The 144,179-nt window shown below is 41.0% G+C and overlaps 3 protein-coding genes across 12 annotated transcripts; 1 reads left to right on the plus strand and 2 right to left on the minus strand.

The window, feature by feature from the left end:
- Positions 1-5,026: 5,026 nt before the first annotated feature.
- On the minus strand, positions 5,027-53,657 carry ZNF445 (zinc finger protein 445). 5 transcript variants are annotated; one of them, XM_044252840.1, is made up of 8 exons: positions 53,570-53,657; positions 18,009-18,577; positions 15,374-15,542; positions 14,957-15,033; positions 14,548-14,674; positions 12,294-12,404; positions 9,921-11,498; positions 5,027-6,067 (listed from the first exon to the last, which is right to left on the minus strand). In XM_044252840.1, exons 2-8 carry the CDS (start codon positions 18,435-18,437, stop codon positions 5,973-5,975), a joined length of 2,586 nt encoding a protein of 861 aa, XP_044108775.1. In that variant the 5' UTR covers positions 18,438-18,577; positions 53,570-53,657; the 3' UTR covers positions 5,027-5,972. The 5 variants fall into 5 exon arrangements, with proteins under 5 accessions (XP_044108775.1, XP_044108773.1, XP_044108769.1 ...); XM_044252838.1 differs by lacking the exon at positions 5,027-6,067 and adding an exon at positions 21,396-21,478 and having other exon boundaries at positions 6,709-11,498; positions 53,570-53,649; XM_044252834.1 differs by lacking the exon at positions 5,027-6,067 and having other exon boundaries at positions 6,709-11,498.
- A 28,376-nt stretch (positions 53,658-82,033) lies between these two features.
- Positions 82,034-93,844, plus strand: LOC122909116 (zinc finger protein with KRAB and SCAN domains 7-like). Of its 2 annotated transcripts, none has more exons than XM_044252841.1 (2): positions 82,034-82,106; positions 90,163-93,844. In XM_044252841.1, the coding sequence occupies exon 2, from the start codon at positions 90,177-90,179 to the stop codon at positions 91,614-91,616; it is 1,440 nt and encodes a 479-aa protein (XP_044108776.1). In that variant the 5' UTR covers positions 82,034-82,106; positions 90,163-90,176; the 3' UTR covers positions 91,617-93,844. The 2 variants fall into 2 exon arrangements, with proteins under 2 accessions (XP_044108776.1, XP_044108777.1); XM_044252842.1 differs by lacking the exon at positions 82,034-82,106 and adding an exon at positions 87,474-87,526 and having other exon boundaries at positions 90,166-93,844.
- A 27,814-nt stretch (positions 93,845-121,658) lies between these two features.
- On the minus strand, positions 121,659-134,606 carry ZKSCAN7 (zinc finger with KRAB and SCAN domains 7). 5 transcript variants are annotated; one of them, XM_044252847.1, is made up of 6 exons: positions 134,535-134,606; positions 131,854-132,385; positions 128,067-128,235; positions 126,485-126,576; positions 126,043-126,169; positions 121,659-124,036 (listed from the first exon to the last, which is right to left on the minus strand). In XM_044252847.1, the coding sequence occupies exons 2-6, from the start codon at positions 132,265-132,267 to the stop codon at positions 122,577-122,579; spliced, it is 2,262 nt and encodes a 753-aa protein (XP_044108782.1). In that variant the 5' UTR covers positions 132,268-132,385; positions 134,535-134,606; the 3' UTR covers positions 121,659-122,576. The 5 variants fall into 5 exon arrangements, with proteins under 5 accessions (XP_044108782.1, XP_044108783.1, XP_044108780.1 ...); XM_044252848.1 differs by lacking the exon at positions 134,535-134,606 and adding an exon at positions 134,279-134,523 and having other exon boundaries at positions 121,659-124,033; XM_044252845.1 differs by lacking the exon at positions 134,535-134,606 and adding an exon at positions 134,279-134,523.
- Between the last annotated feature and the right edge of the window lie 9,573 nt (positions 134,607-144,179).

The following is a 144,179-nucleotide window of genomic DNA, read 5'->3' on the forward strand; positions in this document are numbered from 1 at the left end:
TATTGTTTCCATATGAATAAGATTCATGAGTATAACTAGTATGTGAAATGTTTCCATGAATCTGAAAGTACACTTCTCTTGGGTTGCTAACTTCAATATTTAGTATTGGTTTAAGTATAGAAGTCTCTTTAGACTTCTTACCAAGAAAGAATCTTACCTAGGAAGAATCTTCTATGGCCATTTTAAGTAAACCTTGATGATGTGTCTGAGGGCAGTTTTGTTTTTGTTTGTTTGCTTTAGATTTTATTTATTAGAGAGAGAGAGAGAGCAGCAGGCACAGGGAGAAGCAGACACCTGGATGAGCAGGGAGCCCAATGCAGGACCCAGGACCCTGTGATCATGAACTGAACCAAAGACAGACATTCAACCGACTGAGCCACCCAGGTGTCCCAAGGGCAATTTGTTTTGTTCTCATTCAAACCTGAAGTCACAAAAGAAAACATATGTAGTTAGACCAATTTTCTCTATTTCTATCCAATATTATTTATCAGATTCTTAGATCCTCACCAGCTATAACTATCTGTTGAAACTACTTTAACATCCTATGAAACTTAATCAGCAGATGCACACATTCTTGCCTCACCTAGCTTAGATAGATTTCATAGTTAAGAGGCTTGAACTAATGTGCCCACAGATCAAATGGGCTACAAAGACAAATGGCCCAACTATGAGATATAAATGGAGGCAACCTTTCCTTTTTAATTAAAAAGGATTGATTCGTTTAAAATTCAGGGCTATAGGAGTCTACTATCTGCTCTTGCCTATGCTCTGTTGGGGTTTTATCACCTAAATCCCTGCTCCATTGGAGGCAAGTCAGATGTCTGTGCTGTTTTAATTTGTTAAAATCATAACTTTATTTTGTCAAACTTATTAAATGTACTTCTTAAATAATGTATTAATTCTTGTAAAATAAATGTTTTTTTGTTTTTTTTTGTTTTTTTTCCAATTTATTTATTTTCAGAAAAACAGTATTCATTATTTTTTCACCACACCCAGTGCTCCATGCAAGCCGTGCCCTCTATAATACCCACCACCTGGTACCCCAACCTCCCACCCTGCCGCCACTTCAAACCCCTCAGACTGTTTTTCAGAGTCCATAGTCTCTCATGGTTCACCTCCCCTTCCAATTTACCCAAATTCCCTACTCCTCTCTAACGCCCCTTGTCCTCCATGCTATTTGTTATGCTCCACAAATAAGTGAAACCATATGATAATGGACTCTCTCTGCTTGACTTATTTCACTGAGCATAATCTCTTCCAGTCCCGTCCATGTTGCTACAAAAGTTGGGTATTCATCCTTTCTGATGGAGGCATAATACTCCATAGTGTATATGGACCACATCTTCCTTATCCATTCATCCGTTGAAGGGCATCTTGGTTCTTTCCATAGTTTGGCGACTGTGGCCATTGCTGCTATAAACATTGGGGTACAGATGGCCCTTCTTTTCACGACATCTGTGTCTTTGGGGTAAATACCCAGGAGTGCAATTGCAGGGTCATAGGGAAGCTCTATTTTTAATTTCTTGAGGAATCTCCACACTGTTCTCCAAAGTGGCTGCACCAACTTGCATTCCCACCAACAGTGGAAGAGGGTTCCCCTTTCTCCACATCCTCTCCAACACATGTTGTTTCCTGTTTTGTTAATTTTGGCCATTCTAACTGGTGTAAAGTGGTATCTCAGTGTGGTTTTAATTTGAATCTCCCTGAGGGCTAATGATGATGAGCATTTTTTCATGTGTCTGATAGCCATTTGTATTTCTTGATTGGAGAAGTGTCTGTTCATATCTTCTGCCCATTTTTTGATGTGTTTGTCTGTTTCGTGTGGGTTGAGTTTGAGGAGTTCATTATAGATCCTGGATATCAACCTTTTGTCTGTACTGTCATTTGCAAATATCTTCTCCCATTCCGTGGGTTGCCTCTTTGTTTTTTTGACTGTTTCCTTTGCTGCGCAGAAGCTTTTGATTTTGGCATAAAAACAAACACATAGACCAGTGGAACAGAGTAGAGAGCCCTGGTATGGACCCTCAACTCTATGGTCAATTAATCTTTGACAAAACAGGAAAAAATATACAGTGGAAAAAAGACAGTCTCTTCAATAAATGGTGCTGGGAAAACTGGACAGCTATATGTAGAAGAATGAAACTCGACCATTCTCTTACACCATACACAAAGATCAACTCAAAATGGATAAAAGACCTCAACGTGAGACAGGAATCCATCAGAATCTTAGAGGAGAACATAGGCAGTAATCTCTTTGATATCAGCCACAGCAACTTCTTTCAAGATACGTCTCCAAAGGCAAAGGAAACAAAAGCGAAAATAAACTTCTGGGACTTCATCAAAATCAAAATAAATGTTTTTAAGCAGAAATACCTTTAAACACATTCTTGGGGCTTTTAAGTTTCAATTCAATATAATAAGATGAGTAAGGTCAAACACCTAATTATTACAAGGTCCATAGGTAAAATCAACTGCTTATGACATAATTTAAATTTTTTAGTGTGCAGCTGTCCATAATGTACCAAACATATTTTTTGAAGTTTTATTAATTTAAGTAATCTCTATAGCCAATGTAGGGCTTGGACTTGACCTTGAGATCAGCTGTAACATGCTGATCTCAAGGTCAACATCTTCCAACTGAGCTAGCCAGGCACTCCTACACATAATTTCTTCGACAAATATTCTTGGTCTCAAAGTTTTAAGTCAAGCGTCCTAGGAATTTTTAAGATAACTTAGGAAAGCTGTGCCAGTTACTATTGTCTCTGCTTCAAACTCACTCTTCTATAGACAGATGCTTTGAGATGATGGGGTTGGAACTCTTGTGATTCACATTTCTATTTTGCCAGCTATTTCCCTATTAGGTTCTGGCATCAAGAAATGTTAAGAGGGAAGCTGCAGTGTTGAAGAATTGTAATTACTGTGTCAGCTTGGCTGAGTGACAGGGTGCCCAGATATTTGGTCAAATGAGTGTTTCTGTGAGGGTGTTTTTGGATAAGATTAACATTTATGCCTCCATCAGAAAGGATGAATACCCAACTTTTGTAGCAACATGGACGGGACTGGAAGAGATTATGCTGAGTGAAATAAGTCAAGCAGAGAAAGTCAATTATCATATGGATTCACTTATTTGTGGAGCATAACAAATAGCATGGAGGACAAGGGGCGTTAGAGAGGAGTAGGGAATTTGGGTAAATTGGAAGGGGAGGTGAACCATGAGAGACTATGGACTCTGAAAAACAGTCTGAGGGGTTTGAAGTGGCGGCAGGGTGGGAGGTTGGGGTACCAGGTGATGGGTATTATAGAGGGCACGGCTTGCATGGAGCACTGGGTGTGGTGAAAAAATAATGAATACTGTTTTTCTGAAAATAAATAAATTGGAAAAAAAAAGATTAACATTTAAGTTACTGGGTTTTGAGTAAAGAAAATACTCTTCATTATGTGGGTGGGCCTCATTAAATCAGTTGAAGGCCTACATATAACAAAAAGACTGGCCTCCCCCTGGTGAGAAAGAATTCTTCAGCGGCCTTTAGATTTCATCTGCGATACTGACTCTTCCTGGTTCTACAACAGCCAGCCTTCAACCCGGAACAGGAATAGTAGCTCTCCTGGGTCTCCAGTTTGTGGTCCATCCTGCAGATTTTTTTGACTTGCCAGCCTCTGGAATCACACGAGACAATTCCATATATCTCTTTCTGGATGTATACACACATTCAATTTATTCTGTTCCTCTGGAGAACCCTAATACAAGGAGGAAGAGAGTGCCCACATACATTGGGCACTGGTTCCTGGTTCCAAAGCTGCTTCACTCCAGCAGTAGTGGCAATTCCCTTTGGTAGCAGCAACTGGGTCCAGCTTGCAGTTCTGTCACCACAGGGCCTTCCTTCCAATTCAGACCAACTCCAGGCCAGCAGTGCTCTCTTCCTTTTAGGTCTGAGTTCAGCTCTACAGGTGCTTTCTTCCAGCATTCTACCTTTTAACAATTCTTCTGTTCCTACTTTGTAGCTTTTCTGTGGAGGTGGGATCAATACTGTACCATCACCCCAAACTGATTCAAATGTCAAGACAGATGACAGCACACACATCAAGGGGTCATGAAAAGTCTATTATTCACATAATGTAGCTCTCTGCAAAGAGCAAGACAGGCACCCAAGCCAGTCAGTTTGCACTGATTACAAGGTGGGGCCAATGGCTCTGATTTTTATCGTGCTAAGGGGTGTGGGTTTCCAGGATAATGGAAAAAGCCAGGGTTTACATAAATTTCACCTCAAGTGCTGAGTGAGTACCTGGGCTTTCTTATCAGCTTGCCCAGGGTGAGGGTTTGAAAGCTGTTAGTGGTCAAACATAAAAAATGGGGTCAGACTCCATTATGGTTCTCCCAGTCTTGGGACGGCACCAAGTCTCAAGTCACTGCCTCCATGATAAACTAGAACTTCCTTTTTGCCTTTTTAGTTACTTAGATATACCTATTAAACAATTCTGAGTTCTTTTTCTTAAAGTAACTGGTATGCTTTCTGGCTCCTGACTATAACCTGGGTGATACAAGTCCTCTTTGCTATTCTACAGGGTTAGCATTAGATTACTAGATGTGCCAGTTAAGCATATAAACATTTATTCATCTTCCTTCAGTTACCTAATAAAATGGAATGACTAAACTTCTCCATCCACAGGATCCTATTTCTTAAACTTCCCCCACCCCCCATTTCTTAAACTTTTGAGTCTAGAGCTTCTGGCTTCACTTGCTATTTTTAGGCAAAAATGTTAAAATAGAGCTCATAATTTCCTATAAACTATGTCTTGGACATCATGTGTCACAGAGAATATCCTCAATCTTTCAAAAAGGATGCATGATATTCCATCATAGATGCACCAGAACTGTTCAACCATTCCTTTACTAATAGCCATTTGTGTTGCTACTCATTTTTGTAGGTGAGAAAACTAAAGCCTTAAGAGATTAAAAGACTTACTCTATGTAACATTATATAAATGGCAGAACTAGGATATCTATAAAAATCACAAGATGCCACAGTCCATGCTTAAAAACACTTTATTTTTAACTATTTTAAGCAGTTTAAAAAAACACACATACAACACACTATCCTGTTAAGCAACATGTGACCCATCTACATCAATTTTCAAAATGAAAACACAACTGCAGCTTCCATCTACCCTCCCTTACTCTATCAGCAGCTCCTGCCGTGAAAAGGCAGAACATGACTTTCACATGACACTCCAATACATGATTTTATACTCTTCATCATATAATTTGAATCCACAGGAATATATTATTGTGCAAAAACAGTAACAACATTGTTTACTATATGACAACAGTGCCTACATGCCAGCTGCTAATCAAAATACCTTATTACATGCATTAGTTAATTAATCATTCCCCCACCCCCAATTATCTTGTGAGATGGGCAACTACTATTCCATTTCATTAAAAAAGTGAAACACAAATTAAGTTTAAATAAGGTGCCCACAGATACACAGTATGTTTTACATAAATTGTATATTGTACATAACTTCTGCAACTTTCGCAGCATTTTTGATTTATCTATGTTGAATGAAGTAATTATAGCTCTTTCATATTCACTTCCCAAAGTACCAAAAACAACCTTTTTTCTGTTGATGGACATTTAGGCTTTTCCCAATATTACTACCTAGACAATACTGCAATGAACGGTGTAACAATCAACAATTATACAAACGTCCCTCCCTACATGAAATTCTTCTAGGGTTTATCCAGGAATAGAACTGTTGGTGGTGTGCACATCGCAAGATTTTGCAGACTCCCTGGCACAGGAGCTATTACAATTTCCACTCCCACAGCAGTGAGTTCCCACTCTTCTACATACGAACCCATGCTAGGGCTCGTAAAACTTGTCATCTTGAGAAGTATGAGAAGAATTTCCTGTGCTTTCTTCTCCATACATGTCTTTGTGTGGGGTGATGGTCTATCAGCGAGGCAAGGGTCAACCACATTGAACAACTGACTCAAAGACATTCCAATATCTACTCCTCTCTGGGAGTCCGAGCACTCTGTCCTCAGCCCCAACTTCGGTTCTTCCTAGGCAGCAAAAGAAAGCAAGGTAGGGTTCAAAAAAGCCTACATGTTTTCCAGGCCAGAATGGACAAAAACTGGTGGCTGACACTGTCAGTAATTGTCACCTGGAGCCGCATGGCATAGAACCACCTACCGCTGGTGCTAACCAGTGTACCTGTGGGTGACCTTCAGTCAACACTGTACTCAGGGCCCCTTCAAAACACTCCAGATCCTGACTAAGCTGAACTAAATTCAGTTCCATATTCCTTAACAGAAGTAATTTTGTACAAAGTCTTTGTATGGCAGGCAGGTAAATAAGCATCCAACCCGGCCTCCAGAGTACCCTGTCTGGCTCTAGTAGTAGGCCTAACTCTTGGAAACCTGGACAACATCTAGCAGAGTAAGAAACAGGCACCAAGAGAAGTGGGGCCAGGGAGAGGGCTTACATAGACAAGGGTTAGGGATGCCAAAGGTTAGCCTTGATGGATGAGGACTTTGGCCAGCATGGGTATGGCCTATACTCGTGGTGAAAGGAAACAGAACAAGTCAGGCCAGTCCAGGGGTGTTCAGAGGCAGGCAATTAAGTTAAATCCAACACTGATTGCACCAAAATTGTTGAGTGGTTAGCTGCAAGTAGTTACTCTTCTTCTTTTAGCTAATCTGTATTTACTAATATTTCTATAATAACCATATATTACTGATATAATTAAAATTATTTAAAAATTTAGGTTATAAAACAGACTCCATCAATATAATCCCCAAATATTAAAGGCTTACTTCAGTATAGAGGGATTTGTTTTTACTTCTTTGTACACCTGAAAATTTGGTTTGAATGTTTAGAAGTAAGTATATCTCACTTTATAAAAATGGCTATAGAACACCCCTATTGGGGCAGGAACTCTGTGAAGTGACAGTGGCACAAGGAGTTGGGGGGTGGTGAAAATATGGACAGAAAGGGGGTATCTCCTCATTTGTGGCACCAGACTTGAAGCTGAAGCCGAGCTGGAGCTGCAGCTCTGTGAAGGGCTCTGATTCTAGAGATCAGCTACCTAACCCAGAGCCTTTGCACACCAAGCCCTCTTTCTACAATCCTAGGAATCAGGGAGCTTAATTACTGTAATTTTACATGCCAGAAAACAGATGCAGATGTTGAGCAACTTGTTCAAGATTATCCTGCCAAGAAAAGGCACACTGAGACTGGAACCCAGATCTCGTAATTCCAAGGCCCTTCCTATGACCCTGGGCCCTCAGCACATGAGACTTGACCCATGTCCAGACACTTCCAGAGCCAGTTTTTGGCACTATACCAGTGATGGGACATTTAATTCCACACCATGGGCAGCTGCTGCTGTCGTAAAAGGATGAGGAGCCAGGATTACCAAACCTTCCTAAGTAGAAAGCCAAATGGGGGCCAGAACACAAACATATATATCTGATCCTCCTCCCTGCCCTCTATTCCATGTGACATCACCACATAGTGTCAAAAGTCTTCATTTTCAAATGCCCACAACCGACCAGACAGGATAAGATTACTTATACTCTACTGAAAGGACATTTTCCAGGTTGGTTTCTTCTCACTACAAGAAATGGCCGCTCCACCAGTGTGCCCTGATTCAAAGCAGTAAAATGTAGTTTGAGATGGTCCTCTACTATCAAGTGAGATATTTATTCTTATATTCATGTGAGCTCTTCAATAATCAGAAGCAATTACTACTTACACAAATTTTAGAAAAATCACTCCTTTACCTTTATGCCACTGAGCTATTTCTTTTTGTTTCAAGTCAAGTTGGCAAGTAAGATGGAGGTGCCTCCCCCACCAGGCCCCTTTTTCTCCAGAGGGCATCAGTTATGTGCACTGGTACCTTTGGGTTGAACCCAATGCCAGCACCGGATCCAATATGTGAAGAAAGCTACATGAAAGGTTAGAGGGTCCCAACAGTGTGCACAAGTTAGAAATGCAAGCAAGCACAATAATTAAACGTTTGTAACTGTTGAAAGCTGGAGGCCTTACAAAAATTCAGACTCTCTGAGGGGAGAGGAGAGTGTCCCTTTATTGCAAACTGAGAGCAGAGATAATTGCATAAAAATTTCTCAGCTATATAATTTCACTGAGTCCTTGGGTCTGTGGTTAACCTTGTAAGGGTAATTCAGATTCAGACCCCATCACTCAACTCAAAACTGTCCAAAGGCTCCCTACCTCCCTTTGAGGAAGCTCTAGAGCCAGTGGGCACCCATGTTACATGGCCTGGCCCACTACCTTGCTGGGGCCCTATCTTCTGCTGGCTCACTCCACTCCAGCCCAGGAGGGCCATCCTCCAAGGACACCAGACAAGATTCCACCTCCTGTGCCTGGATCTAGAGACCCAAAGGGTCCATGCCCTAACCTCCTTCGGGTATTTGCTCAAGTTTCGCTTTCTCAGTTGAAGTCCTCCCTAACCAGCCTACTTAAAATCGCAACCCACCTCCTAATCCGGCACTGCCTCTCACTCTTCTCTGATTTATTTTGTCTACAATATATATCACCATCTGAAGTACTATATAATTCATTTGTTTATTGTCTATAAAGATCCAAGAGGGCAGATCTTTTGTCTGTTCTGGTCACTGCTGGGTCTCTAGCACAACAACAGTGTCTGGCATATGGGAGGTGATCACATTTTTGTTGAACAGATGGCCCGCTGTTGCCCATGCAGATTGTGGGGTGGAGACAGTAACAGGGCACTGGGAGAGCCCCATTCTCCCAGTGATTGAGTCTAACCCTGCTCTCCTCCATAAGCTGCTGAGACAACTCTATAACCGTGGCAGATATCCAAATTGAGATGAGGGACAAAGCTGAACTCTCAGGAAGCATTTGGGGGTGACCAGGAGTCCGTGGGCTGCTGCTACTTATAAGGTCAAACAGTAGATCTACTATTACAGGATTCAACTGGCCCCTTCCCACCAGCCACAGCCCATTACATCACAGATATTTTGTCAAACCACAAAGGGCAATGGTATCTGCTTTTAGACTTATTATCTGACTGGCGGCTCCAGGTCACTGGGCAAAGGCCACTTCTGGGGCTCGAGCCTCCAGAAGGGCTCCAAAGAACAGGTTGCTGTTCTTCCCCAGCATTACACTCCCCAGCAGGTAAGAAAGGGGATGCCCTGAGTTTCTGAATCCTCAGAATCTGCACCAGATTTGAAAATAGAAAGGGCTAGACCCTTTGTGAAGGTTTTCCCCATGCTTCCCATAATTAAGGGTTCTCCAGCAGGTGTGCTAGGAACCCATTCTCCCACTGTCAGACCCCAAGCTAATCTCTAATATGGTTTTTCATATGCCGAGCCAAATTTGAAGACCACCTGAAGGTCTTCCCACACTCTCTGCATTTGAAGGGCCTCTCTCGAGTATGAAATCTCTTGTGGCTAATGAGCTGTGAGCTTTTGTTAAAAGTTTTCCCACAGGTACTACACTTATGGCACTTTTTCCCAATGGGTATGTTCTGGAGTCCAGTGATCCTGGAGCTCTGGTCACAAGATTCCTCAGAATCTTCAAGGGGCTTCTCCCCACTTGGTTTTAATTCCTGTAGACTCACCCCTGCATCCTGGCAGGAAGACAACCCAGCCAGGCTGCATTCAGACTGTGCCACTCTGGTGTGTTTTCTCTGATGAATGCAGAGGGTATGTCTTCCAATGAAATCCTTCCCACACCACTGACATTTAAAAGGTCTCTCTTTAGTGTGGATTCTCTGATGATTAACAAGGCGATGTTTCCTATCATAAGATTTCCCACACAGATTACATTTATAGCGCTTCTCTCCACTGTGTATCCCCTTATGATCTAAAAGACTTCTTTTACGTGTAAAAGTTTTTCCACATTCTTGGCACCAAAAAGGTTTCTCACCAGTGAGGATTTGTGGCTGCAGATTTGGCATGTTTCCACTTTCACGGTACTCGTATTGTTTTTCCAAAGAGTGAATCCTTTGATGACGGGAGAGGTTAGAACTCCATCTGAAAGCTTTCCCACATTCTCTGCACTTATAAGGCTTCTCTCTGGTGTGAATTCTCTGATGGATGAGGAGGAATGAGTGATTACGGAAGGCTTTGCCACACTGGCTACATTTGTAGGCTTCCTCTGTGGTGTGACTGCTCTGAGGAACTTGGAGAACTCTGTCTTGACTAAACGATGGCCCATCTTCAGGTTTTCTCTGAATGGCATGCTGCTTCTTATGAGCAATAAAGGCTGACCGATGGGTAAACTCTTTTTCACATTCACTACATCTGTATGGCTTCTCGCCTGTGTGAATTCTCTGATGATCAATGAGAGATTTCTTTCGAGTAAAAGTTTTCCCACACTGCTGACAAGGAAAAGCTTTCTCTGTAGCAGGGGCATTCTGGGGCTGACTGCAACTGGAGGTCTGTCTGAAGTCTCCTCTACATATATCTTGATCACAGAACTTTTCTTCCTGGTGCATTCTCATGTGACGAGTAAAGTTTGATCTCCACCTAAAGGTTTTCCGACATTTGGTACATTTATAAGGTTTCTCCTGAGTGTGGACCCTTTGATGTTCAACAACATATGATTTACAGTGGAAGGATTTCCTACACTGGCTGCAGTCAAAGGGTTTCTCCCCTCTTTGGTCTCTCAAATGATGATCAAATCCTGAGCCATAGGTGAGAGCTTCCTCATACTGATTAGACTCAAGAAATTTCTGCTTAGTATGGGTTTCCTGGTGTAGGCGGTAGGCAGACATGCGTCGGAAAGCCTTGTCACATAAACTACATTTATAAGGTTTCACTCCAGTGTGAATCTTTTCATGTCGCACACAGTTTGAGCTCCACCTGAAGGCTTTCCCACACACCCTGCATTTAAATGGTTTCTCTTGAGTGTGAAGTCTCTGATGACATGCAAGATGAGAGCTGTGACTGAAGGTCCTCCCACAGTCACTGCACTTATACGATGTCGCCACCATGTGAAGATTCTGCCCATGTTGATGATGTGAACTAAGGCTGAAATCTTTCCCACATGCATCCTTCACATTTGCTTTTAGTCCAGCATGAATTCTCTGATGTAAGCTAAATCCACCAACTATGCGCCTGAGCCCTTTCCCATATTCCTTGTAGTCATAGTGGTATGAACTCCCTCTGAAGTGTCTGCCACAGCCATGTTTAAGGGATCGCTTTCTTCTGGGAACTCTCAAACATGTGCCGTGTTTTAAATTACAACTAGTACTTCTTCCTGATTCTTCAGATTCTTTTTCTCTCCTGTGACTGAAATTGGTCTCTTCTTTCTTAACTCTTACTTGTATGGGGTTTCCATATTGTTCCTTTAGCTTGCTCTTCAGTTCAAAAGATTCTCTGAGTCCCATTCCCTCAGAAACACTCATCACCCAAGATTCTGATGGCATAGCTAAGGTTTCTCCTTCTTCCAGAGGTTCATGTTTTAAGAAGAACTTGCTTGTTTTAATCTGCAGCTCACCTCCTGAAACAAAATAAAACACAAGACAATGTACTCTATTCTATACTTGGAACTGCAGAAAGCGCCAAAGCACAGAAAGAAAAAAAAAAAAAAAAAAAAGCCAAGATCTTGGGTGGTGAAGCTTCTGCTTAACTGCCAATATCTTTATCAAATAGTCCAGGAAGGCAAAACATGGAAGAGCATTCCAGATGATAGGGAAGGGAGGAGAAAAAGGAAGGTGGGCACAGCAGCTAAACATGCAGAAATCACATCCATTTGAAAAACAGCATTGATAAGTGTATGTTAAACAGTAATAAAGGGAAGAGGAATAATGGTAAGAGGATAAAAAGGCTCCCAAGAACCCAGGGGAGGGGGCTCCATGGAGGACTGGCTGAAGGAATTGGAAGTCAACCCTATTGCAGGGGCAATGAAGAGAAGCAGGAGTGCGATTAGGGTTCTTCAAAGAGCATGAAGGGATGAGCATGGGGTATGGGCCAAGGGCCAGAAGGAGTGCAGCACAGGGTTGAGGAAGAGTATTACTGAATGGAAAAGAGTGCAACAATGAAGCCCTCCAGTGGGCAAGAACAGTTACTAAAATGGTTTCTGGGAAAGGGGTAGGGTCAGAAACAAATGTCTAATAGGCCAGTCTGGAGAGGAGAAGCCCAGAAGCCTAGCACTCCTTAGCAACACTGTTAAGGATCTTCCTTCTAGCAAACAAAGAAGTTATGTTCCCTGTGACTTACTTGGTATAAAAGACCTTAAGAAAGAGAAGAGTAGATGTGAGAGGAGTCTAAGATCCAGAGGTTCTCTGAAACTCACCTGCGGGGGCAACACCTGGATTCCCCTTAGGCTGAGCTCCCTGGACATTCAGACCCCATGGCTCCCTTGCCTCCAACCAGGAAATCAGAACAGGTTTGGTGAATGGTCCCACTGCAAAAAAGAAGGGGATGGGATGAGATGGAAGGGTAATAAATCATACAAAACTATTCTTCAGGACCCTCTCAGGACTGAGGTCCTGGCAAGGACAAGGGAAAGGCCAGGGAGGCTAATGGGGGAAGCCAGACAGGAGGCCTAGACAGCCATTTCCAACAGCTCTGAGCATGACAAAACAGGCTGAAAGAAGTCACAGGGAAAAGGATCACTAGGATTCTCTGGGGGTGGGAGCCACATGACACCTCAATCAGTTAAATCAACCAATACAATTTGGATGTCTAACTAGGAACTTGACACACATGATTTTTTTTTTTTTTTTGTATTTTGCATTTTTCTTTTTTTTTTTTTTTTCGGGTTGCTAATTCTTTTTTTTTTTTTCCAATTTATTTATTTTCAGAAAAACAGTATTCATTATTTTTTCACCACACCCAGTGCTCCATGCAAGCTGTGCCCTCTATAATACCCACCACCACCTGGTACCTCAACCTCCCACCCCCCCGCCACTTCAAACCCCTCAGATTGTTTTTCAGAGTCCATAGTCTCTCATGGTTCATCTCCCCTTCCAATTTACCCAAAAGCACATACCCTCCCCAATGTCCATAACCTTACCCCCCTTCTCCCAACCCCCCTCCCCCCAGCAACCCACAGTTTGTTTCGTGAGATTAAGAGTCACTTATGGTTTGTCTCCCTCCCTATCCCATCTTGTTTCATGGATTCTTCTCCTACCCACTTAAGCCCCCATGTTGCATCACCACTTCCTCATATCAGGGAGATCATATGATAGTTGTCTTTCTCTGCTTGACTTATTTCGCTAAGCATGATACGCTCTAGTTCCATCCATGTTGTCGCAAATGGCAAGATTTCGTTTCTTTTGATGGCTGCATAGTATTCCATTGTGTATATATACCACATCTTCTTGATCCATTCATCTGTTGATGGACATCTAGGTTCTTTCCATAGTTTGGCTATTGTGGACATTGCTGCTATAAACATTCGGGTGCACGTGCCCCTTTGGATCACTACGTTTGTATCTTTAGGGTAAATTCCCAGTAGTGCAATTGCTGGGTCATAGGGCAGTTCTATTTTCAACATTTTGAGGAACCTCCATGCTGTTTTCCAGAGTGGTTGCACCAGCTTGCATTCCCACCAACAGTGTAGGAGGGTTCCCCTTTCTCCGCATCCTCGCCAGCATCTGTCATTTCCTGACTTGTTGATTTTAGCCATTCTGACTGGTGTGAGGTGATATCTCATTGTGGTTTTGATTTGTATTTCCCTGATGCCGAGTGATATGGAGCACTTTTTCATGTGTCTGTTGGCCACCTGGATGTCTTCTTTGCAGAAATGTCTGTTCATGTCCTCTGCCCATTTTTTGATTGGATTATTTGTTCTTTGGGTGTTGAGTTTGTTAAGTTCTTTATAGATTTTGGACACTAGTCCTTTATCTGATATGTCGTTTGCAAATATCTTCTCCCATTCTGTCAGTCGTCTTTTGGTTTTGTTAACTGTTTCCTTTGCTGTGCAAAAGCTTTTGATCTTGATGAAATCCCAATAGTTCATTTTTGCCCTTGCTTCCCTTGCCTTTGGCGATGTTCCTAGGAAGATGTTGCTGTGGCTGAGGTCGAAGAGGTTGCTGCCTGTGTTCTCCTCAAGGATTTTGATGGATTCCTTTCTCACACTGAGGTCCTTAATCCATTTTGAATCTATTTTTGTGTGTGGTGTAAGGAAATGGTCCAATTTCATTTTTCTGCATGTGGCTGTCCAATTTTCCCAACACCATTTATTGAAGAGGCTGTCTTTTTTCCATTGGACATTCTTTCCTGCTTTGTCGAAGATTAGTTGACCATAGAGTTGAGGGTCTATTTCTGGGCTCTCTATTCTGTTCCATTGGTCTATGTGTCTGTTTTGTGCCAGTACCATGCTGTCTTGATGATGACAGCTTTGTAATAGAGCTTGAAGTCTGGAATGATTTTTAATCATTGTAATAATTCAGCAAACAGGCATCATTATCACCATGTTTTAAGAAAGACTAGGTGATAAAGCCAGGGTGAAACCTCAAGTCAGGTCCCTGTCTCGACAGTGTAATAAAAAGTGAGAATGTAGAAGTAAAAATGGATAGAAGCATGGGGGTATTATGCCTTACCCAGAGAAACCACATTCCTGTAATTCTCCAGCATCACATCTCTGTACAAATTCCTCTGAGCAGGGTCCAGCCATCCCCACTCATCCTGGGAGAAGGTCACCTCCACGTCCTTAAAAGTCACAGCTTCCTGAAAAACACAGTCCTATGACTGAGAGTCAGTCTACAGATCCTGGCTTTTAGGAGAGGGCAGTGGAAGGGAGCAGGCTCTGAGTGAGCAGAGGATTGATGTGGTAAGGGTGAAAGTGAGAGCATCACCCAGCAGAAGAGCTCTGAGTTCAAGGGGGATAATCTGGTCTCCAGGACCTGGTCACATCCAGAGACACAGAGATTCAAGATAGGGGGAGCCTCACTGACTCCATTAGGTAGCAATGCTGGGATATCATGAAGGACCAAAGTTCTTATGACTCACCTGAGCCTGAGATGTCAATGGGTCTCCTGGGCACACCTCTCTCTGGGAAAGGGCAGGCACCTGGGGAAGAGGAGGCTCTGAAGGAGAAGAAAGAACCATGAGAGAAGGTAGCCCAGTTCTTGGCACCCCACTGAGGAGGTCCATTCCTCCCCCACATAGAGGAGTCCTAGGCCTAGGAGCGGGTATGGACTATTGTTAAATACCCATTTCACATTTCCCCAGAGTCCACTGAGGGTTAGGGAATGAGGAGTAGGGGGTGCAATGGGAGGAGGAGCTAGTTAGACATGGGTTACAGTAGGGTAAAAAGGACACAGAGCTAAGCACCAACTGAAAGGGATTCTCATGAGAGGACAGATGGTGAAATGACAACACTATTTTGGGATTTGTGGCATACAGCTTGAGCTTGATGGCAAGTACCGGATTGGCCAGCCAGGAAGTCACACACTCCTATTTCATAGGGAGGCTCCAGGTGGTCCCCAAGAGTAGAGCCGCTCCTGAGAGGAGAAGCAGAGGGCCATATCTGTGAGGCTCGCAGGGCTCCTGTACCCATCCAACGTACATCTGGGCTCTGGGCAAGGGCTGGATCCTGGAGGGAAGAAAATGTTGTGAGAGGATCCCCATGGGAATCATAAAGCAAACTCAGAGGAGGCCACATGGCCAATCATTAAGGGCAGGGATCCAGGAAAGGGGAAGACAGGCCCTTCATTACCTACAGCAGAGGAGAAAATCCAGGGAGGACCCCCTCACCCCTTAGCCTCCCTGGGCTCTAGTGTGGGCCATGAGGGAGACAGGTGGAGCCAGATTCCAGCTACAACATAGGAAAGCATCCAGCAAGGCACTGCTGTTAGGCTTCAGGTGCTACAGTGACACATCCCCACTAGCCCCTCAGGCCCCACCCCGGTCTAGAACTTAGAAATCAGAGAGAAGAAATTTATCCCTGAGTTAAAATGATAATGGTTCCCCACAGAGATGCAGACAGATAACATCTACCAAGTATTAGGCAATGCTCTAGGCACTACTAACCAGTGACCCCCAAGAAGCAGGACAGCTCCCAGCGTAAATCTGACTGAGATTAACACTGCCAGAGAGGCAATGCTACTTGTGAGAGTCAGCCATGGAATCACAGAAGAGAAAGTCTCAGGTACAACAAATGGCAGTGACCAGTGCCTTTCTAGGCAGAGACCTAAAAAGAGGCAGTCTTTGCCCTGGGACTTCAAATGGTTCCAGTCTCTGAGGCAAGGCTATCCCTGATGTAGAAATGAGTATTGAAAGCTTACAGCGAATGAACTTTTAAGTTTTTTCTGGTCCCGTGACTGAAACTGGTCTCTTCTTTCTTAACTTTCTTAACACTGATTTGGATGATTAGCGGGGGCCATGAAACATGTGACACCAAGCTACAGACTAAAGATGATGAACCTGTTCCTCCCAAACCCTACCAAAAAGAGAATAAAGAAACATACAAAGATGGAAGCAGACAGCCCAATGAGTTTCGGAAAATTTCTCAGAAACTTCTTGCTCAATGCTGATAAACCACAGGGTGTTTATGCAATTTTATGTGCATCTTGAGCCATTCTGTTCATTTTTCAGAATTTGGGAGGTGTTCATCCAGCCCTTTTTGTTTTCTAATTTTTTTTTAAGCTTTTATTTATTTATTTGTCAGAGAGAGCAAGAGCACAAGCAGGGGGAATGGCAGGCAGAGGGAAAGGGGAAAAGCAGGCTCCCCATTGAGCAAGGAGCCCGATGTGGAACTCGATCCCACAGCTTTGGGATCGTGGCCTGAGCCAAAGGCAGATGCTTAACTGACTGAGCCACCTAGGTGTCCCTGTTTTCTAATTTCTAACCAGCTTTCAACCAGGTCCTGTATCCCTATCAGGTATTTTCAAACCTTACATCTAGCTCAAAATGAGTCAAATGTAATTAAGCCACAATTCTGTACCTACTATGTACCTTATTTGCTTTAATCAGTGATTTTTCAATTTTTTTGAACATCTTGGTGTTTTGGTAAAAATGATAAAATACTCTTTTAGATTTTTTAAAATAGTAACCAGTGTTAAGCAAAAAGGTTTTCTTTTTTAATAGTCATAACCTGCATTGATATATTATCATTTACTGCTGGTAGATGTTCAGTCAAATGTGTTACTTAATTTGATATTATATTTGGGAGAAAAGTATGTCGAATATGTTTTTCATATTTTTATTGAAAAAAAATTTTAAAGAAGCCTATAAAAATGATAGACGCTCTTAAGAAAAAACAAAAACCAAATCTCCAAAGCTAAAAGAAGCACTGAGAAACTCACTTGTGTTGGGCAGAAGGAGCAGACAGAGCTCACTTTAAGTGCCTGGCTGCTTTACTAAACACCAGCTCTGGGGGAGTCAGCTGTTTCCCAGTGCTAAGGGTGGGGCTGGGCACATGGTGGGAATTCAAATATACACTGAATAAATTCTCATTGTTAGATCAGTTTTGCATATTCTTTTCAATAATCTGAGAATCTGGGAGAATGTGAGCAACGCTTGAACAACGAGGCTGTGAAATAAAGTCTTCCAATATCTTGGCCCTGGGCTGTCCCTCAATACTCTTCTTACCCCTGACCCCTGCACAGAACAAATCGTCAAAAGAAAGAAGGAAGATGTTGTGAGTGCACTGCATTTATAGGTCTTACCATGTACTCAGAAGCCAGGAGTCCTGACTAACAGCAAGAGAGACATTACTCCCACTTAACAAACAGGTCAATATCAAGTCAAATTAGATATGTGGAGATGGACTGGCATAACGTAGGTCACTGTGTCCAAAAGCTCATTACTGATATCTATTTTTTTGCTGACCCTCTTACTGGAGCCAACTGTCCTCTGGGAAGGTGGGAAGGGCTGCCAGCTCAAAGGTCCTCCGCTCAAGGTCTAGTTCTCAGCTGCTCAGGTGCTGTGGGAATGAGAAGGGATGACATTCCCTGCCTTCCTCAATGTTGAGGGTTAGAGACCCAACCCACCCACTCTAAATGAGCTGGCTAGCTGAGAGGCAGAGTTCACTGGGCACTGCACACTTGTGTACACTCACCCTCCATGGTGTCCCATTGATGTCCCTCTGCAGCTCTTCAAGCAGGGCCACAGCTTCCCCACCACTCTCAGGGTGATGGAGCTGCACCCAGGTCCGGAGCTCCCCAGGCAGGATGCTCAGGAATTGCTCCAGCACCAGCAGCTCCAGGATCTGGGCCTTGGAGAGAATGTCAGGCCTCAGCCACCAGCGACAGAGCTCACGGAGCCGGCTGAAAGTCTCTAGGGGCCCAGAAGATTCATGGTAGCGAAGCTGCCTGAAGAGCTGGCGAAATAGTTCCTGGCCAGAACGGTTGAGTGTTTGTGGCCTGGCAGCCTGCACTGAAGTGTATCCCTCATCCTCTTCTTCCTTCTTGATCATCTGAAGACGCCCTCGTTCCCGTGAAGCCTGTGCCTGAGCTGGATGGACAGCATACCACCTGCCTGGGGGCATCACTCCTTCTCAGGCTCTACCCAGCAGAATGTGAACCAGGTCTATGTTAGCTGTGTCGCTGTTGGCACATCAGGAGTAGTTTTTCAGCACGGTAGTGGGCAATGCCATTTGCTGGGATATCAGATGTCACTGTCAAAAGACTAAAATAATCAACATTATTGTTCAGGAGGGATGCAGAATGATGGTGCAGTTAGATCCTGGTAGCCAGGATCTCACTGGATGTATGAAAAGAGGGCACATGAAGATTTGCACAATCATGCCTGCCAATATTAAGCAGACCAGTGCTACATTTTCACATACTGTGGTAAACTAAGAAAATAACCCAGAATGCAGGAAAACATGTACAAGGCTTGTATGCTAACAACTGCAAATGGCTGATGAAAGAAACCAAAGGTCTAAATAAACGGACAGACCTACTGTATCATATACTGGAAGACTTGACATAATAAAGATGTCAATTCTTCACCAAAAAATCTACAGGTTTAATGCTATTCCTATCAATATCTCAGGAAAGTTTTTCATATTTATAGACAAGATTATTCTAAAATTTATGTGGAAAATAAAGGAATTACAATAACTAAAACAATTTTTAAAAAATAGAGTATGAGGACATCGTCTACTTAATTTCAAGACAAATCAAGACTGTGGATCCAGCAACTGAACTACTAAATACTTACCCAAAGAATACAAGAATACTAATTCAAAGATGTGTTTTAATGTTTACAGCAGCACTGTCCACAATATCCAAATTATGGAAACAGCTTGAGTGTCCATTGACTGATGAACAGATAAGGAATATATGGAATACATATAAATCAAATACTACCCAGCCATCAAAAAGAATAAAATCTCGCCATTTGCAACAACGTACATGGAGCTAGAGAATATTAAGTGAAATAAGTTAGCCAGAGAAAGACAAATGCCATATGACTTCACTCATACATGAAATTTAAGACACAAAACAAATGAGCAAAAAGGGGTGAACGGAGGAGAAAGAGAGAGAGGCAAACCAAGAAACAGACTTTTAACTATAGAGAATGAACTGATGGTTAAACCAGAGGGGAGGTGAGTGGGGGGATGGGTGAGATAGGTGATGGGGATTAAGGAGTGCATTTGTGATGAGCACAAGGTGATGGATGGAAGTGTTGAATCACTATACTGGACACCGAAACACTGTATGTTAACAAACTGGAATTTAACTAAAAACTTTAAAAAAAAGAAAAAAAAAGAGAGAGACTGTGGTACTGGTGGAGGAAGAGACACATAAACCAGTGGAAAAGAAAAACCTGGGATAGACCAACACAAATATGGCCAACTAATTTGTAATATTAAATGTGACTTTACTAATATTGTAGTATTATATTTAAAAATATCTCAAATAAGCAATTCAAAAACAAAACAAATGCTGATTAGGAATTCCTTAAGTGATTGTGACCCCACCAACATGTTAAGAACTATAATCTGGACACTACTCATCCAGCTATCTTCTCACTGAGTTTCCTCTGTAACTCATCATAATGGAGGCTCTCCAGAGGTTTAAGCCACTTTCAGGAGACATCAGAGTTTAGTGTACAGAGAGGCGAACAACTAATACTGACCTGGGTTCAAATCCACCTCTCCACTTATTAACTGTACTGACTATGGAGGCATCACTTTACCTCTTAAAATCTCTGTGTCCTCACTGTATAAAATGGGGGTGGTTGTGGGGTTTAAGTAAAAAACTACCTGGGCACATCTTGGGCTCTCAGTGAATGTTTTTCCACATCTACAGTAAAAGTTTATGCTGTAGGCCACACCATTCTACCCTGCAGATGTGCCCAACTGATTTTTCATGAAGGTGCAAAAAGCAATTCAAAGGAGGAAGGATAGTCTTCGCAACAAATACTGATGGGGGAATTGGACATTCATTGGCAAAGTAATGAAAGTCAAGTTAAACCTTACATCTTATACAACAATCAATTCTAAATGAATCCCAGACTTAACTATAAAACATAAAGCTATACAACTTTTAGAAAAAAAGCATAGGAGAAAATCTTTATGATCTAAGCCTAGGCGAAGTCATTAGAATTGACATCAAAAGCATGACTCACAAAAGGGAAAACTGATAAACTAGACCTCATCAAAATGTAAAACTCTGCTCTAGGAAGGCCCTTGTTGAGAGCATGAGAGATAAGCTACAGACTGGAAGATAATATTTATAAGGCACATACCTGACAAAGGACTAGTATCTGACTATATAAAGAATTCTCAAAACTCAACAGTTAAAAGGACAAATAATCCCATAAGAAAATAGGCAAAAGACATGAAAATAAATACAAATAAGGACATGAAAAAATGTTTAACATAACCAGCCATCAAGAAAATTCACATCATCTTAAAACTACAGTAAAATAATCATTATGTATCTATCAGAATGGCTAAAATAAAAAACAGTGATAACACCAAATGCTGTTGAGGATACAAAGAAACCAGATCACTCATTCATTAATAGTAAGAATGTAAATTGTATAGCCACAGTCTGGGAAACAGTCTGGAAGTTTCTTAAAAACTTACCATACAACCTAGCACCTAGACATATATCCCATATGTACCTAGATATATATCCCAGAAAAATTAAAATTTGTGTCCACAGAAAAATTTGTACACGATTGTTCACTGCAGCTTATTCCCCTAAGTGGAAACCACCCAGATGTCCTTCAATGGATGAAAAAACAAACTGAGGTACTACTATACTATGGAACACTATTTGCAATATAAAGAATGAGTATATGCAACAACTTGGATACATCTCCAGAGAATGGCGATGAATGAAAAGGGCCAACCTGAAAAGGTTTCATAGCCTATGACTCTATTTATACAACATTCTTGAAATAGCAAAAGTATAGAAATGGACAACAGATTAGTGGTTGCCAGAGTATTAAGGACTGGAGGGCAGAGCAAGAGGTATTACGGTTTTACATAATTAAAGTAGGACTTCATTTTTGATGTTTGACTGCTGACAGTTTTCAATGTCCACCACTCGTACTTCTTCTTGCCAACATCTGGACAAAGAAATAAGAAAGCCCAAGTGTTCCCTTAGCAATGGCAGTAAGTTCAAAGTACATAAGCCCTGGCTGGGTTGTGTACAAAAATCCGCACACCACCCCCACTCCAACCATAATAAAAGCCAAAGCTAGTCACCTCTCCTTACTCTCTCAAGCCATTTTTTTTTTTTTTACATTTTAAATAGTTATAAAGGATAGCAATTCGAATGCTTTACATTTCTACTTAAGTTCATATTGCACTAAAATTATTTTACATGGAAAAACAAGCTTTAGTATCATGACATAATGTCTTAGAAACATTCTTTGATATTCACATTTATTTTTAAGATTTTATTTATTTATTTGACAGAGAGAGAGAGAGAGAGCGTGCGCACAAGTGGGCAGAGCAGCAGGCAGAGAGAGAGGGAGGAGCAGGCTCTCCACGGAGCACGGAGCCTGATGAGGGGCTCTATCCCAGGACCCTGACATCATGACCTGAGCTGAAGGCAGACACTTAATGGCTGAGCCACCTAGGCAGCCTGATAGTTACATTTACATTAATGGATATTTCAAAGTCCACTTGAATAAATTTTCTATTATATACCAAATTTTCTATTATATACCAAATCACCTAACAAAAATATATAATACTAATATACATTGATACTGAGATATACTGAATATCTGCTTTGACATATTGAGAGCAGATATTCAGTATCTATTATTACTCCCCTTGAAAATACACTGATTTTTAAAACACACTTAAATCAGTCTTGGTATCTAGTAATAACATTTGAGCCATACCTGAAAATTCTTCATTTACTGTTGAGTCTCCACAAGATGAATTTTTAAATTTAACATTTACTTCATTTAAAAATGAAGACAAAAACGTGTTATTAGTCCTTTTAGCCAGTGGAACAGAAGTATGAGAAGAGAGATAAGAAGAATGATTTTCAATGCTAGCTTCTAAGCTACATTTTTTTTTCAATTTATTTATTTTCAGAAAAACAGTATTCATTATTTTTTCACCACACCCAGTGCTCCATGCAAGCCATGCCCTCTACAATACCCACCACCTCGTACCCCAACCTCCCACCCGCCAGCCACTTCAAACCCCTCAGATTGTTTTTCGGAGTCCATAGTCTCTCATGGTTCACCTTCCCTTCCAATTTACCCAAATTCCCTTCTCCTCTCTAACGCCCCTTGTCCTCCATGCTATTTGTTATGCTCCACAAATAAGTGAAACCATATGATAATGGACTCTCTCTGCTTAACTTATTTCACTCAGCATAATCTCTTCCAGTCCCGTCCATGTTGCTACAAAAGTTGGGTATTCATCCTTTCTGATGGAGGCATAATACTCCATAGTGTATTCGGACCACATCTTCCTTATCCATTCATCCATTGAAGGGCATCTTGGTTCTTTCCATAGTTTGGCGACTGTGGCCATTGCTGCTATAAACATTGGGGTACAGATGGCCCTTCTTTTCACGACATCTGTGTCTTTGGGGTAAATACCCAGGAGTGCAATTGCAGGGTCATAGGGAAGCTCTATTTTTAATTTCTTGAGGAATCTCCACACTGTTCTCCAAAGAGGCTGCACCAACTTGCATTCCCACCAACAGTGTAAGAGGGTTCCCCTTTCTCCACATCCTCTCCAACACATGTTGTTTCCTGTTTTGTTAATTTTGGCCATTCTAACTGGTGTAAGATGATATCTCAATGTGGTTTTAATTTGAATCTCCCTGAGGGCTAATGATGATGAGCATTTTTTCATGTGTCTGATAGCCATTTGTATGTCTTGATTGGAGAAGTAAGCTACGTTTTTTATAACGTAAACATTCAGTTCTCATCATTTTGTTGCAGTATAACCAAGTCTGCCTATTATAATAATAATAACCAATGTTAGAGTCTTTGGAATCATGATTGTAATTAAAGCTTGGACTTAAAGCTTGATGAAGTTAATGACAACCTCCTGGATCCCGTTAAATTTCTACTGAGCTAATTTAAATGGGATCCAGGAGGCTGCTATTAGCTTTATTATGCTTTAAGTCCAAGTGAATAATGGTATTAAGGAAGGCACATGTTGTAATGAGCACTGGGTGTTATACACAACTAATGAATTGCTGAACACTACATCAAAAACTAATGATGCAATATATGCTGGCTAACTGAACATAATAAAATAATAAGTTCCACTTCCAAATAACACTTTAAAACAGTTTCAAGTACTGAACTAACTAGCCAGCATCAGGTTAGGAATTTTTTCAGTGCTCTAAAGTATAACTTTTGGTATCAAAAAAGCATAGTTAAGACCTTTGATTAGTTATGAATCAAAAAATCAAGAACTAAAATACCAGTGGTTCCTGTGACAAAGAACCCCTCCAAATAATTCAGGGAATGCTTAGAGGGAATTTCATTCTGCAATGCTTATGTTGTTTTAAAAAAACTTAGGAGCTCAAATCATCAACCTAACCTTTTACCTTGAAACACTGGAAAAAGAAGAGCAAACCTAAAGCAAGCAGAAGGAAAGAAACAGTAAAGAATATAGTGGAAATTAATGAAACAAAGATTAGAAAAACAAAAGAGAAAATCAATGAAATAACAAATTGGTTCAATGAAAAGATCAACAAGATTGATAAACCTCTAAAGTGATGAATAAAAAAGATTCAAACTACATAAATGAGAAACAAAAGAAGAAACATACTACTGACTTTACAGGAACTTTTAAAATATTAATTAAAAATAAGACAATTTTTGCCAATAAATACTTTCGATGAAAATGATGAAAAGTTGTAGCAGTTATAAAACACAAACTCTACTAAAATTAATTCAAGAAGAAACACAAAATCTGAACAGACATATAACAAGTAAAGAGATTAAATTAGTAGTCAAAACCACCCATAAAGGGCGCCTGGGTGGCTCAGTTGGTTAAGAGATTGCCTTTGGCTCAGGTCATGATCCTGGAGTCCCAAGATGGAGTCCCACATTGGGCTCCCAGTCCCACAGGGAGTCTGCTTCTCCCTCTGACCTTTCTTCCCCCTCATGTTCTCTCTCAAATAAATAAATAAATACATAAAATCTTAAAAAAACCCAAAACCCACCCATAAAGAAAAGCAAAGACTCAGATGCCTTTTTGGTAAGTTGTACCACATGTTTAAGGAAAAAATAATACTTAGGATGCCTGGGTGGCTCAGTCGGTTAAGTGTCTGCCTTGGGCTCAGGTCATGATCCCACAATCCTGAGATCAAGTCCCACACTGGGCTCCCTGTTCAGCGGGGAGCCTGCTTCTCTCTCTGCTTGTGCTCCCTCTCTCCATCTCCAACAAATAAATAAAATCTACAAGAAAAATCATACTGATACTTCATAAATTCTTCAAAACAACTGAAGAGGAAGAACTTCCTACTTTATTCTATGAGTTTGGTATTACCTTAATACCAAAATTGGACAAACCATTCTCTCTTAAGTATACAAATGCAAAAATTCTCAACAATATACTAGCACACTGAAATGCCATAACACATAAAAGAATTATAACCCATGACCAAATGGAATTTATCCTAGGAATGCAAGATTATTTTTTAACATATCAATAAAAACCAAAAATCACATTAATATGTCAATAGGAGGAAAAAAATTGACCAAATCCATACTTTTAAAAGATTACTTATTTATTTACTTATTTAATTTGAGAGAACAAGAGTGAGAGAGATCATACAGGTAGAGGGAGAAGCAGACTCCCCACTGAACAGAGAGCTGGATGCCAGGCTGGATCCCAGGACCCTGAGATCATGACTTGAGCTGAAGGCAGCTGCTTAACCAAATGAACCACCCAGATGCCCCCAAATTTTTCATGACAGAAATAATCACTAGGAATAGAAAGCAACTTCTAATAGTGTTAAAAAGCCTCTACAAAAACTCACAGCTAACATCATGTTTAATAAAGACCAAATGCTTTTCCCCCAAATTGAGAACAAATTAAGGATATCCACTTTCAACTCTTCTTTTTAACACTGTACAGGAGGTTGTAGCCATGGCAGGCAAAAAACTGGAAGGAAAAATAAAAGCTGGGGGTACTTCCAGGGAAAATGGCAGAGTAGGAGGATCCTAGACTCATGGTTGCAACAGATATACCTGATAACACCCACATCAGTATAAATAACCCAAAAAGCAATCATAAGGCCAGCAGAACAGACTCGTCTAACCAGCTAAATGTATAGAAGAGGTCACACTGAAGGAGACAGGAAGGGTGGAGGAGACGTGGCCAGAAGGGATGATCCGGGTGGAGAGAGAGGAGCAAACCCTACACAAGGCACCCCAGGTACCGGAAACCTGCACAGGGAAGAGGAATCTCAATAATATCTGGCTGTGACAACCAGAAGGGCTTCATGTTTCAAGTTTTTAAAACCAGTGGAGCTTAACACCTAGAACTTTAAAAATCAGCAGGATCAGCTCTGGGGAGGGCAATGAGAACTCTGTCCCCACACATAAAGTGCAATGAATAGCTCCGCTGAGATACAGCAGAGAAGCAGCAATTTGAAAACCACCGGGGTATACAAGAAAGAAATTTATTTACTGATCTTAAGAGCTTGTGCTGGAAGGGCAGGTATCTTTGGGAGACTTCTCCAAGAACAAAAGAGCTGGTGGGCACAATTTCCCTCCCAATCCATGCAGCCTATATACAGGAACAACTGTTGGAACCAGCACAGTGAGAACACTATCCACGTAGCTTCTATTTTTTTTTTTCCGGAGTTCTTTTATTTCTTAATTGAGGTATAAGTTAACATAATATGTTAGTTTTAGGCTGCAGAGTCCATTTATTTGTGAAGAGAGAGTGATTAGGTACAAACTATTAATTCAAGTACGTGTGTTAAAAAAATGAGAAGATAAGCAAACAAGTGAAAGGTAGGGGTAGGAAAAAAATAAAAAAGCTCAAACGATGTAACTGTTTACATAGAAATGCAAGGACATCTAACAAAGTATTAAAGCTAGTAAAAGAATGCATTCAGTCAGTGGTGCCTGGGTGGTGCAGTCCATTAAGCAACCCATTCCTGATTTTTGGCTCAGGTCATGATCTCGGGTCTTGAGATCAAGCCCCACGTGGTCCATGTAGCTTGTTAACAACACACCAATCTCCTGTGACCCGCCCCCTCTAACAGGCCCTTGGCAGCATTACATCCAAAGTGGTGCCACAAGCTGTGTGTAAGCGGCCCCAACAGGGATGAGCACTAAACCAAAGTAATCCTGCCCAGCAGAGAGAGGAAGTAAACCACATACATCAGTCTACTGGGGCCCAAACAGTGGGCTGGGGGGCAGAAATCTGGTCTGAGAGCAGGCCTCACTTACTGATTAAAGCTTCTCAGGGAACAACATACAGAGAGTGCCCTGTAGTTTGGAGCTACCGCAGCCCTGGAAAACACCTGGTCTGATGCAGTTCAAGCCCAAGGTGGCCACAGACTGGCCCACTAACAATACAGAAACCAAACTGTAACCAAAACAGGCAAAGAGAGCCATTGCAGAAGATAGGCAGAATGTAAACACGGCTCAGCCATAGTAGTATGGTTCATGCAACACACATAAGAAATACCCCTGAAGTTCCCGGTTCTGGTGAACAGAGGACACTGTAGTGCAGGGCACTACAGGACCTCTTCTTCAAAGGGCACTACTTTCCAGAGGAGATATAGCTGATTTTCCTAATGCATAGAAACAGACACAGAGACTTAGACAAAATGAGAAAACAGGAATATGTCCAAAATGAAAGTATAGGACAAAATATCAAGCAAAAGACCTCAGTGAATTGGAGATAAGTGATATGCCTAATAGAGAATCTCAAGTAATAATCATAAAGATATTCACCGAACTTTAGAAGAGTGGAGGACCTCAGTAAGACCCTCAACAAAGAGATACAAGACGTTAAAGAGAAACAATCAGAGATGAAGAATCCAGTAACAAAAATTAAAAATCTACTAGATAGAATGAAGAGTAAACTAGAAGAAATAGAAGACAGCCATAAGAAAAAATTTAAAAAGACCACAAATAAATGGAGAGTAAAGAACATTCTACTAAAGAATGAATGGGATTACAAAAAAATTAAAGAAAAAAATAGATGGAAGCAAGAAATAATGAATATAGAAACAAACAAAATCCCAGTAGAACAGAGAAATGAAAATAAGAGCTGGTTATTTTAAAGAATTAATAAAATTAAAAAACAACAACAACCCTAACCAGACTTACCAAAAAGAAAAGAGAGAGGCACCTGGGTGGCTCAGTGGGTTAAAGCTTCTGCCTTCAGCTCGGGTCATGATCCCAAAGTCCTGGGATCAAGCCCCACATCAGGTTCTCTGCTCAGTGGGGAGCCTGCTTCCCTTCCTCTCTCTCTGCCTGCCTCTCTGCCTACTTGTGATCTTTGTCAAATAAATAAATAAAACCTTAAAAAAAAAGAGAGAGAAAGGAGCCAAATAGATAAATCATGAAAGAAAGAGGAGAGATCACAATCAAGACTCTACAGAAATACAAACAATTATAAGAGAATATTATAAAAATAATTATATGCCAACAAACTGGGCAATATAGAAGAAATGGATGCATTCCTAGACATATACAAACTACCAAAACTGAAACAGGAAGAAACAGAAAATCTGACCATAACCAGCAAAGAAATTGAATCATTAATCAAAAATATCCCAACAAACAAAAGTACAGGGCCAAAAAGCCTGTATATACCAGGAGAACTATACCAGACATTTAAGGAAGAATTAATACCTATTCTTCTCAAACTGTTCTAAAAAAATAGAAATGGGAGAAAAATTTCCAAACTCACTCTATAAGGCCAGCATTACCTTGATTCCAAAATCACACAAAGACTTCACTAAAAACAATAATTACAGTCCAATATCCCAATATCCCCTATGAACATGGATATGAAAATTCTCAAGAAGATACTAGCTAACTGAATCCAACAGTAGTTTAAATGAACCATACCACGATTTATTCCTGGTGGGATATATTCCTGGGCTAGAAGGGTGGGTCACATAGTCACTAAGTAATCAGTGTGATACACTACGTTAATAAAAGAGAAGATAAGAATCATATGATCCTCTCAATAGATGCAGAGAAAGCATCTGACAAAATACAGTATGAGTCCTTGATAGAAACTCTCAAGAAAGTAGAGATAGCTAGAATATGCCTCAACATCATAAAGGCCACATATGAAAGAGGCTAATATCATCCTCAACGGGGAAAAACAGTTTCCATGTATTTTAAAAATTCTCCTTTAACTTCTGGATTGATTTATTCATTCTGTAGTAGTTTGTTCTTTAGCCTCCATATATTTGTGTTCTTTCCAAGTTTTTCCTTGTAGTTGACTTCAAGTTTTAAAGCAGTGTAGTCTGAAAATATGCTTTGTACCAGTCTCAACTGGTATCTCTGTTTTCTTATTTTGCAATTTTTTTTAAATTTTTTATTTCTTTTCGCATAACAGTTTGAATTTGGATTGCTTTTGGAAACAAGCATGCCAAAACACACCCAGGATCTAATGTTTAGTTTTGTTTTTTGGTATTTTGTTTTGTTTTGTTTTGGTATGGTTTTTCTTGTTTGTTTTTCCCTCTTTTTGTTGTTGTTTTTGTTCTTTTCTCTTTTCCTTTCTTCTATTCTTTTCTGAACAAAATGAAGAGCTAGAGAAATTCACTCCAAAAGAAAGAACAGGAGGTAGTACACACAGCCAGGGATTTAATCAATATTGATCTAAGTAAGATGACTGAACTAGAATTTAAAACAATTATAAAGATACTAGCTGGTCTTGGAAAAAGCAGAAGACAACAGAGAACCCCACACTGTAAAAATAAAAGAAATAAAAACTAGTCAGGTCAAAACTAAAAATGCTATTACCAAAATGCACTTCCAAGTGAAGGCTATACAAATGAAAATGAACAAGGTAGAAGAGTGAATCAGTGATACAGAAGAGAAAATGAAGGAAAATGAGGAAGCTGAAAAGAAGAGAGAAAGAAAACCATTAGATAATGAAGGAAAACAGAAGACTCAGTGTTTCCAAATCTGGAATAGTATATGGATATTAGGGGCCCCAGAAGATGAAGAGAGGGAGAGAAGGGCAGAAGGTTTATTTGAACAAACTGGAGCTGAGAACTTCCCTAAACTGGGTAAAGAAACAGGCATTTAGGTCCAGGAGATACAGAGAATGGCCCCTTGAAATCAATAAAAACAGGTCAACATCTTGAGAGCTAATAGTGAAGTATGCAAATTTCAGAGATAAAGAGAAAATCCCAAAGCAGCTTGGTTGGGGTCGGGGGAGGTCCTTAACCAACAAGGGTAGAAAGATAAGGTTGGCAGCAGAGTTGTCCATGGAGAACTAGCAGGCCAAAAGGACTGGCATGATATATTCAACGTGCTAAACTGGAAAAATATGTGATCAAGAATTCATTATCCAACAAGCTATCATTCAGAATAGAAGGAGAGATAAAGAGTTTCTAGGACAAACAAAAACTAAAGGAATTTGTGAACACTAAAACAGCCCTGCAAGAAATACTGAAGGGGGTTCTTGGCGCAGAGAGAGCACAAAACTGAAAAAGACAAGAAAGAAACAGAAGCAATCTAAGAACACCAACTTTACAAGGAAACAATGGCACTAAATTCATGTTTTTTTTCTTTTTAAAAGTTTCTAATGAAAGCAAACTTGTATATAAAGACTTAATTGTAGCATGTATATACTAGTGTCCACATCTTTCAATAACTATTCTTAATTAAAAGGACTAAAAGCTCCAATCAAAAGACCTAGGGTATCAGAATGGATAGAAAAAACAAGACCCATGGATATGTTGTTTATAAAAGACTGATTTTAGACTCAGAGATACCTCCAGATTCAAAGTGAGGGGATGGAGAACCATTTACCATGCCAATGGACATCAAAAGAAAGCTAGTGTAGCCATCCTTACATCAGACAAATGAGATTTTACCAAAGACTGTAAAAGAGATGAAGGAGGATACTATGCAATAATATAGGAGTATATCAAACAAGAATATCTGACAGTTATTAAATATTTATGCACCTAACATGGAAGCAGCCAAATACATAAATCAATAAATAACCAAATTAAAGAAACACATTGATAATAATAGGGAACATTAACAACCCTATTCACAGCAATGGACAGCTCATCTAAGCAGAAGATCAATAAGGAAACAAGGCTTTGACACACTGGACCAGATGGACTTCACACATATAATCAGAGCATTTCATTCTAAAGCGACAGAATACACATTCTTCCTGAGAACATATGGAACATTCTCCAGAATAGATCACACAGTGGGTCACGAATCAGGTCTCAACTGGTACAAAGCATATTTTCAGACTACACTGCTTTAAAACTTGAAGTCAACTACAGGGAAAATCTTGGAAAGAACACAAATACATGGAGGCTAAAGAGCAAACTACTACAGAATGAATCAATCAATCCAGAAATTAAAGGAGAATTTAAAAAATACATGGAAACAAATGAGAATGAAAACATGACAGTTCAGAACCTTTGGATGCAGCATATATGGTCCTAGAGAGAACTCATATGGCAATACAGGCCTTCCTCAAGAAGCAAGAAAACTCTAAAACACAAAACCTAACCTTATACCGAAAGGAACTGGAAAAAGAAAAGTCTAAGTACAGTAGGAGAAGTGAAATAATAAAGATTAGAGTAGAAACCAAACGAGCAATAGAAAAGATAACCAAAACTAGGAGCTGGTTCTTTTTTTTTTTTTTAAAGATTTTATTTATTTGACAGAGAGAAATCACAAGTAGATGGAGAGGCAGGCAGAGAGAGAGAGAGAGAGAAGCAGGCTCCCCGCTGAGCAGAGAGCCCGAAGGAGCTGGTTCTTTTAAAGAAATAATAAAATTGGAAGAGGAGTCAAGATGGCGAAGTAGCAGGCTGAGACTACTTCAGCTAGCAGATCAGCTAGATAGTTTGTCTGAGGATTGCAAACACCTACAGATCCATCGGCAGATCGAAGAGAGGAAGAACAGCAATTCTGGAAACAGAAAAACCACCACTTTCTGAAAGGTAGGACTGGTGGAGAAGTGAATCCAAAGCGAGGGGAAGATATACCCCGGGGGGGGGGGGGGGGGGGGAGGGGCTGCTCCCGGCAAGCGGCGGAGCAACGGAGCACAAAATCAGGACTTTTAAAAGTCTGTTCCGCTGAGGGACATCGCTCCACAGGCTAAACCAGGGCGAAGCCCACGCGGGGTCTGCGTGGCCTCAGGTCCAGCAGGGTCACAGAAGGATCGGGGGTGTCTGAGTGTCGCAGAGCTTGCAGGTATTGGAACGGGAAAGCCGGCTACAGAGACAGAGCTGACAGTAAGATCGCAGTTCGGGGTTACCTTCACCGGTCGCAGGCTCGGTGAGCTCGGAACACGGCCGGAAGTCAGGCAGACGGGAGTAACTAGGCACTGTTCTCTGAGGGCACACTGAGGAGTGGGGCCCCCGGCTCTCGGCTTCTCCGAGCCGAGCTGGAGACCAGGAGGCCGCCATTTGTATTCCCGTCCACTGGAACTCTACGGAAAGCGCTCAGGGCAGGGAACAAAAGCTCCTGAAAGCAAACCCCAGCGGATTACTCAGCCCGGCCCCTGGTAAGGGCGGTGCAATTCCGCCTGGGGCAAAGACACTTGAGAATCACTAGACCAGGCCCCTCCCCCAGAAGATCAACAAGAAATCCAGCCAAGACCAAGTTTACCTACCAAGGAGTGCAGTTTCAATACCAAGGAGAGCAGCAGAATTCCAGAAGAGGCGAAAGCAAAGCACAGAACTCATGGCTTTCTCCCTGTGATTTTTTAGTCTTGCAGTTAATTTAATTTTTTTTTTCATTTTTTTTCTCTTCTGCTAAAATTTTTTTTAAACTTTTACCCTTTTCTTTTTTAACGTTTTTTAATAGTTTATCTAATATATATATTTTTTCTTTTTTATATTTTTCTTTATTCGTTTTCTTTTTTTTAAATTCTTTTCTTTTCTCTTTTCTTCTTTTTTTTTTCTTTCTTTCTTTTTGAACCTCTTTTTACCTCCTTTCTCCCCCCTCACGATTTGGGATCTCTTCTGATTTGCTTAAAGCATATTTTCCTGGGGTTGTTGCCACCCTTTTAGTATTTTACTTGCTCCTTCATATACTCTTATCTGAACAAAATGACAAGGTGGAAAAATTCACCACAAAAAAAAGAACAAGAGGCAGTACTGAAGGCTAGGGACCTAATCAATACAGACATTGGTAATATGTCAGATCTAGAGTTCAGAATGACAATTCTCAAGGTTCTAGCCGGGCTCGAAAAAGGCATGGAAGATATTAGAGAAACCCTCTCCAGAGATATAAAAGCCCTATCTGGAGAAATAAAAGAACTAAAATATAACCAAGTTGAAATCAAAAAAGCTATTAATGAGGTGCAATCAAAAATGGAGGCTCTCACTGCTAGGATAAATGAGGCAGAAGAAAGAAATTAGCGATATAGAAGACCAAATGACAGAGAATAAAGAAGCTGAGCAAAAGAGGGACAAACAGCTACTGGACCATGAGGGGAGAATTCGAGAGATAAGTGACACCATAAGACGAAACAACATTAGAATAATTGGGATTCCAGAAGAAGAAGAAAGAGAGAGGGGAGCAGAAGGTATACTGGAGAGAATTATTGGAGAGAATTTCCCCAATATGGCAAAGGGAACGAGCATCAAAATTCAGGAGGTTCAGAGAACGCCCCTCAAAATAAATAAGAATAGGCCCACACCCCGTCACCTAATAGTAAAATTTACAAGTCTTAGTGACAAAGAGAAAATCCTGAAAGCAGCCCGGGAAAAGAAGTCTGTAACATACAATGGTAAAAATACTAGATTGGCAGCTGACTTATCCACAGAGACCTGGCAGGCCAGAAAGAGCTGGCATGATATTTTCAGAGCACTAAACAAGAAAAACATGCAGCCAAGAATACTATATCCAGCTAGGTTATCATTGAAAATAGAAGGAGAGATTAAAACCTTCCAGGACAAACAAAAACTGAAAGAATTTGCAAATACCAAACCAGCTCTACAGGAAATACTGAAAGGGGTCCTCTAAGCAAAGAGAGAGCCTACAAGTGGTAGATCAGTAAGGAACAGAGACAATATACAGTAACAGTCACCTTACAGGCAATACAATGGCACTAAATTCATCTCTCTCAATAGTTACCCTGAATGTTAATGGGCTAAATGCCCCAATCAAAAGACACAGGGTAGCAGAATGGATAAAAAAACAAAACCCATCTATATGTTGCCTCCAAGAAACTCATTTTAAGCCCAAAGACACCTCCAGATTTAAAGTGAGGGGGTGGAAAAGAACTTACCATGCTAATGGACATCAGAAGAAAGCAGGAGTGGCAATCCTTATATCAGATCAATTAGATTTTAAGCCAAAGACTATAATAAGAGATGAGGAAGGACACTATATCATACTCAAAGGGTCTGTCCAACAAGAAGATCTAACAATTTTAAATATCTATGCCCCCAACGTGGGAGCAGCCAACTATATAAACCAATTAATAACAAAATCAAAGAAACACATCAACAATAATACAATAATAGTAGGGGACTTTAACACTCCCCTCACTGAAATGGACAGATCATCTAAGCAAAAGATCAGCAAGGAAATAAAGGCCTTAAACGACACACTGGACCAGATGGACATCACAGATATATTTAGAACATTTCATCCCAAAGCAACAGAATACACTTTCTTCTCTAGTGCACATGGAACATTCTCCAGAACAGATCACATCCTCGGTCCTAAATCAGGACTCAACCGGTATCAAAAGATTGGGATCATTCCGTGCGTATTTTCAGACCACAATGCTCTGAAGTTAAAACACAACCACAAGAGGAAGTTTGGAAAGAACCCAAATACATGGAGACTAAACAGCATCCTTCTAAAGAATGAATGGGTCAACCGGGAAATTAAAGAAGAATTGAAAAAAATCATGGAAACAAATGATAATGAAAATACAACGGTTCAAAATCTGTGGGACACAACAAAAGCAGTCCTGAGAGGAAAATATATAGTGGTACAAGCCTTTCTCAAGAAACAAGAAAGGTCTCAGGTACACAACCTAACCCTACACCTAAAGGAGCTGGAGAAAGAACAAGAAAGAAACCCTAAGCCCAGCAGGAGAAGAGAAATCATAAAGATCAGAGCAGAAATCAATGAAACAGAAACCAAAAAAACAATAGAGCAAATCAACAAAACTAGGAGCTGGTTCTTTGAAAGAATTAATAAAATTGATAAACCCCTGGCCAGACTTATCAAAATGAAAAGAGAAAGGACCCAGATTAATAAAATCATGAATGAAAGAGGAGAGATCACAACTAACACCAAAGAAATACAAACTATTATAAGAACATACTATGAGCAACTCTACGCCAACAAATTTGACAATCTGGAAGAAATGGATGCAATCCTAGAAACATATAAACTACCACAACTGAACCAGGAAGAAATAGAAAGCCTGAACAGACCCATAACCGGTAAGGAGATTGAAACAGTCATTAAAAATCTCCAAACAAACAAAAGCCCAGGGCCAGACGGCTTCCCGGGGGAATTCTACCAAACACTGAAAGAAGAACTAATTCCTATTCTCCTGAAACTGTTCCAAAAAATAGAAATGGAAGGAAAACTTCCAAACTCATTTTATGAGGCCAGCATCACCTTGATCCCAAAACCAGACAAGGATCCCATCAAAAAAGAGAGCTATAGACCAATATCCTTGATGAACACAGATGCGAAAATTCTCACCAAAATACTAGCCAATAGGATTCAACAGTACATTAAAAGGATTATTCACCACGACCAAGTGGGATTTATTCCAGGGCTGCAAGGTTGGTTCAACATCCGCAAATCAGTCAATGTGATACAACACATCAATAAAAGAAAGAACAAGAACCATATGATACTCTCAATAGATGCTGAAAAAGCATTTGACAAAGTACAGCATCCCTTCCTGATCAAAACTCTTCATAGTGTAGGGACAGACGGTGCATACCTCAATATCATCAAAACCATCTATGAAAAACCCACCGCAAATATCATTCTCAATGGAGAAAAACTGAAAGGTTTTCCGCTAAGGTCAGGAACACGGCAGGGATGTCCATTATCACCACTGCTATTCAACATAGTACTAGAAGTCCTAGCCTCAGCAATCAGACAACAAAAGGAAATTAAAGGCATCCAAATCGGCAAAGAAGAAGTCAAATTATCACTCCTCGCAGATGATATGATACTCTATGTGGAAAACCCAAAAGACTCCACTCCAAAACTGCTAGAACTTGTACAGGAATTCAGTAAAGTGTCAGGATATAAAATCAATGCACAGAAATCAGCTGCATTTCTCTACACCAACAAGACATAAGAAAGAGAAATTAAGGAGTCAATCCCATTTACAATTGCACCCCAAACCATAAGATACCTAAGAATAAACCTAACCAAAGAGGCTAAGAATCTATACTCAGAAAACTATAAAGTATTCATGAAAGAAATTGAGGAAGACACAAAGAAATGGAAAAATGTTCCATGCTCCTGGATTGGAAGAATAAATATTGTGAAAATGTCTATGCTACCTAAAGCAATCTACACATTTAATGCAATTCCTATCAAAGTACCATCCATCTTTTTCAAAGAAATGGAACAAATAATTCTAAAATTTATATGGAACCAGAAAAAGACCTCGAATAGCCAAAGGGATATTGAAAAAGAAAGCCAAAGTTGGTGGCATCACAATTCCAGACTTCAAGCTCTATTACAAAGCTGTCATCATCAAGACAGCATGGTACTGGCACAAAAACAGACACATGGATCAATGGAACAGAATAGAGAGCCCAGAAATAGACCCTCAACTCTATGGTCAACTAATCTTCGACAAAGCAGGAAAGAATGTCCAATGGAAAAAAGACAGCCTCTTCAATAAATGGTGTTGGGAAAATTGAACAGCCACATGCAGAAAAATGAAATTGGACCATTTCCTTAAACCACACACAAAAATAGACTCAAAATGGATGAAGGACCTCAATGTGAGAAAGGAATCCATCAAAATCCTTGAGGAGAACACAGGCAGCAACCTCTTCGACCTCAGCCGCAGCAACATCTTCCTAGGAACATTGCCAAAGGCAAGGGAAACAAGGGCAAAAATAAACTATTGGGATTTCATCAAGATCAAAAGCTTTTGCACAGCAAAGGAAACAGTGAACAAAATCAAAAGACAACTGACAGAATGGGAGAAGATATTTGCAAACAACGCATCAGATAAAGGACTAGTGTCCAAAATCTATAAAGAACTTAGCAAACTCAACACCCCAAGAACAAATAATCCAATCAAGAAATGGGCAGAGGACATGAACAGACATTTCTGCAAAGAAGACATCCAGATGGCCAACAGACACATGAAAAAGTGCTCCATATCAAAACAACAATGAGATATCCCCTCACACTAGGCAGAATGGCTAAAATCAACAAGTCAAGAAATGACAGATGCTGGCGAGGATGCGGAGAAAGGGGAACCCTCCTACACTGTTGATGGGAATGCAAGCTGGTGCAACCACTCTGGAAAACAGCATGGAGGTTCCTCAAAATGTTGAAAATAGAACTGCCCTACGACCCAGCAATTGCACTACTGGGTATTTACCCTAAAGATACAAATGTAGTGATCCAAAGGGGCACGTGCACCCGAATGTTTATAGCAGCAATGTCCACAATAGCCAAACTATGGAAAGAACCTAGATGTCCATCAACAGATGAATGGATCAAGAAGATGTGGTATATATACACAATGGAATACTATGCAGCCATCAAAAGAAATGAAATCTTGCCATTTGCGACAACATGGATGGAACTAGAGCGTATCATGCTTAGCGAAATAAGTCAAGCAGAGAAAGACAACTACCATATGATCTCCCTGATATGAGGAAGTGGTGATGCAACATAGGGGCTTAAGTGGGTAGGAGAAGAATAAATGAAACAAGATGGGACTGTGAGGGAGACAAACCATAAGTGACTCTTAATCTCACAAAACAAACTTAGGGTTGCTGGGAGTTGGGGGGTCGGTAGAAGGTGGTGGGGCTATGGACATTGGGGAGGGTATGTGCTTTGGTGAGTGCTGTGAAGTGTGTAAACCTGGCGATTCACAGACCTGTACCCCTGGGGATAAAAATATATGTTTATAAAAAATAAAAAATTAAAAAAAAAAGAATTAATAAAATTGATAACCCCCAGCCAGACATATCAAAAAGAGAAAATACCCACATAAATAAAACTATGAAGAATGAGGAGAAATCACAGTCAACAATGAAGAAATACAAAGAATTATAAGAGAATATTATAAAAAATTATATGCCAATGAGCTAGACAATCTAAGAAAATGAATGTATTCCTGAAACATAAATTACCAAAACTGAAACAAGAAGAAATAGAAAAGATGAACAGATGCATAGCCAGCAGACAAATTGAAGCAGTAATTTAAAATCTCCCAACAAACTAGAGTCCATGGCCACACGGCCTCACAACAGAATTCTACCAAACTTTTTTTTTTTTTTAAGATTTTAATTATTTGACAGAGAGAAACAGCAAGAGAGAGGGAGCACAAGTAAGAGGAGTGTGAGAGGGAGAAGCAGGCTTCCTGCTGAGCAGGAAGCCGGATGCGGGGCTTGATCCCAGGACCTGAGATCATGATCTGAGATGAAGGCAGCCGCTTAATGACTGAGCCACCCAGGTGCCCCACTATTAAACATTTAAAGAAGAATTAATACCTACACTCCTGAAAATGTTCTTTAAAAAAAAAAAAAGAAGAAGAAGAAAAAGAAATGGAAGGGTACCTGGGTGGCTCAGTTGGTTAAGAATCTGCCTTCAGCTCAGGTCATGATCCCAGGGTCCTGGGATTGAGTCCCACATCAAGTTCTCTATTCAGCGGGTAGTCTGCTTCTTTCTCTGCCCCTCCCCCAGTCTGTGCTTGCTCCCTCTCTGTGTCTCTCTCGCAAACATACATAAATCTTAAAAAACAAACAAACAAATGGAATGAAAAGTTCCAAACTCGTTGTATGAGGCCAGCATTAGCTTGATCTCAAAACCAGCAATGATGCTACCAAAAAGGAGAATTACAGACTAATATCCCTGATGAACAAGAATGCAATAAATCTCACCAAGATACTGCTAAAAGGATCCAACAGGACACATAAAGGATTATTCATTACAAGAAAGAGGGATTAACTCCTGGCCTGCAGGAGTGGTTCACCATCCATAAGTCAATGTGATACATCACATTAATAAAAGAAAGGACAAGAACGATACGATCCTCTCAATAGATGTAGAAAAAGCATCTGACAAAAATCAGCATCCTTTCTTGATAAAACCTCTCTGAAAAACAAAAACAAAAAACCTCTCTGCTGGGCAGGGATGGAGAGAACATACCTCAGTATCATAAAAGCTATATATCAAAAGACCCACAGAGAATATCATGCTCAACAGGGAAAAACTAAGAGCTTTTCCCCTTAGGTCAGGAAGATAAATAGATGTCCACTGTCACCACTGTTGTTCAACATAGTACTGGAAGTCCTAGCATCAGCAACCAGAAAACAAAAAGAAATAAAAGGCATCCAAATTGGCAAAGAAGCAGTCAAACTTTCAATCTTCTTGGAGGACATGATACTCTTATGTTGAAAACCCAAAAGACATCACCCAAAATTGCCAGAATTCAGCAAAATCCCATTATATAAAACCAATGCATAGAAGTCAGTTACATTTCTGTACACTAACAATAAGTCAGGAAAAAGAGAAATCAAGAATCAATCCCATTTACAATTGTACAAAAAAAAAGTAAGATACCTAGGAATAAGCCTAACCAAAGACATAATCTGTACTCTGGAAACTACAGAACACTTATAAAAGAAATTGAAGATGACACAAAGAAATGGAAAACCGTTCCATGCTCATCGACTGGAAGAATAAATATTGTTAAAACCTCTATGCTACCCAGAGTAATCTACACATTCAATTCATTCCCTATCAAAATATTGTAAGCATTTTTCACAGAGCTGGAACTAACAGTCCACACTAAATTTGTATGGAACCACAAAAGATCCTGAATGGCCAAAAGAATGTTGAAAAAGAAAACCGAATGTGGAGGCATCATAATTCCAGACTTAAGCTCTATTACAAAGCTGTATCATCAAAACAGTATGGATGTGGCACAAAAAGAGATACAAAGGTCAATGGAACAGAGTAGGGAACCCAGAAACAGACCCTCAGCACTATGGTTAGGCACAAAAAGAGATACAAAGGTCAATGGAACAGAGTAGGGAACCCAGAAACAGACCCTCAGCAAAACAGACCCTTATGGTTAGCTAAACTTCCACAGAACAGGAAAGAGTATCTAACAGAAAAAAAGATAAGTCACTTCAAAAAATGGTGCAGAGAAAACCAGATAGCCACACCCAGGAGAATGAAAATGGACCATTCTCTTATACCATTCACAAAGATAAACTCAAAATGGATGAAAAGACCTCAGTGTGAGACAAGAATCCATCAGAATTCTAGAGAACAAGAAAGGCAGTAACCTCTTCAACCTGAACTGCAGCTACTTCTTGCAAGACACCTCTATAAAGGCAAGGGAAACAAAAGCAAATATGAACTAATAGGGCTTCATCAGCATAAAAAGCTTTTGTACGGGGCGCCTGGGTGGCTCAGCGGGTTAAAGCCTCTGCCTTTGGCTCAGATCATGATCCCAGGGTCCTGGGATCAAGCCCTGCACCAGGCTCTATGCTCAGCGAGGATCCTGCTTCTCCCCTCTCTCTGTGCCTGCCTCTCTGCCTACTTGTCATCACTGTCTGTCAAATAAATAAATAAAATCTTTAAAAAAAAAAAAGCTTTTGCACAACAAAGGAAACAGTTGACAAAACTGAAAGGCAACCTATGGGAGGGGAGAAGATATTTGCAAATGTCTTATCAGTGTCCAAAATCTATAACAAACTCATCAAACTCAGAAATTGTGCCATTTACAATAACATGGATGGAATTAGAGAGTATTATGCTAGGTGAAATAAGTTAGTCAGAGAAAGACAAATGCCATATGCTTTCACCAATGTGGAATTTAAGAAACAAAACAGATGAACATAAGGGAAGGGGAGGAAAAATAAAATAAGATGAAAACAGAGAAGGAGGCAAACCATAAGAGATTCTTATCTATTCTATCTATTCTAGCAAATACTGAGGATTGCTGAAGGGAAGGTGGGTGGGGGGATGTGGTAATTTGGGGATAGGCATTATGGAGGGTACTTGATGTGATGAGCACTGGGTGTTATATGCAACTGATGACTCACTAAATTTGAAGCTGGTGATACATTATATATTAACTAAATTGTATTTAAATAAATTTGTAAAAATACCAGCAGCAGTTTTCAAAGAGCCAGAACAAGCATTTCTAAATTTGTATGGGATGACAAAAATCCCCAAACAGCTAAAGCAATACTGAAAAAGAAAGACAAAGCAGGAAGCATCATGATTCCAGATTTTGAGCTATATTCATAGCTGTGATCATCAAGACAGTATGGCACTGGCACAAAAACATATAGATCAATGGAACAGAACAGAAAACCCAGAAATGGACCCACAATTCTGTGGTCAACTAACCCTGACAAAGAAGGAAAGAATTGGGGCACCTGGGTGGCTCAGTGGGTTAAAGCCTCTGCCTTCAGCTCAGGTCATAATTCCAAGGTCCTGGGATCGAGCCCTGCATCGGGCTCTCTGCTCAGTGGGGAGCCTGCCTGCCCCCCTTTCTCTGCCTGCCTCTCTGCCTACTTGTGATCTCTGTCCGTCAAATAAATAAAATCTTAAAAAAAAAAAAAAAAGGAAGGAAAGAATCTTCAGTGGAAAAAAAGGCATTGTCTTCAACAAATGGTGTTGAGAAAACCAGACAGCAATATGCAGAAGAATGAAACTGGACCACTTCTTTTTACTATACACACATATAAATTCAAAAGGGGTGAAAAACCTCAATGTGAGACAGGAATCCATCAAAGTCCTAGAGAAGAACAAGACAGCTACCTCTTTGATCTCAGCCACAGTAACTTCTTGTTAGACATGTCTCCAAAGGCAAGAGAAATAAAGGCAAAAATGAACTACCAGGAATTCAAGATTAAAAAACTTTGCACAGCAAATGAAACAGCTGACATAACTAAAAGGCAACCTATGGGACAGGAGAAGATATTTGCAAATGACATATCACATAAAAGGCTAAAAAGAACTTACCAAACTCAACACCAAAAACACAAAGAATCCAAAAAAAAAAAAAGAAAACCAACCCCAAGACGCACAAAGAAAAACAGGAAAAAAAAGGGCAGAAGACAGGAACAGACAGTTCTCCAAAGAAGATATCTTCTTTGATAGCCAACAGGCACATAACAGATGCTCAACATCACTTGGAATCACTTGGCATCAGGGAAATAAAAATCAAAAGTGTGATAATATATCACCTCACACCTGTCAGAATGGGTAAATTAGTAACACAAGAAACAGCAAGTGTAGCTGCGGATGTGGAGAAAGGGGAACCCCCTTGCACTCTGGTGGGAATGCAAATTGGTGCAGCCACTGTGGAAAACAGTATGGATATTCCCCCAAAAAGTTAAAAATAGAACTACTTTACAATCCAGCAATTGCATTGCTAGGTATTTACACAAAGGATACAAAAATGCAGATTCAAAAGGGTACATGTAGCCTGATGTTCCAGTATTATTAACAACAGCCAACCATGGAAAGAGCCCAAATATCCACTGACTGATGAAGGGATAAAGATGTGGTATATACATACAATGGATTACTCAGCCATCAAAATGAATGAAATCTTGCCATTTGCAATGAAATGGATAGAGCTAGAGTGCATTATGGTAAGCAAAATAAGTCAGCCAGAGAAGGACAAATACCATAAAATTTCACTTATATGCAGAATTTAAGAAACAAAACAGATAAACATATGGGAAGGAGAAAGAAAAGAGGGAGGGAATACACCATGAGACTCATAGAGAACAAACTGAGGGTTGACAGAAGGAGGTGGGTGGTGGATTGGGTTAGATGGGTGATGAGTATTAAGGAGGGCACCTGGTGTGTTGAGCACTGGGGGTTATATGGAAGTGATGAATTATTATATTTGACTTCTGAAAATACTATTAGACTATATGTTAAATAACTAGAATTTAAATTAAAAACTGAGGAAAAAATAGGGGTACCTGGGCAGCTCAGTTGGTTAAGCATCTGCCTTCAGCTCAGGGCATGATTCTCAGAGCTCCCTGCTCAGCAGGGAGTCTGCTTCTTCCTCTCCCTCCCTCCCTCCCTCCCTCTCGCTCAAATAAATACAGGATATATTTTTTAAAAATCAACAATAAATAAGTAAGAAAATGAGATAAGGAAACTTAGTGACACCTTCAAGCATAGTAACATTTGCATGGTAGGGACGCAGAATGAGAAGAGAGAGAAAAGGGAGCAGAACATGCATTTGAAAAAATAATAGCTGAAAACTTCCCAAATCTGGGGAAGGAAAGAGGAAACAAAAATCTAGATCCAGGAGGTAAAGAGAGCCCCCCAAAAACTAACAAAGGAGGTCCACAACAAGACACATAATAACTAAAATGGCAAAAACTAATGATAAAGAGAGTTTTAAAAGCAGCAAAAGAGAAGAAAACACATAAGGGAAACTCTATAAGGTTATCAGTGGATTCTTCAGGAAAAACTCTGAACACCAGAAGGGAGTGATATCATATATTCAAAGTGCTGAAAGGAAAAACTCTGCAGCCAAAGAATAGTCTATCCAGGAAGGCTATCATTAAAAATAGGTGAGACAGAGTTTCCTGGTCAAAAAAAGTTCAAAGGAATTTATCAACACTAAACCAAACGTACAAGATGTATTAAATGGGACTTTCTGAGCAGAAAGGAAAGACCATAAAGAGGAGTAAGCAGAGTAGGAAGCAAAATGAAGTAAATTAAGTATACATATAACATTAAGGGCCAGAATTCACAAAATATAAGGATATTAAGTATGACCTCATACACCTAAAACACGGGTGGGAGAAGAACAGAAATTTAGTGCTTTCAGAATGGGTTCAAACTTAAGCAACTGTCCACTTAATGTAGAGTGCTACATATAAAATGTTATATATAAACCTAACGGTAACCACACATCAAACCTGGTAACAAGTATGCAAAAAATAAACAGAAAGAAATCCAAGAATATCACTAAAGAAAGCCAGCAGACCCAAGAGAGAAGGGAGAGCAAAAGAAGAAAGGAACAGAAGACCTGTAAAAACAAACATAAAACAAGTAACAAAATGGCAATAAATACATACCTATCAATAATTACTTTGACTGTAAATGGACTAAATGCTCTAATCAAAAGATACTGGTGATGGAATAGACAAAAACCCAAGACCCATCTATATGCTGCCTACAAGACATTCGTTTCAGCCCTAAAGACACGGGCAGATTCAAAGTGAAGGAACGGAGAAGCACTTATCATGCAAATGGAAGTGAAAAGAAAACCAAGGTAGCAATACTTTTATCAGACAAACTGACTTTAAAACAAATACTGACAGTAGACAAAGAAGGATACTACATAATTATAAAGGGGACAATCTAACAAGAAAATACAGCAACTGTAAATATTTATGTAGCCAATACAGGAGAACATAAATACATAAAGGAGGTAATAATAACCATAACAGAGAAAATCTATAGTTGTACAATACTAAGGAACTTTAACAACACACATCAATAGATAGAGCATCTAAAAAGAAAACCAACAAGTAAATGGATATGAATGACACATCAGAACACATGGATCTCAAGATATATTCAGAATATTCCAACTTAAAACAGCAGATTATGCATTCTTTTCAGGTACACATGGAACATTCTCCAGAATAGATCAAATGTTCGGTCACAAAACAAGTTTCAACAAATTCCAAAAGATCCAAGTTATACCATGTAACTTTTCTGACCACAATGCTACAAAACTAGAAATTATATACAAGAAAAACTTAAAAGAACACAAATAATGGAAATAACATGTGAATAAATAATTAATAGATTAACCAAGAAATCAAAAAAGAAATTAAAAAAATACATGGAGGAAAACGGAAATGAAAATACAACAGTCCAGAATCTTTGGGATGCAGCAAAAGCTTTTCCAAGAGGGAAGTTAATAGTAATACAAGCCCACCTCAACAATAGAGAAAAATCTCAGACAAAAAAAAATTAACCTTACACTTAAAGGAGCTAAAAAAGTAAAGATTAGAGAAAATCCAAAAGAAGTAAGGAAGGAGGAAGGAAAGAAACAGAACAGATCAATAAAACAAAGATCTCATTCTTTGAAAAGATCAACAAAATTGATAAACCTTTTGTCAGACTCACTGTGAGAGAGAGGACTCAAACAAACACAAAAATGAAAGGGGAGAAACACCACCACAAAATTACAAAGGTTTATAAAACAAAAATTATATCCCAACAAATTGAACAACATAGAGAAATGGATAATTTTCTAGAAATATGTAACCTCTCAAAACTGAATCAGGAAGAAATAGAAAATTTAAGCAGACAAATTACCAGAAATGAAATTGTTCAGTAATCAAAAAACTCCCAACAAACAAAAGTTCAGGACCAGATGGCTTCAGAGGCGGAATTCTACCAACATTTAGAGAAGAGTTCATATCTATTCTTTTCAAACTATTCCCAAAAAATGGAAAAGGAAGGAAAGTTTCCAAATTTATTCTGTGAGACCAGCATTTCCCTGATACCAAAACCAAATAAATACACCATTAAAAAAAGAGAACTACAGGCCAGTATCCCTGATGAACAGAGATACACAAGTCCTCAATAAAATACTAGCAAACTAATTCCAACAACGTATTAAAATAATCATTCACCATGAACAAGTGGAATGTATTCAACTGTGATTCATTAGTCACAAATCAGTGTGATACATCACACCAACAAGAGAAAAAACAAGAACCATATGATCATTTCAAAAGATGCAGAAAAAGTGACGAAGTATAACATCCATTCAGAAAACAAAACACACCACAACAAAGTAGGTGTAAAGGGAACACACCTCAACATAATAAAGGTCATGTATGAAAAACCCACAGCTAACATTAATGAAGAAAAACTGAGAGCTTTCTACCTAAGAGCAGGAAAAAGATGTCCCCTCTCACCACTTTAATTCAACATAGTACTACAAATCCTAGCCAAAATAATCAGACAAAAAAAAAATCCAAATCAGTAAGAATGAAGTAAAATTTTCACTATTTGTGAATGACATGATATTATATATTAAAAAAAACCCTAAAGACCCCATTAAAAAAAAAAGAAAAACTACCAGAATTAATAGATGAATTCAGTAAGGTTGCAGGACACAAGATCACTATACAGAAAAATCCACTGCATATTTATACACTAATAATGAAGCAACAGAAAGAGAAATTAAGAAAACAATGTCAGGTTGCCTGGATGGCACAATCGGTTGGGCATCCAACTCTTGGATTCAGGTCAGGTCGTGATCTCAGAGTCGTAAGATCTAGCCCTACATGGGGCTCCCCAATCAGCATGGAGTCTGTCTTAAATCTCTCTTTCTCTACCTTTGCTCTTTCCATTTGTGCGCTCTTTCTCTCCCTTTAACATAAATAAATCTTAAAAAAAAAAAAAGGAAAGAATCCTATTCATCCTATTCACAATTGCACCAAATACAATAACATATCTAGAAATAAACTTAACCAGAGAGATGAAAGACCTGTACTCTGAAAACTATAAAACACCAATGAAAGAAACTGAAGATAATACAATTAGAAAGATATTCCATGCTCATGGATTGGGAGAACAAATTTTATTAAAATGTGGATACTACCCCAAGTAACTTACATATTTAATATAGTTCTTACCAAAATACAAAAGCATTTTTCACAGAACCAGAACAATCCTAAAAATTTGTACAGAACCACAAAAGACCCTAAACAGCCAAAGTAACCTTAAAAAAGAACACACTGAAAGCATCAGAATCCCAGATTTCAAGTTATACTACAAAACTGTAGTAATCAAAATAGTTGGAATCACACATAAAACAAAGACCAATGGAACACAACAGAAAACCTAGAAATAATCTCATGGTTATATGGTCAATTGATCTTTGACAAAGGAGGCAAGAATATGCAATAGGAAGTAGTTTCTCCAACAAATGGTGCTGGGAAAACTGTGAGAGCCGCACACAAAAGACTGAAACTGGACCACTTTCTTACATCATATACAAAAATAAACTCAAAGTAGCCTGAGCACCTAAATGTGAGACCTGAAATAAAAATCCCATGAGACAGCACAGGGGATAATTCTCTGAAATTGGCTGTAGCAACATTTTTCTACATGGGTCTCCTGAGGCAAGGGGAGAAAAAGCAAAAATAAACTGTTGGTATCACATCACATAAAAGGTTAATGCACAGCAAAGGAAAAAATTAACAAAACTAAAAGAAACCTACTGAATGGGAAAAAATATTTGCAAATGACATATCTGATAAAGCGTTAGTATCCAAAATATATTAAGAACTAATAAAACTCAATACGAAAAGAAAAGAAAAAAATCCAACTTGAAAATGGGCAGAAGGCATGAACAGACATTTTTCTGAAAAAGATATCTAGAAGGCCAGCAGACATGAAAAGAGGCTCAACATAACTTATCTTCAGGGAAATGCAAATCATTACCACATGAGATATTACCTCATATCTGTCAGAATGGCTAAAATAAAAAACACAAGAAATAACAACTGTTGGCCAGGATGTGGGAAAAAGGTACCCTCATGTACTGTTGGTAGGAATGCAATCTGGTGCAGCCACTCTGGAAAACAGTTTGGAGGTTTCTCAATAGATTAAAAATAGAATTACCATACAATATAGTTAATTTCACTACTGGGTATTTATCCAAAGAATACAAAAACACTAATTCAAAGAAATATGTGCACCTCTATGTTTATTGCACTGTTACTTACAATAACCAAATTGGGGAAGCAATCCAAGTAGATGAATGGATAAAGATGTGGAGAGTGTGTGTGTGTGTGTATACATATATACACACGCATATATACAGTAAAATATCACTCTCATTTGCAACAACATGGATGGATCTAGAGAGTATAATGTTAAGTGAAATAAATCAGTCAGAGAGAGACAAGTATCACATGATTTCATTCATGTGGAATTTCAGAAAATAAAAAACAAATGAGTAAAGAGAAAAAGAGACCAAAAAACCACACTCTTAAATAGAAAACTAATGGTTACCAGAGGAGAGATGGGTGGAGGGAAGAGTAAAACAGGTGAAGGGGATTAAGTGTATACTTATCCTGATGAGCACTTAGTAATGTACAGAACTGTTCACTAACTGTACTGTACACCTGAAGTTAATATAACAGTGTATGTTAATTATAGTGGAATTAATCTTTGAAAAGAGAACCCATATGGGAAAGGAAAAGAAGAAATGGAAATATTTCTATTTGCAAATGACATGATACATATATAGGAAATCAAAAGTACTCCACTAAAAGCTATTAGAACTAACAGAAGAGTTCAGCAAGATTGGAGGATATAAGATCAGTTTGCAAAAGTTAATGGTATTTCTATAGCAGAAATGAACAAATCAGGGGTATAAAATTAAGAAATAATATATACTTATATTTATAATCTCATAAAAATAAAATACTTACAAATGAATTTTCAGAGGAAAAACAAAACTTATACCCTGAAAACTACATTGCTAGAAGAAATTAAGGATTTAAGTAAATGGAAAGATCCTCTGTCCAGGGATCAGAAAACAAAATATTGTCAAATGACAGTACTCCCAAATTATATGAAGATTCAATACAAACCCTATTAAAATCCCGTCTGGCTTCTTTACAGAAACTGAAAAACTACTCCTAACATATGGAAACTGAAGAGGCCCAGCAGAGCCAACAAGATCTTGAATAAACTGGAAGACACACTCTTAATTTCAAAACTTAATTCATAAAGCAGCAGTCATCAAGAAAGTGTGGTGCGGGCATAAGGGCAAACATAGAGATCAATTAAATAGAATTAAGAGTCCCCAAATAAACCCATATATCTATGCTCAATTTATTTTTATTTTTAATTTTTTTTAAAGATTTTATTTGTTTATTTGACAGAGATCACAAGTAGACAGAGAGGCAGGCAGAGAAAGAGAGAGGGAAGCAGGCTCCCTGCTAGCAGAGAGCCTGATGCGGGACTCGATCCCAGGACCCTGAGATCATGACCTGAGCCGAAGGCAGTGGCTTAACCCACTGAGCCACCCAGACGCCCAATTTATTTTTGACAAGGATGCGAAGACCACTTAAGGGGGAAAGAATAGTTTTTTCCAAAAATGGTGCTGCGATAACGAAGTTTACATAAATAGGAATGAAGTTGGACCCCCTAAATAATGCAATATATAAAAATTAATTCAAAATTAACTGCAGACCTACCGAAGAACTGATGAATGGACAGAGAAGAGGTAGTATAAATATAATGGATTATAACTCAGCTATCAAAAAGAATGAAATCTTGCCATCTGCCAACAATGTAGATACACCTAGAGGGTTTTATGCTAAGCAAAGTAGGTCAGTCAGGGAAAGACAAATACCACATGAGAGCACTCATATGTGGAATTTAAGAAACAATGCAGATGAATGTAAGGGAAGGGAAGGAAAAATAAAGTAAGACAAAATCAGAGAGGGAGGCAAACCATAAGCATTCTTAACTACAGGACACAAACTGAGGGTTGCTTGAAGGGATTTAGGTGGAGCATAGTGTAAATGGGTGATGGAAGTTAAGGAAAGCACTTGATGTAATGTGCACTGGACGTTATATGCAACTGATGGATAATTAAATTCTACCCTTGAAAATAATAATATACTAAATGTTAATTAAATTGATTTTAAGTAAATTAATTGATTAAATGTAGACCTAAAGATACTAGCTAAAACTATAAAACTGTTATTAGAAAAGGTAAATATAGATAAGAAAAGATAGAGGAGGAGTAAGGGACACTATTTCAACCAGAACCCTGAATTGAGCTGGGTATCAACAAGACTCTGACCACCCACCAAATAAGCCTGAAATAAGCCTGAGAAGTAAGATGAGAATCTGGATCTATACAAACAGAGTATCTCCAGCAGTTGGTTTCCAGGTATGAGGTGGGGAACAGTGATTCTGTGAAGACATATGCAACCACCAGGAAATATAAACGGCATGACCTATCTCAGGAAATGGAGACCCACAGCACAATAAGCACCAATTTTTTAAAAATTATTATTAATTTATTTATTTTCAGAAAAACAGTATTCATTATTTTTTCACCACACCCAGTGCTCCATGCAAGACGTGCCCTCTATAATACCCACCACCTGGTTCCCCCAACCTCCCACCCCCCCGCCACTTCAAACCCCTCAGATTGTTTTTCAGAGTCCATAGTCTCTCATGGTTCACCTCCCCTTCCAATTTACCCAAATTCCCTACTCCTCTCTAACACCCCTTGTCCTCCATGATATTTGTTATGCTCCACAAATAAGTGAAACCATATGATAATTGACTCTCTCTGCTTGACAATAAGCACCAATTTTAAGCCTCCAAGCAGACCTTTTCTGAAGCAGCTGTCATAGAAATGTCTAAAGAGGTAGGTGAAGTATCTGGACAGCGGTGATGAGAAGACTGACAGACAGGAAACTGAGGGCAAACGCCAGGAATATGGCAAAGGATTCCAGGCCTTTGACCAAAGAAAGGGTTAGGCCAGCTTCTACAACCTTGAACATGGAGAAGACCCTTTTGGACTCTGGATGAAAGACCCAGAGCACAGTAAGGACATAGGAGGCCAGTGAGCTGATCCTGCAACCTTAAATTCAGGTATCCTAATGCCTCAGGGTTTCTCCATGTCCCAACTAGCTTTTGAGAACAAAAGGAAAACTTCACTCATCCCAAACCCAGGAGGAAACCTGAGCTGATCAGGCCTCTTCTCCCAGAGCTTCATACCTTAATACCAGTCTCAATCCCACAGTGAAAATGGCTTTGTAAAGCACCGGGAAAATCCCAAGCAATTATCGGGGCATTTTCCAGGGGCATTCTTTTTTTCCCTTCTTCTCTTTTCATTCTTTCTTTCCTTCCTCCTTCCCTCCCTTTCTTCAACTCATACACAATGTGATTTTGTTTTCTTTTAAAATCCTCATTAAGCAGTCTCTTACTCTTGTGTTTTTCCTACCAGTGTCAGGGTACATATGCTTTATTTTATACACTGGTACGGAAACAAGAAAAACTGCTTCTAGTACATAACTGGAATGTTATATTAAACAAATCCATCAATTAAGAAATGAACTCAAACCTCGTGTCCCACACTTGGGTTCTCCATACCATTCTCCAGTAAACGGAACTAGGGCTCCCTGGAGAAGTGGTGGTCTTCAGGGCTGGGGAGGGAAAGATACAACACAAGCATTCTGTGGTGCCAGAAAGTCAGGGAAAGACACCAAAATGGATGTGGGCACTTCAAGGGGAAACAGGAGCCAACTGCAAAGAGCGCCCAATGGCCAAGGCTAGAATAATTCAAGTAACAAAATAATACCAGCACTGCCTCAGAGCTCAAAGCATACATACCCAACATCACACACTGATATAACTAACTGAATGAATAAAACAAAGGGAAACAAGGCACAACTCTTCCTCAGAAAGTATTCCAATTAATAACTGCAGGGAGAATAACAGAAATGAAAGTCACTTTTAGACCATTACACTAGTAAGATCCACCAGGAAGGCTAATTAGTAGGTGAAACTTAAGGTGAAACAGGATATTGCTATGCAAGGTCTCAAAGTATAATTGCTAGTTACAGAGGGAAAGACAGTATCTTTACAGTGGTGACCCGTGGCAGACACCACTAGATCAAAATTAATATCAACAGTAATAAGACATATCGACACCATCCAATCGAAGCAGGAGAAAATGCCTGACAAAACCAAAGTGAGGAGCATTCTAAAAATACCAGCACAACATACTTCAAAAGCATCGAGGTCACGAAGAACAGGGAAAGATGGAGAGACCGTCACATACTAAAGGAAAACTTGGAGACATGACTACTAAACGCAACGAGGGATTCTAGACTGGATCCTGGAACAGAAAAAGGTCACTCGTGAGAAGCTGATGACCTCTAAATATTAAAGTCAGCAGTTTAATTAACAGTACTGCGCCACTGTGGAATTCTTAAGTTTGATGACTGTTCTGTGGTTAACTTTAACTTTAGGCAAACTGAGCGAAGACTACAAGGGAACTCTACAACTTCTGCAACCCCCCGTAAATCTACGATTACTCAAAAGAAAAAAGTTTTTTGAATTGAGGAAGTGTGTTACCGTTTGTTTTTCTCTGATTTACTTTTTTTCTTAGCTTAAAAATTAACTTGGCAATCAAAGATACCAAATACTGTCATTCTTGTCTCCAATTTACAGTCATTCTTTTATTAACTTAACAATATCTATTGAGCACCTACTATGCCCCAGGCACTAAGGTCTCTGTGGTGAATGATACAAAATAATAATAATAATAATAATAATACCGCCTTCCAGAGCTCACAGGAGAACAGCCAACGAAGTGTAGATATGTTAAGAGGTATGTTACAGTGTCCAAAGCAATGCAGTTTAATAAAACAAGAAAGGAGGCTAAAAGTTTTAAGATCTGGGAAGGAAAACATTCTGATCATTACGACCCACAGGAAGGATTACGGTTTTTAACCAAACTTTGTCTGCCTTTCTCCAGCATTAACATGACATGTAAGAGCACCCTTATTCACCAGACTCTCAGTATACCCAGAGATACAGACACGTGCCAACAGACGCCAAGTCCTCTGAAATTCATTCCTCAAATTACAACTAAAGCCACTTGCTGACATCTCCCTGCAAATTTTCACTCTTGAACTACAAAGAGTTTGAAACAGGATGGTGTTCTTTCCTGGCCACCACTTTTAACCTAGAAGGAGACCATTCTCTGATTTCCGAGGCCTATGCAAGTCAGAGACAGTACAGTAGTTTTAAGTTAGAGCTGTACCTTCTGTTTAAAAATTCCCCTTTATTTAAAAAAAAAATCCCCTTTATTAAAATAAAATCTGTAAAAAAAAAAACCTATATTACAAAAATAAAAACCTCCCTCTCGGACACTTCACTTTTCATTCTGAAAAGAGACAATCACCCTAATAAACAAGACTGCTATTTTTCTTCACAAACGTCACTTGTTGCGCTTTATGTAACACAGCTTAATGCAATGTGTGCTAAGGAAAAGAAACTGCAAACAAAAGGTTTTCTATCCATCACAGTCAGAAATATGTCTTAGTGATGCCGTAATGCTGGCACCAATTCTGACCACCAATGAACAAATGCATTCCGCCGGAATTTTCAAGAGGCAAGAGTATGACTGTGCTTAATGCCACTGAATGATGCCACACTTTAAAATGGTTAAAATGGTAAATTTTATTGTAGCCTAAGGTAAATAATATGCATATCTTATCGCAGCATTACTGTATCACAAGAATACTAAAAGAAGTTTTTAAAAGCAATGGAATGATCCAATTTCGTAATAAACAAACAAACATATATGTATGTATATGAGTTTGCATAATTATGAACAAATTTATACTGTCAAGAAGCATCTAGACGAAACTATTTGCGGACTGCGGTTACTCTTACTTTTCTGGCACTCACCCGCGTCACCTAATTGTCCATAATGAGTAGCTTTGTTCGCGTAATTGGGAGAAAGGATAAAGCGCAGAAGCCATTACTCCCAACTCTCTGCCCCGGGCTGCAAAGCACTTCCAGATACGCGCCTCCCCGAGGCGGGCACCGGCTTCCCGGCTAAATCACCCGCCCGGGGCGCAGCCTCCAGGCCCGGCCTCAGCCGCCAGCCGCCTCCCGCCCCCCTACTCTCAGACCGGGAGGGGCCAAACACCCCCGCCGCCCTCCCGAACCCTGCGCCAGCCAGCCGACCCCGACGCCCCAGCGCCCCGCCCGGCCGCTCACCGACTCCCCAGGCCCCAGCCAGCTCTTCCTGCGACCACACCACCGGGCCACGGCCTGTCGCCCCGCGCGGGTCTCTCCGTCAGCCCGGGGCGCGCACGCGCGCCGCCGCCCGGGTCCTCGGCAGCCTCTCTAGGAAGCCGGGAGGGCCAGCGTCTCGGCTTCTCCCTGGCGCCCGTGCAATACTCGCCAGCCTGTGAGCGCCTGGCTGGTCCCCAACACTCCTCCCCACACACACACACACACACACACACCCGCGCCCGGGCGCCTGCCCTCCACTCCTCAATCCAATGCCCTGTCAGGCTCCAGAGCTCTACGGGCCTTGCCCATTTTGACCACATCCCTTGCAAGTGTGTGCCTCGCTGCCCTCCAGGCCTTCTCCTCCCCACCCCCGCGCCCCCCAAGAATAGGATCCAAACCTGGAGGTCAAAATAGGGAGGCACTAAGTTCTAGCTGACTGGTTCTGGCCAAAGGGAGAGTTGTTAAGGGGGCCACTCATTGTATCTAGGGGTACTTGCTGATTTCCGACCACAGGGGCACAAAAAACGGTACCTTCCCGTGGCTTCCGGGGGTTTTCTTCTGAACAAATTTCAACTGAGTACATTTTAAAGATCTCACTGGCTTTTATTCAGGAGTTCACCAATAGGGCAGCATCCAGTCTACCAGACAGAAAGAAAGGAGCTGGAAGCACTATACAAGGCTGGACTTGTATAGTAGACTGGTTATTGCAATGTGACTTTCCTTATGTTATATTCTGAGCAGCGAGTTATACAGACGGTTATGCCCCCAGTTTTGTTTATCTTTTTCAACATTTCCTTAGCGATTCGGGGTCTCTTTAGGATTAGTTGCTCCAGCTCTTTGAAAAATACTGGGGGAATTTTGATCAGAATGGCATTAAAGGTATAGATTGCTCTAGGCGGTATAGACATTTTAACAATGTTTATTCTTCTGATCCAAGAGCATGGAATGGTCTTCCATCTTTTTGTGTCTTCTTTGATTTCTTTCATGAATGTTTCTGTAGTTTCTCGAGTATAGATCCTTTACCTCTTTGGTTAGGCTTATTCCCAGGTATCTTATGGTTCTTGGTGCTATAGTAAATGGAATCGATTCTCTAATTTCCCTTTCTGTATTTTCATTGTTAGTGTACAAGAAAGCCACTGATTTCTGTAAATTCACTTTGTATCCTGCCACATTACTGAATTGCTATATGAGTTCCAGTATTTTGGGGGCTTTCCATTTAAAGTATCACGTCATCTGTGAAGAGAGAGAGTTTGACTTCTTCAGTGCCAGTTGAAAACCTTTTAGATCTCTTTGTTGCCTGATTGCTGTTGCTAGGACTTCTAATACTATGTTGAACAAGAGTGGTGAGAGCGGGCATCCTTGTCCTGTTCCTGATCTCAACGGGAAGGCTGTGAGCTTTTTCCCATTGAAGATGATATTTGCTGTTGGTTTTTCATAGATAGATTTTATGAAGTTCAGGAATGTTCCCTCTATCCGTATACTTTGAAGTGTTTTAATCAGGAACAGATGCTGGATTTTATCAAATGGTTTTTCTGCATCAGTTTAGAGGACCATATGGTTCTTCTCTTTTCTCTTACTGATTTGTTGTATCACATTGATTGATTTGTGAATGTTGAATCATCCTTGCAAACCAGGGATGAATCCCACCTGGTTGTGGTGGATAATCTTTTTAATGTGCTGTTGGATCCTATTTGCTAGGATCTTGTTGAGAATCTTAGCATCTGTATTCAGGAGGGATATTGGTCTGAAATTCTCTTTTTGATCGGGTCTTTGCCTGGTTTGGGGATCAGGGTAATGCTGGCTCCATAGAAAGAGTCTGAAAGTTTTCCTTCTGCTTCAATTTTTTGAAACAGCTTTAGGAGAATAAGTGTTATTTCTTCTATGAAAGTTTGGTAGAATCCATCAGGTCCTTGGCTCTTGTTTTTTGGGAAGTTTTTGATCACTGCTTCAATCTCATTACTAGATATCAGTCTATTCAGTTTGTCAGTTTCTTCCTCGTTCAATTTTGGAATTTTACATTTTCCAGGAATGCATCCATTTCATCTAGGTTGCTTAACTTATTGGCATATATTTCTCTTTTTTTTAAGATTTTATTTATTTATTTGTCAGAGAGAGAGGGAGAGAGAGCAAGCACAGGCAGAGGCAGAGGGAGAAGCAGGCTCCCTGCCGAGCAAGGAGCCTGATGTGGGACTCGATCCCAGGACGCTGGGATCATGACCTGAGCCGAAGTCAGCTGCTTAACCAACTGAGCCACCCAGGCGTCCCGGCATATATTTCTTGATAATAAGTTCCGATGATTATTTCTATTGCCTTGGTGTTAGCTGTATTCTCTCCATTTTCATCCATAATTTTATTAATTTAGGCCTTCTCTCTATTCTTTTGGGTTAGTTTGGTCAATGGTTTATTGATCTTATTGAATTTTTTTAAATCAGCTTCTAGTTTCATTGATGCATTCTACTGTATCCCTAGTTTCTATCTCATTGATATCTGCTCTAATCTTGATTATTTCCCTTCTTGTGTGTGGAGTTGTCTTAATTTGTGGTGGATTCTCCAGTTCTTTGAGATGTAAAGAGAGCTGGTATATTCTGGATATTTCAATTTTTTTGAGGGAGGCTTGGATGGCAATGTATTGACCCCTTAGGACTGCCTTTGCTGTATCCCAGAGGTTTTGGACCGAAGTGTCTTCATTCTCATTGGTTTCCATGAATTGTTTAAGTTGTTCTTTGATTTCCTGGTTTATCCAAGCATTCTTAAGTAACGTAGTCTTTAGCTTCCAGGTTTTTGAATTCCTTCCAAACTTTCGAAGTGTTTGTGTTTCGTTGTGCTCCACTTTCAAAGCATTGTTATCTGAGAATATGCAGGGAATAATCTCAATCTTTTGGTATCCGTTGAGCCCTGATTTGTGACCCAGTATGTGGTCTATTCTGGAGAAGGCTCCATGTGCACTCGAGAAAAATGAGTATTCTGTTGTTTTAGGGTGGAATGTTCTGTATATATGTATGAGGTCCATCTGGTCCAAAGTGTCATTCAATGCTCTTGTTTCTTTACTGATTTCCTGCTTGGATGATCTGTCTATTGCTGAGAATCGTGTTAAGATCTCCTACTATTAATGTATTCATATCAATATGACTCTTTATCTTGATTAACAGTTTTCTTATGTAATTGGCTGCTCCCATATTGGGGGCATAAATATTTACAATTGTTAGAACTTCTTGGTGGATAGACTCTTTAAGAATGATGTAGTGTCCTTTATCTCTGACTACAGTCTTTAGTCTAAAATCTAATTTATCTGATTTGAGAATCGCTACCCCAGCCTTCTTTTGAGGCCCATTGGCATGAAGGATGCTTCTCCATCCCTTCACTTTCGGTCTGGGTGTATGCTTAGTTTCAAAATGGGTCTCTTGCAGACAACATATGGATGGGTCCTGTCATTTTATCCCATCTGCAACCCTGTGTCGTTTTATGGGGGCACTTAGGCCATTCACATTGACAGTGATTATTGAGAGATATGTTTTTTTAATAATTTATTTATTTTCAGCATAAAAGTATTCATTACTTCTGTACCACACCCAGTGCTCCATGCAATCCGTGCCCTCTATAATACCCACTACCTGGTACCCCAACCTCCCACCCCTCGCCCCTTCAAAACCCTCAGATTGTTTTTCAGAGTCTATAGTCTCTCATGGTTCACCTCCCTCTCCAATTTCCCCCAACTCCCTTCTCCTCTCTAACTCCCCATGTCCTCCATGCTATTTGTTATCCTCCACAAATAAGTGAAACCATATGATAATTGACTCTCTCTGCTTGACTGCTTTCACTCAGCATAATCTCTTCCAGTCCCGTCCATGTTGCTACAAAAGTTGGGTATTCATCCTTTTTGATAGAGGCATAATATTCCATAGTGTATATGGACCACATCTTCCTTATCCATTCGTCCGTTGAAGGGCATCTTGGTTCTTTCCACAGTTTGTCGACTGTGGCCATTGCTGCTATAAACATTGGGGTACAGATGGCCCTTCTTTTCACTACATCTGTATCTTTGGGGTAAATACCAAGGAGTGCAATGGCAGGGTCGTAGTGAAGTTCTATTTTTAAATTCTTGAGGAATCTCCACACTGTTCTCCAAAGTGGCTGCACCAACTTGCATTCCCACGAACAGTGGAAGAGGGTTCCCCTTTCTCCACATCCCCTTCAACACGTTGTTTCCTGTCTTGCTAATTTTGGCCATTCTAACTGGTGTAAGGAGATATCTCATTGTGGTTTTGATTTGAATCTCCCTGATCGCTCGTGATGATGAACATTTTTTCATGTGTCTGATAGCCATTTGTATGTCTTCATTGGAGAAGTGTCTGTCCATATCTTCTGCCCATTTTTTGATATGATTGTCTGTTTTGTGTGTGTTGAGTTTCAGGAGTTCATTATAGATCCTGGATATCAACCTTTTGTCTGCACTGTCATTTGCAAATATCTTCTCCCATTCCGTGGGTTGCCTCTTTGTTCTTTTGACTGTTTCCTTTGCTGTGCAGAAGCTTTTGATCTTGATGAAGTCCAAAAAGCTTATTTTCACTTTTGTTTCCTTTGCCGTTGGAGACATATCTTGAAAGAAGTTGCTGTGGCTGATATCAAAAAGATTACTGCTTATGTTCTCCCATATGATTCTGATGGATTCCTGTCTCTCATTGAGGTCTTTTATCCATTTTGAGTTTATCTTTGTGTATGGTGTAAGAGAATGGTCGAGTTTCATTCTTATACTTATAGCTGTCCAGTTTTCCCAGTACCATTTATTGAAGAGACTGTCTTTTTTCCACTGAAAATTTTTCCTGTTTTTTCGAAGATTATTTGCCCATAGAGTTGAGGGTCCATATCAGGGCCCTCTACTCTGTTCCACTGGTCTATGTGTCTGTTTTTATGCCAGTACCATGCTGTCTTGGTGACCACGGCTTTGTAGTACAGCTTGAAATCAGGTTGCATGATGCTACCTTTTTGTTTTATTTTTGTTTTTCAACATTTTATTTTTGTTTTTCCACATTTCCTTAGTGATTCGGGGTCTCTTCTGATTCCATACAAATTTTAGGATTATTTGCTCCAGCTCTTTGAAACATACCATGGAATTTTGATCGGAATGGCATTAAAAGTATAGATTGCTCTAGGCAGTATAGACATTTTAACAATGTTTATTCTTCTGATCCAAGAGCATGGAATGGTCTTCCATCTTTTTGTGTCTTCTTCAATTTCTTTCATGAGTGTTCTGAAGTTCCTTCAGTACAGTTCCTTTACCTCTTTGGTTAGGTTTATTCCCAGGTGTCTTACGGTTCTTGGTGCTATAGTCAATGGAATCGATTCTCTAATTTCCCTTTCTGTATTTTCATTGTCAGTGTATAAGAAAGCCACTGATTTCTGCGCATTGACTTTGTATCCTGCCATGTTGCTGAATTGCTGTATGAGTTCTAGTAGTTTGGGGGTGGAGTTTTTTGGGTTTTCCATATAAAGAATCATGTCGTCTGCAAAGAGAGAGAGTTTGACTACTTCATTGCCAATTTGGATACCTTTTATTTCTCTTTGTTGTCTGATTGCTGTTGCTAGGACTTCTAATACTGTGTTGAACAAGAGTGGTGAGAGTGGGCATCCTTGTCCTCTTCCTGATCTCAACGGGAAGGCTGCAAGCTTTTTCCCATTGAGGATGATATTTGCTGTGTGTCTTTCATAGATAGATTTGATGAAGTTCATGAATGTTTCCTCTATCCCTATACTTTGAAGCATTTTAATCAGGAACGGATGCTGGATTTTGTCAAATGCTTTTTCTGCATCGATTGAGAGGACCATGTGCTTCTTCTCTCTTCTCATATTAATTTGTTCTATTACATTGATTGATTTGCAAATGTTGAACCCTCCTTATAGCCCAGGGATGAATCCCACCTGGTCATGGTGGATAATCTTTTTAATGTGCTGTTTTTTAATGTGCTTTTTAATGTGCTGGACCCTGTTTGCTACGATCTTGTCGAGAATCTTAGCATCCATATTCATCAGTGATATTGGTCTGAAATTCTCCTTTTTGGTAGGGTCTTTGCCTTGTTCAGGGAGCAGGGTAATGCTGGCTTCATAGAAAGAGTCTGGAAGTTTTCCTTCTGCTTCAATTTTCTGAAACAGCTTCAGGAGAATAGGTGTTATTTCTTCTTTGAAGGTTTGGTAGAATTCCCCAGGGAATCCATCAGGTCCTGGGCTCTTGTTTTTTGGGAGGTTTTTGATCACCACTTCTTTCTCTTTACTAGATATCGGTCTATTCAGGTTGTCAATTTCTTCCTGGTTCAATTTTGGGAGTTTAAATTTTTCCAGGAATGCACCCATTTCATCTAGATTGCTTAGCTTATTGGCATATAACTGTTGAAAATAACTTCTGATGATTGTTTCTACTTCCTTGGTGTTCATTGTGATCTCCCCCTTTTCATTCATAATTTTATGAATTTGGGCTTTCTCTCTTTTCTTTTGGAATAGTGTGGCCAATGTTTTATCGATCTTATTGATTCTTTCAAAAAACGAGCTTCTAGTTTCATTGATACGTTCTACTATATCTCTGGTTTCTACGTCATTGATCTCTGCTCTAATCTTGATTATTTCCCTTCTTATGTGTGGAGTTGGTTTGATCTGCTGCTGATTTTCCAGTTCTTTAAGGTGTAGAGACAGCTGCTGTGTTCTGGATTTTTCGATTTTTTTGAGAGAGGCTTGGGTAGCTAAGTATTTCCCCCTTAGGACCCCTTTTGCTGTATCCCATAGGTTTTGGACTGAAGTGTCTTTATTCTCATTGGTTTCCATGAATTGTTTCAGTTCTTCCTTGATCTCCTGGTTGATCCAAGCATTCTTAAGCAAGGTGGTCTTTAGCTTCCAGGTGTTTGAGTTCCTTCAGAACTTTTCCTTGTGATTGAGCTCCAGTTTCAAAGCATTGTGATGTCAGAATATGTAGGGAATAATATCGGTTTTGGTATCGGTTGAGTCCTGATTTGTGACCCAGTATGTGGTGTATTCTGGAGAAGGTTCCATGTGCACTTGAGAAGAATGAGTATTCTGTTGTTTTAGGGTGTAATGTTCTGTATAAATCTATGAGGTCCATCTGGTCCAATGTGTCATTCAATGTTCTTGTTTCTTCATTGATTTTCTGCTTTGATGATCTATTTCTGAGAGAGGCGGGTTAAGATCTCCTACTATTAATGTATTCATATCAATATGATTCTTTATCTTGATTAACAGTTTTCTTATGCAGTTGGCTGCTCCCATATTGGGGGCATAGATATTTATAATTGTTATATCATCTTGGTGGATAGTCCCTTTAAGAATGATGTAGTGTTTTTCAGACTGTTTTTCAGAGTCCATAGTCTCTCATGGTTCACCTCCCTGAAAAACAGTCTGAGGGGTTTGAAGTGGCGGGGGGGTGGGAGGTTGCGGTACCAGGTACTGGGTATTATAGAGGGCACGGCTTGCATGGAGCACTGGGTGTGGTGAAAAAATAATGAATACTGTTTTTCTGAAAATAAATAAATTGGAAAAAAAAAAGAATGATGTAGTGTTAAAATGTCTATACTGCCTAGAGCAATCTATACTTTTTATGCCATTCCGATCAAAATTCCATGGTATGTTTCAAAGAGCTGGAGCAAATAATCCTAAAATTTGTACGGAATCAGAAGAGACCCCGAATCGCTAAGGAAATGTTGAAAAACAAAAATAAAGCTGGCGGCATCACCTTACCTGATTTCAAGCTTTATTACAAAGCTGTGATCACCAAGACAGCATGGTACTGGCATAAGAACAGACACATAGACCAGTGGAACAGAGTAGAGAGCCCAGATATGGACCCTCAACTCTATGGTCAATTAATCTTCGACAAAACAGGAAAAAATATACAGTGGAAAAAAGACAGTCTCTTCAAGAAATGGTGCTGGGAAAACTGGACAGCTATATGTAGAAGAATGAAACTCGACCATTCTCTTACACCGTACACAAAGATAAACTCAAAATGGATAAAAGACCTCAACGTGAGACAGGAATCCATCAGAATCCTAGAGGAGAACATAGGCAGTAATCTCTTCGATATCAGCCACAGCAACTTCTTTCAAGATATGTCTCCAACGGCAAAGGAAACAAAAGCGAAAATAAACTTCTGGGACTTCATCAAAATCAAAAGCTTCTGCACAGCAAAGGAAACAGTCAAAAAAACAAAGAGGCAACCCACGGAATGGGAGAAGATATTTGCAAATGACAGTGCAGACAAAAGGTTGATATCCAGGATCTATAATAAACTGCTCAAACTCAATAGACACAAAACAGGCCAATCATCAAAAAATGGGCAGAAGATATCAACAGACACTTCTCCAATGAAGACATACAAATGGCTATCAGACACATGAAAAAATGCTCATCATCATTAGCCCTCAGGGAGATTCAAATTAAAACCACATTGAGATATCACCTTACTCCAGTTAGAATGGCCAAAATTAACAGAACAGGAAACAATATGTGTTGGAGAGGATGTGGAGAAAGGGGAACCCTCTTACACTGTTGGTGGGAATGCAAGTTGGTGCAGCCTCTTTGGAGAACAGTGTGGAGATTCCTCAAGAAATTAAAAACAGAGCTTCCCAATGACCCTGCCATTGCACTCCTGGGTATTTACCCCAAAGACACAGATGTAGTGAAAAGAAGGGCCATCTGTACCCCAATGTTTATAGCAGCATTGGCCACGGTCACCAAACTATGGAAAGAACCAAGATATCCTTCAACAGACGAATGGATAAGGAAGATGTGGTCCATATACACTATGGAGTATTATGCCTCCATCAGAAAGGATGAATACCCAACTTTTGTAGCAACATGGACGGGACTGGAAGAGATTATGCTGAGTGAAATAAGTCAAGCAGAGAGAGTCAATTATCATATGATTTCACTTATTTGTGGAGCATAACAAATAGCATGGAGGACAAGGGGCGTTAGAGAGGAGAAGGGAATTTGGGTAAATTGGAAGGGGAAGTGAACCATGAGAGACTATGGACTCTGAAAAACAATCTGAGGGGTTTGAAGTGGCGGGGGGGTGGGAGGTTGGGGTACCAGGTGGTGGGTATTATAGAGGGCACGGCTTGCATGGAGCACTGGGTGTGGTGAAAAAATAATGAATAATGTTTTTCTGAAAATAAATAAATTGGAAAAAAATTTTTAAAAAAAGAATGATGTAGTGTTCTTCTGTATCTCTGACTATGGTATTTAGTTTAAAATCTAACTTATCTGATATGAGAATCACTACCCCAGCCTTCTTTTGAGGCCCATTGACATGACAGATGCTTCTCCATCCCTTCACTTTCAGTCTGGGTGTATCTTTAGGTCCAAGATGGGTCTCTTGTAGACAATATATGGATGGGTCCTGTTGTTTTATCCAGTCTGCAACCCTGTGCCATTTTATGGGCACATTTAGGCCATTCACATTGAGAGTGATTATTGATAGATACGTTTTTATTGACATCGTGTTACCTTTGAAGTCTTTCTTTTTGTAGATTGTCTCTATATTTCTGTTCAAAGCTATCCTTACGATTTTTCCTCTTTTATAGAACCCCCCTTAATATTTCCTTAAGTGTCAGCTTGGTGGTTGCATAGTCTTTTAAGCCTTGCCGGTCTTGGAAACTCTTTAACTCTCCATCCATTTTGAATGTCAGCCTTGCTGGATAAAGTATTCTTAGCTGCATGTTCTTCTCATTTAGTGCCCTGAATATATCTTGCCAGCCCTTTCTGGCTTGCCAGGTCTCTGTGGACAGGTCTGATGTTATTCTGATGGGCTTTTCTCTGTAAGTAAGGAGCCTCTTTGTCCTAGCAGCTCTCAAGAGATTATATTTACAATTATGATTCCTCAATTTGACTACCAGGTGTCATGATTGTTTTTTTGGAATGTATAATCTTGGGTGGAGACCATTCAGCCTCTAGTACATGAATGCTGGTTCCATTCATAGGATTGGGAAAATTTTCATGAAGAACTTGTTCCACTGTATCTTCTAAACTTCTTTCTTTCTCCTCCCCTTCAGGGATTCCAATAATTCTGACGTTGGAACATTTCATGGCATCATTTATTTCCCTGATTTGTTTTCATGGTTTCTAAGCTGTTTGTTCCAGGCTTCTTCCTGATCCTTTCTCTCTATCTGTTTGTCCTCCAGATCACTAATTCTACCTTCTGTCTCAGTTATCTGAGCTTTGAGAGAATTTAGATTAGATTGGAACTCATTAAGAGCATTGTGAACCTCAGCCCTGGTAGCTTTCAGCTCAGCCCTAACATTGTGAACATCCTGTCTGGTCGCTTTCAGTTCGGCCCTAATCAATTCCCTTTGGTCATCCATGGCTTTCTCCAACCTAGCTATTGCATGGGTAATTGTTAACCTGAATTCTCTTTCTGACATATTTTCTAAGTTGATAGCTGTTAGCTCTGTTGCTGAAGGCCCATCCTCTGTATTTTTCTTCTGTTGGGCATTCCTCCTCCTCGTCATTTTGGTGAGAGATGACTGAACGGATGTAGCTGGATGTATCGACCGTGGTGCAGTCAAGGTGCACCCTGGAACACTGCTGAGCAATCATGATTCCCCACCCATATGAGAGACAAAAGAAAAGAAAAATTAAGAAAGAAAGAAAAAAGAATGAGAGAGAGAGAGACAGGAAAGAAAGGGAAGATGAAAGAGAAGGTTCAGCCCAAATGGGTCCCAAGGTAAGATTTATGAAGTATACTAACAAAGACAGACAAACACAAAGACTGATAAAAGTATATGACAAGAAAAAAACTATATATATATATATATTTATTTGCACAAATAAAGGAAGAACCTCGTCAAAATGAACCCCAAGTGTAAGGTTTATATACTATCAGGACAAAGAAAAACACAGAAACAATAGTGGAAGAAAAAGATGGGAGAGTGGTTATAAGTTCTCACTGTGGGCGAGGAAGGTTGTTTTGATTCCTCCTGGATGTATCTTGATATCTTTGTTAAATGACTCAACTTTCCTAAGATAAAGGGAGATTAAAAATTGGTTTACCTATAGGGGTAGTATTGATTGGGGAAAGGGGATTACTTTGAAGTTTAACTCTATATGAATATTAGAAGATAAAGATAAAAAGGAATAAACTAGACTAAACTAAACTAAAAGTAAAGAAAAAAATTCAGAAAATAGAAATCCAAAAGAAAAACACAGATGTATGTATCAAAAAGTTCAGGTTAGAAGGTTATTATGGAATTTGATGTACTGGATATCTCACTGTGATGGTAAATAGGTTAAATAAGTATCTATTAAAAAAAAGAACCAGAATAGTGGGAATGAGTTAAAAATAAAAGTTGTCCTATGAAGTAGTGGTGGTTGTTCTCTTGTAGTCTTTTTTTTTTTTTTTTTTCCTTTCCAGGTTGGTTTTTCTGGGGGAGGGGCCTGCCACGTGGTTTTTCAGTCAATGATGTTCCCTGAGTTATGTTTCCCCGCCCCCTCAAGGGGTGGGCTCTGAGGAAACTGGGTTTTTTTCAGACTTTTGTTCTCTGGCGGTTTTTATGTTTGTACACTTTTTTTTTTCCCTCTCACCTTGACTGCTTTTGATGGTTTTTGTAGTTTTAGAGGAAAACAAAGTGCACCCTGACCTCCTTCTCAGAGAGAAGCCTCAGTCTGGCTGCAGAGCCCAAATAAGTTCCCCCTTGGCCACTGGCAGAGCAGGTTCTGAGTCCGGTCCCTGGGGATGCAGGATCTTTTGCTTGTACCCAAAACCACAGCAGCAGCAGCTGTCTGGACAGCTCCAGACCGCCCGAGAGGTTCCAAGTCGCGATCACACAGAGATTTTCTCGCTGGCCTGGGCTGGGAGTGCCTGGTCTTTCTGGTCTAAGAGCGCCCATCTTGCACGCACCTCTTTCAGGGTAGGCTGTGGGTTGCGCACACTTTTCAGACTCTGAGAACGGGGCTCATGTCTGAAAACACCAGGCTGGGCCTTCGCGCACCTCTTTCAGGGGAGAATTTGGGGCTCACGTCTTAGGCTCTGAAACAATGGCGCGGGTCAAAGAGCGCCGGCCGGGCCTTTGTGTACCTTTTTCAGGGGAGAATGAGGGGGGCACGCATCTCAGGCTTTATAGCAGGGCTTGTGCGTTCTGTCCTCTGGTGAGGCGCCCAGCCCCTCAGAGGAGCCAGACCCCACGCTTTCTCGGGCATGCTGGCGGCTTAGGGACCAAGACCTGGTTTCTCCACCGCACTCTCTCTGGCTTAGCGCCAGGGGAGTCTGTCCTGGGACCGGGGACTTAAGCCCTTGTCCCTAGCCGCCCCGATTCCCACAATTTCCTCCCCGCGATCTTTTGCTCTTTTAAAATGCTTTCAAGCAGTCTCCAAGTTAATGCTGGTCCCCAGACACAGGGCACTCTTGCTTGTATTAGGGGTATTACTTTCCAACCGGTCTCCTCTGGTGGCTCCCTCCCCCTTTTGTTTATCTTCCAATATCAGTTCGCCATTCCCACTCCGCTTTACCTGCCCACTGGCGTCTTCTGCCCCTGTAGAGATCCAGACGTGTATAATTCTGATCTCAGGCTGATTTCATGGGTGATCGGAGTTCTTTGGTTGGTAATCAGCTCACTTTAGGTTACAGGTTTAAAAGGCGCCTCCTCCTACTTCCCCGCCATCTTGTCCTGAGCCTGAGCTCTCTACTCTTAATGACTTTTCAGTCTGGGGTTAATGGTCTGGTCTAGACTGACAGGACGCTCCAACAGTGCACTGGTCCTTAGCCCTTGGTTAGTCTACAGTACCATTTATTTGGATACTGTGAGTATCCAGTTTTATTTCCTTGGCTGTTGTTGGTTTCAGCTATTGTGTAAATAAGGTAAAGAAATAATATGTCTATTGTTAATGGGAATCTTGAAAGCCAAAATTGCAAAACTGGTGGGCAGTTGTTGAGTACTTAGTGCACTGGGCACCTAAATGTGAGACTCCTGTGCTGGATAAGTTGGTCACTGAATGGTTAAGATTGATACTAGGTGATCAGTCAACCTCAAGAAAACGTCTGTTTTACAAGACACCATCATAAAATCACCAGCCCATCCAAATTAGGTATTAATTTGGCTCCAAGAGACCCAAGGCTTAACTAAAGAAGTGGATCCTCAAATTCTATAGAGTTGAGTGCTCCATCTTCCAGAAAACCTGCTTATTTTACTGCAGTCCTGTAAGCTATAGATTTCTGCAAAAAGCAAAATCTTATTAGACACCTAAAATTGTAATAGCCATTATGGAGAACATTCCAGTTAGGTTATCCACTTAAGAAGTGCACTTGAAAGCAAGGATTCCCAAATCAAACAAACAAATAGAATGGAGTACCTATTTTATAAACATATAATGTATTATTAGCCCCAGGGGTACAGGTCTGTGAATCGCCAGGTTTACATACTTCACAGCACTCAACCATAGCACATGCCCTCCCCAATGTCCATAACCCCACCACCCTCTCCCTACCCCACTCTTCCCAGCAACCCTCAGTTTGTTTTGTGATAGTAAGCGTCTCTTATGGTTTGTCTCCCTCCCGATCCCATCTTCTTTCATTTATTCTTTTTCTACCTCCCAAACCCCCCACATTCTATCTCTACTTCCTCATATCAGGGAGATCATATGATAGTTGTCTTTCTCCGACTGACTTATTTCGCGAAGCATAGTACCCTCTAGTTCCATATGCATCATCGCAAATGGCAAGATTTCATTTCTTTTGATGGCTGCATAGTATCCCATTGTATCCATTGTATATATACACACCACATCTTCTTTATCCATTCATCTGTTGATGGACATCTAGGTTCTTTCCACAGTTTAGCTATTGTGGACTTTGCTGCTATAAACATTCGGGTGCACATGCCCCTTCAGATCACTACATTTGTACCTTTAGGGTAAATACCCAGTAGTGTGATTGCTGGCTCGTAGGGTAGCTCTATTTTCAACTTTTTGAGGAACCTCCATGCTGTTTTCCAGAGTGGCTGCACCAACTTGCATTCCCACCAGCAGTGTAGGAGGGTTCTTCCCCTTTCTCCGCTTCCTCACCAGCATCTGTCATTTCCTGACCTGTTAATTTTAGGCATTCTGACTGGTGTGAGGTGGTATCTCGCTGTGGTTTTGATTTGTATCTCCCTGATGCTGAGTGATGTGGAGCCACTTTTTCATGTGTCTGTTGGCCACCTGGATGTCTTCTTTGCAGAAATGTCTGTTCATGTCCTCTGCCCATTTCTTGATTGGATTATTTGTTCTTTGGGTGTTGAGTTTGCTAAGTTCTTTATAGATTTTGGATACGAGCTCTTTATCTGATATGTCGTTTGCAAATATCTTCTCCCTTTCTGTCAGTTGCCTTTTGGTTTTGTTAACTGTTTCCCTTGCTGTGCAAAAGCTTTTGATCTTGATGAAGTCCCAATAGCTCATTTTTGCTCTTGCTTCCCTTGCCTTTGGCGATGTTCCTAGGACAAAGTTTTGCTGCGGCTGAGGTCAAAGAGGTTGCTGCCTGTGTTCTCCTCAAGGATTTTGATGGATTCCTGTCTCACATTGGTGTCCTTCATCCATTTGAGTCTATTTTTGTGAGTGGTGTAAGGAAATGGCCCAGTTTCATTTTCCTGCATGTGGCTGTCCAATTTTCCCAACACCATTTGTTGAAGAGACTGTCTTTTTCCCATCGGACATTCTTTCCTGCTTTGTTGAAGATTAGTTTGACCATAGATTTGAGAGTCTATTTCTGGGCTCTCTCTTCTGTTCCATTGATCTATGTGTCTGTTTTTGTGCCAGTACCATGCTGTCTTGATGATGACAGCTTCGTAATAGAGCTTGATGGCTGGAATCGTGATGCCACCAACTTTGGCTTTCTTTTTCAATATTCCTCTGGCTATTCGAGGTCTTTTTCTGGTTCCATATAAATTTTAGAATGATTTGTTCCATTTATTTGAAAAAAAAAAGGTTGGTATTTTGATAGGGATTGCATTAAATGTGTAGATTGCTTTAGGTAGCATAGACATTTTCACAATATTTGTTCTTCCAGTCCAGGAGCATGGAACAATTTCCCATTTCTTTGTGTCTTCCTCAATTTCTTTCCTGAGTACTTTATAGTTTTCTGAGTATAGATTCTTTGCCTCTTTGGTTAGGTTTATTCCTAGGTATCTTGTGGTTATGGGTGCAATTATAAATGGGATTGATGGAGTATCTATTTTAATTGGCATGTAGAAGCCTCCAAACAGCTTCAAGATGCAAAAATACCTTCACTACAAAAGACTAACGAAAAGTTAAAGGTACAAGATGTACCTAAAATCAAAAACTATAAGACTGAGGTGCCTTGCACCTGAGCACTCACAATCTATCTGAATAGATTAGTACTATTCCACTTTGAAGAGACTACGAAACACTGTCTTTTAAAATAAGATCACCTTTTCAGGTATCTCCCCTCCTTGTCAAAGACTGAACTAAAGGTCATTGAATTTCCTAAACGCAGGCAGGATCTCCAAAACTTTTCTGAAGAATTTAGAGTCCTCATTAGGGTCTATGATCCTGGGCCCAGCTTGTGCACATAGTGAAGCCCAAAAATGAAGGCAAGAAGCAGAATGTCATTACCTCAAAAATGATACTCAAAGTTCTCAATCTACAATGTATTATGGACCAGAAAAAGCTTGCAAAATATAAGCAGATAATTTAAAAGCTATTCTTAGGATCTTCCCTGTCTACATTGAATGCTCTATTACTCAAACCTGCAAGCAAAAGAAAGCTGAATATGTGGCAGACTTTGAAGCTGGCCTGAAGCTTCCTATAGCATTCTGGTTTCTGTGTAATAGATGATGCTACCCAACCTGCTCTAGCTGCCTTTTACTAGTAAAAGGATTACTTCCTGAGATTAGTGGATTGGTTACAAGGCAGAAAATAGGATGGGAAGTCACAGGTCTGACTGAACTTGTGACCATAGCTGAGCACTTTGAAAGGATCTTGGAAGAAGCTGTAAACAAAAGTCTGCCATGTTAGTGCCCTTACAGTTGTAATAGCTTTAAGGCCAGAAACCTAACCCAATTCCTGGGCCACCCTCATTGTCTTCTTTTAGGGGCCCTTCATCAAAACACCCAGACATTGGTGTCTCATTCATGATCAATTGGGACACTGGGGAAAAAATCATCCCCAAAGATTATGTGAAAATCCTTCAAAACCAACTCAAATGCTCCCATGTCTGTTCTCAAAGAAGGGCACCTGTGTGGACCTCACCCAAGGGTGACAGGACTGAGGGATTCTCAGAATCTGGGGGATTCTGAAGGATTCTCTTGGGGATTCTCCAATAAACTTCTGCTAGTTATTTTCATAAACAGCCAAGGGGAAACTAAAATAAAAATCAACAGAAAACCTTGCCAAATTCTGGTAGATATGAGAGCTACATTCTACTTGAAGCCCTAACTTTCACAGGGCAAGAAATCCCTCTGAGGAAAAGAAGTCTCCATAGTGGGGTGTCTAATTAAATTTAGGTAGAGTTTTTTTTTCTTTTTTGAGATTTAAAAAAAATTTTTATTTAAACTCAATTAATTAACATGCTGTGTAGCATTAATTTCAGAGGTAGAGTTCAATGATTCATCAGTTGCAAGTAACACCCAGTGCTCATTCATCAAGTCCCTCCCCAATGTCCATCACCCAGTTACATCCACCCACCCACCTACCCTTCAGCAACCCTCAATTTGTTTCCTATAGTTAAGAGTCTCTTATGGTTTGTCTCCTTCTCTGATTTTTAAAAAAGATTTATTTATTTATTTGACAGACAGAAATCACAAAGAGGCAGAGAGGGAGGCAGAGAGAGAGGAGGAAGCAGGCTCCACACTGAGCAGAGAGCCCAATGCAGGGCTCAATCCCAGGACCCTGGGATCATGACCCAAGCCAAAGGCAGAGGCTTTAACCCACTGAACCACCCAGGCGCCCCTCTCTGATATTTTCTTATTTTATTTTTTCCTCCTTTCCCCTATGATCCTCTGTTTTGTTTCTTAAATTCTGCATATGAGTGAAATCATATGGTATTTGTCTTTCTGTGATTGACTTATTTTGCTTAGCATAATATCTTCTAGTTCCAACCACGTCATTGCAAATCATAAGATTTCTTTTTTCTATTTTTTATTTTTTTAATTTTTTAAAAGATTTTATTTATTTATTTGATAGAGAGAGATCGCAAGTAAGCAGAGAGGCAGACAGAGTAAGACGGGGAAACATGCTCCCCGCTGATCAGAGAGCCTGATGTGGGGCTCAATCCCAGGACCCTGAGATCATGACCTGAGTCAAAGGCAGAGGCCTAACCCACCCAAAATTTTTGATGGCTGAGTAGTATTCCATTGTAGATATATACCACACCTCCTTTATCAATTCATCTGTTGATGGGCATCTGGACTCTTTCCATACTTTGACTATGTGGAGGACACTACTGCTACAAATATTGAGGTGTAGGTGCCCCTTCAGGACCACTGTGTTTTTATCCTTTCCTTTTTTTTTCTGTATCAAATTCATCCCTTTTTTAATTGTTATGTTAGTCACCATACATCATTAGTTTTTGATGTAGTGTTCCATGATTCAGTGTAACAATCAGTGTTCCATGCAATCTGTGCTCTCCTTAATATCCATCACCAAGCTCACCCACCTCCTTTCTAAAACTCTCAGTTTACTTCCTGGAGTCCATAGTCTCTCATGGTTAATCTCCCACTCTGATATCTCCCCCATCATTTTCCCCTTCTCCTAATGTCCTGCATTCTATTCCTTATGTTCCACAAATAAATGAAACCGTATGATGATTGACTTTCTCTGTTTGACTTATTTGACTTAGCATAACCTCCTCCAGTCCCATCCACGTTGATGCAAAGTGTGGGTATTCATCCTTTCTGATGGCTGAGTAATATTCCATTGTGTATATGAACCATATCTTCTTTTTTAAAAAAATTTTTAAAGATTGTATTTATTTATTTGACAGAGAGATCACAAGTAGGCAGAGAGGCAGGCAGAGAGAGAGAGAGAGGGAAGCAGGCTCCCTGCTGAGCAGAGAGCCCAATGCAGGACTTGATCCCAGGACCCTGGGATCATGACCTGAGCTGATGGCAGAGGCTTTAACCCACTGAGCTGCCCAGGCACCCCATGAACCATATCTTCTTTACCCACTCATCTGTTGAAGGACATCTTGGCTCTTTCCACAGTTTGGCTATTGTGGACATTCCTGCTATGAACGTTGGGGTGCATATGACCCTTCTTTTCACTACATTTTTATCTTTGGGGTAAAGACCCAGTAGTGCAATTGATCGGTCGTAGGGTAGCTCTATTTTTAACTTTTTGCAGACCCTCCACACTATTCTCTAAAATGGCTACACCAATTTACATTCCCAGTGCAACAGTGTAACATTCAAAAGTATAAAACGATTCCTCTTACAACCCACGGAATGGGAGAAGATACTCCCAAATGAGAGTACAGACAAAAGGCTGATATCTAAGATCTATAAATAATTCCTCAAACTCAACACACACAAAACAGATAATCATGTCAAAAAATGGGCGGAAGATATGAACAGACGCTTTTCCAATGAAGACATACAAATGGCTAACAGACACGTGAAGAAATGTTCATCATCACTAGCCATCAGGAAGATTCAAATCAAAACCACACTGAGATATCACCTTACACCAATTAGAATGACCAAAATTAAAAAGACGGTAAGTAACATGTGTTGGAGAGGATGTGGAGAAAGGGGAACCCTCTTACACTGTTGGTAGGAATGCAAGTTGGTGCAGCTACTTTGGAAAACAGTGTGAAGATTCCTTAAGAAATTAAAAATAGAGTGTAATTGCACTACTGGGTATTTACCCCAAATATGCAGATATAGTGAAAAGAAGGGCCATCTGTACCCCAATGTTCATAGCAGCAATGGCCGCAGTTGCCAAACTCTGGAAAGAACCAAGATGCCCTTCCACAGATGAATGGATAAGGAAGATGTGGTCCATATATGCTACCATCAGAAAAATATATATATATATAAAATATGTATATATATAAAATATTTATATATATAAATATTATATTTTCTGATGATAGCATATATGCTATCTGATGATAGCATATATATGTATATGTGTATATATATGTGGCATATATATACATATGTATATGGATGAATACACAACTTTTGTATCAACATGGATGGGACTGGAAGAGATTATGCTGAGTGAAATAAGTCAAGCAGAGAGAGTCAATTATCATATGGTTTCACTTATTTGTGGAGCATAAGAAATAATAGGGAGGATATAGGGAGATGGAGAGAAGGGAGTTGGGGTAAATTGGAGGGGGAGATGAACCATGAGAGACTATGGACTCTGACAAACAATCTGAGGGTTTTGAAGGGGCAGGGGGTGGGAGGTTGGGGGAGCCTGGCGGTGGGTATTATGGAGGGCACGTATTGCATAGAACACTGGGTGTGGTACATAAACAATGAATTCTGGTACACTGAAAATAAATTTTTAAAAATATATGAATAAATAAAAAAATTTAAAAAGGGGAGTTCCTCTTTTCCCACAACTTCAACATTTGTTGTTTCTTGCCTTGTCAATTTTTTCCATTCTAACAGGTATAAGTTTGTGTCTCAATGTGGTTTTGATTTGAATTTCCCTGATGGCTAATGAAGATGAATATTTTTTCATGTGTCTGTTAGCCATTCATATTTCTTCTTTGGGAGGATAAATAACTAGTAGTGCAATTGCTGGGCCATAGGGTCACTCTATTTTTAACTGCTTCAGGATCCTCCATACTGTTTTCCAGAGTGGGTATACTAGTTTGCAACCCCATTAGCAGTGTGAGAGGGTTCCCCTTTATCCACACCCTTGCCAACATCTGTTGTTTCCTGCGTTGTTAATTTAAGCCATTCTGACTAGTGTGGGATGGCATCTCACTGTGGTTTTGATTTGTATTTCCTTGATGCCAGGTGATGTTGAACACATTTCCATATGCCTGTTGGCCATTTGTATGTCTTCTTTGGAGAAGTGTCTACTCATATCTTCTGTCTATTTCTGGACTAGATTATTTGTTTTTTGGGTGTTGAGTTTGACAAATTGTTTATACACTTTGGATACTAGCCCTTTTTCTGGACTTTGGATACTAGCCCATTTGCAAATATCTTCTTCAGAGATAGCTTTATCTCAACTAGTATAAATAACTGGGAACTTCACTTTCACTGAAATCATTTGTTTTTGCTATGTGGTACAGCTCCCAACAATCTATAAGGTAGAGATCTCCTTTGCCCCTAATATAGACATTACCTGCCAACTAAACCTGAGGCTTTAGTATTCCTTATAATTTCTCCTTGATAAGGAGGCGAATTTCCAGCAAAGGATCCCTAATTTAATCAAGATACCCAAATATCTGTGAACTACCTCTAATGCTGACATTGAGAGAATAAAAAATCCAGAATGTGTAAAAATTCAGATAGACATAAACATAAACATATTCATATCTGTTAAAATATTCATATCTGTTAAAATCTGAAGCCACACAGACACCTTCACTAATAGTGGAAGACCTAATTGTCCATGGGCTAATCATTCCCTGTGCCAGTCCCTGTAACATACCAATCTTGCCAGTCCATAAACCCTGTGGGTAGAGGTGAATATTTGTTGAAGACTTGAGAGCTATTAACCCAACAGCTATTCCCAGGGAGCCTAACTGGCTCAATTGGTAGAGCATACACCTCTTGATCTCATGGCCATGAGTTTAAGCCACATGTCGAATGTAGAGCTTATTTAGAAAAAAAAAATTCTAGTTCCCATTTCCCAAACCTTAACACCCTTTTGCCACAAGTTCTTCCAGATTTAAAATGATTCACCAATGTAAACCTATGTTCTATCCTCTTCAGCATTTCTGTAGACCTCAATAGCCAATACTTGTTTGTCTTTATTGAGAGTAATCAGCAATATACCTGAGTGGTCATGCCTCAAGTATTCACTGAGGCCCCTTCTTATTTCTCTCAAGGGCTCCACCAAGATTTAAATCTCTTCCAGTTCCCTAGGAAATCAACTTTTCTGTGGTATGTAGACCACCTCCTGCTATGCTCAATTACCAAAGAAACATCCATACCAGATTACATTTGTCTGCTGCAAACAGTTAGCTGAGATAGGACATGACATCTCTAAAGAGAAATTACAACTATTTTTGAACAGATTGTTTACCTGAGTCATAATTTAAGTGCTGTAGAAATTCAATTATCTCCAAAAATGATTTTTGAGATTATTCAGGAATTCTCTAGGCCCACCATTAGCAATAGCCTTGTGAATTTCTACCCCTGGCTAGACATTATAAACTCTGGATTCCTGACTTTTCTCTGTCAACTTCCACACTATATGAACATCTTGAATATGCAGTTCCCCTGGATATCAGCCCTTTGTCTGTAGTGTCATTTGCGAATATCTTCTCTCATTCCGTGGGTTACCTCTTTGTTTTTTTGACTGTTTCCTTTACTGTGCAGAAGCTTTGATCTTGATGAAGTCCAAAAGTTCGTTTTTGCTTTTGTTTCCTTTGCCTTTGGAGACATGTCTTGAAAGAAGTTTCTGTGGCTGATGTCAAAGATGTTACTGCCTATGTTCTTCTCCAGGATTTTGATGGATTCCTGCCTCATGTTGAGGCCTTTCACCCATTTTTAGTTTATCTTTGTGTATGGGGTAAAAGAATGGTCAAGTTTCATTCTTCTGTAGGTAGCTGTCCAATTTTCCCAGCACCATTTATTGAAGAGACTGTCTTTTTTCCACTGGATATTTTTTTCCTGCTTTGTCAAAGGTTATTTGTCAAAGATTATTATTATTTGACAAAGAGTTGTAGGTCCATATCTGTCTCTCTACTCTGTTCCAGTGGTCTATGTGTCTGTTTTTATGCCAGTACCACGCTGTCTTGGTGATCACAGCTTTGTAATATAGTTTGAACTCAGGCAACATGATGCCACCAGTTTTGTTTTTTCTTTTTCAACATTTTCTTAGCAATTCGGGGTCTCTTCTGGTACCATACAAATTTAGGATTGTTTGTTCCAGCACTTTGAAAAATGTCAGTGGCATTGGGTGTGATGCATAAGCAATGAATCTTGGAACACTGAAAAAATGAAATAAAGTTTAAACATCAAAAATAATAAATAAACAAATAAATAAGTAATAAGTAATTAAATAAATAAATGAAAATGCAGTGCCCAGAACCCCATCTTTGGGAAGATAAACATGAGCAAGCCATTATAAGATTTAAAAATAAGCACTTCGAGAACTGCCTGTCCTAAAGCTACCTAAGTCTTCAAAGTCTTTCACCTTACTATGCAGGAGAGAGAAATCAAGGCGTGGGAATGCTCATACAAGAGGATGCTGATAAGAATAGATCTATTACCCAATTCAAATTGGCAATGAAGAAGTCAAACTCTCTCTCTTCGCAGACGACATGATTCTTTATATGGAAAACCAAAAAGACTCCACCCTCAAACTACTAGAACTCATACAGCAATTCAGCAACGTGGCAGGATACAAAGTCAATGCGCAGAAATCAGTGGCTTTCTTATACACTAACAATGAAAATACAGAAAGGGAAATTAGAGAATCGATTCCATTGACTATAGCACCAAGAACCGTAAGACACCTGGGAATCAACCTAACCAAAGAGGTAAAGGATCTGTACTGAAGGAACTTCAGAACACTCATGAAAGAAATTGAAGAAGACACAAAAAGATGGAAGACCATTTCATGCTCTTGGATCGATAGAATAAACATTGTTAAAATGTCTATACTGCCTAGAGCAATCTATAATTTTAATGTCATTCCGATCAAAATTCCACTGGTATATTTCAAAGAGCTGGAGCAAATAATCCTAAAATTTGTATGGAATCGGAAGAGACCCCAAATCACTAAGGAAATGTTGAAAAACAAAAACAAAACTGGGGCACCACATTACCTGATTTCAAGCTTTACTAAAAAGCTGTGGTCACCAGGACAGCATGGTACTGGCATAAAAACAGACACATAGACCAGTGGAACAGAGTAGAGAGCCCTGATATGGACCCTCAACTCTATGGTCAATTAATCTTCGACAAAACAGGAAAAAACATACAGTGGAAAAAAGACAGTCTCTTCAAGAAATGATGCTGGGAAAACTGGACAGCTATATGCAGAAAATGAAACTTGACCATTCTCTTACACCGTACACAAAGATAAACTCAAAATGGATAAAAGACCTCAACGTGAGACAGGAATCCATCAGAATCTTAGAGGAGAACATAGGCAGTAATCTCTTCGATATCAGCCACAGCAACTTCTTTCAAAATATGTCTCCAAAGGCAAAGGAAACAAAAGCGAAAATGAACTTTTGGGACTTCATCAAGATCAAAAGCTTCTGCACAGCAAAGGAAACAGTCAAGAAAACAAAGAGGCAACCCACGGAATGGGAGAAGATATTTGCAAATGACAGTACAGACAAAAGGTTGATATCCAGGATCTATAATGAACTCCTCAAACTCAACCCACATGAAACAGACAATCATATCAAAAAATGGGCAGAAGATATGAACAGACACTTCTCCAATGAAGACATACAAATGGCTATCAGACACATGAAAAAAATGTTCATCATCACTAGCCATCAGGGAGAGTCAAATTAAAGCCACATTGAGATATCACATTACACCAGTTAGAATGGCCAAAATTAGCAAGACAGGAAACAACATGTGTTGAAGGGGATGTAGAGAAAGGGGAACCCTCTTCCACTATTGGTGGGAATGCAAGTTGGTGCAGCCTCTTTGGAGAACAGTGTAGAGATTCCTCAAGAAATTAAAAATAGAACTTCCCTATGACCCTGCCATTGCACTCCTGGGTATTTACCCCAAAGATACAGATGTTGTGAAAAGAAGGGCCATCTGTACCCCAATGTTTATAGCAGCAATGGCCACGGTTGCCAAACTGTGGAAAGAACCAAGATGCCCTTCAACGGATGAATGGATAAGGAAGATGTGGTCCATATACACTGTGGAGTATTATGCCTCCATCAGAAATGATGAATACCCAACTTTTGTAGCAACATGGATGGGACTGGAAGAGATTATGCTGAGTGAAATAAGTCAAGCAGAGAGAGTCAATTATCATATGGTTTCACTTATTTGTGGAGCATGACAAAAAGCATGGAGGACATGGGGAGTTAGAGAGAAGGGAATTTGGGTAAATTGGAAGGGGAGGTGAACCATGAGAGACTATGGACTCTGAAAAACAATCTGAGGGGTTTGAAGTGGCGGGGAGGCAGGAGGTCAGGGTACCAGGTGGTGGGTATTATAGAGGGCACAGATTGCATGGAGTACTGGGTGTGGTGAAAAAAATAATGATACTGTTATGCTGAAAATAAATAAATTTTTAAAAAAATTTTTAAAAAAAGAACTTAGTAAACTCAGCACCCAAAGAACAAATAATCCAATCAAGATATGGGCAGAGGACATGAACAGACATTTCTGCAAAGAAGACATCCAGGTGGCCAACAGACACATGAAAAAGTGGCTCCACATCACTCAGCATCAGGGAGATACAAATCAAAACCACAGCGAGATACCACCTCACACCAGTCAGAATGCCTAAAATTAACAGGTCAGGAAAATGCTGGTGAGGATGCGGAGAAAGGGGAAAAACCCTCCTACACTGTTGGTGGGAATGCAAGTTGGTGCAGCCACTCTGGAAAACAGCATGGAGGTTTCTCAAAAAGTTGAAAATAGAGCTACCCTACGAGCCAGCAATCACACTACTGGGTATTTACACTAAAGGTACAAATGTCGTGATCCGAAGGGGCACGTGCACCCGAATGTTTATAGCAGCAAGGTCCACAACAGCCAAACTGTGGAAAGAACCTAGATGTCCATCAACAGATTAATGGATAAAGAAGATGTGGTGTATATATATACAACCCGTTGTATATACTATGCAGCCATCAAAAGAAATGAAATCTTGCCATTTGCGATGATGCATATGGAACTAGAGGGTACTATGCTTCGCGAAATAAGTCAGTCGGAGAAAGAAACTATCATATGATCTCCCTGATATGAGGAAGTGGAGATACAATGTGGGGGGTTTGGGATGTAGAAAAAGAATAAATGAAAGAAGATGGGATCAGGAGGGAGACAAACCATAAGAGACGCTTAATCTCACAAAACAAACTGAGGGTTGCTGGGAAGAGTGGGGTAGGGAGAGGGTGGTGGGGTTATGGACACTGGGGAAGGTATGTGCTGTGGTGATTGCTGTGAAGTGTGTAAATGTGGCGATTCACAGAACTTGTACCCCTGGGGCTAATAATGCATTATATATTAATAAATAAATAAATAATTTAAATAAAACAAAAAGCAGGAAAGAAAGAAAGTGACCCCTTTCTCTGATTTATTTGACCCTGATTGGTTTGGTCTTGAGGACCATGATGACTCCAAAGTGTACTCCAGACATTGGCAATCATTTTACCTATAGTGATCATTGCAGTCCCCCTTTTGCACTCTGTTCACGCAAAAGCATTAAATGCATGCTTGCATCCTTAACCACCAAGGGGATAATCTCCCTAATATTATAATGTCGGAGAGGCTACAAAGAGAATAAACCAGTTTAAAGAATGTGAACCTGGCATCGTGGCCTATGATTACCACACAGAGATTCAGCAAAAACTGTGAGTAGTCTAGAACAGTAGCTGGGAGTAGCGCTAATGCCTTAAATTGTGGTTCATGTCTCTCAGTTAGGCTGAGAGTCTGATTTAAATGGTAACTGTTAAAGACAAGACAAGAACACCAATAGGGAGTTGCTTATGCTATGCCCCACATCATCAAAATGAGACTTAATATACTTACAGTTTTGGTGACTTACTTACATTTTAGTCTCCCAGACATGGATTCTTTTTTTTTTTTAAGATTTTATTTATTTGACAGAGAGAGAGACCACAAGTAGACAGAGAGGCAGGCAGAGAGAGAGGGAAGCAGGCTCTCTGCTCGGCAGGGAGCCCGATGTGGGACTCGATCCCAGGACCCTGAGATCATGACCTGAGCCGAAGGCAGCGGCTTAACCCACTGAGCCACCCAGGCGCCCCAGACATGGATTCTAAAACCAGTCTGTTAAAGAACAAAATTCAAGTTTTGAATATCTTACTGGCTTTATTCAGTGAATCATTAATCAGGCAGCACCCAGTCTAGCAGAGAGAAAGAAGCTTCAGAGAGTTATACAAGACAATACATTTTATAGACGGAAGGGAGCAAAAATAAGGATGTTACACTAGACAAAAAGGTAGGTTGGTTATTACGAGGCTACTTTTTTTATAGGGGATGGTAGGGGTTTTTATCAGGCACATTACCTAATTAATGCTGATCAGGAAAATCCTGATTGACTGATTTAAGATTCCATTTCTGGGAAAGCTGAAACTGTAACTAGTAGGTTCTAGTGTGGTGACATGAGGTGGAAGAAGAAAGGGGGCCAGGGAGGGGTTGACCACTCTGACTCCATCTTGCAACAGCCACTGTTTTGTGGAGTCCTTAGAAGAGATGTTTCTTGGCATCATGATAAGCATCTTGAGGCATATAAACCTGAAAAGTTCCCCCCTCTCACAATACTGAGCAAAAAAGGTCAACCAATCACCAAGCTACCCATACCAACTGATTTTTTTCCCTCTAGTATGGTTTTAAGCTTTAAAAATACCACCTCCCCTGGTCCTCTTCAGTTGGGCACACCAATTGAATTGGGTTGCCCTTCCAGGTTTGCAAACCTAAATAAAGACTTGTCTCCTTTTTCCTTCCTCATATGCTCACTCCTGACGTTGTGTTTAGGTGTGCATGTGCATGTGTGTGTGCATGCGTGTGTGTGTGTGTGTGTTCCTAGCATAAGAAACTCCATTTTGGGCCTTTGATTGACTTTAACAAGTCAGTCAAGATCTTCCTGATTATCATGAGTTAGGTAATCTACCCGATAAAACCTGGCATCCCCTAGAAGTGAGACATCTAGGAGAAGGACTTAGCATAAGTCACACCATTTTCGTAAAAAAGCGGCCTTTCTTAACACAGTCATGTTATTGCACCCGGGTTATCGCAACCTTGACAGAAAAAGACGCAAAATATTCCAGATACAACAATTCCAGGAAATGTACCCTACCCTAGATATCTGCTTAACCAACTTTTTTGCTTCTATACTGTGCTTGGCAATTCTTAGAAACTGGCAACAGGATGTGATTTATGCCTTTATAAGCCTACCCTGAAAGGCCTGGACAAACCTCACCCCACCCGAAACTTGTTTACCCCCGAAAGTGTTATCAACCAGCTACTTCTGCTTCTGTAAAAGTGCTTGCTCAACGCGCGGGCTAACTAGCTACTTTCGCTTCTGTTCGAATGCTTGCTTAATGCGCTCGCGGGCTCCCAACACCAATCGACCAACACCAGGTATGATTTTTTAACTTGTTTGTACCCCACCCAAAAACATGTTTGTACCTGCTTATAAAAACCCTACACTTACTCTGCTCGGGACCTCTCAGAGTCACCAAACGAGTGCCCGGAGGTCCGGGTTCGAACTCGCAATAAAGGACCCTTTTTGTTTGGCTTTGACTTGCGTCTCTGGTGGTCTTCTAAGGTGGGCGTACAACGCATCCGGCATTACAACCCCTGAGCTCATTCGGGGCTGTGAGATTTTGGAGTACATGAGCCCCCTCGCAGCCCCGGGCTTTTTAATAAACACTCCTCAATTTGGCCTGCTGAATATGCTGTCCATCTGTATAACTCGCTGCTCAGAATATAACATAAGGAAAGTCACATTGCAATAACCAGTCTACTATACAAGTCCAGCCTTGTATAGTGCTTCCAGCTCCTTTCTTTCTGTCTGGTAGACTGGATGCTGCCCTATTGGTGAACTCCTGAATAAAAGCCAGTGAGATCTTTAAAATGTACTCAGTTGAAATTTGTTCAGAAGAAAACCCCCGGAAGCCACGGGAAGGTACCGTTTTTTGTGCCCCTGTGGTCGGAAATCAGCAAGTACCCCTAGATACAATGAGTGGCCCCCTTAACAACTCTCCCTTTGGCCAGAACCAGTCAGCTAGAACTTAGTGCCTCCCTATTTTGACCTCCAGGTTTGGATCCTATTCTTGGGGGGCGCGGGGGTGGGGAGGAGAAGGCCTGGAGGGCAGCGAGGCACACACTTGCAAGGGATGTGGTCAAAATGGGCAAGGCCCGTAGAGCTCTGGAGCCTGACAGGGCATTGGATTGAGGAGTGGAGGGCAGGCGCCCGGGCGCGGGTGTGTGTGTGTGTGTGGGGAGGAGTGTTGGGGACCAGCCAGGCGCTCACAGGCTGGCGAGTATTGCACGGGCGCCAGGGAGAAGCCGAGACGCTGGCCCTCCCGGCTTCCTAGAGAGGCTGCCGAGGACCCGGGCGGCGGCGCGCGTGCGCGCCCCGGGCTGACGGAGAGACCCGCGCGGGGCGACAGGCCGTGGCCCGGTGGTGTGGTCGCAGGAAGAGCTGGCTGGGGCCTGGGGAGTCGGTGAGCGGCCGGGCGGGGCGCTGGGGCGTCGGGGTCGGCTGGCTGGCGCAGGGTTCGGGAGGGCGGCGGGGGTGTTTGGCCCCTCCCGGTCTGAGAGTAGGGGGGCGGGAGGCGGCTGGCGGCTGAGGCCGGGCCTGGAGGCTGCGCCCCGGGCGGGTGATTTAGCCGGGAAGCCGGTGCCCGCCTCGGGGAGGCGCGTATCTGGAAGTGCTTTGCAGCCCGGGGCAGAGAGTTGGGAGTAATGGCTTCTGCGCTTTATCCTTTCTCCCAATTACGCGAACAAAGCTACTCATTATGGACAATTAGGTGACGCGGGTGAGTGCCAGAAAAGTAAGAGTAACCGCAGTCCGCAAATAGTTTCGTCTAGATGCTTCTTGACAGTATAAATTTGTTCATAATTATGCAAACTCATATACATACATATATGTTTGTTTGTTTATTACGAAATTGGATCATTCCATTGCTTTTAAAAACTTCTTTTAGTATTCTTGTGATACAGTAATGCTGCGATAAGATATGCATATTATTTACCTTAGGCTACAATAAAATTTACCATTTTAACCATTTTAAAGTGTGGCATCATTCAGTGGCATTAAGCACAGTCATACTCTTGCCTCTTGAAAATTCCGGCGGAATGCATTTGTTCATTGGTGGTCAGAATTGGTGCCAGCATTACGGCATCACTAAGACATATTTCTGACTGTGATGGATAGAAAACCTTTTGTTTGCAGTTTCTTTTCCTTAGCACACATTGCATTAAGCTGTGTTACATAAAGCGCAACAAGTGACGTTTGTGAAGAAAAATAGCAGTCTTGTTTATTAGGGTGATTGTCTCTTTTCAGAATGAAAAGTGAAGTGTCCGAGAGGGAGGTTTTTATTTTTGTAATATAGGTTTTTTTTTACAGATTTTATTTTAATAAAGGGGATTTTTTTTTAAATAAAGGGGAATTTTTAAACAGAAGGTACAGCTCTAACTTAAAACTACTGTACTGTCTCTGACTTGCATAGGCCTCGGAAATCAGAGAATGGTCTCCTTCTAGGTTAAAAGTGGTGGCCAGGAAAGAACACCATCCTGTTTCAAACTCTTTGTAGTTCAAGAGTGAAAATTTGCAGGGAGATGTCAGCAAGTGGCTTTAGTTGTAATTTGAGGAATGAATTTCAGAGGACTTGGCGTCTGTTGGCACGTGTCTGTATCTCTGGGTATACTGAGAGTCTGGTGAATAAGGGTGCTCTTACATGTCATGTTAATGCTGGAGAAAGGCAGACAAAGTTTGGTTAAAAACCGTAATCCTTCCTGTGGGTCGTAATGATCAGAATGTTTTCCTTCCCAGATCTTAAAACTTTTAGCCTCCTTTCTTGTTTTATTAAACTGCATTGCTTTGGACACTGTAACATACCTCTTAACATATCTACACTTCGTTGGCTGTTCTCCTGTGAGCTCTGGAAGGCGGTATTATTATTATTATTATTATTATTTTGTATCATTCACCACAGAGACCTTAGTGCCTGGGGCATAGTAGGTGCTCAATAGATATTGTTAAGTTAATAAAAGAATGACTGTAAATTGGAGACAAGAATGACAGTATTTGGTATCTTTGATTGCCAAGTTAATTTTTAAGCTAAGAAAAAAAGTAAATCAGAGAAAAACAAACGGTAACACACTTCCTCAATTCAAAAAACTTTTTTCTTTTGAGTAATCGTAGATTTACGGGGGGTTGCAGAAGTTGTAGAGTTCCCTTGTAGTCTTCGCTCAGTTTGCCTAAAGTTAAAGTTAACCACAGAACAGTCATCAAACTTAAGAATTCCACAGTGGCGCAGTACTGTTAATTAAACTGCTGACTTTAATATTTAGAGGTCATCAGCTTCTCACGAGTGACCTTTTTCTGTTCCAGGATCCAGTCTAGAATCCCTCGTTGCGTTTAGTAGTCATGTCTCCAAGTTTTCCTTTAGTATGTGACGGTCTCTCCATCTTTCCCTGTTCTTCGTGACCTCGATGCTTTTGAAGTATGTTGTGCTGGTATTTTTAGAATGCTCCTCACTTTGGTTTTGTCAGGCATTTTCTCCTGCTTCGATTGGATGGTGTCGATATGTCTTATTACTGTTGATATTAATTTTGATCTAGTGGTGTCTGCCACGGGTCACCACTGTAAAGATACTGTCTTTCCCTCTGTAACTAGCAATTATACTTTGAGACCTTGCATAGCAATATCCTGTTTCACCTTAAGTTTCACCTACTAATTAGCCTTCCTGGTGGATCTTACTAGTGTAATGGTCTAAAAGTGACTTTCATTTCTGTTATTCTCCCTGCAGTTATTAATTGGAATACTTTCTGAGGAAGAGTTGTGCCTTGTTTCCCTTTGTTTTATTCATTCAGTTAGTTATATCAGTGTGTGATGTTGGGTATGTATGCTTTGAGCTCTGAGGCAGTGCTGGTATTATTTTGTTACTTGAATTATTCTAGCCTTGGCCATTGGGCGCTCTTTGCAGTTGGCTCCTGTTTCCCCTTGAAGTGCCCACATCCATTTTGGTGTCTTTCCCTGACTTTCTGGCACCACAGAATGCTTGTGTTGTATCTTTCCCTCCCCAGCCCTGAAGACCACCACTTCTCCAGGGAGCCCTAGTTCCGTTTACTGGAGAATGGTATGGAGAACCCAAGTGTGGGACACGAGGTTTGAGTTCATTTCTTAATTGATGGATTTGTTTAATATAACATTCCAGTTATGTACTAGAAGCAGTTTTTCTTGTTTCCGTACCAGTGTATAAAATAAAGCATATGTACCCTGACACTGGTAGGAAAAACACAAGAGTAAGAGACTGCTTAATGAGGATTTTAAAAGAAAACAAAATCACATTGTGTATGAGTTGAAGAAAGGGAGGGAAGGAGGAAGGAAAGAAAGAATGAAAAGAGAAGAAGGGAAAAAAAGAATGCCCCTGGAAAATGCCCCGATAATTGCTTGGGATTTTCCCGGTGCTTTACAAAGCCATTTTCACTGTGGGATTGAGACTGGTATTAAGGTATGAAGCTCTGGGAGAAGAGGCCTGATAGGTTTCCTCCTGGGTTTGGGATGAGTGAAGTTTTCCTTTTGTTCTCAAAAGCTAGTTGGGACATGGAGAAACCCTGAGGCATTAGGATACCTGAATTTAAGGTTGCAGGATCAGCTCACTGGCCTCCTATGTCCTTACTGTGCTCTGGGTCTTTCATCCAGAGTCCAAAAGGGTCTTCTCCATGTTCAAGGTTGTAGAAGCTGGCCTAACCCTTTCTTTGGTCAAAGGCCTGGAATCCTTTGCCATATTCCTGGCGTTTGCCCTCAGTTTCCTGTCTGTCAGTCTTCTCATCACCGCTGTCCAGATACTTCACCTACCTCTTTAGACATTTCTATGACAGCTGCTTCAGAAAGGTCTGCTTGGAGGCTTAAAATTGGTGCTTATTATGCTGTGGGTCTCATTTCCTGAGATAGGTCATGCCGTTTATATTCCTGGTGGATGCATTTCTTCAAAATACTTGTTTCTGACCTTGAGTTCATTGTCTTTAGCCGGAATGCCAGGTTTCTAGTCACCTGATCAGTTTTCTATTTCTTTCATACTTCCATTTCTTTCCCTTCTCCAGTCTGTTCTATAAGTTTTTCAGGGAAAGTCCCTATCCCTATTTCTCTTGACTTTTAGCTTCCTTCTGAGCAGCTGTTTCTGCACCTGTTTGTGCTGCTGGGGTCAACAAGGCTGGAGCCTGCCCCTCTTGTGCCTGAAGCTCCCTTTCCTCTCAGCCTTTTGTTGCTGCTGGTCTTCAAGTCTGTCTGTGGGCCTTCAGCCACCACTTTATCATATCCCTCCTTTTCCTTTGCTTTTGTTTTCTGAAATATTTACTCTTCTTTTTCTCCCCTAGTTTTTACAGCAAGGCTTCTTTACTCTGCTGGAGCTTTAGCAGACTCCTTAATGTAGTCCTTTATTTTACTCTTCATGCCGTGAGAGCAAGAGTGTAGTTTCTTTCCGTTAGTGGGATGGCAGCTTGCTTTCTGGTGTGAGCCTCTTTCCGTCTGTGTTTAGTCATTATTTTTTGTCTGTCCTGATATTATTGGCTGAGTCCGGAAGATGTTGGATAGGTATTGGTTTATAACAAAGAGGGGATGGCTTTTGGGTGAAGGCAGTGATTTCAGAAATGTGCTTAGTGATGGCGAGAGATGGAGGGTGGTTTCAGGGGAAAATGAGTGTCATTTGTGACATGGTGCACTGAGTTATGAGGCCATGATGTAACAGATGCCAAGTTGTTCTGTCTTTCTATGGTCTGAAGTAGGGTCAGTCTTTATCCTTTTTGTATGCACATCTAGTTTTTCCAGCACCACATGTTGAAAAATCTCTTTTCCTTTCAGTGTTCTTAGGACTTTTGTCAAAAATAAGTAATTGTGGATATATGGGTTTATAACTCGATGCTTATTCTGTTAATGATCTCTGTGTCTGACCTTATGTCAGCACTACACTACTTTGATGACTGCTACTTAGTAAATTTTGACATTGGGATTATAAATCCTTCAGCTTGTGTTTTCCCAGTATTCTCATAGCTAGAACTCCTTGGTTTTCCATATGAATTTTATTATGAGATTGTCAGTTTCCAATAGGAGCCATTTGGAGATTTAATAGCGATCATGGTGAAACTAAAGCTTAATTGGAGGACTATTTATAGATGTGAGTTTAAGGAAAGAGAGGGAATGGGAGATGTCTAGAATCATTGACAGAACTTGGAAAGTCAGGATAGGAAGATGGTAAGAATATCCATTTTTGACTGAATATAAGATAAAGAGGGACACCCAAATGAAATGTCCAGTAGGCCACTGGAAGTCTGTAATGGGGGTCTAGAAGAGAGCTGGAACTGGGAAAGCAACTTCAGAGCATTCAGAGTCCGTGAGATCTCTGCCAGAGCAAAAAGGGATGCTTTGAGGCCCAGCGCCTGCAGCATCCATAATGAGAAGCCAAAAAAAGGAAGGGAAATTGGGAATGAAGGGCCAGAAATGTGAGGGGCAAATCAGGCAGGGCTAATGCTAAGGAAGCCATGGGGAGAGAAAGTGGGCCAAAGTATAGCTTCCTTCAGAGAGTTTAAAATGAGTGAGGGCTGGGAGGAATGGCCAGTTCTTACTTGGACCAGGGAACCCTCTGCACCCTCAGAGTAAACTTGCATGGAAAATTCACAGCGCAGTCAGAATAACGCCTGTATGAAAGAGGGATGAGAGGCAGTGTGTGGAGCTGCGTGGGTCCTGTTGAACCCACTACCTGGGATACAGACCTTATTGGAGCCGAAGCAGGGTTTGTCCTCATAGCTCTCTTTTCTCCCTCCCTCAGGTCAGTGTGCTTCCCAGGTGCCTGCCCTTTTCCAAGCTGGGAAGTCAGGAGATCAGGCAGTGGCAACTATGCTTCAGATGGTCAGGCCCCAGGTGAGCTGGACTCTGTCTTCCTTGAGTCCCCAAGTCTGTGGCCTGAGAATAGCTAGCACTCATCTCCAGGGCTCTGCCCAATTCTGAGATTAATCCTGTGGTTTTCCTGCCTAATTGCTTCCTCTGGAATTGGGTCCCGCCTACTGAGTTCATGGATTCTTTCTGGCCCTGGACTTGTCCTCTTAGATGTGTCATCCCAGCTTCTCTGCCTCCCTTACCCCTATGCCCACCAGGGTCCTATCTGGGCTCTTGGTACCCTGATGTTTCTGCCCTTCAGGCTGAGAATATCCCTGAGCAGTAGAAGCTTATCATTCCAGGAATCTGCAGCGTACCAGTTCCTGTCTGTGGACTATACTGAGAGGAAGTAGAAAGGTCCAGCCCTCAGTCAGAGAGCTGTGTACTGGTGCATCATGCCGAAAAACTATTGCAGCATGGCCTCATTGGTTAATGATTCTGTTTGCCAGTAATACAGTCTGCATTCTTTTCTTTACATTTTCTTTCCTCTATTCTATTTTTTCCCAGCTTTTTTATCATGGAAAGTTGCAAAGATGAGATAAGGTAGAGAGAATACTGTAATGAACCTCTTTGTGTCCATCACTCAGCCCTAAGTTATCAACATTGTCTTTACTCCATTATTAATTGACCTAGGGTGGTTTGATTAGAATTTGTAGTTGTAAGGAATAGGGGGCCACTCATGTTATTGTAAGTACTGAGCTGTTTTACTTAAATAAGTCTGGAAGGAGTAGGCTGATCAGACCTACCACTTAGACCGTCCTTTGGGAAACAGGACCCTCAGCAACAATAGCAAATAATTTTTATGCCAGGGAATGTGAGGCAGTTGCTCCCTGCATATCTGTTTTGTCTTCCCATTTTCTTCACTCTGAATCTCTTGTCCCCTCATAGCTACTTCTTTATTAGATTTCCCATTCCCATATACTTTCTGCATGCTATGGCCCCTAATGGCTTGGCTTCTCTCCATGCCTCATTTCAGTTTAGAGTGACTTCTTGTTTTAGTTCTCTTTATTTTGCCTTATTTCCAGCTCAAATTTTACTTAGAAAGGGCCTCCAAGGGTGGTTCAGCCATTAAGTATCATCTCTGTTTGGGCAGAACTTTGCTCCTGGCCACAACAGAGGCTGAAGTGTAACATACAGAGAAGCTACACTTGGGCATGGTGCTCTGGTCTAGTTGGTTGTGGTCTGAGATGTATTGAGACCAGTTACATTTTCTCCTTCAGGAAAGACTGAGGCAGAACAGCTTCCTGGAAAGGAGTGTTTTCAGGGCAGGCTCTCTGGCTGGCAAGTCTAGGATAGTAGCCAACTCTGGAGAGGGTGGATGGGCTTAGGAGTCCAGGATAGCTATAACTTTCCATATGCTAAAATGCCATGATGGCTTGTGGCCCTGGTTAAAAGAACCAACAGTTTCGTGTTCAGACATGACTGATTGCTTGCTACTTCTACCTTTTCCAAATTCGAAAGGAAATATTCAACTATGTATTTTCCCGTGCTTCTAGATTATCAAGATACCAAAGACATATTTTGATTCATATTTCAAATTATCAATCCGTTTCTTAATTTTTTTAGAAATGTAGTACTTACTGTACTGACTTCTGCCAGTCTAGTGCATCAGAGACTAGTGGACTCCCCACTTTTAGAGCTTTGCTGTCCCTTCCACAATATTTTTCCCCCAGTATTTCTGAACCTGTGAATTCTCTGAATCTTGTCACTGTCCTTACATATAAGACTCACTTTTTTGGTACATTTTTTCCTAATTGTATTTGCCCATACTGTTTCTCATATTTGATTTGAGGTATTTCCCCTTCCTTTCTCTCCCCACTATTTTTTTTTAAGATTTTTATTTATTTATTGGACAGAGAGAGAGATCACAAGTAGGCAGAGAGGCAGGCAGAGAGAGAGGGGGAAGCAGGCTCCTTGCTGAGCAGAGGGCCCGATGTGGGGCTCAATCCCAGCACCCTGGGATCTTGACCTGAACTGAAGGCAGAGGCTTAACCCACTGAGCCACCCAGGTGCCCCTCTTTTTTTTTTTTATAAGATTTTATTTATTCATTTGACAGAGAGAGATCACAGAGAGGCGGAGAGGAAGGGAAGCAGGCTCCTTGCTGAGCAGAGAACCCAACACGGAGCTCGATCCTAGGACCCTGAGATCATGACCTGAGCTGAAGACAGAGGCTTTAACCCACTGAGCCACCCAGGCACCTCTCTCTCCACACTACCTTTACTGGGAACCACAGAACCATACAGTGTCATGATTGGAAAGGATGTTAGAGTTCATCATTTTATTAAGTGATTTCTCTAAGATCACAACACCTTTACAGTCTGCTCTCTTGCCTTCCAGCTGCTCTTTTTGATTGGACAAATAAGTGGGGCAATTAAGAGCTGTCAGGACAGAGCTCTGTCCTGATAGCTCTTCTTCCACCCTCTCCCACTGACCTTCTTTCCCCTCTTTGTCTTTCTGTCCATGAAGAAAAGTTTGAGCTATTTCCCATCTTTCTCTTGTTCTTAATATTTCATCTTTAATGTATCCCCTAACATGAAGGTTTTCTCAGGTCCACAGACTCCTGATTCTGTTTCATCAGGAGAAAAAGAAATTAATAAAGTATTCTTCTTTCTTTTGGCAGCAGGTGAGACTAGGATGTGGCATTCAGAGTTGCCTGCAGAGCAGGAAGTTTCTAAAGGACCGGTGTCATCTGATGGGACATCTGGAGGCCTCTGTGGAGTAGTTTCTGGGGAGCCAGAGGCAGGAGCTGCCTGTGAAGGTACTTTAGAAAAGCTGGAAGGGCAACCCTCAGAGGAAGAAGGGAGCAGACTGGAAAATGAGCTCTTCAGAATAACACAGGAGGATGAAGATAAGTCCACAAAGGATGAATATGATGAATATAATGAACTTGGGAAACATCCAGATCTGTCCTCTAGTGCTGTAGAATGTCAGGGAGTTCTGAAGGGACAGAAATTTTATCAGTGTGATGAATGTGGTAAAGCTTTCAATTGGAGTTCACACCTCATTGGACATCAGAGAATCCATACTGGAGAGAAACCCTATGAGTGTAATGAATGTGGTAAGACCTTCAGGCAGACCTCTCAACTCATAGTTCATCTCAGAACCCACACAGGGGAAAAGCCCTATGAGTGCAATGAGTGTGGAAAGACTTACCGACATAGCTCCCATCTTATTCAACACCAGAGACTCCATAATGGTGAGAAACCATATAAGTGTAATGAATGTGGAAAAGCTTTCAATGAGAGTTCCAAACTTTTTGACCACCAGAGAACCCATACTGGGGAGAAACCTTATGAATGCAATGAGTGTGGGGCTGCCTTTAGTCGAAGTAAAAATCTCATCCGACATCAGGTACTTCACACTGGTAAAAAACCTTACAAGTGTAGTGAGTGTGGGAAAGCTTTCTGTTCTAATAGAAATCTTGTTGATCATCAGAGGATCCATACTGGGGAGAAGCCTTATGAATGTAATGAATGTGGCAAAGCTTTCAGTCGGAGTAAGTGTCTTATTCGACATCAGAGCCTCCACACTGGACAAAAACCATATACATGTACTGAGTGTGGGAAAGCCTTCAGTCAGATCTCTCAACTTGTTGACCATGAGCGAATTCATACTGGAGAAAAACCGTTCGAATGTAATGAGTGTGGTAAGGCATTCAGTCTCAGCAAATGTCTTATTCGACATCAGAGACTTCACACAGGTGAAAAACCCTATAAATGTAACGAGTGTGGAAAATCCTTCAATCAGAACTCCTACCTCATTATACACCAGAGAATTCACACTGGTGAGAAGCCTTATGAATGTAATGAGTGTGGGAAAGTCTTCAGTCATAATTCTAGCCTTATGGTTCATCAGAGAACCCATACAGGGGAGAAACCCTATAAATGTACAGATTGTGGGAAAGCTTTTAGTGACAGCTCACAGCTCACTGTGCACCAGAGAGTTCACACAGGAGAGAAGCCCTATGAATGTATTGAGTGTGGGAAAGCCTTCAGTCAGCGTTCCACTTTTAATCACCACCAGCGAATTCACACTGGAGAGAAGCATTCAGCTCTGGCTTACTCAGTTTGTTAAGGAAGATTCCCCAAGACAGAGCAAGATATTTTGAGTTCATTTTTCTTCGTAAGAAAGATACCCTGATCTCCTCTTGGAATCACTAATCAACGAGGTCCATTCCGTGCATTCTTTCTGCTGGGTCATGAAGGTGGAAGAGTCACAGGGCCATCCTTCCCAACTATGAGGGAAGTAAGGACTACACATTTCTTGTACTTATAGGTTCCCGCCCTACCTTTTTCCCTCCCTCTCTTTTTCCCTCCCTCCCTTCCTACCTTCTCTTTTTTTGTTGAAAAATGTATCTCTGGTTTTAGTTAGGAATCCCATAATCAAATTGTGTGCTTTTCAAGGACAGTAATTAAATGCTTCCTTTCTTTCTAGATAATTCATTTGCATAAAGTCATTCTCCAATGCTCTGATTTTTCCTATCTTGGGTGTGGCCTTTTAAAAAATTTTATTACAGTCTAGATCCTCATCACTTGTATTTCCTATCTAGAAAACCTTTTCTTCTTCCTGTTTGCTAATCTTTATCTCTCAGACCCTTTAAGATCCAGCTGATCCCAGAAAGACTTTCTTCTTGAGATGCTTTTTCCATCCTCCTAAATGTCTGTTGATTTGAATTCCGTGCTTCAAATTAGTCTGTGCTACAATTTGCAATTGTTACTAAATTGCATTCAGAATAATTATTAAGGCATTGGTATATACTTTCATACCAACTTAATGTAGGCTCTTTGAGGTTAGGTATTTATTTTATCATATAGATAATTTTCATATGCTAGTTTAATAATTGTTTAAAACTCACCTTTCCAATTCAACCGTTCTTAAACTGGGCATGTACTTCCCTTTTACCACTGGACCTAAGACTTTTAAAGATGGATATCATAGGTTACTACAGACAAAGGTGTCATTCATATCTTCTGCATATACCTCTGGGGTATATGCCTCTGGGAGTTTTAGTGCTGTTAACTCAGCCTCAAAAAACTAACAATTTATGCTTGAGCATGCCTCTGTGCATGCATGTCTGTGTGTGTGTGTCTAGGTTTTGGAGTCAGCAGTTACCCCACTGACATGTACTTTTCCCTGCTTTCTGTGATTTGTACTCCGAGTGACTCTGATTTCCTTACTGTATAGTTCAGTCTGCCTATAACTGCCATTTAATGTCAAGGTGAGAGGAGTACATTTAATTATTGTAATAATCTTCTGGGCCATCAGGAGGTCTTTTCAGAGTCCTGTAGTCATATGAGACATTAGCTTGAACACCTGTCCCTTTAACCAATGCAGGAGTGCCCCAGTGCTGGGGAGCTTTGCCTCTGGTGTCTTCCCCATTTCTTTTAGCAGGACAGTAGGAATGACAGTGTGGCAGAGGAGGAGGTTAGATGGGCAATGTCAGATTATGTAACCTGGAGAGGAGAGATTATTGTGAGCTCTGACTTATATCTGAGACAATGGAGAAGAAAAGAGAATTGAGGCTAAATAAAATAAGAATTAGATGTGATTTGGGGGGAGGCATCTCAGAAAAGATTAAGAAGAATGTTATTGGGGAGATCTGTAAAAACTACTGAATGAAGTATATAGCTAGAAATTAGCCATTTTGAAATAAGTGTTTTAAATTAAATTTCTGTTTTCAGTGTATTTTTACTGTTTGTTTCCATTTTCCTTTACAAGATCTGCAGATAGGACTTCCTTAAAAGTGTTTTATCTTGGGAGCATCCAGATTCTGAGAAGGAGCTCATATTAGCATATCCCCATTCCTCCACTGTGACTTGCACATTGCTAGTCATGTCTTCAGTAGACTCCTGTGCCTGTTGTATGTGGTAACTTTACCTTCTGTTTGTTATTTGCTCATCCTCTTACCACTCTTGAGTCTGGATGGGGAGAGCCAGCACTACTCATAAGCATATTACCCCCCCCCCACCAGTCTGGTGTACATGTTCAGCAGGAATGAATGTCCTTACTTCCTTGAAAAGTACTCTGGCTCTTGCATGGAGGAAAATGGGCTATATATGAAAGCCACCTGAATTTCTATTGGTTATTTCTAGTATTTTTTAAAAGTATTGAATTTAAAAAATTTTATCTGGACCCAGTTGCCTTGCTAAATTATTTTTAGTTGTAATAGTTTTTTAGTTTTATTTCTTAGCTTTTCTAAGTATACAATAAATAAGGGTTAATATTCTTTTCATTTCCAATCTGTGTGTCACTTAAGTTGTGTGTTAGCAAAACTATTAAAAAAATTTTTTTTGGATAGTGAACAGACTTTTTTCCATTCCAAAAATCAAGTATATTGAGTCATGAAATATGTGTAACAACTGCATCTATTTAAAGTATATTGTTGAATGAGTTTTGATAGATAAGTCCATGCAGGAAACCATCTCCACAATCAAAATACAGAACATTTCATCATCCCTAAAAGAGTCCTCTTGTGGCAGATTCCTGCTCTGGCCCCAGTCCCAGGCAACTACTGATCTACTTTTTGTCACTGTAAATGTTTGCATTTTCTAGAATTTTATAAAAATGGGTATATCTCTCTCTCATTAATGAAAGCTGGGGAATGTCTCTGGCATGTGCTAGGGTTCCCCACCTGGGCTCCTTTGTGAAGGCCTGAGGAAGTGGGTATGACTGGAGCCACTAGGAGATTGTAGGCTGTTGGAATCCTTGAGAAGAGTTTATTAAGAAGGGTCTGGACAGTACTGTCTCCTTAAGGTAGAAAGAACTAGGAAATTGAAGTAAATCTGGAAAGACAGGGATATCAAGTAATGATAACTGAGTCATATCTATCTGTATAATTTCTGAAACATAAAGAGGCAAAGTTGTAACTAGGCAATCAGTCACACGATGTTGATACAGGAACCAGGGAGCCTGGGAAGGTGGCAGAGTAAGAGGACCCTGAACTCACCACATTTTCAACTAGATACTATTCACATTCAAGTCAATAAACTAGAGTGAACTAAAGGTTAATGGAACAAACTCCACAACTAAATATAGAGAAGAAGCTGCATCTGAAAGAATGGTCAGGAAGATGGAGACTACCTGCAGGAAGGAGGGAACTGTACAAACAAAGAGGGCAGAGAAATGGGCCCTTGTGCCAGGGAACTCACATGGGAAAGACAAACCCTTAGCATTTGACTTAAAAAACCAGAAGGGCTGAATAATGTGCTCGTAAAACCAGTGAGACTTGAAATGAGGGGCTTTGGAGGTAAGCTGATTAAACACGGGGCAAGCTGGGAGGCTAAGTGATAGCTAGGTTGTTGCCCATAAAGAGACAGCAGCTTGTGCAGAGAGGAACATAAAAGCAGTTTACACAAAACAGTGGCAAACAGAAGAAGATTGTTCATACTGACTTCAGAGTGGGGAACTATGAAAATAACCTGACAGGTATCATTTTCCTCCACTACCCCCAGTATAAACACAGGGACACCTGGGGGAGGTAGGATGGCATAGACACTTGCTACTTAACCTGATAGCAGTGCGCTATGCCCAAATTCTCCCGAGGGCTCACCTACTCCAAGCCTGCTAGGCTTGGTCGTGGACTCAGGGCAAATTTTGTTAAAGCCATGTGGGCATCCAGCTGTATGCCTCTAAGTCATCCTCGTGTATTTCACCCAGCTGCATTCCCCCAGCCACAATCATATGCTGTGCCTGTGTGACTGTTTGTGTGCCCCCAGATGACATTCCACACCACCCAGTTGCATACCCCAGCTGTAATTGTGTGTCCCTAGTTGCAGTTGTACACCCTGCACAGCCACCAGATACATAGCTTCTGCCTAGCCCAACCACTGCATCAGGGGCAACCACCACAGCACAGCCAGTTGTACATCCCTAGCCATAGCAGCACTTCAGGGGATCCTACAAAAAACTAGTGGTGCACTGTAAATTTTGCTAACACCATTGCCTCACCCCACCCCACCCCACCCCCGCCGGATTTCCCTGGCGGGCATAGACCTCACTCGCAAGCAGAGCTGGCCTGCCTGGGTTACACTAATACCACAAAGAGCAAGCACAGCCCACAGCAGGCAGAGTCGGTGCAGATGAATGCACTGAAAGGAAAAGAGACAGACACACCAGCAGGATGTAAACAATACATATAGAATACTCTGCTGAAGTGCCAGGTTCTGGTGAATAGGAGACACTGCACTACAGGATACTCCAGGAATGCTTCTTCATAAAGGCACTACTTTGAAGAGCAGAAGGCTTTTCTATCCTGCTGTTCATTACATCAAGTGTGTTTCTCATTGCATTTATTGTGCTTTTCATCTTGACTTTCTTAACACAGAGAAACAGACAAAATGGGGAGAGAGGGAAATTTATCCCAAATGAATAAGACAAGGCCACGACCAGAGATCTAGGCAAAACAGTTGTAAGTAACATGCCTAATAGAGAATTTAAAGCAATGATCATAAGGATACTCACTAGACTTGAGAAAAGAGTGGAAGACATGAGTGAGGTCATTAAGACCGGAATAGCAATATAGTCAACATGAAGAGCACAATAAATGAAATGAGAAACACACTTGATAGAATGAACAGCAGGATAGAAGAATCAGAGGAACAAATTAGTGACCTGGAAGACAGAGTAAGGGGAAATAAGCTGAACAAAAGAAAGAATTATGCAAAACAAGAATGGACTTAGGGAACTCAGTGATTCCATGAAACATAATATTTGTACTATAGGAGACCCAGAAGAAGAAAGAGATAGGGGGCAGAAAATTGACTTGAAGTAATAGCTGAAAAATTTTCTAATCTGTTGAAGGAGGCTCAGAAAACCCCTAAAAGAATTAACAGAAGCAGACCAATACCAAGACATATTTAATTAACTTTGCAAAATATAGTGATAAAAAATGTTAAAAGTAGCAAGATGAAGGAAGTCATAGCTGACAAGGGAAAACTCATAAGGCTAGCAAGAGATTTTTCAACAGAAATTTCCAAGGCAGAAGAGAATGGCATGATATATTCAAAGTGCCTCATGAGAAAAATCTGCAGCCAAGATACGCTATCCAGCAAGGTTATCATTCAGAGTAGAAGGAAAGATAGAGTTTCCCAGACAAACAAACACTAAAGGTGTTCATGACCATTAAATCACCTCTGCAAGAATTAGTAAAAGGGATTTTTGGGGAAGGAGAGACCAGGGGGAGGGTTAAGATGACAGAGGAGGAGGGCAACCCTAACTTACCTCCTCCCTTGAACACAGCTAGATAAATATCAAATCATTCTGGACATGCAGGAAATTGATCTGTGGACTGAGAGAACAAATCTGCACCTCTACAAGCAGAAAAGAAAAAAGACCACCTTGTGGAAGGTATAAACTGCAGAGTTGATTTGGGGGAGAAAAGAGCCATAGGCATTGTGGAGGGGAGGGAAACCTGACCACAGAGAGGAGTGAGAGAGAAAGAGTGAAAACGGGCAGAGGATTTCACAAGAAAAACTATTTCCCAAAACCACTAACTGAGAAAAAGGAGAGGATTTAAATAATGCAAATAAAATAACCAAACTAAAATAAAATAAATTACAACTTTTTTATAAACAGCAGAGCACACTCTGAATTTTCGAGGATCAGTGCCATCACCAGGCTCACGCTGGGCGAGCTGAGGGGTGCTCTGGTGGGAAAGGAGAGTGGAAACCCAAAGGGGGCAGCATTCTGAGGATTCCCCTAACTGCATGGAGCTAAATAGTTCCCCTCCTTAGAGTGCATTTGGTAGAGGTGATATGGCCTCTGTAGCGGTAAAAGACCTGGCAAGTGCAATAGCACTCAATAGAGCTGCCCCATTCACCAGCATAGGAACAAAGATGCAGATTGAGGGTGGCAAACCTTGGTACCAGCTTTGTGCTGTGATTTACCATAAACTCTCAACTGCTGTGCAGTTGTGTGACCATTTCCTGGGACAAGCCGGCACCAGCCACAGAGCACCAAAACCCACCCCTAAAGTATCAGTGTGGATCCACACTATGGGGGGATGGGGCTGTCTCTGAAGTTTGGAGTTTTTAAACCCAACCACACCTGAGATAAAACGGAAGTGCTACACCACCTGGCAGGTAAGAGCTCAGACACAGGGTGAAGGTAGGGATCTGATGAAAGCCAGGGAGTGATTGCTTATCTCCAGAGCTTAACTGAGGAGGGGGTGGGGGTGGCGATACAAGCTCCACCCTCTGGAGAATGGGAGGGGAGCTGTTTTCACTGACCAGCACTGACCAACCTCAGTGAGGAAAACAGCACCACCAAGTGGATGCCAGAGCTGCCCTGTGCCCTGCAGGTGTAACTCCACTAGGGCAAGTCCACCTAAGAATCAACAGTAGGCCTCTCCCCCAGAAGACAAGGACAAGACCTTTGCACACACCATGTTTACTGATCAAGGAATGCTGCAAAGCTTCAGCTCTAGGGAAAACAGGATCTAGCCCTCCTTTTCTTTTTCTTTTCTTTTTTTTTAATACAGAAAAAGCAATTTTTAATTTTACTTATTATGTTTAATTTTTTAACATTCAAATTTTTATTTTTTTAAAAAATTGATCAAGCTTCCGTTAATAAACAGACCAAAACACATCTAGGATCTAGCTTCCTTTATTTTTTTGAAATTATTATCTATTTTTTTCATTTTTATTTTCTTTGACATCAAAAATGACAAGACAGGAATTCACCCCAAAAGAAAGAACAGCAAGAAGTGATGGCCAGGTGTTTAATTGATGGAGATATAAATAGGGCGTCTGAGCTAAAATTGATAATTATTTTTATAATTATTGGCTGGACTTGAAAAAAACGTAAAAGACACTAGAGAATCCTTTATTGCAGAGATAAAATAACAAAAAACTATTCAGACCCAAATTAAAAGTGCTGCAACTGAGATGCGTTTCCAAATGGATACCATGACAGTGAGAATGGTTGAAGCAAAGGAATGAACCAGTGATATAAAACATAAAATTATGAAAAAATAAAGGTGAAGAGAAGAGAGAAAGAAAGATGTTGGATCATAGGAGCACCTGGGTGGCTCAGTAGGTTAAGCCTCTGCCTTCAGCTCAGGTCATGATCCCAGGGTTCTAGGATCAAGCCCCACATCCAGCTCTCTGCTCAGCAGGGAGCCTGCTTCCCCCTTTCTCTGCCTGCCTCTTTACCTACTTGTGATCTCTCTCTGTGTCAAATGAATAAATAAAATCTTAAAAAAAGAGAGAGAGAGAGAGAAAGGTATTGGATCACTAATGTACACTTAGGGAACTCTAACTACTTAAAGCATAATAACATTCATATCGTAGGAATCCCACAAGATGAAGACAGGAAACAAGGAGGCAGAAGTTTATTTGGCCAAATTAGGGCTGAAAAATTCCCTAACCTGAGGAAGGAAACATGCTTCACAATGCAAGAAGCACAGAGAATCCCCATTAAATTCAACAAAATCCAGCCATCACCAACACATGCTGTAGTCAAATTCACAAAATACACAGACAATGAAAGAATCCTGAAAGCAGTGGGTCAGGGTCTTTAACATACAGGGAAGACAGATCAGATTTGCATGAGATCTGTCCACAGAAACAGGGAAGGCCAGAAAGCAGTTTCAGAATATACTCTACATGCTGAATGGAAAAAATATGCAGGCAAGAATACCTTATCTAGCAAAGCAGTCATTAATAATAGAAGGAGAGATAAAGTGTTTCCAGAACAAATAAAAACTAAAGGAATTTGTGAACACTAAAACAACTTTGCAAGACATACTAAAGAGGATCCTTTGAGGGAAGAGTGATCCCAAAAGTAATAAAGACCAGAAATGAACAGAGACAATCTACAAAAACAGCAACACTACAGATAATAGGATGGCACTAAATTCATATCTTTCAAAAATTCCTCTGAATGTACATGGAATAAATGTTCCAAAGACATAGGGTATCAGAATGTATTTTTTAAAAGCAAGACCAAGCTATATCCTGTCTACAAGAGACTCATTTGAGACCTACAGACGCAGCAGATTGAAAGTGAGGGGATGCATGGAGGAGGGGCAAGATGGCAGAGAAGTAGGAGACTGTTTCAACCAGTTTCCTAAAGTGAGCTAAATATCTACCAGAACACTCTGAACAACCATGAGATCAGTCTAAGATGTAATATTACATACTTCTGGATCTCTATGTGGAAGAAGACATCAGTGGAGAGTAAAGTGGAGTGGGAACACTCAAACTGATAGTGGAGGATAAACAGAATGGGGAGGGAGCCACCAGAAGTGACCCATTGGAAAGTAATACCCCAATACGAAAGTTCCCTGTGATTGGAAACCACCATTAACTTAGAGTCTGGTTAAAAGCACTCAAAAAAAGCAAAAGATCTTAAGGGGCAACTGGTGGAATTGGGCAGTCATGGGCAGAGGCCTAATCCCATGTTCCCAGAACTGTCAATGCCAGTGACCACCCATGCCAGAGAGAGTCCTGAAGGGCCTCCAGTCCATGGTCAGGGAGACCGCAGCTTTCTGCTGCTTACACCACCACTCTGCTGGGTGCACTCCCATCCACACCTGAAAGAGCCTGGGGTATGCACCAGCCCGCGATTTCTAGGACCACAGTATTTCGTGACCAGTGCAACTGCGAGGTCTGAATGCACTCCCACACCTGAGACAGCCACGTGTGGGCACCAGGAACCTGGCTCTAGGACCACAGCCTTCTGTGATCCACCACATGGTCTGAATGCTCCCGGGCCATGCCTGAGAGAACCGGGCTGGATATCTGGTCAGGATCCCTCAGCAGCACCCTTCCGCAACCTGCATGACCACTGGGTCTGAGCACACCCAGCGTGAGCCTGGACTCCAGACAGCAGTCCCAGCAAGGGCAGTTACCAGAAGTGGACTTCCCAGATCAATATAGCTCATAGTTTTAGTAGCACAGGGGTACAGAGACAAGCGGGAGCCTCAGGTGACCACTGGGATGGTGGCTGGAAGTGCGTACCACCTGTGGGAGGTTGCACTGTTTAGCAGAGTTTGTAAAGGGGGATCCTGTGTGTTCTGGACCACCCAGAGTGAAACAGTCTGAGGCTTCTCCTGAGGTAGGTCTGGGTGCAGACAGATTCTTTCTTTGCTCTGACATCTGAAAAGCCACAAAAAGCTGCCAAACAACAAAAACCTCCAAAGAACAAAAGCCTGAAAACCAGTTTCCACAGAGCCCAGCACCTTGATAATCTGCAGGACGACTCAACCCAAGCAATATTGATGGGAGAACAATTCAGCAGGCCCCTCACCCAGGAGACAAGCCAAAAGAACTAGAGGACAATGACCACAGGGTCACCATAAAACTGTAAAACCCCAAAATCAGGGGGAAAACTCCCAGTATTGTCCTAAAACCTGTATATTTCATAGATACAGCTTTTTTTTTTTAAATTTGCTCTTACAATTCTTGTTCATGTAATTTTTTTAAACTTACCATTACAACTAGAGGCTTAAAACAACAAATTCTATAATAACATTTTAACTTGAACTTTTTTCATACATATACTGTTTCTGTTTCTTTTCTTTTTAAAAAATATACCTATAGATATAAGCTTCAAGGTAATCTTTTTTCCCTATTCAATACTACCCCTATATATAAACCAGTTTTAACTTCCCTGTATCTCTGGAAAGTTGAGTCCTTTCACAAAGATACCAAGATCTACCCAGGAAGAACTGAAATAACCTTTTTGTTGACATCTAGTGTTTAAAACCACCCTCCCATCTTCTTCTGTCAGTGTTTTATGTATTTGTTTTTCTTTTTTCTGGTATTGTATTAATCTTACTCATGGGTTTCATTTTGGCTGGGTTCTTCTTTTTTTGTCATTTATTTTGTCAGTCTTTTTGTTTGTTCATTTTTGTTTATATACCTTAAAAATCTTAATTCTGGATTTCATTTTGCCTGGGTTTTCTTTTTTTTTTCCTCTTTCTCTCGCTTTTTCTTTTTGCTGGTGACTTCTGATTGCTCTGAAACATTCCAGGGTGCACCTTGCCTGGATCGTGATAGATATATTTAGCTATACATCCTCTCTACCACTTTTCATCAAAATGACTAGGAGGAGAAACACCCAACAGAGGAAAATTCAGAGACTGTGCCCTCTGCCACAGAACTATTGGATATGGACATGAACAGTATGTCAGAAAGGGAATTCAGGGTAACAATTATTCAGGCAATGATAGGTTGGACAACATAGAATAGGCAACATAGGCAATGGTAGGTAGTGACAACATAGAATCTCTAAGGGCAAAAGTGAGAGCCAATCTGGCAGAAGCTAAAAATTCTGTCAATGAGACCAATCTAATCTAAATACTCTAACAACTAGGGTAACTGAGACAGAAGATAGAATTAGTGCTCTAAAGGACAAAATGATAGAGAAGAATAAGGAGGAAACCTGGAACAAACAGCTTAGAAGCCATGAAAACAGAATTAGGGAAATAAATGATGCAACAAAACATTTCAATGTCAGAATCATTGGGATCCCTGAGGGGGTGGAGAAAGAGAGAAGACTAGAGGATAATAGTTGAACTATATGAAAATTTCCCCAATCTGGGGAATGGAATAAGCGTTCGTGTCCTAGAGGAAGAAAGGACACCCCCCCCGCCCAAGATCAATGAATCTAGAAAGAACTCCAGACACATTATTGTGAAATTCACAAATCATAATTTTAGAGAAGAGATTATAAGGGCAGGTACAAGGAAGAGATTCCTTACGTACAGAGGAGGGTACATCAGAATAACATCAAACCTGTCCACAGAACCCTGGCAAGCCAGAAAGGACTGGCAAGACATACTCAGAGCACTAAATGAGAACAACATGCAGCCAAGAATATTTTATCCAGAAAGGCTGACATTCAGATGGGATGGAAAGATAAAGATCTTCCAAGACTAGCAAGATTTAAAAGAGTATGTGACCCCCCAAGCTGGCACAACAAGAAATATTAAGGGAGGGTTCTATAAAAGAAGAAAGAACCCAAGAGTGACATAGAACAGAAATATGCAGAAATAATCTATAGAAACAAGGACTTCACAGGCAACGTGACATCAATAAAAACATATATTTCAATAATAACTCTAATATGAATGGCCTAAATGTTCCTAATTGGCACAGGCTTGCAGATTGGATAAAAGAAAAGTACCAGTCCATATGCTGTCTGCAAGAGACACATTTCAAACCTAAAAATATATCCATACTGAAAGTGAAGGGATAGAGAGGAATCTTTCATGCCAAAGGGCCTCAAAAGAAAGCTAGGGTAGTGATTCTCATATCAGATAAATTAGATTTTAAACTAAAGACTGTAGCCAGAGATAAAGAAGGACACTACATCATTCTTAAAGGGTCTATCCACCAAGAAGATCTTATAATTGTAAATATGTATGCCCCCAATATGAGAGCAGTCAATTACATAAGGCAACTGTTAAAATAAGAAGCCATATTGACATGAATACATTAATAGTAGGGGATTTTATCACACCACTCTCAGTAATACACAGATCATCCAAGCAGAATATCAATAAAGAAATAAGAGCTTTGAATGACATATTGGACCAGATGGACCTCATAGATATATACAAAACAATCCACCCTAAAACAACAGAATACTCATTCTTCTCAAGTGCACAGAGAATTTTCTCCAGAATAGACCACACACTGGGTCACAAATCAGGGCCCAACTAATACCAAAAGATTGAGATTATTCCCTGCATATTCTCACACCACAATGCTTTGAAACTGGAACTCAACCACAAGAAGTTTGGAAGGAATTCAAATATCTGGAAGCTAAAGACTGCCTTGCTTAAGAATGTTTGGATCAACCAGGAAATCAAAGAAGAACTTAAACAATTCATGGAAAACAATGAGAATAAAGACACATTGGTCCCAAACTGCTGGGATATAGCAAAGGCCGTCCTAAGAGGAAAGTACATAGCCATCCGAGCCTCACTCAAAAAAATTGAAAAATCTAGAACACACCAGCTCTGTTTACACCTCGGAGAACTAGAAAATCAACAACTTAAGCCAACCCCATGCATAAGAAGGGAAATAGTCAAGATTAGCAGACATCAATGAGTTAGAAACTAGAGATACAGTGGAACACATCACAAAACTAGAAGCTGATTCTTTGAAAGAATTAATAAGATCAATACTAATCCAAAAGAAAAGAGGACCCAAATTAATAATATTATGAATGAAGGGGAGAGATCATGACTAACACCAAGGAAATAGAAACAAATATCATAAATTATTGTCAAGAGTTATGTGCCAATAAGTTAATCAACCTAGAAAAAAATTGATGCATTCCGGGGAACCTAGAAACTTCCAAGACTGAAACAGGAAAACTGAGAACCTGAATAGACCATATCTAATAGCGAGATTGAAGTAGTGATCAAAAACCTCCCAAAGAACAAGAACCCAGGACCTGATGGATTCCCTGGGGTATTCTACCAAACATTCAAAGAAGAAATAATAACTATTCTCCTGAAGCTGTTTCAAGAAATAGAAGCAGAAGGAAAACTTCCAAACTCTTTCTATGAATCCAACATTACCTGCATCGCTGATCCAGGCAAAGACCCCATCAAAAAAAAAAAAAATTTCAGACCAACACCCTGATAAACATGGATGCCAAGATTCTCAAAAAGAATCTAGATAATAGGATCCAACAGTACATTAAAAAGATTACCCACCATGATCAAGTGGGATTCATCCCCTGGATGCAAGAGTGGTTCAACATTCACAAGTCAATGTGATAGAATAAATCAATAAAAGAGAGAAGAACCACATAGTCATCACAACTGGTGCAGAAAAAGCATCTGACAAGATACAGCATCTGTTCCTGATTAAAATGCTTCAAAGTATAGGGATGAGGGAATATTCCTCAACTTCATAAAACCTATCAATGAAAAACCCACAGCAAATATCATTCTCAATGGGGAGAAGCTGATAGCCTTCCCTTTGAGATAAAAAACATGACAAGGATGCCCACTCTTACCACTGTTGTTCAACATAGTACTAGAAGACCTAGCAACAGCAAACAGACAACAAAAAGAAATAAAATGTATTCAAATTAGCAAAGAAGAAGAAGTCAAACTCTCTCTCTTCACGGATGACATGATACTTTATATGGAAAACCCAAAGGACTCCACCCCCAAACTACTAGAACTCATATAGCAATTCAGTAATGTGGCAGGATACAAAATCAATGCACAGAAATCAGTAGCTTTCTTATACACTAACAATGAAAATATAGAAAGGGAAATTATAGGATCAGTTCTATTTACTATAGCTCCAAGAACCGTAAGATATGGGAATAAACCTAACCAAAGAGGTAAAGGATCTGTACTTGAGGAACTACAGAACACTCATGAAAGAAATCAAAGACACAAAAAGATAGAAGACCATTCCATGCTCATGGATCAGAAGAATTAACATTGTTAAAAATGTCTATACTGCCTAGAGCAATCTATACTTTCAATGCCATCCTGATAAAAATTCCACCAGTATTTTTCAAAAGGACTGGAAGAAACCATCCTAAAATTTGTATGGAACCAGAAAAGACCCCAAATTGTTAAGGAAATGCTGAGAAGAAAAAACAAAACTGGGGGCATCATGTTACCTGATCTCAAGCTTTACTACAAAGTTGTGATGACCAAGACAGCATAGTACTGGCACAAAAACAGACACATAGATCAGCAGAACAGAGTACAGAGCACAGCTATGGACCCACCTGCCACTCTATGGTCAAATAATCTTTGACAAAGCAGGAAAAAGTATCCAGTGGAAAAAAGACACTCTCTTCAATAAATGCTGCTGGGAAAATTGGACACCTATGTGTAGAAGAATGAAACTTGACCATTCTCTTACATATAACTTGACCATATCTCTTGTGTATACAAGGATAAACTCAAAATGGATAGAAGACCTCAAAGTGAGGCAGGAATCTATCAAAATCCTAGAGGAGAACATAGGCAATAACCTCTTCAACATCAGCTACAGCTGATGTTGTGATATGTCTCCAAAGACAAAGGAAACAAAAGCTTTCAAGATATGTCTCCAAAGACAAAGGAAACAAAAGCAAAAATGAACTTCATCCAGATCAAAAGCTTCTGCACAGCAAAGGAAACAGTCAACAAAACAAAACGGCCACCCATGGAATGGGTAAATGTATTCACAAATGATAATACAGACAAAAGGCTGATATCCAAAATCTATAAAGAACTCCTCAAACTCAGCACTCAAAAAATAGATAATCACGTCAAAAAATGGGCAAAAGACATGAACAGACTCTTCTCCAAAGAAGACATACAAATGGCTATCAGACACATGAAAAAAATGTACATGATTATTGGCTATCAGAGAGATTCAAATCAAAACTATATTGAGATACCATCAAACAACAAGTGTTGGAGATGATGTGGAAAAAGGGGAACCCTCCTATACTGTTGGAGGGAATGCAAGTTAGAGGAGCCACTCTGGAAAACAGCATGGAGGTTCCTTAAGAGATGAAAAATAGAGCTACACTATGACCCTGCAATTGCACTCCTGGGTATTTACCCCAAAGATACAAATGCAGTGAAAAGAAGTGTCATCTGTACCCCAGTGTTTAAAGCAGCAATGGCCACAGTCGACAAACTGTGGAAAGAACCAAGATGCCCTTCAATGGGTGAATGGATAAGGAAGATGTGGTCCATATACACTATGGAGTATTATGCCTCCATCAGAAAGGATGAATACCCAACTTTTGTAGCAACATGGAAGGGACTGGAAGAGATTATGCTGAGTGAGATAAGTCAAGCAGAGAGAGTCAATTATATGGCTTAACTTAATTTTGGAGCATAAGGATTAACCTGGAGGACACTGGGGGAAGAAAAGGAAAAGTGAATTGGGGAAAATTGGAGGAAGAGGCGAACCACGAGAGACTGTTTACTCTGAGAAACAACTGAGAGTTTTGGAGGGGTGGGGAGTGGGAGAATGGATGAGCCTAGTGGTGGGTAATAAGGGGGGGCACATATTGTGTGGAGCACTGGGTGTGGTGCTTGGACAGTGCATCTTGGAACACTGAAAAAATACAATATAATAAAATAAAAATAAATAAAGATGAACTAGTACCTATTCTACTGCAACTGTTTAATAAAAAAAAAAAAAGAAATGGAAGGAAAAATTCCAAACTCATTGTATGGGGTCACCACTACCATGATTACAAAACCAGAAAAATACTCCATCGAAAAGGAGAATTACAGACCAATATACCTGATGAATATGGATGCCAAAATACTCACCAGGATCCTAGCCAACAGGATCCAACAATACATTAGAAGCATTAATGGGTGGGATTCAGTCCTGGGATGCAAAGGTGGTTCAACATTCAGAAATCAATCAATGTGCTAGATCACATTAATAAAAGACAAGAACCATATGATTCTCTCAGTTGATGCAGAAAAAGCATTTGACAAAGTACAACATTTCCTGATGAAAAGTCTTCAAAGTATACACATAGAAGCAATATACCTGAATATCATAAAAGCCAAGATCCAAGATCTGCAAAGAACTTTTCAAACTCAACACCCAAAAAACAAATAATCAAGTCAAAAATGAGCAGAAGATGTGAACAGACACTTCTCCAGAGAATTCATACAAATGTTTAACAAACACATGAAAAAATGCTCATTATGATTAGCCATCAGGGAAATTAAAATCAAAACCACATTGATATACCACCTTACACTAGTTAGAATGGCAAAAATTGGCAAGGCAAGAAACAACAAATGTTGGGGAGACTGTGGATAAAGGTGAACCATCTTACACTATTGGTAACAATGCAAGTTGGTGCAGCCACTTTGGAAAAAGTGTGGATGTTCCTCAAAAAACTAAAAATAGACCTACTTTATGACCAAGCAATTGTACTACTGTATATTTACCCCAAAGACACAGGTGTAGTGAAAAGAAGGGCCATATGCACCCCAATGTTCATAGCAGATATACCCACAATAGCCAAACTGGAAAGAACACAAGACACCCTTCAACAGATGAGTGGATAAAGAAGATGTGGTCCATATATACAATGGAATATTACTGAGGCATCATAAAGAATGAATATCCAACATTTGCATCAACGTGCATGGGACTGGAGGAGATTATGCTAAGGGAAATAAGTAAAACAGAGAAAGTCAATTATCATATGGTCTCACTTACTTGTGGAACATAAGGAATAGCATGGAGGACATTAAGAGAAGGAAGGGGAAAATGAAGTGGAGGAAACTGGATGCGGGGGAACCATAAGAGACCATAAGAGACTATGGACTCTGAGAGACAAACTGAAGGTTTTAGAATGGAGGGGGTAGGAGGATGGGTCAGCCTGGTGTGTATTAACGGGGGCACGTATTGCAGGGAGCACTACATGTTATACGCAAACAATGAATCATGGAAAGCTACATCAAAAACTAATGATGTGGGCGCCTGGGTGGCTCAGTGGGTTAAGCCGCTGCCTTCGGCTCAGGTCATGATCTCGGGGTCCTGGGATCGAGTCCCGCATCGGGCTCTCTGCTCGGCAGGGAGCCTGCTTCCTCCTCTCTCTCTCTCTGCCTGCCTCTCTGCCTACTTGTGATCTCTCTCTGTCAAGTAAATAAATAAAATCTTTAAAATCACCTCAAAAAAAAAAAAAACCTAATGCTGTGATGTATGGTGACTAACATAACATAATAGTAATAATAATAAAATACCCGTGGCCCCTCACAGACCTCCTGAATTAGAATCTAGCTTAACCATTTAAACCCAAGTCATTTGTAGTCATATGCACATTAAAATTGGAGAAGCTCAGGCACCTGTGTGGCTCAGTCACCTTTAGCTCAGGTCAAGATCCCAGAGTCCTGGGGTTGAGAGCCACATCAGGCTCCCTGCCCGGCAAGAAGCCTGCTTCTCCGTCTCCCACTTCCCCTGCTTGTGTTCCATCTCTCGCTCTCTCTCTTTCTCAAATAAATAAATAATCATTTTTTAAAATAAAAAATAATAAAATAAAATTGGAGAAGCTTTGCCTAGAGCTCATTCCAATCACACTGGCCCCATCTGTAAGGAGGTAAAGCACTCAGGAAATACAGTTCAAAAGAATAGGCCTCTGACCTCAGAGGGCAGAAACCTCATTGGTATGGGCTCTGTGATGTGGCTTTCAGGGAAATCGAGTATTGGCAGAGGTGGGCTGAGCTTCAAAAGCTATTCAGGGGAGGCCTGGGCGGCTCAATCAGTTAAGGGTCTGCCTTTGTCATGATCCCAGGTATCCTGTGGTCGAGTCTCACATCAGGGTCTTTGCTCAGCAGAGAGTCAGGGAGTCTGCTTCTCTCTATCTCTCTCCCCCTCCTTCCCTGTTAGTGCTCTCTCTCTCTCTCTTTCTCTAGCTTTCTCTCACATAAATAGATAAGTATTAAAAAAAAAAAAAACTGCAGGAGGGCTTCTTTCCTAGCAGCTGCTGCCAGCTTTAAATGATGGCAAGGCCCATCTGATGGATCTTTTCTGCCACTTCCATCGATGGAGATGATAGGGTAGGTATACACAAACATGCATGCACTACACACACACACACACACACACACACAGAAATATTACTCAGCCATCCAAAAGAATGAAATCTTGTATTTTCAATGACGTGGATGGAACTAGAAGGTGTTATACTGAGTGAGTAAGTCATTCAGAGAAACAGAAATACCATATGATTTCACTCATATGTGGAATTTAAAAAACAAAACATGAACATAGGGAAGGGAAGGAAAATTAAATAAGAGGACACCTGATGAAACTGCAAGAGATTCTAACCATAGGAAACAAACTGAGAGTTTCTAGAGGGGAGATGTGAGTGGATGGGGTACCTGGCTGATGGGCATTAAGGAAGGCACTTGATAGAATGATCACTGGGGGTTTTACAAACTGATGAATCAATAAATTCTACCCTGGGAGTGAAGAATACAGTATAAGATAATTAAATTGAATTTACATAAGGAATATGTGTTCCATATACACTATGGAGTATTATGCCTCCATCAGAAAGGATGAATACCCAACTTTTGTAGCAACATGGACGGGACTGGAAGAGATTATGCTGAGTGAAATCAGTCAAGCAGAGAGAGCCAATTATCATATGGTTTCACTTATATGTGGAGCATAACAAATAGCATGGAGGACATGGGGAGTTAGAGAGGAGAAGGGAGTTGGGGGAAATTGGACGGGGAAGTGAACCATGAGAGACTATAGACTCTGAAAAGCAATTTGAGGGTTTTGAAGGGGCTGGGGTGTGGGAGATTGGGGTACCAGGTGGTGGGTATTATAGAAGGCACAGATTGCATGGAGCACTGGGTGTGGTGCAAAAATAATGAATACTGTTATGCTGAAAATAAATAAAAAATAAATTTTAAAAATTGAAGCAAAAAATACAGTAGTAGCATATGTAGATCCTGGGAAAAGAGATGGTCTTGGAAAAGTCAAACAGATAGTTGCAACTTAGCTGAACTTCCAGTGGGCAGGGAGGCCCTGTAATTCTCAGTATAACCAGCAGGCATTTGGGTGTTTGCCCTTTTTCAGATTAACTATTTCTTTTTTTCCCATTTATTTATTTTCAGCATAACAGTATCATTATTTTTTCACCACACCCAGTGCTCCATGCAATCCATGCGCTCTATAATACCCACCACCTGGTACCCCGACCTCCCACCCCCCCGCCGTGTCAAACCCCTCAGATTGTTTTTCAGAGTCCATAGTCTCTCATGATTCACCTCCCCTTCCAATTTACCCCAACCCCCTTCTCTCTAACTCCCCATGTCCTCCATGCTTTTTGTTATCCTCCACAAATAAGTGAAACCATATGATAATTGACTCTCTCTGCTTGACTTATTTCACTCATCATAATCTCTTCCAGTCCCATCCATGTTGCTACAAAAGTTGGGTATTCATCCTTTCTGATGGAGGCATAATACTACATCTTCCTTATCCATTCATCCGTTGAAGAGCATCTTGGTTCTTTCCACAGTTTGGCGACTGTGGCCATTGCTGCTATAAACATTGGGGTACAGATGGCCCTTCTTTTCACTACATCTGTATCTTTGGGGTAAATACCAGGAGTGCAATGGCAGGGTCCTAGGGAAGCTCTATTTTTAATTTCTTAAGGAATCTCCACATGGTGCTGGGAAAACTGGGCAGCTATATGTAGAAGAATGAAACTCGATCGTTCTCTTACACCATACACAAAGATAAACTCAAAATGGATAAAATACCTCAATGTGAGACAGGAATCCATCAGAATCCTACAGGAGAACATAGGCAATAATCTCTTCAATATCAGCCACAGCAACTTCTTTCAAGATATGTCTCCAAAGGCAAAGGAAACAAAAGTGAAGATGAACTTTTGGGACTTCATCAAAATCAAAAGCTTCAGTACAGTCAAGGAAACAGTCCAGAAAACAAAGAGGCAACCCACAGAATGGGAGAAGATATTTGCAAATGACAGTACAGACAAAAGGTTGATATCCAGGATCTATAATGAACTCCTGAAACTCAACACACATAAAACAGACAATCATATCAAAAAATGGGCAGGAGACATGGACAGACACTTCTCCAATCAAGACATACAAATGGCTATCAGACACATGAAAAAATGTTCGTCATCACTAGCCATCAGGGAGATTCAAATTAAAACTACATTGAGATATCACCTTACACCAGTTAGAATGGCCAAAATTAGCAAGACAGGAAACAACATGTGTTGTAGAGGGTGTGGAGAAAGGGGAACCCTCTGCCACTGTTGGTGGGAATGCAAGTTGGTGCAGCCAATTTGGAGAACAGTGTGTAGATTCCTCAAGAAATTAAAAATAGAGCTTCCCTATGACCCTGCAATTGCACTCCTGGGTATTTACCCCAAAGATACAGATGTTGTGAAAAGAAGGGCCATCTGTACCCCAATGTTTATAGCAGCAGTGGCCACGGTCGCCAAACTGTGGAAAGAACCAAGATGCCCTTCAATGGATGAATGGATAAGGAAGATGTGGTCCATATACACTATGGAGTATTATGCCTCCATCAGAAAGGACGAATACCCAACTTTTGTAGCAACATGGACGGGACTGGAAGAGATTATGATGAGTGAAATAAGTCAAGCAGAGAGAGTCAATTATCATATGGTTTCACTTATTTGTGGAGGATAACAAAAAGCATGGAGGACATGGGGAGTTAGAGAGAAGGGGGTTGGGGTAAATTGGAAGGGGAGGTGAATCATGAGAGACTATGGACTCTGAAAAACAATCTGAGGGGTTTGACATGGCGGGGGGGTGGGAGGTTGGGGTACCAGGTGGTGGGTATTATAGAGGGCACGGATTGCATTCAGCACTGGGTATGGTGAAAAAATAATGATACTGTTATGCTGAAAATAAATAAATGAAAAAAAAAGAATAGGAAGAGTGGTTGGGCCCCTCTCTCCAATAACAGGATTGCTCATGTCTTTGTCACTATAGATTTGTTTCTGAAGATCCTGGACAATGATTCCAACCATAGTGGGGAAGACTTTCCAGGTCCGATCAGCACTCAGGTAAGAATCAACAGAAGAGGGTTCCAGGTAATAGTCAGGTTGCAAGCACTGATCTGAAGACTGCAAAAGTGCCTATGAAATCAGAATGGGAAATAGGTATAGAATACTGATTTGCTCACTTCATATCTTAATCACATAATAGGAAGGCAGCTATGCTAACCACTATACCACCAACGCTCCTTAGTCACATAATAGAAGAGGAATTTTGTCTGTACGCTTTGAGTGTGCTGACTTGGAAAAAGTCTGTTCTTGCTTTGCTCTCTACAACTTTTGTTTCCATGAAACCTGTACTCCCCTTCCTCTGCCACTGCTAAATGTCTGATCGTGGTTTTGTTTGCTTGGCACGTCTTGGGAATTGTGCCCCAGAGATTAGGGGACCATTCTGTTAATGACTTATTGTGAATGTATTCTGGCACGGACACAACTCTCTCACAGACACCTGACCCAGAGACAAAGTTCCAGTGTGTACCGGGTGGTGAATGAGAGGTAACTGTCCCATTCAGCTAGAATTCTAGGACTTGTAACATCATGTGTCTGTCATGCTTGCTCCTTAAGAACCACTCGCACACCCACATATGTTAAAGAATATTATCTCTGGCATCACTGCATATGCTCCAGTGTCCTTTCCCAGAGTCATGTGGGTGCATGTACTTGCATCTGAGGGAGGCCCATGAGCGACCACACTGCAGATCCTCCATAGAGAGCAGGAACTCTAGAGGTCTGTGTGAAGGACTGCTGGGCCTGTTTCAAACCCTTGTACTCACAGCCCCACTGACCTGTCACCTGTCATTGACCTGAGGGCAGAACCTCTAGGCAGCAGTTCCAGGGGTCACTGCTCCTCTCAGTACCAAGGGTTCCTGTCATGTGATGTTGGCCTTGCCCCCTATCACATCATTGTCATGACCATGCTGTGATCTTTTCTCAGGCAAGCTCAGTGCTTTCCTTCCAATGGTCAGGCCAAGTCCTGGTCAGGACTGTATGTTTATGGGGTCATATGTCATAAGGAAAAGTGGACAAGTTAGCGTCCTTTAACTTTCACTCACCCTTTGTAACATTTCTAGGAATTTTGGGGGTTGTTTCAGGTGAAAATGTCTCCTGAGTATGTTCATGTCAGACTCAGAAAGACACAAGCTACATGGAGGTAATTGACACATTCTCCCTCAAGGTCCTCAGCAATCTCAGACCCAGGATAGCAACTCCCCAACAAGAAGAATCAGTGGATTTAGTGCATGGGTGCCACCACTTGGATTGTCTGTCCTCCAGTACTTCCCTACTTCATAACAATGTGATTGGTGGAGTTTGACAGTAGAAAGGAAATGAAGCATATCTTAGGAGAGGAAGAGGGAGGGGAACATGCAGGAGAGGGGCCAGGAAGGAGGAAGGTAATAACAGGCACAGACTTTCATGGGGACAGTGATCTCCTGCAGGAGGGACAGGAGGACACAGGCATCCATCCTGGTCATGGGGAGAATGTGAGGCTGGAAAAGCTAGTCAAAGAACAGACACCCACTCCCTCCCTGAAGACATGGAGGGCTAGAGTCTGGAGAGGACTCAGAGCTGAGGGCCAATCACCCAGAATTCAGGGTACTTCCTTCCTGGATCAGAAGGGTCTGCTCCACTAACTCCAACTTCATTTCCCATGGTCACCCCCACATCATCAGTGACATATCCAGTCAAAGACTACTTTGTAGATTCAGAGGATTCAGATGAATACAGCAACATGATGCCCGTAACACCTTTCTTCCTTTGTCTCCTTTTGCTTTCTCCCTTTGCAATGGATAGCTCCTCTTTTGAACTTTCACCCACTGTTTCTTTTTTCTGAAGCTCACCCTGAGGAGCCTTGTCTCATCCAGGGACTTGAGGCCTTGCAACCTCAATGTCTAGGAAATGTTTCTGCAGCTTCCCTCTCCCCCTTTCTTAGCACTGCCCTGGCTCCTGAACCTGGGCCTGTATTGCTGATTCATGGTGAGCCATCCTGAATGGCCCAGCAGTGATCCAGACTGGGGTCAGAAGGGCTAAGCTGGATGGGCCCCAGAGAAGGCTGGTCCTGACCTGGTCATGTCCCACATGGGTGTTTTCCTATCCTCGTTGTTTCTAGTCATGCCTGACTCTTCCCTTCCTTTCAGATATCAAAAACTTCTCTATTGCAGGACCCTACAGAAGCAGCAGAGGCTGGTGTTTTGCAGGAGAAACATGAAGAGCAATTCTGAATGTGGGATGCCTGCCATTGAAGGCTAAGGCACATGTGGCTCATCCCTTCCCAACTTACTCGGTGCATCCACAGTGGAATCAACCACAGTGCTGGTTTGGCTGCTGTTGCCTGCCACCATGAAGTAGACAACAGTATGGTCATAATCCCTTCAGCCCACTATATTATGCTCTGAGCACATCCCCCATAGAACCAGGTCCCGATCCATGCATGCTCCTGAGCAGGAAGGGCTATGTCCTCCAGCAGTTGCTTAAGTTGGAGGCAGGGATCTGGGTGCCTATAGGGCCACTATGAACAGGAGTGGAGGAGGTGGGTACATTGATTTATTGCTGAAGAGTGCCTTTGGAGATGTTCTTCATCTTACTCTGCAGGACACAACCCTGCCCTCCCAACTTGCTGAAGTCAACAGAGACTTTCCTCTCTGGATATTTAGGTGTGGTGAGTTATTTGGGGTTGGATATGACCACCCTAATTCAGGCATCTGGCAAATGAGTGAAGACACAGGCCCCTCATTGCTCATGCCAGCAGGACAGCTCACCTCCTCCTGCTTTGCATCCCTCTGGACACATGGCAGGTACTAGTACTGAGGAGGGGATATTGTAGGATCCCTACCCGATTGGCATCTGTCTGTGTGCTTGGGTACTCTGACCCCATGAGAACTCTTTTGGGAGATAGGGGCTAACTTCTTGGCCCCATTTTCCAATGTGATTTTTGAGCTTCTATAGATTCTGCCTTAATTGGCAGGAAAGGCCATCAAGGAAAGGCAGTGCTATCCTCTCCCAATGCAAATATGTCCAGTGGCTTAGCATGTACACTGTGCAGTCTCACTCCTTCTGGAGTACAGAAGCACTCAGTAGCCACTATGCCACCCACAGAATCCAGATAGACCCAATGCCAGTCCACAGAGAAGTCATGTTGAGGGATCTCAGAGAGCCTGGAAAAGGGACTGCTGACAGCAGAAGGACCTCACAAACATGGAGATGCAGGGCTATTAGGGAAGGTACCCTGATGGAAACTTCATTCAGTTTCTGGGGATCCATGCAGGCTTCTCCTCCTTCTTAAAAAGCTTGTGTACTTCAGAGATACCATCAGCCCTGTGAGCTCAAAAGTATGTCCAAAAAGAAATCCTACATCTCTCATAAAAGCTGTCCCAAACAACATGCCATATAATCTCATGCAGCTCCACCTCATGTTTCTCACAGATGCAGAGGACACTCTGGCCATATGCAGGCCCAGGTGCTCCAGAGGTCCTCATCAACAGACAGGCCCTTGGTGTCCAGCTGCAGCTTCAGTGGTTTCCCAGAGGAAGAGCCAGCATGAAGGGATGCACACCTAACCATGGGGCATACCTGGAGGAACTCCTCAGGTGCACTTGACCTCAGAAACAGAAGATGTTTATCCTTCTAAGCAGAAGACAAGACTAGGGACCCCTGTAGACAAGACAAAAGGACCCTCTGAGACCACCCCACCCCCAGAGGTGGGTTTAGAATCACTGCAAAAGATCTGGCCTCTGAGGAGGAAGCAGCACTCCAGGTCATGCCCAATGCATTTCTGGGTGACATGAAGGCCGTCTTCAATGGCAACACTAGACAGCCTTCCAGTTCTTTCCTCCTGCCTCAGCAAGGTCTGCTCCTCCTCCAGCTGTCCCTCTAGCCCCCAGCAGGAATACACAGCAGAGGAGATGCAGGAAGACACAGGACTGCCAGGGCACAGTGGCCACCCTGGATTCCAAAAGAGGGGCAGCTCTGTGCATACTTTATCTTAGAAGGCACACAGTTCACTTCATTCCCCTTGCTTCCCTGTCAGAGTCCTTTTCAGTCACCTCTTCACAATCACTGTCCCCAGTCCTGTCCACCTATCTGGCTGACTGACCCTGCTCACTCTCAAGTATCAGGCAGGGCTGACCTGCTGGGTCCCCAAACCACTGCCCCAACCTCCTCCATCTCCTTGGGCAGAGTGTGCATGAGAAGTCCATCTCCTGACTGGCCAGCTCCAGAAACAGCTGCCATCCCTGTCCTCATTTATGGTGAAGCTCTTCCCAGACCCCCTTCTCATGGGGAGAGGGAGGAGGCCCTCTGCAGCTCAAGGCCTCAGTGACAGCTGAAGCAGATGCCAATTGTGCCTTCCCTACTGCTCCCTGCACCTCTGAAATGGAGCGCCCCCTGATGTATGCAGATTCTCCTGTCTTCACCTGCCAAAATTCCCCTCCCACTAGGGTCCTAGTGCCCCTTCTCAGGCCTGCCTCCCTATCATTGCTGCTGCCACTTCTAGCCCATCCACTAGTACACATCTATTATATTCTAACAATAATAACTTTTTCTCAATATTTTTGTTATTTTTTGTTATAATTGCATTTGTTCTGGCCCCTCCTCCCTTAGGAAGCAACATAGACAGTCTCAGGCTGCCTATTCTTCTGTTTTTTTTTTCAAGCTATCATAAATCTCCAAAATTTTTCTCAGTAAACTTGCTGGGGGAAAACAAAAATAATGAATTGTTGAACATTACATCAAAAACCAATGATGTACTATATGTTGGTTAACAAAACATAATAATAAAAAAAAGGTTTTAAAAAACCCACACATATAAGTGGATGCATTCAAACCTGTGTTGTTTTAGGGTCAACTGTATTTTCAAGGCATGGAAGGAAACATGATTTGCTAATGAACTGGTTGTTGGTTAAAGATGATTCTACAGTCACTGATATGAGCAACTAGAAAAAATTTCCCTTTTAGAAAGAAAGAGTAGATTGAAAGAGGAATGGTTTTTGGGAGAAGGATCAATAGTTTTGCTTTGAATGTGTTAAGTGAAAGATGCCAACTAGACATCAAGAGGAAATGTGAAACAGTTGGAATAAGAACACACCAGGAGTTTCTTACCCATTAGCTCACATGGGTTTCACAATGCTGCCACATTTCAAGGAGGATACTGAGAAACAGAGATTCAGGTAAATAATAAGACTAACACACGTTCAAAACCTCAGGTTGATGCTGAAAGTAGAACTCAAGTCCATGACACTATTGCCATTATATCAGGAAACACTTAAGAAAAAATATTTGTGTATATTAAGGCAGTTATGATCAATTTAGTCTTGTTTTTCATGTATTATTTTATCTGAAGGAGGGGTCATTAATTGTGATTCAAGCTGGTAACTTCACATTTGCTCCCAGGAGGTAATAATTACTCATTAATACCCTAGCCCAGATGTTCTCAAATTTTAGAAAACATAAGAATCACTTGGGCCCATATTAAAAATAAAATTCCAGTGTCTCTTTTTCAACTTGGTGCTTTCATCTACAAGTGTATTTTTTTCTTTCTGACAGAAATTTATTCATCCAGTCTAAAACATCACTAGTTAGAATCTGGGTATTTTGAGGGTCACAATTACCTAAATATTCAACAATTTCCTTCTTTATCATGACATCTGCCAGCCAAAGATATTCCAACTCATATTTGCGTAATTGAAGTCAATATCCAGTTATTCAGGTCCTTATTTTATTGATCGAGATGGTTGCAATTCAATGCTTCTGTTTGGGAACTCAATCTTTTTGAGGATATGTCTCTCAGATTATTAGAAAGGATCAAAAGATACTTCAAGTGATATATGCACCCCTATGTTTATTGTAGCATTATTTACAATAGCCAAGATATGGAAGCAACCTGTGTCCATTGACAGATAAATGGAGAAGCTTCTTGCTTGGGGCAGAGCATGTAAGGCACACCTCTACCTCTGCCCCAATAGAAACTGTTCATAGCTTTTACTCTAGGTTATTGCTCTGGGCAAATCAGAGGCCCCTGACCAGATATGCATCTTCCCTTGTTCTTGCAGATGGTTGGAAATTGCCCAGATGTTCCTGGTCCTGATGTTCAAGTGTCCCACATGTCCACTCTAAAGAGGAAAACCTAGAAAACGATGAGGTGAATTGTCTAGAGTTTCTCAAGTAGCTCTCTATCAAAGATCTCTTAAAGAAAAACCACGACTATTTCATTCTTCCAGTACTACTCACTAGGATATATATTAACAGTAGATGGTCATAGTAAACACATAGCTTAAATTAGAGAATAGTTATTAGTGGTTTTATATTTAGAATCATGGCAGCTTTCATCACCACCTTTTCCATAAATTGCCCCTGTAATACACCACATGCATCTCAAATCCTAGGGGCATCAGTGTGGTTCCCAAGGTAGAGCTTGAATGTCATCAATTTTTGCCCATTGCCTAAGCAGCCTGAATGCTGACTGCAGAGTTTCACTGGTGGTCCCTTCTTGACATTAGGACATACTCTATGGCTTGCCAGGGTCAATAGAGGTATGATAAAATTGCATTTGTTCTGGCCCCTCCTCCCCTAGGAAGCAACATAGACCATCTCAGTAAAGGGATATAGCATTTAATTGTTCTAAAATGGGACTCAAAGTATATAATCAATGTATACAATCTAATGGCTGGGCATGTATACTTATGCCCTATGTTCTTGAACATGCAGCTGTGATTAACATTCCTCATTATATAGTTCTGTGATTACTTTGTCCAGTGATCTAATTGTAACCAAATCTTGGATAATTACTGGCTTTGTGCATCTCCACCCACAATCCATATGGCACCAATTTGGGAAACTGAATATACTGTAAATGCATCACCCATACAGAAGACAGTGCAACAGGGAGGATTTGGTGGAAAATGCCACCTGTACATTCATTCTTAGAAACTTTTAAGTCTATGGACTGGGCCACCTAAGATGAAAGACATTGTTTTTAGTCAGCCAACAATTCCTAACAAAGCAAAACTTGAGGAGGACCAAGTCAGAAAAGGAGGTGGGTCATCACACATTTCTTTCTTACTATAGTTTCATATAAAGCATTCACGTGCCTTAAAAGGAGGTCTGTACCTCATTCTACTTTGTCCTGTGCATACATTAGTAGGAAGACTGTTGTGGTTCAGTAAGGAATATCTACATTGTCCTATCCTAGCTCAAATACTTGCACTATTAGTTACTTAGAGCCAGCTGACATAACACCTTATTTGCACAGCTAGGACAAGTGGTTCCACAAAGCCCCATCAGGCTAGAACATGTCCGAATACTAGGGTCAGGGGATTGTTTTTCCTGATGAAGCAAAAGCTAACCTGTGGCTACTCACAATTTGTCCCTAACACTTAGAGGTTTTCAGGAATGTATCCTCTGTAGTACTCCAGGAGGTTAATGCCTTGACAGAAATGTCTCCCAATGGAGAACAATACTCAGCAACTTCTTAGTACCCATAATCTTTTAACTTTTCCTACTGAATTTAAAAGCTGAATAATTACTAGCCATCAGGGAGATTCAAATTAAAACCACATTGAAATATCACCTTACACCAGTTAGAATGGCCAACATTACCAAGACAGGAAACGTGTTGGAGGGGATGTGGAGAAAGGGGAATCCTCTTACACTGTTGGTGGGAATGCAAGTTGGTGCAGCCTCTTTGGAGAACAGTGTGGAGATTCCTCAAGAAATTAAAAATGGAGTTTCCCTATGACCCTGCAATTGCACTCCTGGGTATTTACCCCAAAGATACAGATGTAGTGAAAAGAAGGGCCATCTGTACCCCAATGTTTATAGCAGCAACGGCCATGGTCGCCAAACTGTGGAAAGAACCAAGATGCCCTTCAACGGATGAATGGATAAGGAAGATGTGGTCCATATACCCTATGGAATATTATGCCTCCATAAAGGATGAATACCCAACTTTTTTAGCAACATGGACGGGACTGGAAGAGATTATGCTGAGTGAAATAAGTCAAGCATAGACAGTCAATTATCATATGGTTTTACTTATTTGTGGAGCATAACAAATAGCATGGAGGACAAGGGGAGTTAGAGAGGAGAAGGGAGTAGGGGGAAATTGGAAGGGGAGGTGAACCATGAGAGACTATGGACTCCGAAAAACAATCTGAGGGGTTTTAAGCAGTGGGGGGTGGGAGGTTGGGGGAACCAGGTGGTGGGTATTATAGAGGGCATGGATTGCATGGAGCAGTGGGTGTGGTGCAAAAACAATGAATACTGTTATGCTGAAAATAAATAATTTTTTTAAAAAGCTGAATAATTAGGGTTGGGGATGTACAGTATAGGTATGGAGTATTTTCTTTCTGTGCATATAAGAGGTAAAAGGGCAAGCGTCCAGCTCCTAGCACCTTTACCATCATATCTGACCACTTGAACAATTTCCTGGGCATAAATTCAGTCTGATTTTAAAAAATAAAGTGGAGTCCTTTATGCCACTGTTTGACAATCCAGTAAAAAAAGACTTCTAGATATATATTACCAAAATTTACAGAGGGAGAAACCTAGAGTACAACCATTGAAGAAGAAGAAATAAAAATGTTGCTAAGGATATATCTCTCCCAATTCCTTCTTCCCAAAAAAAAGGATCTAGCTACTACTTTCAGCCTTTAATGAGTAATTCCCACATTATGCAAACTCTTTCAGAAAATAAAAGAAAGATAAACTCCAAATACATTTTGAAAAGCCAGGAAAACCTCAGTAAATTCAACCTAGTCCTCTACTTTAAAAAAAAAAAAAAAAAGTCACCACAAACAAATGGATTTTATTCCAGGACTTCAAAGTAATTTCAATCATTTATAAAGTTTAAAAAAAAAGCAATTTACAAAAATAAAGAACGTGACCCATAAAATTATACCAACAGACTTTTTAAAAAATGATATAGAACTTGCAACTCTAAGAATAGTAATAATTGCTATAATGGGTACTAAGTGACAAGTACTGTTCTAAATGCCTAACACTGATTAACTGATTTTATTCTAACATAGCTTTACTTTACAGATGGAAGAACTGACACACAAGGAAGCTAAGTAACTTGCCTAGGGCTACACACCTAGAAACTTGGAGGAGCCAGGATTTGAATTAGGACACTAGGCACAAAATCAGTGTTCTTAACTACTGTACTATCTTCCTTTTTCTAAAAACAGAAATAGAGAGGCATCTGGTTGGCTCAGTTGATAGAGCATGCAACTCTCGATCCTGAGGTCATGAGTTCATGCCCCACATATGCATGTAGCCTACTTAAAAAAAACAAATAAATAACAGAAATAGAAAAAAACTTCCTAAACACAATAGAGTATCTATCAGAAACCAACAATGAAGTAACAGTGGTGAAATGTCCACGAGTACACATAGAAAATATCAATGTGGACCCCGTATGTGATATCCTACAATGAGATACCACTTCCATCTTTATTTTATTTTTATTTTTAAAATATTTTATTTATTTATTTGACAGAGATCACAAGTAGGCAGAGAGGCAGGCAGAGAGGAAGGGAAGCAGGCTCCCCACTGAGCAGAAAGCCTGATACAGGGCTCGATCCCAGGACCCTGGGATCATGACCTGAGCCTAAGGCAGAGGCTTTAACCCATTGAGCCACCCAGGCACTGCCCCACTTCCATCTTTAGAAGCCTCTAATCTGATTAGGGTGGGGAAGGGTATCTCACACCCAACTTAAAGATGGTGCAACTTAGAGCAGAGTTTAAAAAATTTATTAAACAACTACTATATGAAAATTATCTATATGCTAAAGAACAGATACCATACCTAGCCTTAAAAAGCCTACAATAAGTTGATATGAAAGTATACAAATACACATTAAGTTCAGAATAACCGGCAAGATAATTTAACAACAGTTGCACGTTGCAGCACCAACTAATTGGAAGCACTGAGGTCAAATGAATAGAAGTTTAAGAGGGAAGAAAAAGCATTTTAAGAAGGTCTTTCAGAAATCAGAGGGCTCTGGAAGAATCTAAGGGACATAAATTAGTCAAGAGGAAAAAAAAAGGTTTTATATGTAGGGAACACAAGTGATAAGGGCCTGAATTATAATGGAAGTTTATAAACTATATAGGGAGAGCCTTAGCCAAGAGAAAGGAAAGAATGAATCCATCTTGCAATATGACCTATGTAAGTGGTAAAACGAAGGAGGTGGAGTAGAATAAGAAACATATAATCTCTGTCCTTGAAAAGCACAAAATCTGATTATAGGATGCAGAACTGAAATGAGTTTGATTTTTTTCAACAGTTCAAAAGAAAGAATGAATGAATAAACAAGTACATGAAATGTGTAGTCCTTACTTCCCCCTAATGGCAGAAAATGATTACACTGTGACTCCCACCCTCCCACCTTTGTGACTCACCAGGAAGCATGTAAGGATTAGTACATTTTGATGAGCAGTTTTAAGAGAGACATCTTTAAAAAAAAAAAAAGCTTAATTAATTCCTTAGAAAATCATATCTTAAGAAACTGAGTGAGCGTGAGCCAGACCTGAGTGCTTCTCTCCAATGTGAGTTCGCTGGTGGTGATTAAAAGTGGAACGCTGACTGAAGGCTTTCCCACACTCAATACATTCATAGGGCTTCTCTCCTGTGTGAACCCTCTGGTGCACAATGAGCTGCGAGCTGTCACTAAAAGCTTTCCCACAATCACTACATTTATAGGGTTTCTCCCCTGTGTGGGTTCTCTGATGTACCATGAGACTGGAGCTGTAACTGAAGACCTTCCCACACTCATTACATTCATAAGGCTTCTCACCAGTGTGAATTCTCTGGTGAATAATAAGGTGTGAGTTTTGGTTGAAGGATTTTCCACACTCGTTGCATTTATAGGGCTTTTCACCTGTGTGAAGTCTCTGATGTCGAATAAGACATTTACTGAGACTGAATGCCTTACCACACTCATTACATTCAAAAGGTTTTTCTCCGGTATGAATTCGTTCATGGTCAACAAGCTGAGAGTTCTGATTGAAAGCTTTCCCACAATCACTACATTTGTATGGTTTTTGCCCAGTGTGGAGGCTCTGATGTCGAATAAGACATTTACTCCGACTGAAAGCCTTGCCACATTCATTACACTCATAAGGTTTTTCCCCAGTATGGATCCTCTGATGATCAACAAGATTTCTATTAGAACAGAAAGCTTTCCCACACTCACTACACTTGTAAGGTTTTTTACCAGTGTGAACTACCTGATGTCGAACAAGACTTTTACTACGAATGAAGGCCTCACCACACTCAGTGCATTCATAAGGTTTCTCCCCAGTATGAGTTCTCTGGTGGTCAATCAGTTGGGAGCTCTGAGTGAAGGCTTTTGCACATTCATTACACTTATATGGTTTCTCACCATTATGGAGTCTCTGGTGTTGAATAAGATGGGAGCTGTGTCGGTAAGTATTTCCACACTCATTGCACTCATAGGGCTTTTCCCCTGTGTGGGTTCTGAGATGAACTATGAGTTGAGAGGTCTGCCTAAAGGTCTTACCACATTCATTACACTCATAGGGTTTCTCTCCAGTGTGGATTCTTTGATGCCCAGTGAGGTGTGAACTTCGATTGAAAGCTTTACCACATTCATCACATTGGTAAAATTTCTGTCCCTTCAGAATTCCTTGACATTCAACAGCACTAAAGGATAGATCTGGATGTTTCCCAAGTTCATTATATTCATCACATCCATCCTTTGTGGATTTATCTTTATCTTCATGTGTTATTTTGAAGAAATCATCTTCCAGTCTGCTTCCTTCTTCCTTTGAGGGTTGCCCTTCCAGCTTTTCTAAAGTACCTTCACAGGCAGCTCCTGCCTCTAGTTCCTCAGAAACTATTCCACAGAGGCCTCCAGATGTCCCATCAGGTGACCCTGGTTCTTTAGAAACTTCCTGTTTTGCAGGCAACTCTGAATGCTGCATCCTAGTCTCACCTGCTGCCGAAAGAAAGAAGAAAACAACTTTTATTCATTTCTTGTTCTGCTGATGAAACAGAATCATTAGGAGTCTATGGACCTGAAAAAACCTTCACATTAGGGGACACATTAAAGATGACATATTAAGAACAAGAGAAAGATGGGAAATAGCTCAAGCTTTTCTTCATGACAGAAGAAGAGGGGAAAGATGGTCAGTGGGGAGGATGGAAGAAAAGTTATTAGGACAAAGCTCTGTCCTGACAGCTCTTAAATGCTCCAGTTAAAAAAGACAGTTGGAAGGCAAGACAGAGGACTGTAAAGGTGGCGTGATCTTACAGAAATCACTTAGTAAAATGATGACCTCTAATATCCTTTCTAATCCTGACACTGTATGGTTCCATGGTTCCCAGTAAAGATAGTGGGGACAGAAAGGAGAGGCAAATACCTCAAATCAAATATGGGAAACAGTATGGGCAAACACAATTAGGAAAAAATGTACCAAAAAAGTGATTCCCATATGTGAGGACAGTGACAAGATTCAGAGAAATCACAGGTTCAGAAATGCTGGGGGAGAAGTATTGTGGAAGGGACAGCAAAGTTCTTAAAGTGGAGACTCCCTTAATCTCTGGTGCACTAGACTGGTAGAAGTCAGTACTGCAAGTACTACATTCCTATAAAAATTAAGAAAGGGACCAATAGGGGCGCCTGGGTGGCTCAGTGGGTTAAGCCACTGCCTTCAGCTCAGGTCATGATCTCGGGGTCCTGGGATCGAGTCCCGCATCGGGCTCTCTGCTCAGCAGGGAGCCTGCTTCCCTCTCTCTCTGCCTGCCTCTCCATCTACTTGTGATTTCTCTCTGTCAAATAAATAAATAAAATCTTTAAAAAAAAAAATAAAAAAAAAAAAGAAAGGGACCAATAATTTGAAACACAAGTTGAAATATATCTTTGGTATCTTGATAATCTGGAATCAAAGGAAACTATACAGTTGAATATTTCCTTTTGAATTTGGAAAAAGTAGAAGTAGCAAGCAATCAGTCATGTCTGAACATAAAACTGTTGGTTCTTTTAATCATATCTTAACCTGGGCCACAAGCCATCATGGCATTTCAGCATATGGAAAGTTATAGCTATCTGGCTCCTGGACTCCTAAGCCTATCCACCCTCTCCATTGTTGGCTACTGTGCTAGACTTGCCAACCAGAGAACCTGCCTTGAAAACACCCATTTCCAGGAAGCTGTCCTGCCACAGTTTTTCCCAAAGGGGAAACTGAGGCAGCCATGCTTTGTGCTGAGTAACTGGTTTCAATATATCTCAGAGCACAGCTGACTAGACCTGGGCACCAGGACCAAGTGTAGCTTCTCTGTATGTTACCCCTCATTCTCTGCTGTGGCCAGGGGCAAAGCTCTGTCCAAACAGAGATGATACTTAATGGCCAAACCACCCTTGGAGGCCCTCTCTAAGTAAAATCTGAGCTGGAAATAGGGCAAAATAAAGAAAACTAAATGAGGCACGGAGAGAAGCCAAGCCATTAGGAGCTTGAAGAAGCAGCTATGAGAGGATAAGAGATTCAGAGTAAAGAAAATGGGTGGCAGTGGGAGGACAAAACAGATATGCAGGGAGCATTTGCCTTACATTCCCTGTCATAAAAATTATTTGCTATTGTTGTTGAGGGCCCTGTTTCCCAAAGAATGGTCTAGCTGGTAGATTTGATCAGGGTTTCCATTCACTCAGCATTATTGTAAGTAATACAGTTCAGTACTTAAATAACGTGAGTAGCCCCCTATTCCTTACAACTACAACTTCTAACCAAACCACCCTAGGTAAATTAACGATGGGGTAAAGACAAAGTTGATAACTTAGGGCTGAGTGATGGGTACAGAGAGGTTCATTATAGTATTCTCTCTACCTTATCTCATGTTTGCAACTTTTCATGATAAAAAAAAAGAAAGCTGGGAAAAAGTAGAATAGAGCAAAGAAAATATAAAGAAAAGAATGCAGACTATATTACTGGGAAACAGAATCATTACCCATTGAGGCCACGCTGCAATAGTTTTCCGGCATGATGCTCCGGAACACAGCTCTCTGACTGAGGGCCGGACCTTTCCACTTCCTCTCAGTATAGTCCACAGAAAGGAACTGGTACGCTGCAGATCCCTGGAATGACAAGCTTTTACTGCTCAGGGGTATTCCTTGGCCTGAAGAGCAGACACATCAGGGTACCAAGAGCCCAGGCGGGGCCCTGGTGGGTAAAGGGGTGAGGGAGGGATAGAAGTTGGGGTGACACATCTAAGAGGACAAGTCCAGCGCCAGACAGAATCCATGAACTCAGAAAGCAGGAACCAATTCCAGAGGAAGTAATCAGGAAGGTAAATCACAGGATTGATCTCAGAATTGGCCAGAGCCCTGGAGATGAGCACTAGCTATTTCCAGGCTGCAGACTGGAAGCAGGGAAGACAGAGTTCAGCTCACCTGGGGCCCGACCATCTGAAGCACAGTCGCTGCTGCCTGATCTCCTGACTTCCCAGCTTGGAAAAGGGCAGGCACCTGGGAAGCACACTGACCTGAGAGAGGAAAGAGAGCTATGAGGACAAGTCCTACCTCGGCTCCAATAAGGTCTGTGTCCCAGGGAGTGGGTTCAACAGAACCCAGGCAGCTCCACACACTGCCTCTCATCCCTCTTCCATACAGGTGTTATTCTGACTGCGCTGTGAATTTTCCATGCAGGTTTTACTCTGAGGGTGAAGAGGGTTCCCTGGTCCAACTGAGAATTACCCATTCCACCCAGCCCTCACTCGCTTCAAACTCTCTGAAGGAAGGTAGACTTGGGTCCACTTTCTCTCCCCATGGCTTCTGTGGCATCAGCCCAACCTGATTTGCCCCTCACATTTCTGGGCCTTCATTCCGGATTTCCCTTCCTTTTTTTGGCTTCTCATTATGGACGCTGCAGGCACTGGGCCTCAAAGCATCCCTTTTTGCTCTGGCAGAGATCTCACGGACTCTCAGTGCTCACTGCTGCTTTCCCAGTTCCAGCTCTCTTCTAGACCCCCATTACAGACTTCCAGTGGCCTATTGGACATTTCATTTGGGTGTCCCTCTTTATCTTATATTCAGTCAAAAATGGACATTCTTACCATCTTTCTTTCCTGACTTTCTGAGTTCTGTCAATGAATCCAAATATTGGCCAAACCCCATAATTCTTCCTCTTACTGTCCCATGAATTCTTCCTGCATAATGTATCTCCTGTCTCTCAATTTCTATTCCACTCATCATTGCTCAGGCAATGAACACCTCACATCCATTCTGGCACACTGGTCTCTTACTGAGGCCTCCAACCACTGGTCTCACCATTCATCCCAGACACATGCATTAGAATAATTCTCCCAAAATACTGTTTCTAATACATCAACCCTCATTCAGCAAAATTTTCCTAACCTCAGTTGTTAGGTCCTATTCTAGCAGACCCTGTGCTCCCCAAAACAGTTCTTCCTCATTTCACCTCAGTGTGGGGTCCAGGGAACCCCCACTTAGTCTTTATTTATATCCTCTACTTTGGTGCCTACCACTTTTCTCCCTGCTTCAATTTGTTCCATCTTTCACAATCACATCCCACAGACACTTCACCCATGAAGCCTCCCCTACCACCAGACCATAACAATTTTGCTCAATGTTTACAATGCCCATATTGCTTGTTTTCATGGCATCAAATACCTGGGGACAGATATCACTCAATGTATCTTACAAGGACAACTCTTCTTGCAGTTGACTGACTCTCTGACAACTAGATAACAAGTTCTTTGAAAGCAATAACTGTGTACTATATCTCTCTGGTTCTCAACAGTGCCTCATCCATGACATGTGCTAGACAAAAACTTGCTAAATACACAAATGATTAGAGAATAAGCAAAAGAAACAGACAAAGTCACTAGGAAATGAAGACATAGGGCAAGGCCGTGAGGGATTCCAATGGGATGGGCTATAGGGAAATAAAGGAAAGGAGACTTGAAGAGATAAGGGAGGCAGGATTTGAGGCCAGGGCTGAGGAGAGGAGTACCAGAGTGCCCAGTGGGGAGGAGGTGTGTCCCTGGGTCATGAGGACGCTCCAGGCGGGCTCCAGAGCCTGAACTCTCACTGAAGGATGAGGTAGGAAGAGATTCCTCTGTTGTACCCAGGGCTGTCATCTCCTCCAAATGCATTTCCTGTTCCTGTACAGGAGCTGAAACCTAAAGACAGGAATTATAATTGGAATCAAAAGAGCATCCTTCGAGGTCTAGAAACCCAAACCTCTAAGAAACACCCCCAGGAAAAGCCAGGAAAAGAACAGACAATGTCCTTCCAGACCCACCAGTACAGCCTACTGAGGGGAACACTGTCAAAACAGGATCTACAACTTGCCATCCTGCTTGCTATACTTCTGTTGAACTTCTTGGTAGAAGCCTGAAGCCCACATTATATAACCTTTCTCATTTTGTCAATTCTTCAGACATAAATCTGCTTATGAAGAACAATCTAGAAAAAGGAGCCAGAAGGACAATTCTACATACTCTTTATGGCCTTAGTCTACAGAAGAGACCAATCAGAAGTACCTAGAAAATAAAAAATGACAGGTGTATGTACCTATGCATGCACATATAATGCTGAGGCTGACAGCAGAAACAAGAGCCCAGAATAGTGGCTGACAAACCTCAAGAGAGCTTTTCCAATTTCTCTCAGCAAACGTCCCTCTTCGGAGAAGCCATTTCTAACCACAGTGACAAAATTGTAGTAGTCACTCTCTCTCAAATTACCGGATTACAATCTCTGTATGTCTTAACCCTTACATTATCTTATTTATGCCTTTATTGTCTATTTCTCCCCCAATGAAATATAAGCTTTTTGAGGGTAAGAACTCTGCCTTGATCACTTGCTCCTAGAACAATGCTTGGCCCAATGCTGGTGTTCTGTTAAAATTTGCTGATAATTTTCTCTTGATACTTTTTTCCCCCTCTTGATATTTACTACTAGTTTTTAGAGTTATCTGCAAAATCAGTATTCGGTATGTACTATCCCTCCAAAATAATGCTTATAAAAAGTCAAATAAGATGAGGTAACACCAATCTTTAGAGACCTTGAGAACACCTCAGAGTAGAGGTATTTCTAACCCTTGCTTATTGTCATCAAACCAGCTCCTCACAATCTCATGGTTACTTTTTCACCAGCATTTGGAGCTGAAAACATAAAACACCATTTAAATGAATCACATTTATAGGCTCACTTGCTTGCACTGCCATGTACACAGTACAGCCTAGAGTGAAAATAACTTCACAAATCCTGCTGGATTTGCCCCATTGGGTTATATCTGCTGAGATCTAAGGGGACTCTCTCCTTTACTGTATGTCTCTTTAGCACAGTGATAGAACCAGAAGGCTCCCTGGAGTCTCCACGGAACAGTTCTTATAAATGGGTGTTACAGTTCTTAAATACAGCTGCTGTGGGTATTGGAAGAAGGTAGAACTTGGCTGCATCATGACAACACAACCTTGAAATTCACTAACAATTAAATGCTGGTCAGTTCTTATTCATTACCTAGGACTCAGACTCCCAGGTTTCGTTTCTTTTAGGAATGAAAACTCCATTCCAATTTTCATCTAAGATGGCACTCCACAGCAAGATACTAGGGGGAAACTAGTGGCTTAGAACCTAGGGTGCTAGAAAATTCTGATTCCCACACTTGGTAGTAATCAGCAATAACCATACTTCAGTTAAATCTCTTGGACAAAGAGAATATTCACTAATCACCATCTGAGATGAGTCAATTAATCTCTCTGTGCTTGTGTCACTTGTCAAATGGAGATATGATTATTATTTTCATATTTTGTAAGCCTGCTAGGAACAAAAATAAGATATAGGATATAAAAGCATTTGCAAATTGCATGATTCTGCAGCCCAACAGGGATTGCTCTACAACCCTCTCCAGCCCCAAAGTACACATATGCACATGCTCACTCCTGCTGAGCAGTGACTCTGATCTGCCTTGATATTCCTTAATCTACTCCTGACAAACTGCCACAAAAAAAACTTGTTTATTCATTTAGCCACAAATACATTTTTCTGAGCCCATGGTAGGAAAGATAGTCCCATTCTCATGTCTTCCACATCAGAAAAACTTAAGCAGACAATAAAGGCAGAGTAAGAAATAAAGTCCAAAGATCCTACTCCTAAGCAGAAGCCAATAGTGTGCAGCTGCTCTGTCAACTGTTAAGTCACTCTCTTGAGTTTGTGACTCAGTCACCTTTTTCTGAGGGTACCTGGATAAAAGCTTAAGTTTTAACTGAGGGGGCATTCTCTTCAAGTTAGGCAAACAAAGGTGGGAAATAGAGAAATTTTCCTTTCCAGCCTCCTCACTAAATGGCACTCAAAAACACTTTATTCAGTCACTGGTCTCTCTGCCCATGGTTGAATCTAGTTGCTCTCTAGACCCTGATGATGACTGATTTATTCCTGTGTTTATTTTTGTGTCCAAAGAAATAATGGTTGGCAATGGATTCAATGCCAAATGGGTGGGCTGGTACTCTTGGAAAAAGGTGTAGCCCTCAGATTCCAATCAACTGGAATTGATTCCCTAGACGTACATATTGTAACTATTTTTTTGGATACTTGGGAAATTTCATATACTGGTTTTTCATAATAAAGTGCAAAGGAATAAAGGTAGAGGGAACCCTAATTCACCCTCGTTGGTTAGTACAAGAGAGCAATTTTAGACTTATCAGATAGAACTGATTTAGGTGTCAATTTACCACTAAACTGGGTGTTGCTGTGAAGGTATTTTGTACATATAATCAATAACCATGTTCAGTTTACTCTAAGTAAAGGAGATTATCCTAGATCATCTGGATGAGCCTGATTTAATCAGTTACAAAAACCTTAAAATTAGAGCTGGAAGTTCCATGAAAAGTAATTCTGTATGTAGACAGCAGCTTCAGCCTGTGCTGAAGTTTCAGCTGGCCCTTCCTGATGGCCTGTTCTACAGATTTCCGACTTGTACTGCCAGGCCAGTCCTCATAATCACTTAAGTCACTCTGTAGCAATGCTATAGATATATATACACAAATCTTAATATGTAATATATATCATTTCCTACTGGTTTTGCTTCTTTGGCTAAATCCTGACTGATACACATGGTCACAGAACTACTTAGCTCTGTGGTCCTAGAAGCCAGATTTTCCACTGTTATCACACTGCTGGCTCTCCAACTTTTCCTCTAATTTAAATTATCTTGGCTTTAAATTTGAGAGAACCCTAGGAAACAGGGTAAACCAAAATGAGAATTAAAGAAAGAAAGAGAGAAGGGAAGGAAGGAAGGAAGGAAGGAAGGAAGGAGAAAGACCCCAGTTGGGTTTGCAAAGTTAGAGAAGAAACCAATGATTATGAGGCCCAGAAATGTCACCTCTCCTAAAGAACCTAAAATTCGAGAAGAGAGATAATAGACTCTGAGAAGTACAAGGAAGTAAGTAATGACAACTTCTCAAATGAAGGCCCATGTTATCAACATATGCAGAAATCTACTCCCTACCACAGTCCCTTCTAAACAGTGGGCAGATTCTCTACCTGCCAGGAGTACTAAGTAGATCACCAGGTTGAAGCGAGGGTCACAACACATTATTCCCAAAGTGATGCACAGAGCTTCTCTGGGAATTGTATTTTTGTTCATGACTTAAAGCACAAAACTCTTTTTCCCTCTCCCTGGAACTGGTTCAGGAATCCTAAGGATAAACCAGCCTAGAGCCTATGGAACAGAGAATGACTACTCCCAAGCTAATCCAGTCACTAGAGAAGATGCCATTCTGGACTCATCTGCTCACCTCTCCTATGTGTCTCTGAAAATCCTCCACCACAGCCACAGCCTCCTCGCCACTCTCAGGGTGATGCAGCTGCACCCAGGTCCGTAACTCCCCAGGCAAGATGCTCAGGAACTGCTCCAGCACCAGCAGCTCCAGGATCTGCTCCTTGGTGTGTACCTCTGGCATCAACCACCACTGGCAGAGCTCCCGGAGCCGGCTCAGTGCCTCCTGCGGCCCAGACATCTCATGGTAACATAACTGCCTGAAGTGTAGCCGGAAAATTTCACAGACAGGAGGGTGGTTCTTTTGGAGACTGCAGCCCTGACCCCAGGTCTGGCTCCCTGGCTCCTGCTTCATGGTCTGGCGTCCCTCGTGTTTCTGGAGAACAGCACCACAAGGGAGGAGGCCTAAAGTCCCCCTGCCTTGGGTGGTCATTGTGACCTCCAAGAAAAGCTTGTTTCAGCTGCAGTTTGTCCAGTTAAAATGATGGTCTGTAATTCAGATCTCAGGAGCTGTTTTCAGAGTTGGGGACAGAGGGCAATGGGGGTGTCACCTACAAAAACATCAAGAGAGAAATCAGAGTCCCAGAGTGTTCAGCCCTGGGCTGACAAGTTAAAAACCAAAGCTCCAAGGGTACCTAGGTGGCTAAGTTCATTAAGTGTCTAACTCTTGGTTTTCACTCAGGTCATAATATCAGGGTCATGAGAACAAGCCCCACATAGGGCTCGGCACTTAGTGCAGAGACTGCTCTCCCTCTCCCACAGACCCTCCCCCTGTTTGCATGCTCTCTCTCTCTCTCACTCCCTCTCGCTAACAAATAAATAAATAAATCTTAAAAAAAAAAAAAAAAAAAAAGTAAAAAAACTCCAGGAAGAAAAGCAGGGGAGGTAGTTTACAACCAGGGCAGTCTCTAAGCATCTTTCTAAGGGACTTCCCTTCTTAAATTTTCAGTGGCTCCCAGAACCTTCCCTTCTTAAATTTTCAGTGGCTCCCAGAACCTACAGGATGAAACCTTAATGTGTATGCCTAGCAGTCACAGCCCTTCACCATCTGGCCTTGGGTCCTGCTCTAGACATACTCTTACCACTCTCTCCAGGTACTCAGGCTAGAAAAGCTGCAATAATCTCCAAGTGAGGAATATGCAAGATGATCCAAAGGGTATATTAAGAATACATTGTTATTTAGCTCCTATTTAGTGTATGTTTTATAATGTGTATTGAAATTTATAAAACAATACATATATTTAATTTATAAGTAAACCTATGCGGGAAATGAATGCTCAAAGCTCTTCTACTCTTCTCTATTGTGACAGAGATGTACAACAAAGTTTGGCCCTAAAGCTCTGGAGACACAGCCAGAAGCCACATATTCTCTTGTCCTCTTTGGATTTTTCTTCTTCAGCTTTTGACAAACTCTTACTCATATGTCAAGACCGAAAACAAATACCCTTTCCTCCTGAATGCTTGCTTTCCTGATTGTCCTAGGCAGGAAGAAAGCTGGTAGCCTTCTTCTCTGTACTTCTAATTAAAACACAATTGTTTTAATTAGTTTATGCACAACTGGCCACTCACACCCTCTTGCTAGACAGCCACCAAAAAAACCCAACGGAATCAGTAAATTCCAGACCTTTTCCTACTCAACCACCTCCCCTAGAAAACCTTCCTGATCTCTCCAGGCTTAGGTGTGATTACTGCCTCAGTGAGCCCACAGCACCTTTTTCATTCAAACCTCTACTAGAACACTTACCACACTGTGTTTATGATTTACATTGCTGTCTCCCCCACTTTGGGGAAAGACTCAAAGGGCCGGGGAGGGGCAGAGGGCAATGGGGGCGTCACCTACAGGTTTCCAGTCCTGTGTGTGTGTGTGTGTACACAGCACACAGAGGTAGACCTTTAGTAAACGAATGAATGTCGTTCATTTAGCTGATACTAAAGCGGGGGAAAAGGTTTTATCCACTTAATATATGGTAAAACTCGGAGAATCAGTACCTTAGTGGAAACTAGGGCATCAATGATGGTCACCATGCATCTCAGTACCCTTGGTAAGTAACTCTCTAGGCTTCAATTTCTGTTAAGAAAGGAAAAAACGGAGGAGGAAAGGAAAGTTGAAAAGAAAGGAAAGGAGGAAGGAAGGAATGAAGAGAGCAAGCAAGCAGGCGGAAGAAGAAAGAAGAGGAAGAGGAGGGGGAGGAGGAGGACGAGAAGAGCCTATTAACTCTGCTCTGAGATCCCCACACCTGTAAAAAGTTCTGATCATTTTCCCACTAGTTCCGAATGCTCCGCGGCTAATCTCTTCTGCATTTTTGGGTCTCCAAGTGACATTTCACGTTTTTAATTTCAAGACTGTGTCTAACCCACTTCTGACGCTTTGTGCTGTCTCTCAGCACAAGGCTGGGAAACCACCTACGTTTTGCGTTAAACCTGGGCGTTGCGGCGCAGCTCACCTGGCCATGTCTGCCTTTTTCTCCGCTGTACCGGCAGACGCCATGCTCCAGACCAGGCACCGCTGGTCAAGGGGACGGGACAAAGAGGCGGCTCTACAACTGCCGGCTTCAGAGTATCACAGGGACCGCGCCACCGGCCGCGGAGACAAAGCGTGCAGCGTACCAGAGTCGCAGATTAGGCCTGCGGGCGGTCGCGGCTCCAACCCAGCGACCCCCGCCCGGACAGCACCTCCCTCCCTGCCCCCGCTCCGCTCACCCGTGTACAGTCGCAGCGACCCCTGCATGCAGGAAACACCCGTGGCCTGCAGGAGCGAAAACAATGGCCGAGCCGGAAACGAGAACAAGACCTACTTCCGGCCCCTCCAGGATCCCGGAACTCTCGGTGGCCAAGGTGGGCGCGCATTTCTGTGCTCTGAAAGGTGAGCTGTAAGGCGGTCGCCAGTACAACCGGCAATCGGGCTAAGCGGGGCCACCTCTGAACCGAGAGAGGGTGGGGCCTCAAGTGAGGTTTCAAGCTAGGTACCTTTCCCTCTCAGACCATTCAAAGTATGAGCTACTCATGTGCACCCCAGCTCTGTCCCTACCCCTTCTGCTGATCTTGGGGAATACACCCAACTTCTGAGACCATTTCTGACACCTGAAAAATGTAGAGCATAATGTGTGCCTCACAGGGCTTTGAATGATGACAGAGATAACATATAGACACTACATAGCAAAAGGCTTGGTATATACTACATGTGATGCCCATGGCATTTTCACCCAATATGAGTTTCAGTGTACATGCATCTCCATCTTATTAAGGAAGAAACAGGCCCAGTGACTGGTATTTTGGCTGATGGATGTGGTTAATCTTTCCTAAAGTTAAGCATTGGCAATCTGGAGTCCAAGAAGCAGATAAAAAGTGGAAGGGTAAGGCGACAACATAATCTAGATGCACTTGTCTAGTATCTGGTTGTCAGGAGCTACCCAGGTGGTCTTCACCTGGAAGAATAGTTTGCATACAGAAGCAGGATGTGAACAGGTCCCTGCTGTTAACATGATTGAGCCCTGAAGCCACAACCTCTAGGTATAATGGCCATGGGTGAAGGGCAGAGGATAAGATCAGCCACTTTTCCACAGAAATAGCTGTATCATATGCAGCTTGCTGTAGCCTAGAAGGTAGATCATTTATAGGCTGCAAAGTAGCAGTCTCCTGGCATATCCAGGCATCAGCAATATATCAAGGGTGTTCTGGGCCAACATCTGGACTGGACACATCCCTGAATTCCTTGCAAAGCCAGGACAGAAACAAAGGCATCAGAAGACCTGCAGAGTTTTCACAAGCTGTAAGGAAGTCTCTTGGAATAGTTTATGCCCACCCCACCCTAAAGGGTGTCCTTTTGATATCAAGGTCACCCCTACATTTAGAAACTTCATAGGGAGGTCTTGGCTATCTCACCCTAGCTTCTGCCTGTCATTGCCACTGGATGTAGTCCATTGGTCCACTAAAGCCTCAGAGACTCAAGGCCCCGTCTAGCCCGGTTGCCGGTTGTACTGGCAAGAAGTCTCTTAAGGCTAACCCAAATGTTGTCAACTCCAGTTTTCAGGTTTCCCTGATCATGTGATGGCCTGCAGTTCTAACTGCTTTGGAGAATGTAGTAGACACAGGATCTGGAAAACAAGATTGAGTTTTCTTATTTTTTAGAGCTGTTTCATGTTCAGGCAGTTGGCTTTCATTGTCTGTGAGGGCTAGCTTCATCAGGGTGGTACGTCTAAACTTCATAGGTCCCTCTGTGGCCAGCACTGTGGGTCTGATGTACCGTGTGACTGGGTTGAGTCTCAGTGGGAAAGACATGCTGCATGATGCCTCCCATATAGCATCTTGGGACACATCCATTTGGGCCAAAGAGATCTGAGGGAATGCTACCATGACCTCTCTGATAAAGCATCACACAAGCTTTGGTATGAGTAACAGAAATTATGAGTAATTTTTGGTATGGTAGCAGAAATTCTATATGCCTAAGGCAGCATTCATTCAGCTTCACCCATGTTCCCATCAACATGAAAGGCACTACCATTCACTCAGGGACCCAAACTAGAACCCTGGATGTCATACTATGGGCTGGGTAACCATGGTCAAATTACTTGGCCTTTCTGTGCTACAGCTTCCTTATCTGTTAAATAAAGATAAGAATAGTACCTAAATCATAACATTAATATGAGGATTGGATGAGATACATACATATATATATATATATATATATATATATATATATATATATGCAAACATGTGTGTGTGTGTGTGTGTGTATTAGAATGGTGCTTGGCACACTGTATGTATAAGAGATGTTTTCTAGTATGTTTCCTCCCACTTCTTTATCCACTGTATCCAGATTACTGCCAAGGCCTGCTGTGTCTTTGACCCATTTGTTTGTAATAATAATAATAATAATAACAGTAACAAACTTTTGATTTAAGGAGACCACAAAGAGAGAAGCACAGTCAAGTCTGGAGATTTTCTTTCCCAAACTTCTCAGACATTGTGACATTATCTATGTCCACAGCGCCCTCTTAAACAGCTAGGAACTCTTATACATGTTAAAAATAAGGTAGGTCCCTAGAATATGGGCAGGAACCCCGAGCTATTGTGCTTGAATGGGAATGGATGTTGCCAAGAGTAGAGACACTCATATTATCTTGAAAACTTGTACTTGTTCTTCAAGACTTAGCTGAGAAACCTCCTTCTCCTGGAGATGCCCTTACTTTTGTGTTTCTCACAGTACTTATTTGAAACACTATGTTAACACTGTTAGCTTGTCAGCCTCATTCACTATAAAGTAATCCCTATGTGAGCTGATACAGTGTCACACTCTTTTTTTTCTTTCTTTTTTTAAATTTCTTTTCAGCGTAACAGTATTCATTATTTTTGTGCCACACCCAGTGCTTCATGTAATCCATGCCCTCTCCAATACCCACCACCTGGTTCCCCCAACCTCCCACACCCTGCCCCTTCAAAACCCTCAGATTGTTTTTCAGAGTCCATAGTCTCTCATGGTTCACCTCCCCTTCCAATTTCCCTCAACTCCCTTCCCCCTCCATCTCCCCTTGTCCTCCATGCTACTTGTTATGCTCCACAAATAAGTGAAGCCATGTGATAATTGACTCTCTCTGCTTGACTTATTTCACTCAGCATAATCTCTTCCAGTCCCGTCCATGTTGCTACAAAAGTTGGGTATTCATCCTTTCTGATGGAGACATAATACTCCATAGTGTATACGGACCACATCTTCCTTATCCAGTCGTCTGTTGAAGGGCATCTTGGTTCTATCCACAGTTTGGCGACTGTGGCCATTGCTGCTATAAACATTGGGTTACAGATGGCCCTTCTTTTCACAACATCTGTGTCTTTGGGGTAAATACCCAGGAGTGCAATTTCAGGGTCATAGGGAAGCTCTATTTTTAATTTCTTGAGGAATCTCCACACTGTTCTCCAAAAAGGCTGCACCAACTTGCATTCCCACCAACAGTGGAAGAGGGTTCCCCTTTCTCCACATCTTCTCCAACACATGTTGTTTCCTGTCTTGCTAATTTTGGCCATTCTAACTGGTGTAAGATGGTATCTCAATGTGGTTTTAATTTGAATCTCCCTGAAGGCTAATGATGATAAACATTTTTTTCATGTATCTGATAGCCATGTGTATGTCTTCATTGGAGAAGTGTCTGTTCATATCTTCTACCCATTTTTTATATGATTGTCTGTTTTGTGTGTGTTGAGTTTGATGAGTTCATTATAGATCCTGGATATCAACCTTTTGTCTCTTCTGTCATTTGCAAATATCTTCTCCCATTCCATGGGTTGCCTCTTTGTTTTGTTGACTGTTTCCTTTGCTGTGCAGAAGCTTTTGATCTTGATGAAGTCCCAAAAGTTCATCTTCGCTTTTGTTTCCTTTGCCTTTGGAGACATATCTTGAAAGAAGTTGCTGTGGCTGATATCGAAGAGATTACTGCCTATGTTCTCCTCTAAGATTCTGATGGATTCCTGTCTCACATTGAGGGCTTTTATCCATTTTCAGTTTATCTTTGTGTACGGTGTAAGAGAAGGTCGAGTTTCATTCTTCTACATATAGCTGTCCAGTTTTCCCAGCACCATTTCTTGAAGAGACTGTCTTTTTTTTCCACTGTATATTTTTTCCTGTTTTGTCTAAAATTAATTGACCATAGAGTTGAGGGTCCATATCTGGGCTCAGCATTACCCTGATCCCCACACGAGGCAAAACCATACCAAAAAGGAGAATTTCAGACCAATATCACTGATGAGTATGGATGCTAAGATTCTCAACAAGATCCTAGCAAACAGGATCCAACAGCACATTAAAAAGATTATCCACCATGACCAGATGAAATTCATCCCTGGGCTACAAGGATGGTTCAACATTCGCAAATCAATCAATGTGATACAACAAATTAATATGAGAAGAGAGAAGAACCACATGGTCTCTCAATTGATGCAGAAAGACATTTGACAAAATCCAGCATCCGTTCCTGATTAAAATGCTTCAAAGTATAGGGATAGAGGGAACATTCCTGAACTTCATCAAATCTATCTATGAAAGACCCACAGCAAATATCATCCTCAATGGGAAAAAGCTTGCAGCCTTCCCGTTGAGATCAGGAACAAGACAAGGATGCCCACTTTCACCACTCTTGTTCAACATAGTATTAGAAGTCCTAGCAACAGCAATGAGACAACAAAGAGAAATAAAAGATATCCAAATGGGCAATGAAGAAGTCAAACTCTCTCTCTTCGCAGATGACATGATTTTTTATATGGAAAACCCAAAAGACTCCACCCCCAAACTACTAGAACTCATACAACAATTCAGGAACGTGGCAGGATACAATGTCCATGTGCAGAAATCAGTGGCTTTCTTATACACTAACAACGAAAATACAGAAAGGGAAATTAGAGAATCAATTCCATTTACTATAGTACCAAGAACCATAAGATACCTGGGAATAAACCTAACCAAAAAGGTAAAGGATCTGTACTTGAGGAACTACAGAACACTCATGAAAGAAATTGAAGAAGACACAAAAAGATGGAAGACCATTCCATGCTCTTGGATCGGAAGAATAAACATTGTTAAAATGTCTATACTGCCTAGAGCAATCTATACTTTTAATGCCATTCCGATAAAAATTCCACCGGTATTCTTCAAGGAGCTGGAGCAAATAATCCAGAAGTCTGTATGGAATCAGAAGAGACCCCGAATTGCTAAGGAAATGTTGAAAAACAAAAATAAAACTGGGGGCATCACGTTACCTGATTTCAAGCTTTATTACAAAGCTGTGATCACCAAGACAGCATGGTACTAGCATAAAAACAGACACATAGACCAGTGGAATAGAGAACCTTTTAATATTTCCTGCAGTGCTGGCTTGGTGGTCACATACTCTTTTAAACCTTGCTGGTCTTGAAAACACTTTATCTCACCATCCATTTTGAATGTCAGTCTTGCTGGATAAAGTATTCTTGGCTGCATGTTCTTCTCATTTAGTACCCTTAAAACATCTTGCCAGCCTTTTCTGGCTTTCTAGGTTTCTGTGGACAGGTCTGGCATTATTCTGATGGCCTTTCCTCTGTACATGAGGGATGTCTTCATCTTACCTGCTTTCAGGAACTCCTGTTTACAATTATGATTCATCATTTTCATAATCAGGTGTCTCGAGGTCTTTCTAGAGTCTAAGATGTTGAGGGAGACCTTTCTGCCTCTAGGACATGAACACTGGTTCCATTTGATAGATTGGGAAAATTTTCATGAAGAATTTGTTCAACTATATCTTCTAATCTTCTTTCCTTCTCCTCCCCCTCAGGGACAACAACAATTGTGATGATGGAACTTTTCATGGTAGCATTTATTTCCCTAACTCTGTTTTCATGGCTTCTAAGCTGTTTGTTCCAGGTTTCTTCCTGATCCTTTTTCTCTATCTGTTTGTTCTCCAGATCACTAATTCTACCTTCTGCCTCAGTTACCCTAGATTAGAGAATTTAGACTAGATTGGAACTAATTGAGAGCATTGTTAACATCATCTCTGGTGGCTTTCACTTCTGTCCTAATCAATTCCATTTTGTAATCAAAGTCTTTCTCCAACCTAGCTATTGCCTGGGTAATTGTTAGCCTGAATTCCCTTTCCAACATGTTGCCTATGTCAATATCCAATATCTCTGATGGAGAGGGCACAGTCTCTGAATTTTCTTCTGTTGGGCATTCCTCCATCTAGTCATTTTAATGGGAGATGACTGAAGGGTTGTGTAGCTGAAAGTATCAACCATGATTCAGGTAGGGTGTACCCTGGAATGCTTCTGAGCAATCGAGAGTCCCCACCAAAAAGAAATAAAAAAGTAAAAAAGAGAGAGACAGAGACAGCAAGAAAAAGAAAGATAAAATAAAAGAGAAGACCCAGGTCAAGTGGGCCCCAAAAGTAAGATTTATGAAGCATAAAAACAGAAACAGACAAACAAAAAGACCAACAAACGTAGATGACAAGAGAAAAATAAATAATAAATAAATAAATAAAAAGAACCTCATCAAAAAGAACCCCAAGTATAAGTTTTTTTTAAAATTTATTTTTTATTTTCAGCATAACAGTATTCATTGTTTTTGCACCACACTCAGTGCTCCATGCTATCCATGCCCTCTATAATACCCACCATCTGGTACCCTGACCTCCCACCCCTGCCCCTTCAAAACCCTCAGATTGTTTTTCAGAGTCCATAGTCTCTCATGGTTCACATTCCCTTCCAATTTTCTCCAACTCCCTTCTCCTCTCTAACTCCCCATGTCCTCCATGCTTTTTGTTATGCTCCACAAATAAGTGAAAGCATATGATAATTGACTCTCTCTACTTGACTTATTTCACTCAGCATAATCTCTTCCAGTCCCGTCCATGTTGCTACAAAAGTTGGGTATTCATCCTTTCTGATGGAGGCATAATACTTCGTAGTGTATATGGACCACATCTTCCTTATCCAGTCGTCCTTTGAAGGGCATCTTGGTTCTTTCCACAGTTTGGTGACCGTGGCCATTGCTGCTATAAACATTGGGGTACTGGTGGCCCTTCTTTTCACTGCACTGGTATCTTTGGGGTAAATACCCAGTAGTGCAATTGCAGGGTCATAGGGAAGCTCTATTTTTAATTTCTTGAGGAATCTCCACACTGTTCTCCAAAAAGGCTACACCAACTTGCATTCCCACCAACAGTGTAAGAGGGTTCCCCTTTTCTCCACATCCCCTCCAACGCATGTTGTTTCCTGTCTTGCTAATCCCAAGTGTAAGTTTTATATACTACCAGAACAAAAACAAATACAGAGAAACAGTGACAGAAGAAAAATATGGGAAGGTGGTTATAAATTCTCAGTGTGGGCGAGGAAAATTATTTTGATTCTTCCTGGATGTATCTTTATATCTTTGTTAAAGGACTCAATTCTCCTTAGATAAATGGGGATTAAAACTGGTTTGCCTGTAGTGATGGCATTGATTGGGGAATGGGGATTACCTTGAAGCTTATCTCTACATGAATATTAAAAATAAAATAAAATAAAATTGAATTAAAAAACAGAAAAGCAAAGGAAAAACACAGGTAATAAAAGTGGTGGTTGTCCTCTTTTTTTTTTTTTTTTTGGGCTGGCTTTCTGGGGTGGGGGCCTGATGCATGGATTTTCAGTGAGTCTTGCTAGAATTGAGTCTTCCTGTCCCCCCTCAAGGGGCTGGGCTCTTAGAAAAGCTGTTTTTCAGGCTTTTGTTCTCTGGAGGTTTTGTTAGTTAGTTAGTTTGTTTTTTCCCTCTATGGCAGCTTTCACCATTCTTTGGAGGTTTAGAGGAAAGCAAACTGCACATGGACCTCCCTCTCAGAGAGAAGCCTCAGTCTGTTCCCCTCTGGGTGCTCCAGAGCACATAAATTCCCCCTCTGCCACTGGCAGAGCACGTTCCTAGTCACAGTCTCTGGGGTCACAGGTCACAGGAACTCTCGCTTGTACCCAAAACCACGAGAAATACTAGCTGTGGCTATCTGGGCAGCTCCAGAATGCCAGAGAGATCTGAAGCAGATATATGAGCCCACAACTTTATGGTCAAATAATCTTTAGCAAAGCAGGAAAAATAACCAGTGGAAAAAAGAGTGTTTCTTCAATAAATGGTGCTGAGAAAAATTAAAGAGCTATGTCCAGAAGAATGAAACTTAACCATTCTCTTACACCATATACAAAGATAAACTCAAAAGGAACAAAAGAATTCCATGTGAGGCCAGAATCTATCAACATCCAAGAGGACAAAATAGGTAGTAACCTCTTCGACATCAGCCACAGCAATGTTTTTCAAGACATGTCTGCAAAGTCATGGTGTGAAATGAACTTTTGGGACTTCATCACGATCAAAACAATGAGGTAACCCACAGAAGGAGAAGATATTCACAATGACACTACAGACAAAGGGCTGATATCCAAAATCTGTAAAGAACGCTTCAAACTCAACACTGGAAAAACAGATAATTATGTCAAAAATGGGCAGAAGACATCAACAGACACTTCACCAAAGAAGACACACAAATGCCTAACAGACATATCATCATTATTCATCAGGGACATTCAAATCAAAACCACATTGAGATGTCATCTTACACCAGTTAGAATGGCCAAAGTTAACAAGACAGTAAACAACAAGTGTTGGAGAGGATGTGGAGAAAGGGGAAACCTCTTACAGTGGAAAAGCAAGTTGGTGCAGCCACTTTGGAAAAACTGTGTGGAGATTCCTTAAGAAATGAAAAATAGAGCTTCCCTATGACCCTGCAATTGTACTACTTGGTATTTACCCCAGAGATACAGATGTAGTGGAAGAAAGGGCCATCTGTATACCAATGTTCATAGCAGCAATGGCCACAGTTGCCAAACTGTGGAAAGAACCAAGAGGCCCTTCAACAGATGAGTGGATAAAGAAGTTATGGTCCATATATTCAGTGGAGTATTATGCCTCCATCAGAAAAAATGAATACTCAACTTTTGTATCAACACGGAAGGAACTGGAGATTATTCTGAGTGAAATACGTCAAGCAGAGAGAGTCAATTATCATATGGTTTCACTTGTGGAGCATAAGGAGGACATCGTGTGAAGGAGAGGAGAAGTGATTTGGGGGAAATTGGAGGGGGAGGCGAACCATGAGAGACTATGTCCTCTGAGAAACAACATGAGGGTTTTGGAGGGGCAGAAGATGGGGGTTAGGTGTGGCTGGTGGTGGGTATTAAGGAAGGCACATGGAGCACTGGGTCTGGTGCATAAACAATGAATCTTGAAACATGAAAAAATAAAATTTTAAAATGTAAGGGAAAAATGATATATTTTAATATCATAATTTGAAAAAGAAACCGGAGTGAGGTGATTTTTTTTAAGACCCTATTCATTTGACAGAGAGATCACAAGCAGGCAGAGAGGCAGACAGAGAGAGAGAGGGAAGCAGGCTCCCCGCTTGAGCAGAGAGCCCGATGCGGGGCTCGATCCCAGGACCCTGAGATCATGACCTGAGCCAAAGGCAGAGGCTTAACCCACTGAGCCACCCAGGTGCCCCGAGTGAGTTGATTTTGATAGTGTTTACTTATAAGATATAAAACTAACTAAATGAATAAGATAGTTAATTTTAGTTAATTATTAGGGAAATTCGTAACCAAAAACAATCTCGAGAACTTTTGTACAGGCTTTTATAGACTGTATATTTTTTAAAAATTTGACATACGTATTTCACCCCCCCCCAAAAGAAGATACTAGCCAATAGGATCCAACAGTACATTAAAAGGGTAATTTTCAGGTGACCATGTTGCTCTGTTCATTGGGTGGCTGCCTTCAGCTCAGGTTGTGATCCCAGGGTCCTGGGA

This window comes from Neovison vison, chromosome 6 (assembly GCF_020171115.1).
Source record: "Neovison vison isolate M4711 chromosome 6, ASM_NN_V1, whole genome shotgun sequence".
Classification (NCBI taxonomy): Eukaryota; Metazoa; Chordata; class Mammalia; order Carnivora; family Mustelidae; genus Neogale; species Neogale vison.

Excerpts from the sequence above, each read along its gene's own strand:
- ZNF445 (XM_044252834.1), bottom strand. The coding sequence starts at position 18,437 with ATGCCCCCAGGCAGGTGGTATGCTGTCCATCCAGCTCAGGCACAGGCT. Across the intron at positions 15,543-18,008 it reads TCAATGGGACACCATGGAGG|GATCCAGCCCTTGCCCAGAG; the intron begins GTGAGTGTACAC and ends TCTTCCCTCCAG. Across the intron at positions 12,405-14,547 it reads CAGGAATGTGGTTTCTCTGG|TGGGACCATTCACCAAACCT; the intron begins GTAAGGCATAAT and ends TCTTTTTTGCAG.
- LOC122909116 (XM_044252841.1), top strand. The coding sequence starts at position 90,177 with ATGTGGCATTCAGAGTTGCCTGCAGAGCAGGAAGTTTCTAAAGGACCG.
- ZKSCAN7 (XM_044252847.1), bottom strand. The coding sequence starts at position 132,267 with ATGACCACCCAAGGCAGGGGGACTTTAGGCCTCCTCCCTTGTGGTGCT. Across the intron at positions 128,236-131,853 it reads TTCAGAGACACATAGGAGAG|GTTTCAGCTCCTGTACAGGA; the intron begins GTGAGCAGATGA and ends TCCTGTCTTTAG. Across the intron at positions 126,170-126,484 it reads TTCAGATGGTCGGGCCCCAG|GGATCTGCAGCGTACCAGTT; the intron begins GTGAGCTGAACT and ends TTGTCATTCCAG.